Source organism: Anarhichas minor, unplaced genomic scaffold (assembly GCF_050575085.1).
Source record: "Anarhichas minor isolate MPS153535 unplaced genomic scaffold, ASM5057508v1 ptg000049l, whole genome shotgun sequence".
NCBI lineage: Eukaryota > Metazoa > Chordata > Actinopteri > Perciformes > Anarhichadidae > Anarhichas > Anarhichas minor.
The window spans coordinates 2,540,640-2,647,050 of record NW_027466495.1 but is presented as its reverse complement, the minus strand read 5'-3'; the positions used below and the strand labels follow the sequence as shown (position 1 = coordinate 2,647,050).

The 106,411-nt window shown below is 41.3% G+C and overlaps 1 protein-coding gene across 4 annotated transcripts; it reads left to right on the top strand.

The window, feature by feature from the left end:
* Positions 1–15,672: 15,672 nt before the first annotated feature.
* kcnip4a (potassium voltage-gated channel interacting protein 4a) lies at positions 15,673–105,909 on the top strand. Of its 4 annotated transcripts, none has more exons than XM_076112348.1 (8): positions 15,673–15,811; positions 99,034–99,158; positions 103,895–103,964; positions 104,512–104,582; positions 105,182–105,289; positions 105,521–105,625; positions 105,717–105,779; positions 105,862–105,909. In XM_076112348.1, exons 1-8 carry the CDS (start codon positions 15,673–15,675, stop codon positions 105,907–105,909), a joined length of 729 nt encoding a protein of 242 aa, XP_075968463.1. The 4 variants fall into 4 exon arrangements, with proteins under 4 accessions (XP_075968463.1, XP_075968466.1, XP_075968465.1 ...); XM_076112351.1 differs by lacking the exon at positions 15,673–15,811 and adding an exon at positions 35,721–36,066; XM_076112350.1 differs by lacking the exon at positions 15,673–15,811 and adding an exon at positions 73,382–73,481.
* Positions 105,910–106,411: the final 502 nt, after the last annotated feature.

Below are 106,411 nucleotides of genomic sequence, written 5' to 3'. Positions count from 1 at the left end.
AATGCATAATTGCTGAGCAGAAACTGACAGTTGTGCTTCACATGACGGGGATACTCTGACATCAATCATATTAATTGCCATTTTATTTTTCATCAGAAATGTGTATAACTTGCAAGATATGTTTGCACATCATTTCCTAAAAAAATAGCTTACCCTCACGTCTTCACCGAAGCCCCACAATTTGACTGTGCAAATTAGCATTTTGCAATGCCAACTTTGTTTTTATGCTGATAATGCTGAACAGGAATAGAAACTTTGCCGTCCGTGTTTTGTATCCGATTCAAATAAGTGAAAGTGAAAAAGCATGAAAATGACTCAAATTGATGGGAAATGCAGATTATTCTAAAGAGAAGGGAGCGTGTTTCAAACTCCAGCCTTTAGTTTGTGTTTTCAGTCGGCAAACACTCCCAAGATTTGAAATCAAGGTGAACTTTGATCTTAGCTCAATGTCAGAGGTGTGTCAGCTTGTTGTAGTCATTTATTGTCCAGCTGATGGAAGACGTTTCAAAGTGAAATAACTCTTCTGGGGCTGCGTCCTAAATGTGCATAATCAAATGCCACCTGTCTTTTTAGCCATTGAACTTTTTTCTTTGTCACTACTGCAGTTGGTCTTACGGTGTTCTTCGAGTTAAAGCCTTCTCAAAGACAACCTGAAAGACTTCCTATCGCCTCTTTGAATTACACTCTTTGGCAGCTGTACATTAATGCGTCCTGAATAAGATAAATGCTTTACCTTTCTGTTTTATTTCATTCAAACTGATTTAGGTGTCTTGGCAGAAGAGCTGGTTGCAAGTGCCATCTTAAATAATCTGCCTGTCAGCAGTTGGAGAATGCAACTCCATATATCATCTTGTCAAATCACCCAAGACTGCAAAATCAGCCACAATTTCTGCCTCCTAATTGACTCCGAATGACAAACAATATCGCCTTAACCCGCAGTCGTTTCCATTCTCGAAGAATGTGTGTGGTGAAGATATGTTCATTTTTTTTAACTGTGTGATGTGTCGATGAATCAAAGTGACGAAAGTCCAATATATGCACAGTCTCCTCATTAAACACAGTGCAGAGAACCTTGTGCAAACCAAAATATATCATGATTCAACGTTGGGCACTGAGAGCAGGACAGAAATAGATGCTCATTTGGTGATCTCGAGGGAGAGGGCAGTGCTCTGCTGCTGGTTTGATTTCATTAGATCAGAATCACGCTTGTGTGTGTGTGTGTGTGTGTGTGTGTGTACGTGTGTTTTTCCAGAGTAATTTCAAATGATAATTCCTGATTTGTATTCCGACAACCTGGACTTTAATTACATGCTAAATGAAAGTTCACGGCGGAACCATAAATATGTCTTATATTTTAACATCAATTTTCTCCTTATTCTTCCTATAATCATCAGGAAAAATGAGGTCACTCTCTAATGTCACTCCATCTTTTAATCACAAAGTCACACACACACACACACACACACACACACAGCCATATCATGATGACATCAAGCCATCTGCAGAGCTCCCGTCCCCATGTGTTGGTGGCCCTTTGCTCTCATTAATGCCCTCACGCTGCCATCCATCTACCTGTGCCAGTCTGTCTGAACAGATTTTGGCTTCGTCTTTCTGCCCAGGTGCTCTGTTATTTATAGCCACCTCAAAAACAGTATCACTCATTGTTCATAGTGACAGTTTCAGACAGTAGCCCTCTCTCTCTCTCTCTCTCTCACACACACACACACATCTGGAAATGTGAAGGTTGTCTATTGGAATGCATTTCTTCTTGTCTACAAACTGTAGGGCTTGTGATGACGGTTTAGGCATATACTGTATATGGATGGAGATTTATTTTAGTGTTAGAGGTTATTTTGTGCTCACTACTACAGTATGCACGGTTTCCCCTCTTTTGAATTGTATGCTAAGCAAAGCTAACCTGCTGCTAGCTTCATATTTTAAAGACAAATAGGAGAGCGGTATCTATCTTATGACACTTTTTACCAGAAAGGCAATCACCATATAGGATACTCCCCAAAACGTCAAACTTTTGCATTATATTACAAGTTGAGAAGTAATTTGATTGAGGCTCACTGGTGCAATAAATATGCTTGCTTTATGGGCTGAACAAGTTTTATTGCATAATAATCTCAAAACAGTTTTCAGATTTCATTAAACACTTTAAATATGCGTACAGTGCATAAAGGCAATATCAAACATCTGGCAAACTGCAGTTTATATGCACCTTTCACCTTGACCAACACCTATCTTGATGAATCGTCAAACCAGGTCAGGTAAGTGGAACGTGTAAGCACCGGGTACCTTTTCATTTGCATACGATTCATGTATATTCCAGAAATAAATGTCTAAAAATACCAGTAAATGGCTTCCGCTTTCATGATTTGTCTAAAACGGTCTATTGTGTTCTACAGTGAGACAGAACATTGTGTCCTTTGTGGTATTCTTGGGAGACAGCTGAACAATCCGTTGCAAGTTCTCATCCTTTGCCGCCATGGAACAGATTTCCCCCACTAGATTTCTTTCCGGCCGGTTTACAGACAGACTTATGTCCAACAGCTGATGTATTGTTTATATTGCAGGTTGTTTGTGCAAGATAAAAGAAGACAAACGGAGAACACATGCATTGAATGCGTGCGATTCCTTCAAGAGCTGTGAGTATGTGTGAGTATGTGTGTGTATGTGTGCAGACTCATACTTTAGGCAGCTTCACAAAGTTTGACTTGACAGAATTATCTGTCTGTCTGTGAGTTGGGACAGTGGAGTGTAATGCAGCCTAGGCATGCCAAACAAACCATACAGAGACACCATACAATTAATAATTAATACATCTACTTGTCTACTCCACTTTTCTAGGAAAGATTTCTATATATAAATATGTCCATATTTTTCTTCAGAAATGGATAATGACCGAAAGTGTTGATAGTCGATTAATTGACTAATCTCTTCAGTAAACATCAACAGCCAAATGCATTTCTTCTTATTTCCAGACATGAGATAAACACACGACCACCACCAACACTCACCCTCTTTTGCGCGCGCCCCCGCCATCAACCGTATGCACGCGCAGCGTTCCGGCGCGCGCTCTCACTACGAAACTTGGGGAGTTGAATGATGAGCAGCAACTAGTACCAGCCGTTTTCAAGTCGGCGTTGACGAGCGCCTGTGACTGAGACGAGGCTGTTTCGGCTAAAAAGTGCGCCTTCGGAAAAAAATAGAAACAACTATGGACACAAAGAGAGTGGACACCATTTCTGGCCGGGTGGATGCTGCGTCTTCACCTGGTAGGACAGTGATTGCATGTTCTAATCGGGTGATTCATAGGTGTTGTTTGGTTTTGCGTGGAGAAAACGTCAGATAAAACTAGTGTAAGAATTATAATTTAACGTTGCCTTGCTTACTGGTCAAGAAGATGCCCCTGGCACAGTTTAACTTCGATTCGGTGTGCTTGTAGGACCACTCCTTAATTCGGCTGTGTTGCAAACAGCAAACCCATTAATTGGATAAAAGTGACGGTTAAACAAATTGCTCAAGTGTTTGCGTTAATGGTCACTCAAAACTCAAACTCAAACACTGTCCTCTTGACATGCATGCTGTCTATGGCGATAGCGCGCAATATAATTCAGTTAAGAAAGTTAAAATGTGACGTAACGTTAAGTGATTGACAGGTGAAGACAATTACCCCTCGTTTCCCTGCTAATTAGCGTTTGTTGAAAGGCAACATTAAATTGATGTATTTTGAATGGAGTTTGGCGTATTTTCCTCATTGCAAAGTTGAGCTTGCATGTGTGCTCTGCAACATAATGTCTGTTTGTTTGTGTCACTAAGAGTTAACTGTAGTCTGGACTTTTGCCTTCTCTTGAAAGTCAAATATTCTTTTCATGTTGATCTGCCGCTGTAGCCACACACGTTGTATGCAGGAAACTTTTGAACCCTCCCAATTCAATTTGAGTCGTCTAAGTGGGCACAGGGGCGTCCGTGATGGATTCAGTAGCACAAATCCTCGACTGGTCTCTCTCTCTCCCCCCCCCTCTCCTCCACCGTACTTGGCTGGCATCCAGGATAATGATCACTCAGTCTTAGTCCATAGGTTTTCCCTCAGGCTCCTTACTGCCTCTCTCCGAGCCAGACGAGCAGTTAACTGCTCGTCATTCCTGGCTGAGGTTAATGTTTGTTTGCACACCTAATTGACTCCTAATTATCCTTTGTTAAGGATTTGAGTCATACCATCAGGATTTGAGCCGGTAAGAGGTATTCCTCTCGAATGTAACACTCCGCCAGCAAATGTTTTATGCAATTGTTTGTCCGGAATTTCGATTTTCCTGTTCCCCACAGCATGAAGACTGGGAAACGATGATGTACCACACGGCTAACATAACTGCTGTTGAATGGTAGAACCCATGCCAGTGAATGAGGACATGTAGACCTTGACAAATGCTTTTAACGGGGCTGAATAATCCAGTTCATGGATATGTGCGCAGCAGAGAACATAATCGACCAGAATAAGTCATAAATTGACTTTGATATCTCAGTTATAGGACACTGGAGTGTCAGAGTGTAAACTTTTAGATGTTATGTTTTTTTAGATCTTTATTTATTTGACTGTTTTTGAAAAGGTTCGGGTTTCACTAGTTTTGCCTCCAACAGCAAGTCTCCCTTACTGACAGAGGGCGTTACATTTCAGTTGGTCTATATAGGAGATCAATGGAGAGGGCTAGGGATATGTACTGCATTTGTCTGTCACCTATATTTAATCACAGTTTCTTGTAGAGAGAAACAAAATGATGCCACTGACTAATATTTCAACTTTTCATCCTTTTTCTCTTCCCCCCCACTCTCTAAAACCCCCACCACTTTGTCCCCATGTGGGCTACCACATCATGATTCCGCCCCAGGGAAATCTTAAAACATAACGATCTCCCACAAAAATGCGATATCCACCCAGCCATGAGTTGATCCTCCCAAGAGCTGCTTCCTTGGTGCAGTGATTCTTTGCATCAGTGCCTTGGAGCTCTCTCGGATCACCATTGCAACTTCTGTCGTTGCGTGCCAACGCCCTCCCCTCGACATTTCTCTGCTTTAGTACCTTATCCCTGAATTTATTTAAAAAAAAACTTAGCCCCGCGAGGTTTATTGTTCCGAATGAGGCTACTTTCAGCACCACGGCTGGCTCCATCTTTTGTCTTGAAAGTGTTGAGAACAAGCTGTGTCCATTGTCGGCCTTTTTTGTGATGGATTTCCTTTGTACCAGCATGAATTATCAGAGCTAATTATGCCTGATATTGTATATTCAGGGCCTCAAACAATGCTTAACGTTAAGTAATAGAACATCAACAGTAAAATGTTACCATGAGGCATTGCCTCATAGCTGTTGAACCGATGCTTCATTTACCCTGATTTGCATTTAATTACTTAGGCTTATGTTTAGTGACTTAACCATTTACAACAGACCTTTCTGAAATAATCACTATTTAGGACCACTGAGTCAGGGTTTTAATGTTTGAGCCAGTGAGTTATGTACCTTGGCTTTAATGCAACAACCAATTTACAACATTTATTGGGCTAATTGATTGATATTTCAGGACGGAGTATGCTTTTAGTTACTGCGTCAAAAACAGCCAATTGCGATGTAGAACATTGGTGACATGATTGTGCTTGTATTAAGCTGAAACCCTAATAAGGAGGATAGTAATTGTGTGAGAGGTTTTAGTTAAGAATGTGCAGTCCTTGCGCTAAACGCCATATGTTTGTTTTGCAGACGCAAGGACGGAACCATATACACTGGCCGTTGTTAGATGTGAGCTGACCACATGCGGCGTGTGTGTCTTCTCTCAGCATCTGTCAGCCAGCGGTCCTGAGATCCCAGTGAAGCAGAGATACAGATTGAAGAAACTGCTCCAGATCTGTCAGACAGCAGAGTGTTGTGTGATAGCTTTTCAGAGGGCGGCTTTGACAGTGTGAAGCACAGGATCGCCGATCTGAGAGCTTTCTGTTTGTTGAAACAAAAGATGTGCTGTTTGATTTTTAATTAGAATAAATTAGAGTGCCTAATGATTTCAGAGTATGAAGGAAATTTATTCCAATAAACTCATTTAAGGAGACTCTGAATTGGACTGACATTTTTAGCAATTGGCAGCTTTATAAAAGACCCATTTTGACAGCATGTTCAGGTGTTTTTCTTTTTTGTGTTTCTTTATCTAGTCTTGCATCTCTTTCAAGGCTTTACAGTAAAAAATAAAGCAAGGATCACAGTTTCTTAAGATCGGTTTGTCAAGTTTTTTTTTTTAACTTCACTCTATAAATAGATTAGAATTTGACAGTTGGACTTAATAAACAGTCAGATTGGGACATCATATGGTCTTAATGGCATGCAAACTGCTGTGAAGTTAATTCTCCTTAGCAAGATGGGACCCAGGAAGACGTCTTTGTCGTTGATGGATTGTTTTTCTGACCACCTTTTGTGCTTCCCTTGTGTCGATTAAAAAGCCAGCCCTCGGTCAAATCCAGGATTAATTGTTCCATGAACTTCCCCGCTCGTCCACAGGGAACCCTCCCACCAGATTTTGTTTGTTTTGGATCCAGCCTTTCCGTTTCCCCTCCGAGACACCGGGTGGGGAGCATCTGCTTGCGTGGACCATCTGCCTTGGGACTCAGGCCAGAGAAGAATGAGGGAAGGAGGAGAGAAAACAAAAATGGGCGGAGGGGATGATACAGGGAGGGAGAGGTGGAGTAAGACGGTGATGGATAAACTGGGTGACTAATTGTGACGGAGAAGGGAAACTCGTGGAAGGAGCATCATTGCTGTGGCGTTAACTATGGGGACAGCGGAATGTGAGGCGTTTGTGTATGATTGCAGAATGTTAAAAGAAGTGGCCCTTTCTTTCATGTTTATTTTTACCACCCGTAGTCTTGTTTATGCCACAGATTTGACTTTCTCGGATGGAGTGCCAAACAGCCGATGCCAACTGGGTGGCACGGCTTTGCAAACGTGTCTTTCTTTGTTTGTACGAGAGGTTGAACAATTGGTCTGGATCAGCGGTCGATTGGGCATTGTACAAACTACCCTTATTGATGCAACTGGGCCCTGATGTTGCCAATGGCTTCGCAGCCACCACCCGTCCTGCAGGGACGTACATCATCATTTGCATGGAGGCTCCATACAGATGATGAGGGCCACTTTTGATACAGCTGATTTTGCAGCAAGCTGGAAAGTGGTATTCAAGTCATATCTGATCCGTTTTTGGTTTATTCCTCCACACAAAAGTTAAATCTTGAGTAATTAACGCAACACTATCGGCTTCTGTCGACGATACAAGACAGACGTACAGGGAGGAAAAATTGGCAGATTAATCGGCTATCTCCCCCCCCCCCCCCACCCCCGCCCAATGGCTCTTTAAGCAACCATGAAAAATGGCCATCTATTTTTAGGCTAAATAAGCAAATTACATTTTATCTCAGTTCAGCTTGGGACAGTTGATTTGCTCTGTCTATTGTAATTGTACAGCCTGATAATGGTTGAAGTTTTATTGCATTTTTGTATTTTTCATTTGTTACTACTTTAGCATTTAGCATTGTGGCATGACGGCAGGGTGGCTTGTTCGTGAAAGACACTGTCCCCCAATCAGAAAGTTGCAGGTTTGATCTCCCCCAACACTATCCTCCACTGTGCCCCATAAAACCTGACCAGTTATGGAACCAACATTAACGAATCAGCCGCATGTCGAGTAGAATGAGTCTCTCCAAGGAGTCCTTGATGAAATGGTGTCAGAGCTGAACATCATACAGGCCATATGTGGAGGCAGGCCTGGCATGAGTGGCCAACTGGACGGTCCGTCTGCCTTTCTTCTCATCCCAATATAAGGGGGGGGGGGGGGGGTGGTATTTTGGGCTTTAATCCCTCCAGAAGTACATGTGCTGCCAGCACCTAATATAGACGGCACAATATATGTCATTCTGATGGGAGATTATGACGTGTAAAGCATGCAGACATGAGCCACATGCCAGCCTGAGTCCATCTTGTTAATTAGGGTAGACCTGAACATAGATTGGAAGTATAACAGCAGTTTGCATAGAATAGCAATGATCATCAAAAGGCATATCAGTGGCTTTAGCAATTATCGTTGGATGTTTATCTATGTTACGTCAACGAACGTTCAACCTTAAAAATCATGGAAGGAATGTGTCTGCTGTATTGCATCTGTGTAATGTGCAAGGCTGACACCAAGTGGTTATACAGAGAAAATGGTGTCTCAGCAGTGAAGAATCCTCCCCGTCACACACGTTTCATCCAGTTGTTGAGCCGTAAACCTGCACAAACTGGACAGATGTTCTTGCACTATTTATTGTGTTATTTATTTGGCTATTTCCTTTGTCATAATAACAGAGTGCCTCTGTACACACTTTTACCTGTTGTTATAGCCTATATATCGATCAGGTCAGATGTCTGTCTGTGCATATCCATTTCATCATAATCTAATATGGCCAGACATGTTAGAAAGTTATTGACTTACCTGTGAAAACAAAGACCAGGTTAGGATGATGTACTGTAAGTGATGAAGCGGCTCTTTTCATCATAGATTAATATATCAAGAAAATATTGACCATTTAAACCTTAGTTGTTTCCTGTGAAGATGGAAGTTTATTTTGAAAAGACAGTATGCGAAACAAGCGTAACAAGCGAAAACAGACTCATGTTGCTGGACTTTTGCAGGAAAAACGCACGAAAAGTGAGGAGTAATATTTCGTAAGATATCAATAAAACGGGGATGAATTTATATCATTGTATAAAGAGAGTGACATGAGAAGATCAATCTCATGTCTGTAAGTTAAATCAGCTATAATCACTCTTTTAAAGTGATTAGTGACTCGTCTAAAACATTTAAAAAAGGAATAACTTCAATAGAATCATTCTATACAATGTAGCTTCTGTACATTCTAATAGAATGTAAAGAAGTTACATTGTTGCCTTTTCTTTTCTTCCCACAAGAACGTAATTTTGTCAGGTTGATAAAAAAATGTCACTTTACTTCCTGACATTGTTATTTTATTTTTAGAGTGTTTGAATTTGTGCGTTTTTGCTTCTAAAATGACTTAAATGATTAATTGATGATTAATTTGTTGTTGATTGACAAAAAGAATAAATGACTGCTTTGCGAGATTCTTTTTTTTTTGTTCTATTTTCTTAGATTAAACAAAAATATTTGTACATGTACATGGTTTAGTCATATTTTATGATTCCTGTGATGGCAAACATGTATTTAGGATTTCTTGTCGGAGGGGAGGTATTTACTCTTTTCTAAGAAACTGCCTCTGTCCTCTATACTTAGAAAAGGTACGGCCAGGTAACTTTCCTGATCTTTAGTCCACATTAGTTCTGCGGCGGCAAAAAGAAATTGCCCTTTGTTTGATGAACTAAAAAAATGAGAGCGTCCCCAGAGAAATTGAAAGTGACCTTACACCATAAACCTGCTGATAGGCTGTATGCCATTGTGTGCTTCACTGCCACAATGACGCGCATCCTTTCACAGAAGGTGCCCTGATTCCCTCCAGGTGCTTGTATCGTCACCAGCGCAGTGTCTCCGTGTACACGCTGGCCGATAAAGGGCCACCGTTATCTTCAGATAACAGGCGCTGCGGCTGAATAATTTATGGAAGCATTCCAACACATTGACTCAGAAAACGAAACACACTCACAGAGGGCAGGGAAGTGATAAAAGGTTTGACGCTCGTCTCTGGAGGTGTGTGTGTGTGTCGAGGTTTGTGTCAGATTATTATTATTTTGTTATGCTTATTTTGTGCTAGTGTCTATCTATACATACAAACGTTCTCTTAGCAGTATGTGCTGTGTTGAATTTCTCATACTTTTTTTAATGTTTTTTTTTTTCTGCTCTTAAAAATTGTCTGTTACATTGGCCATGATGCCAGAGTCCATTTAACAAGTGGAAGAGGGAGCAAGTGTGAGAGAGACTATGGGAAATGTGAACTGCTCGACTGTCTGCACTATTCTCTTTCATTATGCGGAGTTGCCTTCTCTTTGTCAATTACCCACATCAAAAGTGCTGAACCCTAATTCGTGCCATAATTAATACTTGTGCATAATAATGAACAAATGCTGTGATTGACACGTAATTGTATCAGCAGGATTGTTAGGTGGGTATTGCAGCCTGTTTTTCATTATCTTGTGTGACAATCTTGTGCGATTGGCCTTTGGAACAGAAGCTGTTGATTCTTGTAATTTGGAGTAGCATTCTGAGGCTGCAGGGCTCCTTACAAACAACCAGGCTAGGAGCGGAGCTTCTCTTAGTGCAGTGTGATGCTAAGAAGTTATAGATGCACCATTTCTTTTAAAATCTAATCTGAAATTAGACAAATTGTCTCATGAATGTGATTTGAAGTTGGCTCACGAATGAGATTTTGAAGGTCTTTGATTTTGAAATGCTACATCAGAATGTCCTGGTTCAACTTTTCAGTTCTGATGCGATAGCTGGCCGAGTATCATCGGATACCAGTGTGTGTGATTAATGAGCTGTATGCCTCACTGTTTGGACGGGACTGAGATCAGTCTTTTATGCGTAAGTCAACATCAGGCTTGACTTAAACATTGTCTTCCTAACGCTGTAAAACAAAATGTAATAAATAAATACAAAAACTTAATGGTTTAGTATTAAAATAATAAATTGTACACCAGTAAATTCAACAGGAATAAAAGTATCTAATGAATCGAATAGATCGGCCCTGTTGTGCACGATATCCGATCGCTATTTATGTCGGCATTGCCCGATATTAAGTATCGTATTGGAGCGTCCCTAATAGACACAGTTTGTTCTGTCACTCTGAGACTCATCTTGTCCTTCTCAAAGCCAGTGTGCTCCCTCCTATCAGATTACTCGTGCCATGGTTCAAGAGATGGCTGTATCGAGTTCAGGTCAGCTTAAGTAAATAAGGGAACAACCACTCTTTCCGCAAGGACCCCATTATGGAGCTCTCGTGTTTCAAAAAACCAGAAAGAAAATAGATCCAACATCTACTGATGCAAACTGTGACTTCACCAAGATGAGCCTCCATCCCTTCTTTAAATACTGCATTGCAGTGTATTTAATCGGATGTTTCCCCTCATGCATTCTGCTAATTTTAACCACTTTTAAAGGACAAGGTCACTGTTGGTGTGTGAGAAATTGGGAAGGGAAAGTGTGTTAGTTGGAAGGAGGCAGAGAGACAGCCAGCCTCGATGCACATAGCTCCGTGCGTCTCGTGTCTGGCCCTGCTGTGACTACCAACTGGCCGGCTAACGCTGAACCATAGGGTTTCTGAGCACTATGACATTGGAGCAGGGAAGGAAAGATGGCGTCGAAAGCATCGGCTCATTTTAAGCTATTTCAACAGAGAATAATGAGCACTCTGATTTATGACTCCAACTTGTGTCATGTCTTTATAGGGTTATAGTGTGTGCGTGTGTGTGTGTTTAAAGTTTTACTGGGGCAGACTAGGGTGAGGCAATAGTTTTTTTTTAAGTTTTGAAACCATAAATTGTAATGTTTCCCGTCTTTGTTTTGGAACTCTTTGTTTACACATGTATTTCAACAAGACAAAACGGACAAAAAGGAGACTGACAGGGCAGAAGAATCTGTGAATAAGTTATAATTGGGAAATCCCCATGCTTAGAGTGAAACTGTAGCATACCTACATGACAATAGTACACAACTGTAGAAGTACTGGAACACAAATTTGCTGCAAGTTAAGGCAAATGGCTAATAACTAATACATGCAACCCAAAAAATGAGGAAAGATGTTTGCTTCTTTCTGGCTTCCATTCGCCTCTTCCATCCTACCATAGCGTCACATGACACAGACAGATTCCCATGTACAGTAGATTATATTACAACCTCTTACAATGATTGTCGGCCTAAATTAACATTTTAGGTCGACTTCTACATTCCAGCATTAGCATTACACTTGAGAAGTAAAGGGAATTAGTGCACTCTATACCTGCTAATGTGGTGGAGAACATTCAAAAGAAATAAGCACTGAATTCATGTTATGCTGCTGGACAGCAACCTCCTTTGATGTACGGTTCATGGCTTCTGTAATGGGCTATTGCGTTATCCTGGCAAGGTTTTATGGAAATGAAGGGCTTTGTTCCAATGAGCCTGTTGTCTTGAATGTGTGTCTTCCATCATGTTATACTGAGACAGCAAGGTTGTTAATATTCCTTCAGCTTTTCTAAAAACACCGGCAACACTGAGACAAAAAAAGGCCAGAGTCACAGGAGGCCTTAAAGGGACAGAGTATGTACTGCAAATATGTGGGAAGTTCTGCTCGGCACATTGGTGTTTGACTGCAACACAACACACCCCAAAAATACCTGTTTTTATTACAAGTTTTGCATTTTGTCGTCTCTCCTGGTTAAGATGACGTTGTGCTAGTAATTACTGAGGTCTAGGGACACAGCTACAGCTAAGGCTAATGGGGCAAGACACTCAATCTTTTGGAAAAACGGATCCATTGTAAACAAGCCAGCAATTAAGTGATGAAATGAAATATAAAACAAACAAACATGAATTATCTATTCACCACATTGTGTATCCACAGAAACATTGCTTGGAGCAGAACTTCAAATCCAGTAAAAAACAAAATGTTGCAATGTCAATTATTGAATGCTGCTTTGTAAGGAACAGGTATTTTAACAAAAAAGGTGAACTTGTGTGGGGCTTCAGGCTATTGCAGTGAAATAATGCGTGAAGTTGTTTTCTGCAGCATTTCTTTTCATATGTATTTTTGTCTTCATGTACAGCGCTATCGCCCAAATCCAAAGCAATTATTATCTTAACCATTTGTTAACCAAGAACAGACCGGAGGAGTCTTAAAAGTGCAAGATCTGAGATTGGGAGCGTTTCCAATCCCGCTCAACATGTCGCTGGTGAGCTGGCGGCAAACGTGCTGACAGAGCTGTAACCGCCGTATGAGAGCAGTGACCGGCAGCCATGAGCTAACCAGCGGGGCGCACACACAGAGGGAGGGCGACTTCCTTCTCTGCTCAGGTAGACATTACTCCACTCTATCTTTTATATTGCAAAGAGTTGTTTGCTGCTATATGAATGTTCGTTTCAACAATTAAGATCCACAAGTGCACGAGTCTGTATCTAATGCAGTTTTTGGAGGGAGAATGTAATAGTTTCCTACTCTTCTCCATGCTGAACTTACCTTCTGTGAGTGACGAAGTCAGAGCATTGACGCCAAATACTTACTCTGCTTACTGTACTTATAATCTAATAGAATGTAATATAATATGATACAACTCCACATGAGCTGGCTGTCTGAATTGATTTCAGAATACATTACAGAAAAGTGCCTCTGACTTAATCGATGGGTGTCTGTAAGAGGAACGATGAAGATTTAAGTGTGCGAGGAGTTCACAAGCTCAGTTGTGTGTCTCAAAGCACATAGCACTTAAGTCTATGTTCAGCAGCTAATGTATGTGGGTGGTGTTTCAGTGGTTTTTCATGGATTGACTCGACAGATTGGATTGGATGGGAAGTCTAATCCACCCAACGGTCGACAGCATTCAGATTTGCATTCTGTTTACATGGGTCTCTGTGCTCAACTGTAACACCTTCAAATAACTGAAACTATTGGATCTATCACTGCATTGCTGACAAAAATTCCGCTGCCAATAGTCTGGAAGACATTAACACTGTGTGGTAATAAATTCAGGGTAGTTAAGGCGATGCTGTAATGGCTGTGCTGTGGTATGCATCATCCTCAGCCAAAGAACTCGGGACAGAGTTTTAAAAAAGGGGTGCAAAAAAACGCTGCTTAAATGCTCATTTTGATCTGTAATAACAATTTAAATATCTGAAATGTATACCTGTCTTGTTAATTAAAATGAATCAGAGGGAAGGGCCAGGGTAGGTGCAGGACATTGTTCCCGAAGCTATCGAAGTTTTATGGATATTTCTGATTCACAGGCATCCCAGCAGAGTGTCCCTGCTGGTTTTTAACACATCTGTTGGTCTTTCTAACTGCTGCTGTCGTGGAGCCTATAGTGGCTGTGAATAGTATGACAGAGATTTATTATTTGTCTTCCCTTTGCTGTACTTGCAGGCTGTATTCTTTCTTTCTTTTTGGAAGAATTGCCATCAGTGTGTGTTTGATTCACGCTCCTTATAATTAAGCACAAATCTCATTTTGGCCTTTTTGAAAACTGGTTTGTAGCTGAAAAAATGTAGTAAATTAATCGGGCACAAAAAATATGTTGCAAACACGCCAGCTGCCTATTCTTACTGAGGGCTGGCAATTGTTTTAGGTGCTCATGAATTATGATAACTTTGGTCCCTTCCACCAGTTAGTAACATCTTTTCCAATGCCTCCTAAATCAATGACATTCCCATGAGCCTTAGCTGTACTTTGAGTGTAGTGCTAATTAGTGAATGTTATGATGCTAACACTCTAAGCTAAGACGGTGAACATCCATAGGTTAGCATTGTGTTAGTATGCTGATGTAAGCATTAACTCAAAGGGCTGCTGTGGCTGAATAAAGCACTGCCTACATGGCTATATCACACAGTACCAGTCTTTTGTGATATAGTGCAGATACAATACTGCACCTGGGTTTCATTACAGACACCTTTTTTTTTTTTTTACTTTGATAAAACGTTTTTCTACAAAACACTGTTTCTATTCTCACTTAAATGTTGTCTATAGGCACAAGAAGCCATTCAGAAATGTTGCTGTGTGTTGAAGCAAAAGCCACATTGTCTTCCAGCAGTTCCCTCTCTCACTCTTTCTGCTTCACAGAGCGGTTCCTGCTCTCCTCCTCCTCCTCCTCCCCCCCCCCCCCCCCACACACACCCCTGTTCACACTCTGTTGATCAGCTCAGGAAAGGGAAAGTGCTTGTGTGAAACCTGAGGATCACTTGCAGACTGAGGAAGCAGAGAGAGTGTGCACATCGTGTGTTTATCCTGCAAGGTAAGATGATGCTCAGATGAACAATTTATAGCAGTTAGCCTTCACACTCGACCTCAATTTCTGTGCATTCATTGAAGGATATACATTTGCGATGTGAGCAAACCAAAAAAGTCCTCCAGTCAGAGCAGTTGATGATCTGTCGATGTTTGAAACTTTTGCTCTTGGAATGGGACCTTCAGGTAGGGTATCACTAGGTCGTGTTTTATTTCGTAATGTCATACAAGTTTATTTTACTCTGCGATGATTCTCTGGACACACTCGGGATGTTTGCTGGTTTAATTTGACAATCTATCAGTGTGAGTCGGCAAAGGATTGCAGGTCAGTTTGCATGAAGACAGTCTAACTGGTACATTTACTTTTACCATCGCTAGTCCGAGAAGAATAACTTGCCTCCTTGAAACTAAGTATTTTAAAGGGCATGCTGAAATGTCTTGCATTTCATTATGGCCATGCATAACTGGCAAAAAAAAATATAAAACATACCAAATTAGCATATGTTCTCAGGTGTATTGCCTGGACTTGACAGTTTGTTTTGCATGCTGCTGTGGCTATTTGTGTTTAGATGTTTACCAGAGGCAGCTAAGGGGTCATTACTTTAAACACGCAGTTCTTTGAGAAGTACCCAAATAATTGGGCCTGTATAGAACTTACTTAGTTAAAGTCCTTGCAAATAATGCCACACTATATTTATAAATAGAGAAGTTCCAGCCATGTGTACAACAAAGAAGAGGACCCAGTGGAGGGAGGACCTTCAGCACATCCGTAAAGACCACGGCTTCTCCAAGAAAGTCCTGTTCAACTGCTGCCTGGTGCGGCGCATCATCACCTGGGCCTCCCCAAACCCAAAAGGTACAAAAACCACAGATATATGGCTACAGATGGCAGCTATGATGAACCAAGGTGGTGGAATGTGATTTAATTGACTCTCATTCGTTGGATAATTGGTTGTCAAATTCTTAGTTTAGTCAGAGTTAGTCTAGATTGTTGTTCCCAGGTCCCTGGGATTAGTAAAAGAGATTACCGGATTAGATAAAGTGGCTAAAGATGATCAAGAAGAGAATTAAGAGGATTTGTTTTGGCTTGTAGTGTCTTTTGTATGATTAATAGGAGGGTACCTTGGCTTTTAGATTGAAGGACTAATAAACTGTTTTTCCATGAAACTAAAGAGGCAGTTTAGTCTGCATGGAAGCAGGATCAACTATTGTTGGTTTGCACTTGGAACTAATCCGTTTTATCTGATATATATACTGATCTCTATTGATTGCTGCAAAAGGGGAATAGCTGGCGTTTTTAGGGGTGTGTGTAGTCAATTATCATTTTGCACGGATCAAATATCAGCCTTTTTCAGAGGAAAATAAACATTTTCTAAGGCTAAGCACTGCCATGTTATTTATGCATTCTGTAGAAACCGGTGCCTGGTGAATTTGTCAACTTCAAAGGGCAAATTAGAATCTAGGGTCGATAATGTTTTTATCACATATTAAGTATTATTCATTACATAAAGTATTACAAGTGAAAAATAACATTTACTCTCCAAAAAAAAAAAAAAAACGATTTCCTAAACGTAGTCAAAAGAAAGTGGAGAACTGCAGAACTAAGTCCGAGAAATATTCGAAGTACAGTGTGCACTTAAAGAGGACTGCAAAAACCACTGAGTAAACTAATTACATGCATTTGAGATTGGATTGAACAGTAACACTATACACTCATTAACTGTCCCGAGTTCTGACTAGACAAGATGCAGCAAAAGCCCCGGAGTCCAGAATGAACTCCGTCCAAAAACCGCTCGGGCTATCGTCACCATATAAAACACATTGATGTGGTATTGGTCAGTCGGGCAGTTAAACAAAGGGATAACACTCGGCTGTCATAAGGCTATTGCATCACATTTAGATCCGTCTGAACTTGAAATAAGCCCCCTTTCTTAATCAAGGACATAATTAAAAGTTTTCTCTTTGAAAGCAGATTCATGAAAACTCAATTAGATATTGACATTAAAAAGAAATGTGTGCTCTAATTATTAATCGTTATTTAAGTTGGTGTTATGCACATAAACTGTAGGTTGATATATTTTAAATCATGAAGATTGGTAGGCTTTTCAATATGGCTTTTTTTCCATATTTTTGTGCAAAACTTTTTCAGTTTTATAGTGTTTATTTGGCCTCAGTGAAAGTTATGAGATTGCAGTTTCTTTGCTTGTCATCTGTTTTCGTTGTTGCCGTTGAGCTGATTGTTTCATAGCTCAGTGACGAGTATTACCATAAACCTGGAGCTTTTAGGTGTTGTTCCGCATTGATATGGCTTGTTGGATAAACGGGTTGTGTTCGGGTATTATTTAGAATGCTATTAAACAGTCATGAATTTCACTGTAGGGACTAAATGACATCTGCAATGAAGATTTTTCTGCAGGGGAAAAACAACAATAGAAGGACTCTAAAACAGCTGTTCTTCATGAATATGAATAGCAATATTATGCATATTCATCGTTCTTAGAAAAATATGAAACTTTTCTCATTTTGTATTGATTAGAGCGGTGTCGGTGGGGCAGGTGCGGTTTCTTGATCACATAATCAGTGTAGTCTCCTCTTGTACTTAGCTTTGGTTAGCCTCTCCCTGTCTCTGTGTGTGTGTGTGTGTGTGTGTGTGTGTGTGTGTGTGTGTGTGTGTGTGTGTGTGTGTGTGTGTGTGTGTGTGTGTGTGTGTGTGTGTGTGTGTGTGTGTGTGTGTGTGTGTGTGTGTGTGTGTGTGTGTGTGTGTGTGTGTGTGTGTGCACCTGCACAGTTATCATGAAGTATCCCTATGATAACATGCGAGCTGGCGGCCGTATTTGGAGCCACACGGGGACCCAGGTGCTTCTGTAAGGCACTTTTGATTTTGACAGAGCACTTGCTTCGACTTTCATTCCGTTCACCGCTCCTTTTTCATTGGAAACATGCTGCCTCCGTCCCAGGGCACGGAGCTAAACAGGACCAGAGTGGTATTAAGAAAGACAGTAACTTCTTACGATAACATTGCAGCAATTGAGTTTTCGACCTTTTTAGTTGGGTATGAAATTGAAATTTCACCTGCCAAACTGCTGAGCACTGCTGTCAGTTGTGGATTTCAATTTCAAGTGACGTTTTTTTCTTTGTCTGATTTCTGAATTTTATACAAACATCAAGAAAGTCATGACTTATAGAGCACAAGTTAAAGCAGTACTGTAATAATAAGTTAACAGCAACATTGTTTGTTCGTAGGTGTTCTTGTCATTAGATGGCGTCACTAACTAATAATATTATTCATTGTGCTGCCCAGAATAAGTTCTCGGCATGCATATGATCGCACCATAAACCTGCCAGGTGGCAGTAGTACCCTCCGGATGAAAAGAGGTGAAGCGGGTGTTGTTAGAAATACACAAGCAGAAGGCCCATGCTGTGTCCACGGATCAGACCTCCGCTCTGAGAGAGCAAGGTACAAATCTCTGCTGTCGCTATGAAGGAAACAATGACATCCAGTCCTGTATGTCAAGATTTTACTGTTAAGTGTTACAAAGATTACATTTTCACTCAATGGGGGGGGACAAAAGTAACACTGTATACTGTTCTTGTGAATATTATTAACTATTTCTATATATACACACACACAGAGAAACATTGTCGACACCTTATGGTAGAGACCTTATGGTCGAGATCCTTCGCTGTACTTCATGTTTACTGCCAGGAGAGGGCAGCAGGCTACAGAACAAATGAATGATAACCATGCTCATATACATCGTTTCCTGCATTCAGAGCAGTTTATTACCAGTGCCTTATATAAGTGTTCCTATTTAAATTTAAAAATTTAACGTGATTCATATGGTAGTGACAATACAACATATCACTGAACATGTACATCATTTGCTGCAGCGATGCCTGAATAACACTGAAAGAACAACACTAAGCCTGTAGACCGATTTAAAGTTGACACTGTTAACTCTTAATAATTCAACGTACTGCAGCTATTAACCTGGCTCACTTACATCGACAGCAGTGCAGCCTAATAGAATCCAATACAACAACCCTGCATGACAACGCTCCGCCTGAACACATCACGTGTCCTTTTATCACTCTGATAGTGATACTGTCATAAATTCTGCGAGTGTCTGCACTGCAGTAGTAATTCAGTTGGCCCCAAATGCACTCACTATAGCTAAGATGCGTCTCTTGCTGATGGATGGTCGACTCGAATTCTGCTTCATGATTGGACGTTCAAGACGGAGCATAGAGCGTATCAGTGTTCATCAGCAGCAGCTATCAATCGTGGGATCTGCCAACTTGTTTTGTTTTTCCCTTATTCCAAAAGAACATGGAAAATCGGTGCAGCGCCATTCAATTCCCACCTTAGGACACCACCACCTTAGGACTGCCTGTCAGGGACATGTCCTTCAAACAGCACAGAAATGGCCTGGAAATCAATTTATTTACTGTTTTGGCCAAGTTAACAGCAATGTTACCTCATGAGGAAGTTTTAATTGTAAGGCTGCATGTGTTCCTTAATCGATTTTATTTGTCAGACTAACCCCTCTGGCTTTTGGGAATTCTACTCGAGATGTATTTGATAACTTCACGTCTAAATCCCACCGCTTCCCGTCACTGATTGAGCTAAATTGCAGAGGTTTTTCGCAGTGTGATACCAAATCCCATGATGAGAAGTACTGCTAAAAGGACCCTTAAACCTTGAGAAATGATACTAATCACCATGCTGCTCTACTTTGGAGATGATGTTCAAGATCATTAGGAGAGTCCTGGGGTGTGTGTCCTTGATGAGAGCGCTTCTCTCCAGTGCTATATAGCAAGCAGGATTCTTCTGAATGAGAAATCACATTTTAGGTCACATGTTTGCTTTCGGTAAAGCATCTCACTTTTCATTTTAATCTATTCTCCCACTTGGTCAAGAGTGCAGGCCTCTGTAGATCTGAAGTGGAAAGAGAAAAAGGCAATGATGGATTAAAGGGGAAGTTGAGGCAGCATGCAGCCTCTCAGATCGGAGAAAATGGGAAGAAGAGAGATTGCCATGGGGACTGCTGGCTGGCTCAGATACATGTCTCACTGTTGTCATTCATTTGATTCATATGTTGTGAGAATGGTTGCAGGAGAATGAGGGAGAAGGGATCCAACAGTGATACCTTTCCCCGCCATTAATCTTATTCATGGCGCTAGCTAGTACCTGTGACAGCCAGGAAGAAAATACTGCACCTTGTTTACGAAGGACACATGATTCGAGAAACACTTTCCATGATGTCACGCAACAGTGAGCCTGCCGTTCTCTTTGTCAGACTTGGCTATGACCCACGCCCCTCTGTTGAGAAACCGGGGATTAGTAGCTAACAGCCAGGGATTAGTCTGAGAATAGGCGACCCCAGCAAACCGTGTTTGTAAAACACCTTAAAGTAGCCTGTTGACAGACAATAACACTCACACTCCACCCTTGTCAATTGGATACAGCTAAATGTTATCGCTGTAACCAAGCCGGGTCCTCTTGTCCAAGCTATACCAGGAACTCCTTCCACACAACATTAATTATGCAATCGTTGAGTGTTTTTCCACAGACTTGGTTACTCTTAGTTTCTGGGAGGAGGCCATGTGTAAGCATATGGACTGCTTTATCCCTGAACAAAAAAAACAACACACAAAAAAACGAATCTTTAACTTTTATAGTTCCATGACAGCTGCGAAATGAACCCTGCGGTGAGATCGTTGTCTTAGCAAAATATCTTTGGATTCTGGAAAGTTGAATTTGTCACCGTGACACTTGATGGGGAGTTCCCTCCATGTCCTTACATTTTATATAGACGCAACCATCAATTAAAACAAAAGATCAACAGATAAATCAACAATGGAAAGTAGAAGTTAGAATATCTTCCAGCAGGTGCTCACTTCCCTGTTAAATTGAGCAGAAAACACACCATGGAGCTTTGAAGCTTCCTCATCTAGCTGCAGACTACAACATTGGTTTTGGAAAAGTTGGTGTGAGGCTGTGAATGTCATTAATCATCAACCTCTTCTGCATAACTTATCCCGCACCTGGCCACCGTCTTGTCCTCGCACGCTTTCCTTTGTCCTCTTGTCTGCTGGTGATGCAGCCGTTTGCCGGTAACCTACTTCAGTCAAGTGTTTGTATTCCAGCAGCGGCCCGGGCCCCTCTATAAATAGGTTCCCCTGATTGATACCCGGTACAGTGAAACCTCGTAAGCCCTTTGGCTGCCGCAGGGCAGAAATGACTTTCTTGTGTCTGTGTCACTCTGCTTTAACGCACCTGTCACGGTCTAATTTATCTCCCCCGCCTGTTTGTCAGGCAGCATCCAAGCAGCAGGAAAGGTTCATTGCCAGGCCTGAAAGTCCATGCAAATTCAATCACATCCCCACCTGGGATAGCGTCTGATAAGGTGTGATGTATTTAATGTTCAACTGATAGGCATCTCCAGCCTATTGTAATGAGGTATTTCGGGATATATTAATGCCTTGAGTAAAGGTATTTTAAAGTAATCTGTAGCATTTGCACATTTCCGAATTAAAATAACACAATACATGTCAAATGTATTCCAAGTTCAAGATCATTTTTACAAAGCTTTTCTAGTTTATGGACTCATGTGTCTGGAAATAAAGTTGAATAATCACTTGTAATTAATTAATCAATTATAATCCCCCACACACACAGATATTAACATTTTATTTTTCCTGCAGCTGATTGGCCTGAAACAAAGAACTGTATCATAAGCAGCAGTAGGAGGCTACAGAAAGTCAAACTTTCATCATCTGCAAATCTAAGGATGGCGATGTCATTATGCAGTGTTTTCGAGCACATGCCCAAGGTTTTTATTGCTGCTTCGATCAATAAAAACCTACTTTAATAGGCAACACTGCAGACTGGCTTAGGATATCTTCATCGCAATCTTTTCTCAAGTATTGCTTTGACTCAAATGCAGATTTTTGCCATGACAAGCATGTCACATGCCATGTTAGTGACAAGTGGAGAACAAGGTGTGGGCACTGTCCCAGATGGCTGCATCAACCTGTCACTGTCGGAAGAAAAGGAAATGAGATTGAAGTCCTACTGGGAGCATCCCACTGAAACTGCCAACCGACAGTGCATGTGTTTGCAGAATGGCGTTGGACCGTATCTCAGAAGTGCACATTGGAAACATTTTGACATTTACATGCCAGTTTGTGATGTAAAGTTGCAAGCAGATTGTCATTTTGGGACAGTTTGGATAGTTTTATAGGCATGCTGTTTAATTGTCATGTCCCTGTGTAATGCATCTTTAAAGACTTTTCAACCAGGTGGTGGTTGTTTTTTGAGCGATTTTTATTCGCACATGAATATATTTTTTTAAATTGTTTTTATCACAAGTACTTTAACACAGAACGTGTTAGTTTTCCTGGAGCGATGCTCTTTTTTCTTAGCTTTCGCACTGCGAATAAAGCCATCAACCAATCCTGTTGAACAGACATATTCAATACATACAACACGGAGGCTCTGTGGTCTGAACTGAGACGGCAAACTTTATTACTCCTTTCAACCTTGACTAATGCAGCACATGCCAGATCCACTCCTTCTGTTCGTACCTTTCACAGTAAAACCCCTCGACACTGCGTAAATATTTGCCAGTGGGAACTCAAATTCACTCAAGAGCATTTCACCAAAAAGAAACTCAATAGAATAGCTTACATTAACTCAGGCTATACAACAGTTTACTTCAGAGAGACGGCCAGACGCTGCTCTGGGTCAATAGGATTCAAGAAGACGGTCCTTTGCCTGCGTAAATGTATTTGAACCTTTTATTTTAAAAGTGCTGCAACTGACGGTTTATTCGCCCTGCCCCCGATGTGTAAAGGCCTTCGAGAGGTTTTTAATGCTATTGCCATTTGAATACTCAGTTTTATGTTCCATTACCCTGCAGTTAAGCCTGTGGGACAAGCAAGCAGGGTAAGATACTGTGGAAGTGGAAGCAAATCAGACCACTGCAGCCAAGAGAGACATCTGCGAGCAGATACATGGTGGAAGGTGAAGAATAGAACACAGAGAGAGAGAGAGAGAGACAAATGAGACAATAGAGAAGTTGAGAGAGAGAAAGGGAATAGTAATTAGCAGGAGAAACATTGGAAGGAACAGATAGGGGACAGTGCATGTACAGGAAAAGAGACGGAGACTGATGGCTGAAGGTGGATGCTCTGTCCGAAAAGTGATATTTTACAGCATAAATCTGGCTGGCATTTCTGGCTGGCATTTAACAGCCTGGAGTCTGCTGCAGCCGCACTGATAAACCTGGACATGTTTACCGTGTTCATCTTAGATTAGTTTGTTGGATGCTAACGTGAGCTGATACAGGGCTACAGGTTTGTTGAGATATTTCAAAGGCTAACTGGAACATGTTTACCTGCTAGTAGCACAAGAGTTGGGATCACCCACGCTTAGTTCTCTTGGAGGCATGAATGTGTACAAAATTAAATAGCAAACCATACCGTCGTTAAGATAGTTCAGTGTGCACCAAAGTGGCGGACTGACTGATATTTCCAAGCAAGGGCTACGGCGCTTAGCGGAAAAGGGTTTGATGAAAAAACGTTCATATTCCTTAAAGGTGGGTGCTGAAAGAAACAATGTTCTTATACCAGTATGGAAATGATAGTACATATTGGCATTATTATTGGAACATTTCAACCAATACTGAGCCCTCTATTGGAATTGCATCTTAGCTTTGAGTCAGACTGAAATGATCAGTTTCCCTTGAAACGCCAGCCAGTGCCTTGTGGCTTGAATTACTTTTCTTGTGCTGTGAAAGAAAGCTCACTTTGTTATCTTTGTGTCATAGTGAAGGTCCTTTTCTTGCTGTACAACTGTAAATTGGTGTCTTATTGGTAGCATCGACCCGATCCAGAACACACTCTTTTTCTATGGTATTTCTAGTTTCTTTTTCACTTTCACAGAGAAGAAGGTTAGAAGTTTCTCACCCATGCAGCTACACATTAAGGGCAGCCTCTATATTTGCTGCTCAACTAATGGCACCCGTCCTATTTGTTCTCGCTTGAGGGAAAAAAACCAGCAGTATCAGTGCTCCCAGTGGACGAGGCCTGTCCTTCTTAAGTCACTGTTGTAGTTTGTGCAAGTCGGTCCGTCGGCAGACGTGCGCTCTGCAGAAATTGGGTCAAGAAACCACACCAGGCCAACTACAAGAAACCAAACAAAATGAGGTCATGGAAAAGAGAAGGCTCTCAGCTGGCCTGCAGAGTTTTTAGCATGGCACAATATACGCTTTGTTATGACAGTTAACGCCGTCTTAACACTAACAGAGTCACTCGCCAGAATAAATTGTCTGCACATGAGTTCTTGCTGTGTGTTTGTTTGACATTGAGGTGAAGTAACGGCACCTATTCTGGAGTGATAGTTCTTGTTCATTACACTCAGGCTGTCGTGTACAAGCCTGGATTGGTGCAACTTGTTCAGTATCTTTAAATGACTGAATTGACTGTTAGATCATCAAAGAGATTCGTTACATTCAGTACATTGCCCATACATCCAGACGCATGCAAACGGTCCTCCACGAGTTGGGGAAATGGCATCTTTTCTGAAAATAGAGAACATTAGCTCGCCACATAATCGCCTTGTGATGCATTTTCTCATACTTCGAGGAGTGCTTACTGGCAATCCACTTCTGCTGATGAATTTCTAACACGATGGCAGTGGTAATGATCATTTGTACTGCATGGTGGTGGATGTAATTTGCCTATTCCCAGGGCAGCAACTAAGTTGTTTTATTTTTCTCATCTTCAAGGCAGTCATTCAGTAAATAGCTTTTTACAAGAGAGAATAGTGTTATGCCCCCTGGTGTAAAAAGGTTCAAGGGAAGACTTCATGTGTAGCTGCAGAATAAGGGAATTAAAAGTTTGTTGATCGGATGACCATATTACCTTCCTGCCACATCCCAATTCCTCTGTGTGGCTTTTATAGGCACACAGTTGTTTACCTGTTACTTACTGTAAGCTCTGAACTAATCTTATTTCAAGAACCACCTTATATTCATTAATATAAAAACTTTTCTATCTGTGGCTACCATGAAGAAACCAGAGCTGTGACCTGTGAGGCATTTTTCAGGAACAAATAAGTCGATGGAGGTTGATACTCTTATTTGCTGAGTGTGTTTCTGCTCTGGGCTGGTTAATGATACAGGCGACCATACGCCAAATCCTGATTGTTCCCCGGGGACTTTGAATGACTTTACTAGTGATGTAATGGGAACTGTAATTTGAATATTGAGCAAGGCAATTTCATGCCGCACCTACTGTACATGGCAGGCCTCCCATTTGATTACTGTAATAATGTGGAGCATACTAGGAACATTTATTTCTAGAAAATGCAACAGTTACACAGACTGTAAGATATACACATTTCTAGCAGTTAGGCCTTGAGTTCAAAATGGCTGTGAGTCACTGGAAAATAAGTTTGAATATTTGTATCAGCTGAGCACAAATATTGCCAATGAAATCATTAGGATTCATTAACATCTTGTGTTCAATAATGACTGATTTAAAGGTTTTGACCTTCTGCCCTATTCGGGGGATCTCTCATTGAATAGGTCTCATGAGAGAACTCTGGGTAATAAACAACTCTCTCTCTCTTTGTACAGAATTCTACATAAAACATAAATGTATTCACAAAAAAACCTATATGTGCTTGAACAATTGCTTAGAACCAGACATTCACTGTCCCCAGAGGATGAATACTTGCATGTCTTAAAAACTGCTGTATGGATTGTCATGTAATTCATACAGACATTGATGTGCCCCAGAGGACGAATTGTAGTAACTTTGGTGATCCCCTGACTTTTTCCTGTTATTGCCATCATTCAAGTCAAATTTTTACATTTTTTTCCAATAGTATAGACATTCCTATCAGCTTCAGCAGTGCATTGTATTTTGTGCTTATTAGCTAATAGGCAGATGATGGAATACCCAAAACTAAAATGTGATCAAGCTCAACATCTACATGTTAGCATTGTTGTTAGCTTTGAGCTAAAAACAATGCTGAGTCTACAGTCTTACAAAACCTTTGACATGAGAGTCGACTAAAAAAGTAGTAAAACGAATAGATAAAACATTTCCACGAATCATGTGCACTGACGGTTGTATTTAGTGTCTTTCATCAGCACGTTAACAAGGACTCGACCCCTTATTGGCTCTATTTACCCTCACATTCAGTGCTCCTGAGAGATTGAGGAAAAGGCTGATTGGCTCCTACTCAGGAAGATGTACACAACCAACTGCCATATGATGACCATATACAACTAGAGTTGTGCAATTATTAGAACATTTATCAAAGTAACAATATTTAAAATCTTGAGAGAATGAGCTGTTTGTGTTCCTTTTGAGGAAAAGGTGTTTGATGCAGCTTCTTAAACAAACTGATCAGCATGCACATTGCCTGGCCAGTACTTTAAGATCGATGCACTAGAACATTTGATTTTATTCAAACCCAAGATCCTTATATAACCCCACACTATCAACAACAGTTGAGCATTTTCAGGCTGGAAATGAAAATGTAGAACTAAAGCTGTTTCCTCCTGCATCACAACTCATACCATTGTCAGTGTTGGACAAAAATAATGCATGTTTTTTGTGTGTCAATACAGCGCAACTCTCAAGCCAGATTTAGAAGTCAGTCAGACGTACCCTCAATCTTTCGGTTCGGTTTTGTCAGAATTTTCTTTCTTGTGTTTTGGCCTTATGATTATTTCCATAACAATATTTATTGTTGCTAAATTTGAAATATTTTATCTATTTTAAATAGAAGCAGCATTCCAGAGTATATAACCATCATTTAAATGTCATCTACAGTTCCCTGGTGCCATACTCTGCCCCCTTTTCCCCATTCAGTCATCTCCCAGAAGATATGTTGAGATTCATGATGTCTGTGACTTTAGTGTGCCATCGTATTTGAAGAACCGGCTGGCCTGAGGAACAGTAATTAGGGGGGGGGGGGGGGCTGACACTTTCCAGATCATTATTGTTTTTGCTCTCAGTGAAAGCGTACGCTGACCCCTCACTCAATCAAACTGAGTGATGAGGTGAGTAGGAGGAGTTCATTACTGTCCTGGGCAAGATGTTTTCATTAGTTAGATATATTGTGATTTCTTTCCCATTTCCTTTTATCATTCTCTGTTTCCTCTTCTTACCACTCTTCAATGTCAGAGATATACTCAGGCAGATCTTAAATGTCGCCAGAAATCCCCAAAACCCTTCAACTTTAAGGGAAAGAGGCAAAATCTGCAACTAAGATTTTCTGAGTAAGTAAAGCAACATCTTTAACATTAGAAGATATTAGTATAAGTTGTCTTTTGCACTATTTTCTTCTACTTGTATCTATGTCTTTTATGGATCCTTTCTCTGTGCTGCTGTTATGAGGTCCCTTTCTCCTAATGCACAATTTATTTAAACGCTTTATGCAGCTGTTCCTTTTAACATCCTTTGCTTTCTTGCTGAGAAAACGAATAAAATGACATGTGAACAAGAAAGGAAACGTAATCATTATTGCACACTCGATAAATAAACCGTACCAATAGGTAAAAACAAATCATAGTCGGACTTGCTCGCTTATTTGCCTGGTTGAATTAAATTCTAATGAGATTTCCATTTGAACGTGCACAAGTAATAATATGCTTGAATTATAGGCATTATAATTGGATTCATCTAATGACAAATCAAGTAATCTCAGTCTGACTGTGTGAAAGTGTCTACGTGGGTTTGTCCCTTGCATAACCATAACATGATGGGTGTATTGCTGGGGACCCAAGGCAAAGCTTTTTTGAATTTGGTGCAGTGTGGACTTGTGATACGTTCAATATTGATAAACCGTATTATATATTATACAGTGCTCTGTTCAGCAGTGGGGGCGGGGATTCAGGGCTCTGCAGCATGTATTTCCCCATGTGTAGGACTTGATTGTAACTTATAACGTTACCACCAGCAAAATACCTCCGCTAATTAAATCCATGCTCTACTTTACAACAGCAGTGGTTCTGTCAAAGCAAGCGACTAATATGCCTATTTGGAAATGATCGCCGCTAAGTTTATTTCACGGATATTTCTGACTGCCAGTTATGAGTCAAATATGACAAAGAAAACTGTCAAATCTGCAAATTTGAGAAACTAGAACAAGATGTAAGAAATATGCTTTAGCATGTTTGCTAACAACCCCCCCCCCCCCCCCGTTAATCGTTAAAGAGCGCTCACCAATACTAAACGCTGCTCTCTGTTGGGTGAACCTTCAAGCATTAGCATCACCGATCAGTGAAGTTCTCTATCAGGTCACCTGCATGCATAAGCTACAGGGACCATGCATTAACTTCTTTGCCCTCACTTTATAAGATGGACAGCATGCTCCTCTGTTTGAGAAGCCCTCCAATTACACAGAAGGTCAGCTGCTCTGCTCACAGATGTAGGCTGAGCTGTGGAAGAGCTGTCTTCGGTTCAGAGCGGCAAAGGCAGTACTTGAGACGCACCAGGCTTTGCCTCTGTTCAAAGACCGAGTTGCAGTCTAAGTGGTCGAAATCAGATGTTTTCCCTTGTGTATCATACAGATAGCATTACTTAATGACGTAAGAACAGCACATTGCGTCTGACATTTTCGTCTCTGATTTCGTCCACAGGGAGTCGAAAATCTGATACATGAGCAATCTAAAAAGTCTCATTAGAATTCATACAACTTTTATGTCCCCTCAGGACGTTCATAATCCCACAGCGGCGCCCCAACGTACACACTGTTGGCAGTAGTGAGCATGAAGGACATTGTTTAAAGGAGAGATAATGAGGTGTTGGACCTCCATGAGGGTTTTGAGAAATGCTTCAAGCTAAAGTACCGATCATAACCGGTCCATGTTTTGAATATGCATATCAAAAGAAATGACTGAACAGGATCACAGGTGAATGTTGCTGCAATGTCACTGCAAACGTAAGAGCCTTGGGGAATGGTTCAGACATCTAATGAATTTAACAAAAGAAAAAAGACATGGGAATAAATAAACCGTTGGTCCATCTCACTCCGTTTGGTGAGTTTCTCAGGGAATAATTCCAGGCCCCCCTCTCAGCTATATGTGAATGGACATACAAAGCGAGTTAGCCTTATCAGTGTCTTGTTCGAGAGCCTTCATCTCCCCAAATAGCCCCAGCCAGAGTTGTAGATAGACGCATCGAAGGAGTGATGACAGAGATGTACAGTAACGTGTTCTCACTTGGAGGAACGTGAGATTGCATTTCAGGTTTGTGCTGTTCCAAGTATCCCATCAGCAGATTCACAATGAAGGGGGTTTTATCAGTTTTTTTGTAATGACCTTTTCAAAACGCCCGATTCTAAAGAATGGTAATGAATGCCAATGAAGAGTGACTGCAGTGGGGATCCTGATAAGCATTTAGAGAAAGCGAAATTTTCAAAACCTGCCATACGTTCAGTATGACGATCCATTATGCTGTTGCAACGCGGAGTATTCACACGCTGCATCTACATGGTCTGTAAAGTGCATACAACTGTAAATGGATTTCAATGTGAGGAGGCATCCCATATGCTTTTCAGCATTGCCCTCAGGGAACAGTTGTGCTAACATTAGTACACTGATGTCATCAGCAATTCATTACGGTCCTCGGATATCGACCCGGCTCTCATCTGCAGTGACACCCTGCATTGTCACAGCTACCGCTGACGTTATGATTCAGAAAAGCACCGAGTTGTTTTACATGATCTCAAAATGGTTCTCATCAGCAGCATTTTAGGACACATTATGTGTGGAAGTATGCTTAATATTCTGTACATGTACGACACCGAATCAGAATTCCACAATAAGGTGTCATCTCTTTGGGTTTATCACCTTGGGCTCATAATTGCCATTTCTCACTATTTCCTGACATTTTATAGAACAATCAAGAAAATAATCAGCAGATTTATTAGCAATAAAAATGATCTTCAGTTGCAGTTATATATTTAATTTACTTTACAAATCTAAAGCAGTGTGATGAAATAAGAATTAATTAAAAATACATGGTAATACTTCTTCAGGCAAAGCACAAGCTGTTGTCTTTCTGCTGAGTTAGTCTTGGTCAGCATGAAGAAATTATTATCCATCACTGCTCATTGATTGGTTAATGGTTCCTATATTTGAACCCAGACGGGCTGAAACGGGAATCCTACTCTGCTTTGATTCGTGTCCAGCCTTCACGTCTATTCCCAGAATGCTAACTTGATCTGCCGATGAAAATGCAGCATTAATTGTTACATGGAGCACTTTATCATCACTAACACCAAAGATCCCCTCAGACATTGTTGTTTTTTTCCCCCTCCTAATATGCTCTTAACAAATCGGCTAACCTTTTTCCTAATGGCAGCTTAGCAAAATCGATCAACCTTTTTTTCCCTGATGACCGCATCTGTGTGCTTTATCTCCATAAAGGTTGCTATAGCAGCCGTTTAGAGTGTCCTGCATCTCCCGAGGCAGGGCTCTGCTCTCTGCTCCCTGTTGGCTGCAGGACGCAGACCCAATGTTTAAAGCCAGTCAGTCTAGAAAACCTTTATTTGTACATTTCTGACATTGAGAAACCCCAAACAATTCTTCAGATGGCTTGTGAGGCTTCTACAACAATTCAGCATTTTTAGACAGTCGTATTACGCCTTTGAGCAAAACCATAAACTTCATGTGGGGCAAAGAGAACTGCACTGCACCCACCCCGTGTTTTTATTGGGTTCGCCCTGATAGAAAGTATGAGGCAGGCATAAATGTGAAACCCCACAGTTCACTCATCATTTCCTTTTCCAAGAGGATTTAAAAAATGTAGTTAAATTTATTTCCCGCTGCAAATGATTGAGGTTTTAACTGCCTCTGTTGAAGTGATATGGATTCAGATCTCAATGCGAATGAACATTTTGACCACTTACCAAGATATTTATTTGTTGTTTTATTCTCTGATTGTCTGCCTCTCCGCTGTGAGAATGTCCCATTCGACTGTCATTGTGCACGTTTGGCAATGCTGCATCATATTATCACCTCACCATCTTTTTGAGGCTCGTGAAATTGTGTATGCGGTAAGCAATTCTGGGCCGAGAGCCCAGACTTAACTGTTCTATCAGAAATCGAATGCATCACCCTTAGTCTTCCGTATATCTACTGTTTCCAGTTATTTTCCCCCTCACTCTTGAAATCATCTGCAGCAGGAATGTTAATGCAGGACATTCTCTGGGGATTTATTCCTCCATAGAACCGTATAAACAGAACTGATGCCGTTATAGTCTCCTCGCAGCTTACTTACTCAGTACAATGTCCACTATTGGATTATGGTGACTCAAGTTGAGGGGCTTTTGTTTACGTGCATGTTTTTCTTGGTTGTGCTTGGGAGCTGGACCAGTTTTCATGTACACATTGGCTTTTGTGTTCATGATATTGTTGCTTTTAATACGAATGCAAGCTTAACTGTTTTTCCTTGCAGTCACCTATTTGACAAAGGTGGAAGTTTGCCATTTTAAATATTTAAATTGGCACTGAAACAAATAGTCTGTGTTTTGAAATTGCTGAACATACACGGTTACTAGCTTTTCAAATGTGAGAATTTGCTGTTTTGCACTTACAGGTCTAGATCAATGTGATTAGCACTATTGAACAACTTGTAAAGACTGAAAGATTAATCAATGCATCATGAAAATACCATCATATTTCTCAATAATGGAGATAATTGTAAGTTGCAGCCTTAATTCAATGATTATAATGATGTAGGATGATATAGCATGGATATGAAATTCAAGAGGGAGAACACTTCGGCCACATTACTAACAACTTTATTAATATGCTCGGTCCGTGAGAGGTAACTGTCAAGGGCAAGGTCCACTAACTTCGCCTTTTCGCCTGATATGGATAGCTCCAGTTTAGGCTATGGTATGAGGTTCCTGTACTGTCCTGATGACGTATTTACATTTTCCTTGCTCGGCCAAAACTCAGCCGAGCTGGCTGTTGGTACTGAATACTGCAGATATTGTTCATCTCTGTGTGCATGCTGGTGTTCAGCGATACGTTCAGGTACTGGAGGACATTACACTCGGTGCCTGTCTAATGAGCCTGCAGATACTGTGCCTGCAGGGTTTGACAAGGCAGGCTTTTGTAGCTGTGCTGTTAATGAGTTTTCTTGTGATGTTTATTTGACGGAAATAACAGTTTAATCGTCTCCATTCATTTTTCATGTTTGCTGTTCCCATGGAGCAAATAATAGAAGTGTTTCTTTGATAGAACACTAATACATATTTAATAGAAAGTAGAATCATAATTCACGAGTCACAAACAACATATACAACTAAATTGCAGTGGTTAATACATGAGAGTAAATACAATATTATATTGCCTTACATCCAATCAATACCTGCACAAGCTGTTAACATGCCTCCTTTAGGGGTATCCTTCATTAGGGGCAAGAAAACCCCCAAAATGTACACATTTGTTTGATAAATAGTACAAATCTGACATGTCTACGGCTGACCAGTTGACAACGGGCAGTGTCCTGCTCCACTCCAACAACTTTCCCAACCTTTTGCTGGATATTGTCAAGCAGGGGTAAGGTGAGTATAGGTGGAGCACTTATCCGGCGCAGTGAAGCGCACTCCACTGCAGACGGGTGCGTTATAGATTGTGGCTCAGCTCTTGATGTTCAATTTAGTGGCCAGATTCCCCGAAGCTCCCAGTTTCTGGCCCGCACTGATGGAGATGTATCATGTACTCTCATTTCAAAGATTCAAAGGCAGTTTTTCATTCGTCTCTGGTGCTTTGTGTTACAGCAGAGCTAGCTTCCGTGTAGATTTCTGATTTCCATCATGCGGTTTGTTTATTTAATGGCAGACATTTTACTGCTGTTTGGCATTTATACATTTAGCAGAGGATGTCTATGGTAGTAAATTTTGCCCTGATGTTTGACGACAAGCTGCTCTCTGCAGTTTTACAGCCGATCAAGCTGCTTTTACACAGGAGTGGGGTGGGGGGGGGGGGGGAAGCTCTCGGTGGTAATGGTGGCTCTCACCCCCGGCACCTGCAGTTACTGTTTTCTAGATGGATCGATATATCTGTCAACTTCTCCCTGAGTGGAGCCTATTTCATGTCCCTTCTGTCGTTGCTGCAGGGTGCAACATGAAAAAGCTCATGTTCCATCAAAGTCTGGAAAGACTGAAAAGTTTCTTTGGGACTTTATATTCTAGAATGAGCTTCAGAGGGGTGAGCTTCAAAGAGGTTTTAAAGACTAATTGACATTTTTAACATTATACTGTGAAATACTTTTTTCATGAACATAGGTGAAATCAGTCCACAGTTAACCAAGTAAAGTTGTCTGGTAGGTTTAAGGAGTGTCTCGACAAATTATTCTGCGTCAGGTTTAAAACTTTGATGCTTTAGTTGCTACAATTCAGATTGCATTTCATGTATTGATTCTTTATCAACACATGATGATTCATTCTTAAATTCTGAGTTTGTGCCTTCACACAAACCTGAAAGTATAAAACCCTCTTTGATCAGCAGATATAACTTGCACATGTGATTTGTCTTTAAACTTAGCCACACATCCGTCAAAGATTTCAGCATCTGTGTTTGTGTTGACCCCAGCCTCCTTATCGCTTTTTTGTTTTGCCTCAACCAAACTCATTAAGGTAAACATGACTCGTGTTCACAGATTTTCCTGACTGTATATGGACTTGGAATGTGGCGATATGTTCCACACATCACACTTCGCACTCAACAGGGGGGATGGGGAGCCCTTGAGAGTGTAGGCTTGAAGGAAAAAAAGTGACTTTTAGTTAAATGCTGTGTTTCCTAGAAACAAATTGTAAGGTTGGTGAGTGTTAGTTTGCCAATCACACCATCTGTTCCCTTCAGAACTAGCGAGGTGGCAAACCTCATTGGACTCGGTTTGTTCTGGACAGTTGTGTCTCCTGAAAATACTCCAGTGTAGCTGCTCCCAGGTGGCCGTATGAATATAACTTGTCAATGTGTTTGTTTATCGGAAACATGGATGGAAATGGAAAGCGGGGACTGGATGACGGGTAATGGCATTGCACACAAGTGTTCTCAGGGGTTTGGTGGGTGGAATATGGACCGAATGCACAGAAACAGACACAACGCACACTTGGGGATATCGCACGTGTCCTTATTGTTTGTTGAACTGTAAAGCTGTCTGTAGGAACAACTGTTGCAGCCATGCCCTAATGGTGTGAACACGGCATTAGAAGACTGAGATAAAGGTTAACTTGTCAGCTCGTCTGGTGGGAGGGGCTTAGGACAGAGGGAGGGGGAGCTGCACTGGAAGGGCACATTTTTTTATTTCAGCCAGAATAATTGTCGGCAGCTAGAACTGAGAAGCCTGCTTTTGTCAATGGTCAATGAAGAAAAAGCAACTTTTCTGCAAACAACTGCAAAACAATTTTAAAAGTCATTGTCTGTCATGTCCCCTGCCACACTTTTTTTTTATTCCTGCCTGTGGAACCATCCCCTCACTACTCATTCCTGTCCAGAGAGTGTATGCATGTGTGCGTTTGTGTTGAGTTGTGTTGAGTTGAGGTCGGAGTCTGCAAAGGCTCTACATGGAGCAGGATTCACCAAAATAGACCTGCTTTCTGCCTGGTAACCTGTGGAATATCAACCCTGTTTCAGTGTAAATTTAAACCCCAATCTTATTTCATACCTGTGCCCGTCAGCCTGATGGACGTGTAATAATGAGAAAAAGCGAACAAGTCAGTGTTTTCTTCGGCAAATTTACTGCAGAAATACGAGTGGAGCCAGTTAAAGGTTTGAGTTAATGACAGGCGTTTCAGATGGGAGAGCTTGGCATTGATGGATGAGTGCAATTGAGATACAGTGTGGGCTAATTAGTGGAGAAGATGATGCACTTGGTTGGTCCTAATGTCCTCGCGGACGCTGGGCATAGCCTGTCAGTCATTATTAGTACTGACCTTGACATTTGTTCGCAGGAAATCTCACAAACATTGGCTCCACAGCTTCTCCCTCGACCCTTCCTTTGTCTGTGGACTTTTTATTTTTATTTTGACAGTGTATTTAACACTCCCTCAACCACGTCCCTCTCAAGAGCCCATGTTTTACCATTAACGTTGTCTATTACTGTCACTCATTGTTTAATCCTTCACTTACACGCGATGCGGCGGCCCCGTAATGTACGGTCATTGCGGATTCATTGGTGGACACTTTCCCCTTAATTCTCCTTTATATATCTCCTCCTCCTTGTGTGCTTTCTATCTCTCCTCTTCTTCTTCTCCTCCTCCTCCTCCTCCTCTCGGGCCAATCAGACCACACCTCCATGGCAACCGTCAGTGAGTGTAAAACATCCACAGATGGTGCTGAGTAGAGCGAGCAGCAGGCACACTACGAGATCAAGTGTGGGAGTGTGTGTTTGTTTGTGTGTCTGAGAGAGACCGATACAGAGACTCATTGGATAACCACTGTATTGTGAAGCCGACAGGGTATTCTCTTGTAACACAGAGGAAGAGTAGGAGCGTGTTTGCTCAGAGGAGTTGCAGGAAAAGTCTGAAGAGGAGGAGTGAGTTGTGGGAGGAAGAAAAAAAGAGACTGAGAGAAGCCCCCCCAACCTTCCCAAGAAAGCAGGAGGTAAACCACCGGTAAGCAAATATTCATGACCTGACAAAAGAAAAGCGTACAACATCAGGCAGCCTTACCCTGGAGCCGCTCAAGCCCAGACACACACACACACACACACACACACACACACATGCACACACGTGAGCCCCCAGTCACTGCTCTCCACTCACTCATGATCATTGCTCCCGCCACACGCAGACACAAGGGCCACGCTGACACCACCAGAGGAAAGGAGGAGAGAAGAGGACACTTGTCCTGTCACGGGACCTTGTCAAAGTAAAAGTCTTCCTTGGAATTCTTTTTTTTTTTTTTTTTTTTTTTGTTAACCCTGAAGCGAGGGCTCTCCATTTGTGCTGACCTTTCCAAGCACCCTCCCTCCAAGGAGCAAAGATGAGCTGCAGGAAAAGGTGCAAGCGGGAGATCTTCAAGTTCGCACAGTACCTGTACAGACTTGTCACCGGCACGCTTAACACCGGTAAGGCTCCTAGGGGACTCTGAGAGGCTCCCTCCTGTGTTTCCATTTGCGGTGATTCCCTTAAATCTGCAGCGATTGTGGCGTCGTCCTTTTGGCAGTTTGGTCAAACTTCTCCACTTGATTCATGTTTTGATAAAATTGTCTCTTTGCAAAGTTAATATTGGAGACATGGGGCTGAGTTAGGACACTTTCATACCATCAATGCCTCGTACTGTTTAGGACATGTGTACATGTATGCCTGCAAACCCTGCTATAGCACTGTGAGGATTTCCAGAGTGGGTTTGAATTTATTACCTTCTCTGCATTATAATTTGTGGAAGTGTGCGTGTATGAGAGTACAGTTTGACGAGAGGCAAAGGTGAAATCATTAAAAATATGAAGGAGTAAAAAAATCAAACAGCTTCTTGTGCAGTCTTTGGTTTTCAAATGTAAATGTCTTCAAGCATTTGACATTGGGTCTGCAAGCTCTGTCTGGCAGTTATCATGCTTCTAGCACCTGAATAATTTTGACCATCGTAGATTTCAGATTTTCTTAAAGGTATGTGGTAAAAAACATAACCATGATGTGGAGCACTATTCTAATGCAGAATCCTTCTGAAATCCTCCCCAGAAGCAGAAATTGTTGCACACATCATTTGTTTTATCAGTATTTCTGTACCTGTATCATACTGCAAAGCAGAATAGATTTTGTTTCCCTTTTGTTCTGTCCCTTCTAATAGGATGGATAGCCTCTATGGTACTAACAATATTAAGTCTGGGATTATAGTGGATTACCATCCGATTTCTCCATGAGAAGTTCAATACAGGATAAGGTTAGCAGCAGTAGCATCTTCTGATAACTGGCACTTATTACTGGTATGCATCAAACTGGAGCTAAAGGTTATTTACATACGTCATTAAGGCTGCGTTGCCATTGCTTATCCTTGGGCCATGCAGTGTGTGTGTGTGCCTTTTTTGTTTATACAGTACTGGTGAGCTCTACAGATGATGTGACTAGACTAGTAGCAAACATTGACACCCTTGCCTTCCATGGCTCTTGTTTCGCTCTTGGATTAACTGAGCTTCGCTGTCAAGTAAAATGTTGATCATCACGTTGCATGGGCGAGATGGTGCGAAGCCCCAGAGAGGTGCTACATGAGCATGCTAATGAATTCCAACATGTTTCTGTACATGCGAGACTTGCACTATATGTTTTTCTAGCACTGGCTCCTTCCTACTTTGTTGTATTTAGAAATAAACACACGTTGGAAAAAAAGGGGGACTATTCTCATACAGTCGGGAATAATTCCATACATCCATGGCCTACTACCATCTCCTTGACCTGAGGGACAGAGTGGCGGTCAGGGGGGAATGGGAGGCAGATCGTTTAGGTCATTAACATGATGAATGTAGTATATTCGGTAGTGATCTCCTCTAGTGTCCTCATAGGTTTGGTTGATAAAAAGACGTGTCATTGCTTCATACTGCGCTTTAGGCTACAGTGTTTGTTTGGGTGCACAATGGCCTTTAATATCAGTGTCGGTCCTTATTAATTATTGATCCTGTTAAATACAAGGCTGGACATATTTCCCTGTGGACAAACGCAATTACTGTACGTGTGCTGAGTAAGAGAAACATTCTTTATTTATTGGCCACATTGTCTGAAGAATATTAGTTTGGTTGGTAAATTCTGAACTTCAGGACAAAAGAAAACTTCAGCCGGCACTACTGGAGCCTGTTTTCCATCTTTGGAAGCCACAAGAGGATGAACTCAAATATAAATGGAGTTTGATGTAACAGAACAGACCTGGACAGATTGAGCTGTACATCACATCTATAATGTCGTGAATGCTTTTTGTCCACACAAGCTTTTTCTTGATATAGCGCAAGATCTATCTACAAGATCATCTGTTAACAAGATGTATGTTCAAGGTCCAATTTTGACCCCATTACCCTTGTATACGCGGAAACATTTCTAGCACTGATGTGAAGTTGTAGTCCAAAGATGATTTATCTGACTTCTTCAGTGAGCACAGAAACTGTTCAAGCCACCAGTGCTGCCCAGTAGGCCTTGAATTTCCCCACTGTAGTGGAAAAAAGAGAGGAAATAAATCTTACAGGTTATAAATCTAAACAGCAGTGTCGGCATATATGCAATACATTGGAAGGCAGGAAGTTATTTGTTGCACACACCAGTGAAAATCTTCATCTATTCCAACGTTTCCAACGCAGCCTCTGTGACGGATGAGCGGAGAGAGCTACCGGTCCACCAGCGTATCAGTCAGGATCATTCAGACGTCTTAAAGCTGGGTGATTGATGCTGCTAACTTCTAAGTGACACATTTTCAATTTCCATTCTCTATGTAGTCAGCACCACTGGTTGTGCAGTGAGACGGACAAGTCTTTTTTTTTACCTATGCAACTGTATCACTTTGTTTTACTCTGGAATCTTTCACTGCATCTTCACTGATTGCTTCTTCCCTCAGTGTTTTGGCTGTAAGGCGTCTCAGCTTCTGTAATGCATCATCATTTTTTTTCTCATCAGCACAGGCTCGCATGCTCGTATCTGAGTCCAAGCTTATTGTATGAATTGTATGTATTGTAATCATAATACATACCCTCAAGACCCCCTGCACTCACCTTTTTATAAAAAAACAACCCAAAAAATTGTAAAAGTTTGCTTTGTATCTCTTTTCTTTGTGCGATCAAAGCTTTGATGAGCCTCTGTGAGCATTTTACCTGCTTTTATGGATTTCTAGCGGTTAGATGGTTAGATTCAGCTTGTCAATGCAGTATTTTTTTTGATGATACATATTTCCGTGGCCTTGTTCTTCGTAATGGAACAATGGGGAACGACTGTAATGTCTCTGAGCTTTCAAATGATTATATATTGGTTGCGCAGGGATGCAGTAAATGCCAAACGAGCATTTATTTCTTCCCTCAAGATTTTTATTACTAAATCACCTAAATGGGATTTTTTTTGTTTGTTTCTCAACTGTGCAAAATTGTGCTGGATTTCCACTACTATTCCTTTCCGAATTTTGTGTATACCCGTTCAGGGGACAGGGCACAGCTTGTCTGGGTCAGGACTGCAGGGGCAACAGGGCAAGCAGAGAGACGTCTACGTCCTTTCTCCTGGAATTTTTTGCCAGCTTTCCTTCAGCACTCGCACCAGTCCACATCCCCCACTTCCCCCCTAAAGGGATTTTCCTTAAATAGTTTATTTTTGGAGATGTGGCTCGAGTTCAAGGTCCTTTGAGACAATGTAGTCCGAAACCGAAGAATAATATCTGTCTGGAATTTACTTTTCGAGATAAACCTTTTCATCTACTGCTTAGGATAATTTGTGGATATGTTGAATCACTGAAAAAGCCTATTTAGTTCTACACTAATTAAAAGTTGAGAAAGGGGTCTTATCTGGTGCCAAAGAAACTGAAATCAAAGAACATGAAATGTACTGCAAGGGAAAAGTCTGTTCTTTTTGAGTTGAGATGTGGAGGTACTCATCCACTCCATGGACACCAGACGATGCTGTGAAAAATGTACTCGGTGACTTTTCAGCATGCACTTGGGAGCATGTGTGGGGGGGCCTGCCCAGTGACGCGAGGACCCGTCTTTGTTTCCCTCTCTGTGGTTTCCTGATGGCTATTAGCAGGTCATGTTCCACCTGTCCCATGAGGACAGCACGTTCAAAGCACATAATCCCTGACCAAACACTGAATATTTGATACCCACAGGCAGGCTGGGTTGGCATCACGTCTGTGCAGCGGTGTCCCCACTCTGAATGGCAAGTAAAGAGTTGCTATTTAACACTGCTTGATGTAGTGTATCGGCTGTGGTTTAGAGCAGACAACATAGTCGTAATGTATAGTGTAGCGTCTGCAAAGTTTTAACATAGACGGTGATAAAACATTGCACATACATAAATATATCACAAGCTAGTGTGTCAGGTCATAGCTGCTTTGCTTATAGAGAAACCTAATAACCTTTGCTTTGTGGATTAACAGCCTTTGAGCCACTTCTCTAATAATTTGCATAAATGTATGAATCTTTGCCACCTCTACAGAGTTCATAACATATTAAAGTAGAACAAAATGACCAAGGGAGCATCCAATTGTTCCTCTTCATTTTGTTCTTCAGCTGGTTCATAGCTTCTTTTCTTAAATTTATCACAATGTCCAAAACCACAAAGTAGTATACTTTCTGTAGCGCCACGTTTCTGCCGTGATGTTTGGTCAGGCAACAATAACAGATGGCTGACCATGTTGCATAATGTTTTCTTTCACACCCAGTGAGCTAACATGGCATCTGCTTGACTCACCTGACAAACCTCAAACTTCAGAGTGTGATACACACATACGCCTCTGTCCATACTGTGCAACACATGATTTGTTAGTTATGAACTATAACGGGAAAAAATGTGGGAGAAAGTGTCTCTATAAAGGAGTTAAATGCATCAAACGATTGCAAACAAACTCTTGTATATTGTTTATGAGCAATGTATGTCCTTCATGCTCTTTACGTTCGTTTCATAAATATGTGAGAGGAAACTAATGATAATGCACACTGTGTTGTTTCTTTCCCTTCTGAGTCTACTGTGAACTTACTGTACCAAGATGTAGTTGCACTGACTTGAAGACAGAACAGGATGTTGTAGTGATCCAGAACATCGAAGCATATCTGCCAAGCCTCTCGCATAACGGAAAAAGTAGAACAAGTATCAGTGTCATCTTGTAATGCGCTTTCTTTTAACCTTTCACCATGACCCCTTTTCCAAGGTTCACTGCCTTTGGCAAGGGCCGAAAGAAGACATCTGACTGTGATATCTGTATCCATATCAGCTTCCTGGCAGCCCCGGTTCACTGTCTCTTTGTTTCACAGCCTCACAGCCTTCTTCTGGTTTCTGGTTTCTGCTGCTGTGTTGCCGCCCAACACTAGAACTGCACAGATTCTTTTTTGCTCGTTGGGTCAGTGCACACAGTGCTTGGCTACGTTGCCAGCATGTCGTACAGTAGCTAAACCCAGGCTGGTCCACTCAGATCCCCCTTTTCCTGACTGAAAAGGAGTAACACGATTGTTTAAGTACTGCAAGACTTACTGGCCCAGTGTTGTGTAAAACGATACCAGCATTTCTGTCGTGGCAGGTAATCAGGCCTGGATCTCTGCATCAATTCTGCTCTATAGAAGCACCTAAAAAAACACCAATGTCAATGTAGTCATTTATTCAATTTCTTCCTGTGGTTGCAGAGGAATTCTGCTGTCACTCATAATTCCAGCAAATCTGTACCTCGTTATTAATTACTAAATGTAGAATAAATAATTAGTTAATGATGTGCTTTTCATAGAGATGTCACGCGCACAGTTGTAAAGAGTGATTAATGCTTCATATGTCAGGGGAATCCAATCACACTGTTGGTGTACTGTACGCCATTACATTTTCACTCTCACAGACTATTACTGAGATGAATGTGTTGGAACCCAATTAAAGGGACATCAAGTGCTATAGATTGGGTACACTGACACATTAGCTACATTTGTGTTTTTTGTGCTTTTATTGATCGCCTCTCTTGTCACCACAACATCCACCAATTAAGTTGCCTGAATTTGATTTTCCCCTCATGTTTTCTATATTTGCCTTGTCCTTATCCCGTGTGCCTCCCCATTTAAATCACCCTCGCTAGCCCACATAATCAGTTTTCCCATTTGTGCTAATGTTTGTAAACGAGCGTCCTTCTGATGGCGGGGTTATTTTTAGTTTGGGGAGCATGGTTGAGTTACAAAGCTGCTGTGTACGAGGTATGACTGTGTTGAATCCAGCAGGAAATTCAGTGAAAAAACAAAGATGACACAATAATCGGTACACACTGTTTTCATGATTATGGAAGATATTAAATAAGAAAGAGGTAACCTGAGTGGAAGACTGTGTGCCCTGTAAGATGGGGGACCATTAAGAGGAGTTTAATTAGTTTGGTTGTTTTCTTAGCTCATTGTTGTTATCACCTCAGAGAATCGTTCTATTACCCCGCTGCTTTTGCTATCTGCTCCAACTGTCCCTCAAGTGATCATTACCATTGTTGAGTCAAATTAAAAAGTTCCCACCCTTTCCTTCCTTGTTCTTTCACCATCCATATGATCCTGCTTGTCCTTTCCAGCTTTACATCCCACTTTCTCCTCTCCTACTCAACTTTATCTCCTCTCGCACACTTTATAATCACTTCATTTCCTGTTGAGGCTCTTTGTTTCAAATGCTGCCTTTTGTCAGTTGCCCTGGCTGAGATAATGTCCTCTCCATGCTCCGTTAGCTGGCAATTACTGGGACTGCAGCCCTGCGCCTGCTACCTGCCAACACAAGGAGAATCGGTACACTTTTGAGGGTCAGATTGGCGATAAACAAGAGGAACCCCCGAATAGGCGCTTAGATAATCACACGTTTTATGCAAGAATCATGCACAACCGAAAGTGCTGAAGTAAAGTGTGGATCCACTGATGACAATGGCTGTTCTCAAATTGTTTCCTTGTCTCCTGTGATTGGTTCGAGATTGAAATTTGGACGGATCGTTCTCCCTCACAGAAAGCGGAGGTTTGCCTGAAATGTCAAGTTGGATAAAGTGAGGCAATGAAAAGTTGGACAAGATGCAGGATGTAAATTTTTTTTGGTGTGGAGTAATGAGTTTCCGCTTTTCCTGAGTAACGGATGTGAGGTTTTGTTCTACTTATGACATAAAGGGCCGTTGCTCTTCAGTGCTTTTCAGCAGTTTTGGACAAGTATTAATAATCTTGCACAAAACCAATTATTTCCAGGGACCAAGTTAACGAAGTGCACTGCATCAGGAAAACAAAGTGTGTGTGTGTGTGTGTGTGTGTGTGTGTGTGTGCTGCTTAGATCGAGGCAGGTAGTGCAAGAAGTGTTTAACTTCTGAATTACTGTTGGCTTCTGTCACTGTGGAGCAGGTTTATTTCTCACATAGGTGTCTCATTGATTAAGAGTCAGCGAGCTGAAGGTGAGAGCTAATGACAGAGAGAATGTATACACACACTTAGACTTGCACACACACGCTTTATATACAGTCCCACGGAGAGAGTATGTGCTCCTTGCAGTCCTTTCTGTTAGATATACCACACTATTGGCATCTGAGGCACTGCAGAGTAAAATAGCTGCAGTATGGCATCACTATTGCATGTTCATGGTCAAAAAGGTAGATTTCAATCATTCACTGGTATGCATACATTTCCTTGTATTTTTCCACAATGAGATGAGCTGTGCGCACAATAATCACATTTTTCTTTGGTGCATGTTTCCAATATATTTTGAGTAGCCGGTATGGTCTCCGATGCCGTTTGACCCAGCTCAGGGTTTGTGTGCGTTGCAGGGTGCAGAGGATAATGTGCTGTTGTGTGACCAGAATGTTGCTGCCCATCCTCAGCACTCAATAAGCTCCAATTAAAGGACACTACAACCTAGCCACTCGGTACCGCCTGGTCTGTGGGCGTCATGGCCAAGATTAAGCCCACATTCCCCCCCACAACCATCAACTCCCCACACCCACGTTATCATCAGTCACACTCTCAGGCGCAGCTCGGCGCAGACGGCCATGCAGCCAAAGGTGCTCCATCTCCATCATTCTGCAGACAGGTCCACCTTTCGCCCCATTACTTACCTGGATAACTCCGTCAACGCCGGGCAGGTGTAAACAAGAAGGATCTTGCTCGTCTGACATCACTGTTAGAGCATTTATCGGCCCAAATTAATTGATAAATTACCTGGAGCAGGCCTCATGTTTGTAGCGCTTGTAAGGTGGGTGTCAGTATGAGAATACTGAGTTAACAGTTTTTTATCATGCTTCCTGTTCTTTTAACATTACCTCCGTCAGAGAGCCTATAAAAGCCACATTTCTGTGACTGTTTTTTTTTTTTAGTTGAACTACTGTATCTTCCTCTTTCTTTTAGCTATTTTAAAAGGAAGCAAACCATTTGCTTGAGAGCGGTGATTCATTTAATCCTTTTCATACAGTTACACATCCAATCTGAATTTGGGACAGATTGCTGCAGCTTTTTCCTTTTAAGAATGACACTGCAAAAATACCTCCAACAGATTAAATGGTTGCAGCTCAACGTGTGAATGTCGCAAAGAGTAGAGGAGGTGATGTATGACACACCGAGCAACGGAGCGTCCTCCGGGGAAGCAAGGTGTTATTTCTCCTCAGTCTCCTGCATTTTGCACGCGTCACCGAAACTGTCGCAGATTCAATTTAAATGCAAAGCAACGGAGGAAAAAGTATTTGTGTTTGCCATTTACAGGACTTCTGCCTCGGCAATCACTGAGCTTCACCAATACGGCTAAGGCCTTTCTCTTCGTAGGCAGCGCTCCACAGATCACACTGCCCATTCTAGTGCCTCCGACGGGCTGCTTGATGCATTCTATTTGTTCCCAATCAGGATAGATCGCCCCTTTGCACTTGTTCCTCCTTTCAGGTTCTTCGCCCTATTTCTCCTGCTGTCGTTTTTTTTCTTCTCTTCTGTAATTTAACTGTGCCCCCAAAGGAAATCTGTGTGTTTTTCTGTGATCTCTGATTCTGTTTAAACTGATTGTAATAAATCTTATGGGAAGAGATCTACACTTACATGGCATTGCCCAGTGGTAAAACTGTATTGTGGAATAGTTAGAGCTATTTATAGTCCAGATAATGGGTTGGTTTGATTCAGTGATGGTGTAAATGTTATCGTTGGATTGGCATGATTTATTGGTCACATGGATTTCTATATCCTCCTTTTTGAAGGGGAAACACATTTGGATGCAAAGCCACAGGTTTTTTTCGCCCAACGACAAAAGGGCAAAGGGAAGTATTTGTGCTGCATTTTATATCTCTCACTGTTATCTCGGCAGTTAGTGTTGTTGTGAAGAATGTTGCCAGCCTACTTTAACCAGGTTACGTCGGGACAGACCGTGGTCCGTCAGGTCTAACAGCCTAAGTACAGTGCAAACAGGTAGATATTTGTGGCTTAGTCTGTAACAATAACTGCATTGGAGCCTTATTGTGACGTTACCGAGCATTCAGACTAAATATACATGAAAAAAATGCTCAATGTATCAGTGAGACAATGACAATCCGGGAAAGCCAGTTTGGCTCGTAGATCTTTGAATTTAAAGGTTGATCAGATTCCAAAACATTGCACAAAAGTTTATAATACCACGATCTCTTTTTGCTTGCCTCTCCTCTTGTTCAGCCTGGGGATTCCTTTCTTGTAGTGTACAGTTGTAATCTCTTAAAAACAATAAAACGGCTTCCTGTTTGTGGGGAAAGAAAAACAAAACGTGTAATCTGAGCTGGAGTCAGTGGAGTCGAGATGGAAACGCTGAGGGAGTAAATAGAGATGCAGACTAAGCAATATTTGCTTCCTGTATTTCCATTCTTGTCCTTTTGAGAAATGTATCACTTGATGCCAGGGAATGAGCCGGAAAAACAATTCCCCGAGGTGGCAGTTTCACAAGAGAAGCCAACCATTCCTCTCTGCCAATGTTAATGAACAAGAAAGAAAGTAACCAAAAAAGTGCTTTTAATTGATTTTTAAACTGCACCTCTTCCTCTGTGTGCAGAGGTATGCACACTTCAATCGATTCCTTTGACAGCTAGGCTCAGCTTCTGCAGACACAAATAAATAAATAAGCCAGGTCACATTACATTCCCAGATCTGTGTGGCCAATGCTGTGTTGCACCATTTTCAGTGCATCATTCGGTTGAAAATAGTTCCTACGTGTCTCCATCTTGAGATTAAACTGTTTCTCTGCTGAGGCAGGAGATAAGTTTGAGTTCAGACTCCTGCCTCAGTAAAAATTCAGAGCTTTAGTATAAACAGGCCTTCGGGGTCAGTTCAAGAGTTTTGCTTTATAATCATGTTATGTGACTGTGACTACTCAAAATTTTAAATCACAGTTGGAAAATATTGTCCTATATATTGTCTTATGTCATAGAAAAAACGTTGGCCAGTGGAATCTGAAAGATGAAACCGTGTCAACAGATTGTAGGACTTTTACCTACCACAAACTTTCCATCTTACCAGTGCTTGAAGCTGAAAAAAGACTCTCCTAATTCACATCAGCCAGTATTAGCAAATCATATTACTTTTTGAATTTCTACAGTGAATAAAATATACAAGGAGGCATTTGGTTTTGTGGTCCTCCCCTACAAATCCCTAATAATGGAGTTTACTTTGGCTTTAGAGAGAAAACGTCACTATGAACATCATTATCCTATACTCTGTCACCTCTTCAAATGTGTGTTTGCATACATGTATAAGTAAATATTAATCTCTTAACCCCTGTTGTCTAAATATCACATTATAGCATTTGATAATGCTTAGTGAAAAGACGCACAAAACCAGTAAGATGGAAGGCTATATGCATCAGGCTGACTGAAATGGTACAGAGGATAAACGAGCGTGATGTTATCATGCGGTACGGTATAAAATGAATATTATACAGCGACCCTTTATGATTAATTGCATAATTTTTGTGGATACCAAAGCAAGTATGTGCCCATAGCTGCATGTGCAGATTTCCTGAGTGGCTTCACATAAAATAAATATAACCCTTGGTTTGATCTTGGAGAGAGGCCAACATGTGGTCCATTGTGTTGTTTGTATGCTGCCATTAAAAAGACATTTGAATGAGGTTTGAGCAGTGGGGTGTCAACCAAAGCAGCAAATATGGTCTTTTTTTCCAAACCAAGTGTTTTACTCATTACCAACACATCACAGCATGTAGTTTTACCCATCGGTCTTTGAGATTCAATTTCACTTACCGTACGATGCAATATATTCAAATGTTCCCTTTTTTAAATATAGAACAACCTGCTGGAGGCGTTGTTACAACAAATGTCTAAATTGCAGAGTATTGCATACATTTATGCATGTGACTGCTATGCAGGTATCAGCCTAGCTGTAATGATATCCAGATAGGTATAATGTATTTACTGTATAGTGAAATCCTTAATTGTATAAGGTAGAACCACAATTCAATCAAATTAGCACACTTGCCCACTTGTAACTTCTCCCACCTCAGATTGCCCTTTATGCAATTTTATTAGTTATGCTATTAGCTTTCTGATTTACAGGTCTGTCACTGCACTGAGGCTGCCTGGTGAGGTATGACTTCATACATAAAGGGCAAATATAGAGTGCCAATGTCCTCTCCGGTGGCTGCAATTGAAGCAGTGTACTCCACATATGTGCTGATGGAAAGTGCCGTCAAAGACGAGGCCCTCTCTGGGAGGCTGATATTGTCTGTCATGCAGCGGTAGTGGTGTGGGGTTTCAGTGTGCTACAGTAGGAGGCTAGATTTCACACTGGTATTGTTCGTGTAATCAGAAACCCATGGGTTTTGATAAGGTATTATGAAAAGCATTAGTCGCTAACAACCGGTTGTACTTATATCTTTATTGCCTGATTTGATACCTCGCCATATTTTCCCACCATACATTGATTTGGAGCTCAGCAAAGAATTAAATATAATCTCATGGAATAAGAGACCCAGTTTGAATTTTAATTATTGCAGTCTCATGCTTTTCTTAAATGCCATCTCCAGGTTTTAAAGACCATATTATTTTTACAAGATTATATTTCAGAGACACTATGTTCTGCACTGATTAAACTGTTAATCTTGCATTTATTGCTTTTCATTTGCCGTTTTTGCGGCGACACACCAAGCTGTAAACACAGCATTGATATATTATCACCATATCATGTTGATATGGCAAAATGTGTTCGCAAACAGATTTACACATCAAGCAAACATGGGGCAACATTAGCAAACATCAGATCAGTCATGGTGAATGTAATTTTAATATTCTCTCTGATAATCTCTACTAATCCCTGATTTACTAGCTGCTAAACGTTACGCTATGCTAGTTGCTAACTCTGTATGTCTGTTGGTGCTGGCCAAGTACAGTCTAATGAGTTAATCAAAGCTTTTTGCTGAAGAAGTGGCGTTAATGAGAGTAAAGCACTGTAGAGCTGAGGGGAACTGTAGAGTTTAGGCCTAGAAAGAAGTGTGTCACAACATCTCACCTTGAGAAGGCTATTGGTGGGAGTACTTAGGTTCCCTTGTGGTAAGTTCACCCTTGTAGCTGATACCAGAGGTTGAATGGGGAACAGCATTGTTCTGTTTCTATCAGTTGTTATCTTTCCCTCTGAAGCTTTAGCGTTTCAGCGAGTCTCATCCCCTCTAGTATCTGTAGCTGGTTTGTGGAAGTGATGGCGCCAAGCTCAATGATAGTACCTCCAGGTTCATGTTTAATGGAGGACCCCATTACACATGAAAAATGGACCCTGTTCTGTAATGGCTGGCTGAATCCAGAGCCTGGAGCAACCACCGTGAAAAAAGAGAAGACACAAAACAAAACAGAAGAGGTGATGATTTCTCCGCTAAAGATGCTCCATGACTTTAGGTGCTGCCACACTGAGGAATACATTCATGACATGTGGTTTTTATTGGAGAAAGACGCTGACGGGATGTGTGAAATTCCATTTAGCCCGACACAGACGGGCTTGTTATAGATTGTTCATGGTGACGGTGTGTTATGTGAAAGGATAGTATCGGCATATTGAATAATGCTTTCAGGAGGCCGTGCCGATTAAGAGCATTGCTGGGCCAAGTCGAGGTGTTAACTCTCTCTGGATCATGGAGAGTAAATAAAGCTTTGGCAGCAGAGGATCCATTGATCTTTGTTTTCTTCGTGTTCAAACAGGGAAATCTACCGTTCAACGTGTTCAAGTGCACTATGAAAATATCTTAGACAAACATTTGAAACTCTCAGTCCCAGCTGCAAAATGAATTTACCTGAAGATGTAAGCTACAGAGGTACAAACGTTCTCCCTGTGAAGCTGGGTGAGTCACGTCTAAAATTCTACGCGCTAAAGCAACAACAGGCAGCTACGCTACAAACTCGAACAAAAGGGGGGCCTCATTATCGATCGTCGGTGTTGTGGTGCCCAGTAGCACACACATGAAAACACACTCACTCTTCAGCAAGCAAGCAAACACACACACACAAACAAGCGAGCAGAGAGCACTCGACGCGTCACAGGGAGATCACATTTCCCGTCGGGCTCCGTCCCTGCCCCACACTGAGTTCTGAGCCCTGGCCCTCAAGTGACAACCAGACAAATTGGTCTTGAAGAAGCCCCGAGGCAATCAGAGCACACTACTCGCCCACAATTACTTGTCCTTTAACAAAACGATCAATGTGCTCAGCGAACCTGACTGTTGCAAGCTGGGACAGGCTGAAATAGACTCTCTGGTCGGGTGAGTAAATCCCTAGGATAATATATATATATATATATATATATATATATATATATATATATATATATATATATATATATATAATAAGAAAGAGAAAGGGTCAAAAGGTAAACTTTCTCATATGAAAAGGCAGTCAGTGACAAATCTCCTGTGGTTAAGTGCATGAAAGCTCTGTTATTTCTCCCCCTTTTGCTCGTTCCCAAAACCTGCTCAATGTAGGGTGTAGCAGTTCTTCTTTCAGTCCCTGATGACGAGGTCTGCATTACAAAAAGCGGATTAGCTGAATATGGGCTGTTAGACAATTACAGCACATCATAAATGTATTTTAAGTCTCATAATGTCTTAAATTATAATAAATAAATAAATTACTTTCCTGCAGCTTCGGGATGTAGTCGCCTCACGTGCTGCGGCTGTGATTGCCCACCACTGCTTTATAGCCCTTGGGTATAACCTATGCAAATACTGATTGCCCTCACTTTGCAAGTCTGATCAGTCAACCATACCTTTATTATGGACTACCAAAATATTATATAGTAAGTGATTAGTAGGGCAATGGAAGTACATTCATGTTGCTTTGTGTAAGCCTATAGCTCATGCATGTTTGTTTACTCTTATTGGGGTTTCATTATATCTCCATATGCAGGTTTTTTGCATTCCTCTGTTAACCCAGAGCTCTAAATATGTATTCCCGAAGCAGGTGGTCACTGAGGTTTTAGAGTGCCTGTCACTGTGATTGTGAGTGGGCTTGTGTCACTGTGGCAGGGCTGCTGCTGGTAGCGGCGGTGCATCTGCTCTGACAGAACAGTGCAAAAATACTTGTCCATTTCAAGGGGACTTGTGCATGTGTGGGCTGTCATGATTCATCTGCCGGCCATCATCGGCACAGAAAATGTTGGGCTTTTATATACAGATACAATCTGTTGTATGTGGTGAAAGAGTGAACGGCTGAATGAGTTACTTACTAATTGGTATAAAGTAGGAAGTTGGTATTTTCATTACTCGTTACATTGTCTAATAATCGCACTTGGGCTGTTACGTTTCCTCACTCTGCATTTAAAGGGTGACTTTGGTGTTATCTACCTGCACCCTATTTTCCCATGTTTTTGTGGGTCTAGGTGACTGATGGGGAGCAACCATTTTTGAAATTGGTTCAGTATTGAGGGATACTGCTGTAATCTGCGCCAACAAAACGAGCTGCTGGGGCAGTTGTGTAGCGGCAATGTAACGTTGCGTCCATTAAAAGTGCCTTTTTTTTCTTTTCTCTGAAAGGCTCGGCTTGTTAAGTGTCTGACAAGATTAGCTCCCACTCTTTACAGCATTCTTCCTCTGTGGTCCGTAAGGTCACAGCAGTAACGGAAGCACCACCAGTCTCCTGAGCTTCACAGCCTTGCAGCAGCTGGTTCACCCTCAGCTCTCTCTCTCTCGCTCTCTCACCCCCCCCCCCACATCCAACACTGAGCTACTTTTTCTACACTCCGACACAAACTGGTGGTATTTCAGAGGGAAATATTTGCACAGAAGACGTATGAAGAGTTAGACTTTTTTTTGTATGTACTTTACTTTTAATAGTTTCCTGAAAACTTTCCTGATTATACTTGTTTTACTGAAGTAACATTTCCAATGCAGGACTTTTACTTGTGACAGAGTTTATTCACAGTGTGATATTAGTACTGCTTCTTCCAGGATCTGAATATGAAAAGGCAAGTTTGTTAAGGAGCAATTCATTGTTCATTAAAAATTGCTTAATGAAACCCAGAACCTCTTTATTAAATAGTGTATTGACCATTTTAATTGAATATATAGCATGACACTTGTTATGCTTTGACACATGCATTTGAGGACAAATACTGAGGTGATAGAACCAGCAGATGTAATATTTCTCTCATAAAGTTATTGCAGAACTTCATTTTGCTTTTCATGTGTGCAGTGTTTCTGTGTAGCCTACACTGACTTAATCAAATGTCATTTGACGAGGAAACTGCAATAATAATGATAAGAACTACTTAATAATAGATGGCAAAAGAGTCTGAAATAACGTCTTTTGATGGAGAGGAGCTGATTGGCTGGCCTGCAATCCATGTTACTATGATGCCAACGGGCAGCAGACACGGGTAGAAAACGTCGAATTCCCTGAAAAGTAAAAGAAAACGTTTTGTTTTATGTTATTACTATTGTTAATAAGTATTGTAATCCAGACCCGTGTTGTGAGCAGAAACATGTGCACCCTTTTGGAGACTGCCATATTGAAAATGAATAATTGCATTACAAATAATTCAGGGTTTGCACCCATTGGCAGTTGATTCACGGTCAATTGTGGGAAAGTGGCGGAAATATGACTTTAAAATATCATTTATTATGTTCATTATTTCGAATATTTATTTATTTATTTAATTTAGCTCTCCATGAATTGATCTCTGAAGCAAACACGTTTGAAAAAGCGCATCTTTTACTTTGAAGGCGAGCTGTCTTTGATTCCGACTCTCGACATTCTTTTTCATGTTCATTTTCATGATTAAAGATGGATAATGGAACAAGCGGACGTTTTGGTGCGCTGAATTGCATTGCACGTGTTCATTCAATGCGACAATAACGCAGGCCAAGTGTTAACGGTGTTTAGGCAGCATCGGCTATCGAACAACGAACTCCTGTAGCAGAGTACATGTGCATTAACACAAGTAGACCAATGAGATTAGACAATACCCCAAAACTGACATTGTTCATTATACAACGTGAACACTGGCAAATGAAATATACTTCGTGCAAGGACCTTGAAACCATACTAGACAATTTATTAGGCTAGATTTATGTATAAGATCATTGAAAGTACCTCTACTGATCTCTTATTCATCACCTCAGCATGACCCCACTCATCTAACTCATCAGCTACTCATACAAAACACACAGGCTTCATGTTCACTATCAAGTCAGTTGTGTTCTTATTGCTATTTCATATTTACTATCTGTTGTTTTGTACAATCAAAGAAGAACACAAAGGAAATTTGGCCTTTTTTAACCTACTCTTCACAGCTTCAACTATAGGGATCACAGATGATTTGTGTTGCGCCAGCATTTTATTGGGTTCAAATTCAATTGCCCAATTCTGGCAAACAGAGCAATGTGAATAATTGATGTGGAAGCCATGTCTGAGGGCAAGAATAAAAGGGAGCATGTTCCTGGCCCAGCTTCAAGGTTTTACGATCCTTCGCGCGATAAAGGACAGGATACTTTCAGAGGTGGGAATTTGGTGCAAGTCCATCCTTATTGTGAACGAGGTTGGCTCTGATGAAGCTCAGCTGCATAAACGTATGATTCAAGTGCAGAATAGGTGTCAAATTATTTTCCGTGGGAAATAGCTCGTGCATATTGTTTCATGATCTTAAAATCCTTGCCATCATGCTAAAATGCCTCCCATACAGACATGAATCTGGTCAATTTTCTATTGCTGAGCTATGAAGGTGGGAAATGAAATTCATCGATTGCCTATTGACCCCAGGCACAGATATAAAGCAGCGCTGTGCATGAACATGAAATGGGAATTTCTGATGCCTGCAGAGCCTGCCCTGTTTGATTCGGCCTTTAACTTCGTCTGCGTCGTTTCAACAAAAGGCAGGCGATGGAGAGATAATAAAATGTTCATCACAGTTAAGAATAGGAGTTAATCTGAGGCCTTATGCATGTTAGGATGGCTAAAGTACAACACTACTGCAGCTTGAAGGGATTCAGGGCTTTCCTTCAGGATATTTAAGCAGTGCAGACACCTTCCATAACAAAGACTCTTCCAGTTGAAGGTCTGTCTGCTCGCGTCTACAATATACCATGAGAACAATTTAGAACTTGTGAAAATTCAAATAGCTGTTGAGCTGCTCTCAAACTGTGCTGCCAGCAAATGTCTTGGTACTCACTGTGACTTGAGGTCTGTGTTTCTTTTTCCTGACACCCCACACCAGATGGGGGGGGGGGGAGCTCGCAGATTGTGGTTTTAAAAATCAAGTAACGTTGTTGACTGGTGGCAGGCAATGTTTTATCTGCAAATTTGATTAGTTCAGCTGACGAATGTGCACACAGCAGTATTTAACGTCATTTTGAATTGAGCAAATAAGTCACTTCCATTTGTCGTGTCAGCTTTTCCTGCTGAAATGATGACCAAATGAATGCATCGCCGCAGAAAATAGATCAATATCCATTTTGAAGATGGATTAATCGTTAACTGATTTATGATACGACATCGTCGTAAAATATACGTGGGCTTGTGCTTCTTACCCAGGCAATTCGACCGATCTATAGATGTCACCTCTGGCCCTGAGAGATCGTGATCTGCAGTATGTTTAGATGTTTAATAGACACAGTAATCATCGTTAGTTGCAGCCTTACATAGATGGTGTCAAACTGCTTTTTTCTTTTTGGTATCATGTTTATGGACACAGTTGTCCCTCACACCTGCTACTCTTAACTCATGCAGTTATTTCCTGTCTCTAAACCCTGGTTGGTCCCTCTCCCTCTAGTCATTCCTAGAGAGCCGAGCAGCTGATGGGCTCTGGGCTCAGGCCGTGGCAGAGGCTCACAGTGTCCTCCACCCGAGATGGATGACACGCTGCAGCAGTCGATAACAGCATTAAAAGACCCCCATTCCACCATTTCCTCTCTTCCCTAGAGCACATTCAAATCTGAGCTCTGGGTGCAAAACTCATCTTGGGTTGGTGTGTATTCGTGTGTTTCAGTGGTGTGTGCATTTGTGTGGTTGCCCACCGCCCCGGGAAAATTTTGCCTGTTCCCTGAAAGTGAAGGTGTTAACACTTGAGCGCCGTTTGTTCAGCACTCTGGCGAATGCATGCCAAACGGCACTCGGCTGCAATTTGAGGTGGCCTCCCATTAAAACTGCAATGAGGCTTGTAAACTCGCACAGTGGGTTACGATAGATTACTCCCGCAAACGCCGTAATCAGAATTAGTTACATAATTGCAGAGGCTGCTTTCCAACATCGCGTTCTGATTTAGAACTGAAACCATGAAAAGCCTGCCGCCAGCCAGTGCTATCCCACAATGCTCTGGTTCCTGGCTTGGGAAATGAATCCCTCCCTTGGGTGAGGGGAGAAATGCTGGAATGTATTCATCTGCTTGTATCTGTCATATACAGTTGGAGGTGGGTGGAAGTAGAGAAGGAGTACAGTGAATCTGAAGGGAAGTACACTGAAGACACCCTTATCGTGTGTGTGTTTTGCATTAATTGAATGGCACCACATGGGCAGGGCACACGATTCAGAAACTGCACCAGCCTGTCAGTGAAGGGGAATACGGCAATGGGAGAGATTGGCATGCCTTGAAGACAATAGTTGACTCCATGGATGGATTATTAGACGACTGGCCCCCGGGAACCTGCTGATGGAGATGCCAAATGGCTGTGACTCTATTATTTTGTGTCTCTTTGTAGTCGTTTTGCATCTCCATGCAGTTGTTTTGCATGTCGACACAGTTGCCTTCTGTCTCTTTTCTTTTGTTGTTTTGTCTCTTTCAGTGACCTTTGGTAGGTAAACCAGATTTGCCAGGTTCTGGTGTTGGTTAAAAGAAACTGCAGCTGCAATTCTATTTTTACGTTCATGCTGGAGATGAAGAGTGTCTGTCTGTCTGTCTGTCTGTCTGTCTGCCTGAGTGGTATTGAAATGTTGCCCCAGTGTGCTGTGCAGCTGTAGTGTAAAGACAAAAATATTGGATTGGATTTGGTTGGCACATCTTCAATTTTAAAACACAAAACAACATGACCAAGACCTTCCTGCTTTCCACTAAGATCTGTGATATCTCAACAAGAGGAGTTTAACATAAAATAGAGGTTCTGGTCTAAGGGCCCCCTGACCCCTTAGGCTTCTGGGTCTGTGCCCAAGAGGCCTGTTGAGTAGTCCATCCACGTTTGACTCGTATAATTTGGCAACCCTTGTCATTTTCTGTTCTCTCCTCTCTCCGGATGATTTCTGCACCATTAGCTGCCATCCCTCAGGGGAACATTCATTGTTTTATGTTCACCTTATATAACGTCTCAGGAAGGAGCACACTGTCAGAGCTCGTGTGATTAATTCATAGATTTGTGCGCTCAGTTATGCATGACTTGCATTGTATGGCACGCTCACATAGGGTGGTTTACCTACTGTATCATATTACACACCACAGTGATGTCCGTGGAGTTGTAACTAAATCAAGCATCATGAAAAGTAATTGGATTTTCATCCTATTGTAGTTACCTAATTGCGAAAGGTGTACACCTAATTGTTACATTATTTCTTACATCTCTCCCATTACATGAGCTGTTTTCAAGTTGTCCCCATTTACTTTCCCTTAACTAGTTTCAAGCTTGGACAAATTTCACTCAGTCTGACGGTATCCTGTATTCTCCTGAAACAAGAGTTGATGCTGACTGAGTAAAATATTCAGGAACGCTTTTGTGTCATGGCTGCACCATTCCATCAAGTGAACATATTTAAGATGTCTCATGTACATTTCTCCAAAGGTCAGCCTACCACATTTGGTATCTTTGGGATGTCCACAAGAATTTAAAAGAACAGTGTTTGCCTACACAGCTTTGAGTTTGTGTAACATTGTTTCTTGACCTGGGATTGGTGACCCTCAATGGGTGTTTTAGGTTGATGCAAGATCTAAAAAAAAAAAAAAAGTGAAAGAGCATATTTCTGTGGCACAAAATGATGTATGTACATTTTATTCTTAACTTGTTGTCTGGTTTATTTTTGTGAAATACTGGATAGTTTTACTTCTTATGGCATCTTAAAATGGTTCATGTGAAGGGAGCATCTCAATGGCGTACGTATCAAATCTCTGGACCTTTTTGGTGCTGACCTAAATGTGTCTGCATAGTCACAATTTAGGCAATTTTATATGGGCAATATTCTTGTATGGCTGCATTTGTTAAGACAATATCTAACTTTCTTTTAAACAGGAAAATGTTGTCTCAAGAAAAATATCGTAGAAAAAAAAAAAAAAAAAAGACCCTTTTAGTATCGATGTCAAAACGCATGTATTGTCGTGACAGTAATACTGAAGAAATTCCAAATGATACCCAACCCTAAACATCACTCATTGCTTATACACAACTTGTGATAAGGGAGTGTGAGTAGACATTGCTTATCTTTGAACGCAAAAGAGTCTAAGTCACAGAGAAATCTGACATTTTGCTGTTTACATCCTCCTCCACCAGTGCTGATAGTGATGAGATATCTACACTGTATTTAGTAGAGAAGCAATTGTCTTTCTTCTGTCTCAGCATGTGAAGAGACACCAACAACATTAATCACAGCGTTTGTCCCCTGCTGTCTGTGCGAAGTGTGTGCAACTGAATTAGCCTGACAGGATATGTGCTGTAGCATCCACTTGAAAGAGTATCTGTAGCCGGCAGTATTCAGCCTTTGTTTCTGCCATTGCAGAACAGGCACATCAGTGCCATGACAATGGAACATAAGGGCATTAGAAACTAAGAAACATGCATAATATACTGTGGTCTTAGAGCCCTGCATCAAAGTGCATCCCGTGTGAGATTAATACTTTGTGTGTGAGGTTGGTTACAGATCAAAGATGCGACCACAGATAATCCATAAGCGGTTCATGTATTTTGATGCAAGCAGATTTGAGTGATGTGGAAGAGGCATAAAACAGACCTTGGATCCACACTCTCGATCTGATCTTCAAGGATTAATGACCAAAAGCAGTTGGCTCGAGTTCATCTTTTAAATTGGATGGTAAACACAAACACGTCTATTCTAGGAATGTTTATCTCATTTTCCACTGCTGCTATTCACATTTTAATCATCCGCCTGCCTCCAGCATATCAGATACGACTCCCAATCAACTGTTTCCACCGAGCAGCATCATCACTCTTTCTCAGCCGCTCGTAGTAAACCCAATGCTGGCATAACACGATGGAACACATGCTGCAGCTTCCCCGCACTCACGCGTAATCTGGCCTTGATGTGGGGGAACGTAAGAGAGGAGGTGATACTTCAGTGTTACCCTAGCCGCTGGCACGGATACCGTTTGGTGTTGGGCTGCAAGTCTGTGTGAGAAGATGGCTTGCAACATGTCCCTCTGTTTACCCGGGGGAAAAGGGTTTTCCTTGCACTCTCCGGTTTATTATTGTAATAGAGAGCTGATGCAAGTCGGGCAGAATTGAGTGACGCCGCAGTGTTGGCATCATTGACACGGTTAGTGTTTCACTTGTCACTGTTGGTGATGAGCTGTCGTCGGCGGTTGATGAAAGTGTCATTCATGGTCCTGTTTGTGACGTGCAGGAGTCACAAGGCTTGTCCATTCAATGATACATAGTGTGATTTCTCATTATTGAACTTGTCTCTAAATGGTACAGTAAAAATCCCAGCGTGCACACAAGGACATACACTCACACATTCGTAAATCAATTCCTACTTGACACAAAAGTACTACACTGACTTGTATATTTTTTTTCATGCCAGACTGTCGCATGTAAATCTTGGTCGGCCATGAGTAGGATGTAAATCCCTTTTTGGTTTGAAGGCACTACAAAGGGAAGTAGCTACACAAATATGAATACATTGAATGACATCCAAGCACACTGTTTGTGATGGTAGCTTAACCCACTAAGCCTCCTAAGGATGGAAAAAAGAATATTACCGAAAGAAACTATGTCCACTGTACAACTACAAAGTATTTCTGTTCTTGATCACCCTGTAGATTAGCTTTTATTAATCAACTGTCTAATAGAACAGTGAAAAAAGAGGTGTTTTTGCTTGCTTTTTAAGTTGTTCATAAAAGCCTCATTACCAATGATCTATGTGCATTGAATCATGCTCATGCTCATGCTTGTCTTGATAAATCTCCACCCTGAACAAAACATGTGATTGGCACAAAACAAGCTGATTAAACTGCATTTACCTTAGATTTACTCTTGCCATGCAGAGGACTAAAGCGTGCCGGTGCAATCTCAAGCGGAGCACAATATAGTGTGATGAATTATAATGTACAGCACACAGTAATGCTAAAATAAAGTGGATTAAGGAGTAATGTTTATTGCTGTTGGGATTTAGGAGCACTCGCAGTCAAAGGAGCATTAAATTATGTTTTCATCGAGCATCTGGATTTCTTATTTAGCAATATTTGTGCCCCCACATAACTGCAGAGCGTAGTGCACCACGGAGGGTTTTATTGGAGTCATCCTCACACCTCAGGATGAGTTTCATAGCTTTTTATTTGGAGATGAATCGAGTGTGAGGAGTTATGATCCAGTGAGTGAACACTGCTCATTACCTTGCTGTAATATCCTCTGTGTGAGGAAGTGATGAAGGGGTTTGGTTGGGGAAAACTAACCCGGAATGTTGATGGCCTTGTTGCAGATTTGTCATTTTGATTCGGATATGTTTTGGTTTGATCTGGTCCATTACCCACCCGGTTTGAATAGAAAAGCACCTGTCTTGCAGCTCTATGCATATCTATCTACTTTGTTTTTTTGGCTGTTTGGACACTTTTTTGATGTCTTGCACGGCTCAGTGGGCTCAGTGTCACATTTAGACTGCGGCTACGTGTCGGCGTGTAATAAAAGAATGTGACACAGGCGGAGCCTTCAGGGTGCGCAATGGCAGCAGGTGGGGCTGCGCTAATGACAGATTGACTCGAGAAGGTGATATTGAGGGTGATGATTAGCCCCTTATAACCACTAGCAGAGGATGCAAGATAATTAAAAATGTGTCGTCTCTTACTGAAAGACTGCAGTGAAGAGAAGCCATTTGTTTTCAGCTCTTTGTCTGCAATGCTGAATTTGCTGGTTGTGCTTCATGGTGCGTCAGAACAACTCGATTTAGATTATGACTCCGGCTAGCTCCTCAGCTTTTATTGTGGCTTGAGGAGAGTTCTGGCCTTGGATGCGTCACTTAAACATAGTGCTGAGTCGCACACCTATTTCTGTGTACAGACTGCAGTCGTTTAAAGAACAGGGGGTAGAAAAAAACGATGAAAAAAGTGTGTTCACATACATTAATACACACAAGAGTGTAGTTATTCGTGTCTCATGGTGCACATCAAAGCCCTGCAGCTTGCCAAGGCTTCTTAATTATTTATGCAAGATCTCCTCAAACAACTGTGTTACATTGTTGGACATTGTGGGCAAGATATATGTTACGCTTGGCCCAGTTGTGGAAATTAAGCTTCTGTTTTTGTGCCATCATTTGAAGGGAAATAACCTTTTCACTGAACCATATTTGCGCGTGATTGATGGCAGTTGGATTCGGTGCACACCATGCGGACCGAAGCCCACTGATCCAGACCGTCTGGGCAGGGAGTGCAGCCCGTTGTCACTGCAGCAGTGTATTATGGTTAATCAGGTCTCAGGATGATAGCAGAGTTGCTGTACAGATGGAGGTGTTGCAGGTATTTGTGACGGCAGACGCTTTGGTGACAACGCAGTAAAAATGAAGTGCTGAGTGGGAATGTACTGACATTTTTACTGCTGCATCGTTGTATTACTGTGGTTGGTTTGTTGCCCAGCCATCCTTCATATATGACTGTACTGCACAGAGAAGCTTTCATTACAAACTCTCTCACTCATCATCCCCTGCTGCTGCAGTGTGGCTTTTGAAAATATGCCTCATGACAACCTCTGCGCCCACTGTGTGTCTTATGTCCTCTGAAGACCATTCTTAATTGATCCCTAATTAGTAACAGCAGGTTGCAGATTCTTTCCAAAATGAGCAGCTGGATGTTGAGTCTTCCCTTGTCAACTGCTGCTTGGTTTGGACAGTCATGCGAGTCTTAAAAAACTGCCTTTGTCTTTTTTTTTAGGTTGCACTATAACCAGTGACTGCTTTTCCGCATATCCATTATTAGCATTCAAATAAGTGCTTATAGCATAATGGAGCCTGATCATAAAGCTGTGTTTCTGTTCTTCCAATATGCTATAGCAGACAATACCATTTCCTTCATTGCTGCTTGCGGTATCTTTCTCCCTACGCAGGGGAAAAGCTCTCTTCATTAACGATCTTCACATTTTGTCTCGTGTTGATGACTTCCCATGGCAAAGGCTTAATGTGAACCACTTTCGTTTCCATTTCATTTCCTCTTTAAACAGTGCTGCTGCTTTGCTTGCAGTTCGAAGAGTTGCTCAAGAAAATGTTGCATGAAATTAAGTGACTGCTTGAGTTTCCCTCAACTCTCGGCAGTCGTCAAACAGACTGGATCATCACTTCCTTGTCTGACGTGTTTTTTTTTGCGTTTGGATTCCAACACAAAGCTGACAGAATAATTCGAATGTACATTGGGAAATGAAAGATTTGTAGTTTGTTTTACAAAGAGTTCTGACACCTTGCAGTGTGCTTTTGGCAGGCCGTGTGTTACGTCATGGAAAAACAAAAGAAGCACGTCTGCTCTCTCTTATTTACATTGTTCTTTTTCTCAAGGGGCCGGAATCTTTGTTATAAAATCTATGTTGCATGTTGTGTCCAGTTGTTCAAAGGCAGAGTGGTTTTGATCTAAGTACTATTTAGATGGGGAAAATGGAATCTTAGCAAAGTTACACGACAATGTTGTTTAGTCAACAGCTCAAAATTGAAGTTGATACCTCTCCCAGATATGTATTTGGAGATGAAGAACGCTGTTCTGGTAATACTTTGGTATGAATCAATTGTGCCCTCTACTGTCCAAAACATGACGTGCATTTTCCCATGTCTTTGGCTTTAAAATTGTGATATTTGATCACAGATTGTATCCAAGTGCACTCTAATGTCGGTAATATATTCTGTAATCTATCCCTTCTTAGTTGACCAAAACCAATACAGCTAATTAGTCGACGAATAGACTAAGATTTATTTTATAGATACAGGTTTTGTTTTAATGCTTTTTTCATATTGAATGACTTCCAAACACAACTCTGATAAACACAAGATTTAAAATTGGGCTTTTGTGTGACTCTTTGTGGAGAAACCCCAGATCTGTCTGTCAAATCAACTCATCGATTAGTTGAGAAAATTGTATGTACTCGGAATTTCTTTGGTCGAAGACGGCCCTCATTTTTTGCATCCCGTTGTGAGGGTTGTAATATAAACGATAAAATGAACTGAGTGCAGCAAACTGCATTGAGTAGGTAGACTGATATATAATATATTGATATTTATCTTGCTATATCATAACTCCATCTTTTTCCTTGTGTGTTTGTATTACACTAAGACCTTCTTGATGTACCTTGTTTGGATCATTGTGTTGCACAGCAGTAGGATGTAGCCATCGATTAAGGCACAGGTTTACATGCAGCCATTCACATGCTGCACACCAGAACCATAATACCACTGGTGCAGATCATCAGAGATCACAACTATTTGAAGAGAGAGAGACATGTAAACTTGAATACCCATGAGAAGCTTCTTCCTTGTATTATTAATGTTTGCATGTTTCCATACATGTAGGACACAATAACCAGCAATCGGCTCTTATTTTATCATGCGTCTGAGGGCTTCTGGTTTTAATTAAGGGAGGACAGCTTGAAGGGAATGTCAGGAGTTGCTTGTAGGCAGCACAAGCTGGTCATCACTGTCTGCTCGCTGCAGGAGGATAATGTGACACAAATAGATCAAAGCTCCTGTGCCAATTTCTGGCCCTTAGTTTATCAGTCGAGAGGAATGGCTCCTGTCTAATAAGAACAGGCTGCGACATAGGTTTCGTTGATCAGATGTCAGCTCTCTTGCTTGTATGTTTCACTCTAAAAGCACAGAAAAAAGCATTGGGATAGAGTGACATATGGTGTAGCGCAGGGAAATAAGCTTGAAGCTCCCATGCAACTTTGGGTTTTTTATTTTTAATTATGTGGTAAATCCATGTCATGTATGCATACAACAACGTAACCATGTTGACATTCTTTTAAAATGCAAAAGCTGACAGAGATGGACACTTCACATTGTTTTGCTGCCACTTGGTGGACAATATAGATACTGTTCCTATGGGGATGAAAGTAATCATGCGCGTGGACAAACTGGGCCATTGCAAAAACAAATATATATTTATAGTTTTCTATTAATCTACACAGCCAGCAAATAAACATGAAACATATATATAGTTAAAAGGCCAGTTAAATGAAACATCTAACGACCAGAGCAGGCAGTAATATTATGTGAGGAAAAGAAGAACATGTGCTCATGAATATGCAGAATGTGCAGAAATATGCTGAGGAAGAACATAAAGCTCATCAGATAGTTTGAAATTGTCAAGAGTAATATGCACATTATCTCCAGATTTGGCCAGCAATATACAAGGTGCATGTGTATTCTCATTTCAACTAATTTAAGTATAACTTGCTGAATATATCAAATGGTTGAGCCATCATGAATACAAATGTTAACAGATACTGTGATTGATTCATCTGTTGATAGTTTTCTTGATTTATGCAAAGAAATGTCTCGTTGTGCCCCCACTAATAGTCCAAAACACAAAGATACTCAATTTAATAATCTGTAAAAATAAGAAAATCAGCAGATGCAACATGCATCACAATGATTGTTCTTTATTTTTTCATAAAATCCCTCATCAAAGTTGACAGACTTATTGGTGAATGTATTGATATTTAATCTCTAATTCAGAAGACAATACAAATGTGATTCTGTGCCACTGAGTCGGTTGAGGTTGAATCTTTCTGCTCGGCTCTTCATTTACTTGTTTGCTGGTTTCACTCGCTAAAAACATTCGTGCTGATGATGATTATGTACTTGCGATTAGATAAGAATATGTTTGAATTGGGCGTGTGTCACATGCCACCCCTGCTTTACATTTACAATGAAATGAAGACGCCTTTGACAAGTTTTTACTGTAAATTTAGAGCTTCAGTTGACTTCTAGAGCATCTAAGTGCAAATGTTTGTCTATTTACTAACGTCCTGTGTTCACTGCTCTTACAACTAAACTACAGATCAGAGATCCGACAGAACCATCTCGTGAATAGAATAGATAACACTGTCGATGCAATTTACTCTGTTACCTTAGCTAAAGAAAAGCTTTAAGAGTATAATAATTACTAATGTCTTGTTTTGGTCTAAAACTTGTCTGATCCGTCGCTCTCCTCATGCATCAACTGCTGTTCACAAGCTCCCTGTGGCGATGGCTTGACTACATTTCCATTTTCCTTTGCACATCGTTGGTTCAAACGACAGCCTGTGTCTGAGTCACTAACACCTACGGACTAGAAGTGTTCCTTGTAATGAGGTGCTGTATATTGCATCACATTGATTAACAGCAAAAAGGAGGAGGAAGAAAGGTACTGTAGGGTGGACAGGGGGGGAAAAAAGCTTGAAGCCCACCACTTACACACTGGATAATGGACGGACATATCAAGTATGTGGGCAGCTGAGCAGCTACATACTTGAGATGTAAAAGCGTTGCATTTTTAAGCAGATGTTTCAACATTAGTCCTTGGAATCACCAGGCCAAATTGTTATTGATGATGTTATTGGTATGTGATTAGATTGGTGTTTTCCATGCGCTTAAATTCAACTTCATTTCAATTATAAACCACTTGTGCTGCCTTCTCAATTTGTTTCTAAAATCCCACATAGTTGATGAGATTGTTTTCCTGAAGTGGTGTGGAATAAGCCTCAGTATGTGGAGTTGGTTTACCCCAGAGACATTTGATTATTCCACTCTTATTCTCTTGAGAGCCTAATTTAATGAAAAGTCATTACCGCTTCAACATAATTAGGCTACCCTTTGAAAAGCCACGCTCAGCTGATTTGGACCCAACATCAAACCGAGGCTACAGTTTAAGAATTCATGCATTCAATTGGGACATACTTCCTCGTCATAACGTTGCACCTTGAACTTTGACCCTCGCGCTGATATATCCGCTGCACAAAGGATTGTCGGTCAGAATAGCCAGAAAGGCATGCTGGCTTGCACAATGCAAAATGCGACCAGATGCGGTAGGATATCCTGGTGTTTTTGGCATACTGCATTTAACACACTATGGCTGTATTCAAAACAGAATACTATACAAGCAGCACATAGTAATTTGACCACAATGTAACAGTATGAAAAGCAGAGGTTACAGTATGCCAAAAATACAGTTGTTAGTATTATAATGCAGGCGTCATGCTGAAGTAATTGCATGTTCTGCTGGTCAGACTCCTGAAAGACGGAATGGAATAGAGTGCACACTGGTTATTTAAAGGTCCTTGATCTTTAGAATTGTCGCAGTCATTTCTGTGTGTGTGTGTATATAGTGTACAGAGCCTCCCCTTCTGTATGTACCTTACCCTCTGTCTTACATACTCAGGCCTCAGAGCAACAAAGTGCACATGGCTCTCAGGAAGCAGGTTAATGGAGTGGGTGAGAAATGATACTTGATTGCAGTGGTTAGCTGTTCCAACTCTGAATTGGACTGCCATCACAGTTCATGAAAGGAATTGCGCGTGGGTGGAAGTACTTTTCATTCTTTTTTTGTCCTTTTGATGCGTCACATCAGGCAAGACGCGCTGTGGCATTGTTCACCCGCTCTGAGCAAAGGATGGAAAGGGAAAAGACATGACTCTGACCTGCAGACCTTCACCATAATCCGAAAAAAAGCTTCTCCAAAGTCGTTCTGAGTCTGCCAAATAAGCAGTCGCAGGATCAACTCTGGAGAGGCAATCACTTTTTTTCATAGCTTATATTATGGAATGGGAAATAACCTTTGCTGATGTATTTTTCTGGGGGGGTCTTTCTATTTATTATTTATTTCCTCTTGGCTACAAATATGACTGCCAGCATGTAGGGATTCAATTATTACATGTTTCAATTATAGTGGTTGGATCAAATGATATTGATATCACAGGAATATCCTGCTTTTATTAAGCTGTTCCTCTGCATGAGTAGGTGTTCTCCCTGACACTGCTCACCAATGATTGCATAATTTAGACGTATACTAATCAGCCACTGGCGGCCTGAGTTCTCAGCACTTAGTTTTAATGGACACAGCATGGTCTCCCCCCGTCCTTAGCAGGAGATGTAGTTAAAAGGCAGCTGGCAAGGACCAATGGTTATCTACAGCATAAGCCCTCTTGCCATCCTCCAATCTCTCCCTCCCTGTGTGAGGAGGGATCTGCCGGAAAAGGGCGACAGTACCCCTCTCCACAGCATGTTACTGGCTCTCTTTCCAAGCGTGATCAACTGGTACAAAGAAGCTTTTGCAGAGTAGAGATCAGATAACAAGCTCTCACTTCAGAGCGGGAAAATAGAGGAAAGAAGGGGGCTGCAGAGCGTGCGCGTCAAAATTCAAAACTCAAGAGGCACGCATTTTTTTTACTCCCACTCCTATTCCTCTCCGTGCTGCCCACCTAGCCGGGGTGAATATAAAGGGAGGCTTGGACCGGAGACTTCATCTTTCATGTAAAGCTTCCCAGCAGCTCTATTTTGTTTGTCTCCATTTGTATTGTCAAATCCTAGTGTGGGAGTGAAAGTGTGTGAAATCTAGCAGGACTTCCAGATCACTAAGCGAGAAAGTCTGGAGGGCATCATGGGGGCTTTAATGGTCATCTTCTCTGTTCAGCCGAAACAAAGACGCAAGACTACAGGTAGGCTTGATGGGAAGGAGAGGAGACGGTTTATTTTGACGCATTTTTTTTATGAGCTAGCAGTTTATCAAATGAAAGATTAAATGTAATTGCCTGTTTGAAAAGATTTTGGGTCATTTTAAATGTTGTACAGTGGAATTTCTGTTGAAATACTCGCAAAAATTGTGCGTTCTTTGTTTGAGAATGTTTTCTCTATAATCCCATCTGAACTCATGTTGCCACACCAGCGGTCCATGAAATTGACTGGAAATCGGCCACCTTTTGGGAAACATTTGCAGTCTGAACCCCACAAACTTGCTTGACTTTTTCCATTTGTTTTTCCCACTATTGATTTGACAGTGGCAGCACACACACAGCATGCCACAGCGACACCAGCTAGTGTTACATCTCTGTCTCCCTGCAGTCATGTGCTGATCAGCATCAACGTCGCAGCTTGTCACTGTAACAAAAGAGGAGGAAGTCCAGTCTTTATTGAATAACAATGAAATATTTAGTGGGTGGCCCGCGGACAATAGTTGTCAGAGGTTATATTTAGTGGTGTAGTGGGAGACGGACACAATGGATGACACCTAAAGTACAGTAAGTCATATTTCACTGTGGTGTTGGGAGAGAGCTTGAAAGCAAAATGGATGAGAGACTCTCTCAAGCCATAGATCAAAGAGCGGGCAGTTGCGTGCATTGTCAGCACTTTTCAAAGGAGAACATGAGATCCAGATGCACACACAGCCTGGCAGTATAAGCATGCACTGCACTGTATTACAATGCTTATCTGGAGACTGACCTGTATGTTGTTTTCAGCTAATATGAAGCAGATAAAGGGAAATTAAAGAAATGATTGTGTGGGTATTGTAGTAAAACACATTAGTGCTATTATGCTGAGTTATAACTGCTGTAGCCATATATTAGCACATAAATACGCTGCTAACTCTGTTTCTTACAGTTTTGCTCTTCTTGTTTTTTTTACATTGGAAAGCTCGCACACAGCTCCAGAACGTTAAGAAATCCGAAATTTTACAAGCTTCCTAGTCACGGCTGCTAAGCTGTGATTGGACAATTGCTGTTCAGGGAAGAGGTATAGTGAAGGCTCAATTAGCTGATTAACTGATTAGATAATAGAGTAGTTAGCTGTGGATATATAAACACACAATTAAGTCAACCGTCAAAACAAAGCCAAACATTTGTAGCTGCTTCTCTGTGTTGTATCACTGTAAGGTGAATATCTGTCAATTTGGCTCCTAAAAAATGTGATGGACACTTCTCAGATTTTGTTTACTTAAACAATCAATGAATTGAAGAAGACACCCTAAAATGTATTGATAATAAAACTTTGCAGTTGTTAACAGTTAGTTGTCGCATTTCAAAAACTGTAACCCTCACATCCTCGTAGAAGGTCAAAATAATAAAGGTTTAATGTGGAAATCGAGCTCGAAACTGGTTTTTGGATTGAATTTTCTCCCAAATATTTAGAAAAATCATGTAACAGTCGGATTCACACTTTAGAGTGCTCTTTAGATGAGGATAACATAATAAAACGTGTACTGTCCTTCGACCCAAGTGCTACTCCACCACCCACTCCAATACATCCCATTAATTATCAGAGCCGCGCACATCTACATGACAAGAGATGACGCTAGCACCCATAAACTTTGCCCTCCAACTCCTTTTCACACTCGCCCGGCCTGGCTTTGTGTGTTTCCACAGTGTTTCAAATGTCCTCAGAATAAGAGACGTGGCAGTGGCATTATGGTGGTACTGGCTGGTGTGTCCGTCCTGTCGTGCTTACTGTCAGTACTGTTTTAACTTTTTGTGTTGCCAGGAGCTTTTATGAGTTGAGTTTGTGTAGGCGTGAGAGAGGCTGTTCGAATGGAAACAGCAAAACATTAACTCTGACTCAGGCTACCAACTGGAAGAGTACAAATTACAGTTGAAATTCGTTCAACAAAGTCTGAACAAGTTCACTGATTCCTAGAATAGAAGCACATTTGCTCTTTTGTCACCAAGCTGAATGAATAAGCGATGTAAACTAAGTTGAGATATGCTGAGCTTTGTTTTCTTCATCTTATTCCTCGCGACATTAACCCACAGAGTGATGGGGATGTCCATCGTGGTTCTTGTTGCTTGCCCAGTCTCCCTCCAGGCCTTCTGGTGTTTACAGAACTGAGCGGAGACTTTGGCCGACCACAGGGAGAGCAGCTGTCATTTTTGGAGGTAGCCAGTGCCACCAATCGCTCACAGCCAAATTTGATCGCATGAAAATCACCCTCAGAGCTGACATCCCTACTCTTTAAATCAGCAATCTCTAAGCTTTAGATGACCCAATTGAGTGTAACGGCAGCAAATAAATCTACCAGCACCATTTTATTAACACGTTTAACTAACCGCAGTTTTTAGACAAAATCTTTGAGAAACGCTCGTCTTCTTTACTGTAAATAAAAGACTAATAGTCTCTTAGTCAAAGGCACATAATTACTGCATAAAAGACCCATATGCCCAAACCACTTCAAATTGTTCCCTTTCGATTTTTCCGACCCATCTGTCACGTGCAACATTTCTTTCACAGATTTACTCATCTTGTTCAGAAATGCCGGATGGATGTCACAATATGACAGAGATTTGAGAGAACATTTGGTATGGACACGGTTCTTTGGCACTCTCATCTCACCCCCGGTGCTAGTCTACTGATCCGTATCACAGTATACACTGCAGAAGTCCTCTAATGATTCTGGTGGTCATTAATACAGCGTGCAGGATGTTCAGAACTTAATTATTCTCTATGAATTACTCTGAGCTGCTACAGACTGCAGAGCAGCACTTTATCGAGGACCAGTGTTGCCCATTACCCATCATGTTTCTGATGCAAGGCTTACCTTGCATTTACAAAAGGTTGCACGTGTAGTCTCCCATTGGAAAATCATCTTGATGAAATAGATTTCTTCTCACAACAGTTGGGAAATGTCATTGATTTTATGCCACATGGCGTGTAAATGCCTTCAGATATGCAAATGTGTGATATGCAAATGTGCAACGGCTAGTCTTACATGAGGAAATGAGGAGGGGTCACTTATGCATCTCCCACTTCCCTCTGGGTTTCTTTATTCCTCTGTTATCAGCTTCATGTAATCTCTGCCCTTTTCAAAGTCACTGTGGACTGTTTCTTTCAGTTTTCTAAATTAGCATTTAAATTGAAAGGAGAATCCGTTGGCTTTAGGGCTGCACGTTTTGTTTTGGGTTGACCGTCGTGGGATGGCACTTTGTTCTGTGAAATGAATCACTCCATTCCCACAGGACACGGTGACCAAGTATTAAGAGGGCTCACTTAGAACCAGCACCCTGCTTCAGAGAGGCTCTGCAGGTGCAGGAAAGTGGGCTTAGCCGTGTACAGACAGTGATGTTTCTCACAGTATGTCATGGCAGCGCATCGTGACCTCTGCATAGCAGACGAATACTTTCTTGAGTGTCACCCCAGCATGCAGTCCTCATTCGCTTTGACACCTCCTTCCCCACCGTAATGCAGACCGATGAAGATAGTTGTCTAATACTACCCAAAATATGAATTCCATATTGTCATACATGAATAACGAATAATTGTAGAAACAGTGGAAACGCGTGTAACAGATTAAGTTGTGCTTATTGTAAGTTGTGCAGTATTACATTTGCTCTCTACTTGCAGTTTTGACTCTTCCACTTGGTTCAGAGCTTTGAGTTGTTGGTTCTCCTAGTTTTCACATGATGGCAGCAGAGTACAACAAACAAGCTTCTTGCAGTAAGATGAGCTAAAATAAACAGTACTGCATTGTAATGACTGACTGACCGAAATACATGGCAATTTATACCAATATTCAAATTGTGATAATTTACTGTAGGAAGCCGGATAATACATGTGGGTCCTGTCAAGTTGTCATTATTTAGCAAGAGTTCACTTTAAGTGCCCACTCTAATATTGTTTTCTATTAAAACAAAGAGCATTTTTTTAATTGTATTGCATCTTTCCAAGAAAATGTCTTGCATAGCAAACATATTATTTGAAGGTTACAGGCCACTGGGGCCTTCTTGTGCAATTTCTGTAAAAACCAATGGAGGACATTTATTCATTTTAACGCCATGTTGCAGCACTTCATGGGAATTCACTTGTAACTTGATTTAGGTACAAATAAAGAAACAGATTTTTCCTTTCTTTGTGCTTATTCATTTACGTTGTTTTACCTGCATGCCCACCTATCACAGTTGCAATCACTTTGATTTAAATAGGCCAAAATATAGGGAGGACAAGGAGGGCTATTGAAATGGCTAATCCCCTGTTGTGACTACTTGTTGAGAAATTGTACACAACCAGAAAATGTGTTGATTTAATGCGAATAGTGCATATAGATGGTAAGTAAGCTTCTAACTGAAAATCAGAGCGCTGACTTGTGTAAAGAAAGTAGCATCAATAAATTAAAGGGTAAGGCTGGCAATACTCTGTATTTGTATCATTAATAACAAATACATAAAAAAAAAAAAACCCAACAATGCGTCGGCCCATCTCGACCTTCGATTTACTACACCCAGTTTGTCTGTGGCTCACAGCCCAAATTAGTTCCTACTGGAGATGAAGATCTTTATAATTGGATCATACATCTTTACTGCAATTTTTAAAAAAGGTGGGGCGATGTATTATAAGCAAATGTTACTCAACAGGAGTAAATGGTGCACTTGGGACTATTTTCAGCTGCGGATTGATTGAAGTGTGTGCTCTTGACTTTCTTCTAAGTGGCAGGTTGGTGTATGTGACATTGAATCAATATACTGCCGTGCCCATGTTCATTGTATTGAAGGAACATGTCACCCAGTGCAACATTGTGGTTAATTTTAATAGCTTTTGGACAACAATGGAGCTCTATGGCACAGAGATAGCAGGCTTTGGCTTCAGAGGCAATACTTGTTAGTAAGATAAATTCATTGTTGTTGTTGTTTGGTCATTTAATGGGATTTGACCACAATAAGGAAAAGAAACAATATCATCGGTCTTACATTTGAAAAATAAATAAAAGTCATCTAGGGACATCCAGTTTTGTTTTTAGATGTCAATATGTAACAAACTCTTAGCCACTTAACATTGTTTGTGTGTCATCATAACTTTCACAATTCCCACTGGGTATCAATGATTCACCAACTTGTTTTAATTTTGCTCAAATGTTGCTGATAACCCAGTGTATTTCTCATGCAGCAGGTTTTCTTTTTAAGTTTGCAGGTGCTGCAGACATTGTTTGCCACCTACAGTACAGTGTGCAGTCCTGGCTTTAACCAGCACACCACAATGCTCCACTCTGGCAATTACCTTCATCACCAATCACACACTGATTGATACAGCATACTGTGTGCTGATGATATGCACAAACAGTGATTATTTTCATTACCATTAGCCAAGGGCCTTGATTACATCCTATGCAAAGTTGTGAGGTGACTGGAGAGCAGATGCTGGAGAGTGCAGGCAGTTCCTTTGAGATTAGGTCATCTTCTGTTATTAGGGCGGAACAGAACCGCATCTCAGGAAAGAAAAGGCAAAAAGTAAGTTCAATTTAAAACACAGCATTTCCTCTCTGTCTAGCAACATCTTCTGCCTGCGGGACGTCTATCACACCTTTTTAACACCCTACAACCTCTGTTCTCTAGGTGCTTCCTACGCAGTTGCCTGCCCTGTCATGTCCAGAGACAGAGCGCACACACACACACACACACACACACACACACACACACACACACACACACACACACACACACACACAGACACTCTTGGGGCTCAGGAGCTTTATTTGGCTCTTGCTCAGCTGCCACAAAGGCAAGTAACTGATAGTGGGCTACACGAGCTGTCCAATAGCGTGCACAGCACAGAGGTTGTTTCCATGGTAAATCACGGTCCCAACAATTCCCTTTGTGCTGACGAGCTGCGAGTATGAATGGAGGATCGTCTCCCTGTGTTTTTGTTCGAGGCTGTGGTGAATATTGCTCTGCATGGAAGAAATATTTCACTTTTTGAAAATGTTATAAAAGCCTCAAGCTCCTTTCATCTGCTTTTGGCAGAGAGATGTTTATTGTTTTATGTGTACACATACTTGACCAAATAAAGCCTCATAGAGGTCATCCTGTTAAATGTGTTGAAATGTCTATTTTAGTATCTATAGGATGTGATGCACTGAAGGAAATGGGCATGAATTTCCTGGATTTTAAAGGTGGACTGAAGACTCTGATCGTTTTTTAAATGGACATGTGAACGTACCCTATCATGTTTAGTTGTGACTATTGGAAAACTACACACACAAGTGTTATTATCTACCTACTGAAAGAGAAGCAGGAGACACCAATTTAACTATTTTCCTTTTTTTTCCAGCAGCCACCTGCAGGCACATTTCAACTCGCCACCTCCGAGTGCTTTCTTCTCTGCCGTGTTGTCTTTCTCTCTGACCTCTCCCTTGTCATCTCTCCCTTAAGGTTTCCTGCTTTATTTTAAGTCCAGGTGGCGGTGAGGTCAAACACGCGGGTTCGGTTCTTTCTCGAGCTGACATTTTGCGCGGCTTCTTTGTTGAGCCACGGCTCGATCATATCCGCTTTTAGTTCCTTAACAGAGTAAATATTGAAAAGGTGGGAAATATTGGAACTCCTTTCGTGTCACTGGCTGAGGAGGGAATGGCACGGTGTTCTTTCTGTAGTACTTGTAGTACTTTGTCTTAAAGTATTAAAGGTATTTTGTAGACTTTATAATTTATACTTTTACATTAAAAGCGTGGTGATTTAAGGACAAGTGGCCTTGTTGTCTTAATTAGTGGTAAAGCTGAATGTTATGGATTATTATATTCAGACAAGGAAAAAGACAATAAAGCTTTACAGAAAGACCAGTATAGAATTGAATTAAGACAATACTTCCATACATTGAGATTAGTAAAAAAGGTTTAATCTATGTAACAAGATTAAGAGTTTACAGCCATGTCAGGCCGTGAGGTAATGCTACTGTCAGCATGCTACAGTCGATCTAGTGTGAAACAATGAGTGTTGGTGAATAATGATAATAGTGAGTCTTGCATCCTAGCTGTGGTGAACATAAAAGCTAAAAAATTGGGACTTGGGTGCTTTTGACGTCTGCACACACCCAAACAGTACTCGGTACCATCTCCCTTGTTTTATTTTAGCATCATGTCCATCATTTCTCTTCCTGTTTGTCACAATGATCAGGTTCATCCCCCCCCCCCCCCCCCTCTTTCCTCCCTGTCTCTCTTTCTCCATTATCTCCTCGCGCCCCCTCGTCTTTATCCTTACTACTCCATCTCCCCCCTCCGTCCTCTCTTTTCCACACACTTTTCTTCTCCCTCTCCTTCCTTCTCTGACTTGTACCGGTCTCTCATCGGACCCAGAGAAGCAGGGCTTTTGAGGGGAGTTTACTGGCCTGCACACAGTGCTGCACGCTGAGCTCTGTGTCTTTGACCATGGGCAGGCTGTGACCCGTCCGACATGTTGACTATGAACTTGGAGGGACTGGAAATGATTGCAGTGCTGGTGGTTGTGGTCCTCTTTGTTAAGGTGCTGGAGCGGTTTGGTTTGTTAGCAGTCGGCTATGACGGTAAGGAAACTGCAAACTGTTTTTTTTCCAACCACTAGTTGTTGCCCAAGTTTAAAGAGTGCAGTTGTGTGACTGTATGACTGAGTTTGTCATCTTTCAATTTTTGTGTTAAATATGTATGAAGACAAAATCCCTCTCCAGATGTTTAGTCCTGATTTAGGGCTTCCATCTGTTGCTCTCATCTTTGTCTTTTTTCTAGTTAAAATACATCATACAGTAGACTTGAGTAAAAAAAACGACAAGTTTGACTCCTTTTTGCTAATATCCTGGAAATATACATCATGCTTCAAACTGTACATAAACACTAAAAAGGGATAGTTTGTCAAAAAGTGTCTTTTCTAGTTACGTGGAACATTTTTGGCCTCTTGGTGTATGATTCTTCAAATTGTATGGTTAACTTTCTCATCAAAGAAAAGCCTCTGCAGCTCTCCTTCATGCTATTTAAATCTAATAAGTTGCATCTTTACATGAACCAGCTGACTTTGCTGCTAACGTGATGATGTTTGCAGACCAATTATTATACTCTGACGTGCTTTTAATCCTTTGTTTATTACTTTCTGGTGTTTCTTAATATCATTTAAAGCTTTAATTTGACATCAAATAGTCTTTGTAGCATCTCGAGACTTTGCTTCCCACTTTTGATGGCTAGTTTATTCAATTTTAATTAAATTAGATTGTATGTGAAGGCTTGCATCATCTGTCGTTAATGTTCAACTGAGAGAGTTGAGGACTGAATGTAATTAACCAGTGAGAGCTGGACAGTGCCATGATGGAAGAATGAAAATGGTGAAACTCAAACTCTTTTGGGAGTGTTAATGAGTTAGTTGTATCTCGTTTGCATTAAGTTATGACACTCTTCAATAGTAATGCAGTGCTCTGGGTACACATAAATGCTGCATATTGATAATTTAAATAGGTAACTTTGCTTCAAGATTAAACTTAGTTTTGGTTTTCTCTTTCTTTAACATGTTTTCCATGTAGCTTAGAGGAGAACAATGGCTGAGTCTGCATCCACTCAGGATTTGTCAAGGTGACCTGCCATAAGAAGCAGATTCTTTGGAAGGTGTGAATCTAATATTCAGTTGTCAGGTCTCTCTGGCACTGTTATTTATATGCTCTACTTACAGTACAGGCAGCCAAGCTGTTTGCCTTATGACTGGGCTTTCACAAATGCTTATTTTCTCTCAAACCGTGCCTCCCTGTTGGTCTTTATTAGTAATTCTGTTTTCTTGGTGTAAAATCCTAAACAATGTTTTCATATGAACATGCAAACAGCAATCACATTCACACTTGGGATTGTGAAAATGTCACTGAAGCAACTTTCCTCCATGTTTGGTCCCTATACTGTTTGTTCGAAGACAAACTGCAGATGTGCAGTTAATTTGTGGTGGTCTGAAACACAGGAATCCAAACATATGTTTTGAATAATGAATGATATTTTTAGATTTCAGCTTTGAAAAAACAAAACAGTTTAGTTCAATACATTCATTTTGTAGTTATAAATAGCATTGCCAAACATTTCAATCAAATGACTGATGAGAAAAACATCTTTATTAAATCCGTAATAGCCCTTATTAAATACCTTCTGACTGATGTCTGGCATTCTGGAATTGTGCCTACTCATTTTTAAATCAGTCCACATTATAATCACCATTTTGATTAAACATGCAGACTATTTTATCAATGAATATGTCATGTGCTATTTGAATTATTGATCTGTTTTGACTGGAACTATTGGGATACTAGCAAAGTGCTTTATCATTGTAATCACTAATTTGAAGTGAAAAGTTGCACGTTAATATTGTAATCTGTATGCTCGGCTGCAATACTTCTATAGTTGTAGAAGCCTTTTCAAATGTACCCAACTTTAGTAAAGGGAATTGTATTTTTCTGCTTATTGGGAAGTTTTGCCTGTTTTCAACTCCCCTACAGTACCAAGTATTCATTGTGAGCACTGCACCCTCACATTTTCAGTATTTACGAAGAGCAATGACAGCTTTTTAAGATTTCAAGTGTTGAATATGACAATCAAAATGGATCTTTCCAAAAATGCATCCAACAAGCAAATAATACAAAATGTCTTGGGCTGCTCATTACTCTGTGTTAGTATCCCACTTGATGGCTTATGGTTAAAAATAGACTCGCAACACAGCCGGACACAGAGGGCTCTTTTCAGTCTCTGTGCCACTCTTTAGTGACAGTGGTGTGCCACCAGCGTGTGGGATGTGACAGCTGACAAGGGCAGCCTTTGATATGGCACTTTTTGCAAATTATTCCCCTGCAGGTGTGGCTTTACCCAGCCAGCAGATTGTTGCTGCAAAATACAGGAGTAGGGCAGCAATCGATGATCGTATTATGTAGCGTTAATAGCCTGATTTATGACGTTTTATTCCGAAAGCATGGCAAGAATTTAATTTTGGTGTGATAAATAAGATATCCCAAATTCCCTGAGTTAAAACCTGTGACTGTTCTGACTTCTGTTCCGTTTTAATAAGATAATGCCCCATCTGCATATTCAAAACATACAATTTCAGAAAACTTGTCGTAATCAACTGGGGGAAGTTTTATAGCGATAGTTAAATTTTTACCTTATTCACCTTTGGGTGTCTTTCTTTAACATTGCATCGTCACCATTTGACCTGTAACTGTACTTAAGTCTACTTTCAGCAAATATTTGGTGGAACAGAGCAATGCTATCATCCACCTGTCAAAAGCGGTGCACTCTCCATGTCTCTCCACTGATTCCAGCTACCTGGGCCCCAGACTGTGTGTTGTGTGTGTAGAGCTATATGTATATCTTAAGACTGTGACACATTATCTGCCCATTGTTACAGGTTTTACTATAAATCCTTGGCTGCTGAGGCGACTGGGCTGTGTTTAAGGATCAGCGTATACATTCTATGTGCCCCTGACTCACTAAGGATGCGTTTTTCTCAAGCAGTGTGTGTGATACAAAGCTGTGATTCAACATGGCTTTCTGTTACGAAGTAGAGAACTGTAAGTGAACAGGAATACAAATGGTTCCACACTGCTCAGGGAGACGTATGAGATGATTTGAACAAAGGCCTAAGCTCTGCACGGCTTCAACAAGTCTCTCAATTTCCATATTCGTGTTTATCACAAAAAGCACATGGTTTGGATTCATAGAGGAAACAAAATGTTCCAGTGTGAATGAACAATGGTGTGAAAATTAGTTTGCATCATAATAGTATTTGCTAAGAAGATGTCATAAAGAATATGGTGCTTTATGACACACAAAGAGGCGCATACGGTACTGTAGCTGAAAGAGATGAAGGGGCTTAATCTTTGGCCATGGCATGGCTTTTAGAAATGTTTTTTTTTTTGTTACTTTTGTGGATAATGAAACAACATATAGTTGGCTACAATAGTTTTGTGAGCCAGAGAACCTGCCAACATAATAAGAAACAAGTCTGGGAGCCGTGTTGGAGTACATTCAAAACTCATCAGTATAAGTATATTAGAAGTGCTGGTCCTTTGAGCTAAAGGGCTGATTGTTAAGTTGGGAATGAAGATATGTTTTGGTTCCCAGCAGCAGTGATGCCCATTTCACATTTGGAAACATTCTCCTTCATTCAAGTCCATGTGGGAGTTAACAGATGTGCCAGCAGAGGGAACCAAAGCTTCTGGTCTCAACCGGTCACACCAGCTGCACGTCTGGTGTTGAAGTGGAGAGCGAATGTAAGCAAAGCCTGTGTTTTTTCCCCCCGCTTTTTGTGAACATGATTAAATAACTCAATAGCTCAATAAACAATGATGTGCTGGTAAATTATTTAAATATCCCGAATCCTACAAATAGCTTTGACCACTCTGACATTTACAAATTTGATCATCCAATAGACTTTTAACCATTTAATCAATTTACCCAATAATGTTTCTAATTGGGTGTTTGTTAGTTCAGGTTTGATTGATCTTGCACTTTTAAAAACAATGTAACAATGGGGCGGCTGTGGCTTAGGAGATGGAGCGGGTCGTCTTTTAATCACAAGGTCGGGGGTTGGATTCCCAGCTCCTCCTGTCCGTATGTCATAAGTGTCCTTGAGCAAGGCACTGCACCTTGGCATGGCAGCTCTGCGGGCCATTCGTGTGTGAATATGTATGAATGTCAGGCAATATGTAGAAGGGCGCTGTATAAATGCTGTCCATTTACCTTCTACAAAGTGCTTCACAACCAGATCGGAATCGGACAACATAAATCTTTACACATTAAAAATTCATAAAATGTAGTGACATTAACCTGCAGAAAGGATGACTGAAGGAGTAAACGAGGCAGGCATCTTAAAGCAGCTGAGGGCTAAAGATCGATCTCTGTTCAGCACAGATAAAAGTGGCAAGTCCCTTTCTCATAGCTTGCTTTTTATAAACATGTGTAAGCTGAGACTGACGCACCCTTGTGGTCTTGCTCGCTACTTTTGACATGCTTTCAAAAGTATCTTCTTACTTGGGAGCATACGGATGACACCCTGTCGCAGGTTTAAAGACAATGTTGTAAATGTTTCGACGTTATAGGAATATATCGGGGCAGTTAAAACATACACTTCAGCAATCATTTCCATATACAAACGGAAAGGTATCGGAGAAGCCAGTGGTTGAATAGAGCAATCTTGGCACAGTTCTTTAATGAAATAGAATGTTCTGAGTTAGAAATCGAAGCCATCCGTCTCTTTTTTAATATCTGTAATTCCTATTCATGTTAGCATTGCAAATGTGCTCTTTATTGCCTTCTTTTGACGTCCTAAACAAATTATTTGGATATTAGTCAGTGGAGGAGTATTAAAAACTCTACAATTTATTCTACATTTTGATAACAGCCTGGAGTTTCAGACAGGTATTACAGGCATAATGTTGTGCCTCGTAGCTTTCCACTGAATTAAACACTGTTAGTGGTGTTTCCGCAGGCATTAGACGCACTCTATCATCAATCTCTGCAATGCTAAGAGAGCTACAACTCACTGATTTTCAGAATCCACATGTACGCTGCTGTAATTAGCTTCTTGCTCGCTCTGCAGGCAGCCTTGTGAAAGGCCAGATTGTTGTTCTGCCTTGATTGGAAAAGAAGACTTGAGTCGGAAGTGTTGAGCTGTATGTTTGTAAAGTCACATTGCTGATTATGGAACCTGAACAATCAGCTCTGCTTGAACCACCTTACTTTGCATTTAGTGACTTTGATTTTTCGAGGCCACTGAATACATAAGATAATGAATAAACCAGCAGAGCTCACAGCATGTATTGCCATTTGTCATGTATTGATTGTAGTTAAATGAGGGTCTTGGGAGCTGGTTTTGGCTGTTGTTTAACACGTGTGTGATAGTATGGTGCTGAGCATGATCTCATAGGAAAATGTAGACTTTTAGTGTTCTCTCAGTTTCTGCATTTTTGCAAAATTCGTCACACGTTATTTCGCCACCTCCCGATAGAACACTGCCTGATTGTGTGCCACACAACAATATGGTGCAAGGTTTTGTATAACTGTGATACTAAGTCACTCATGGTGTGTAATTAACTTTTTTTTGACGTTATTTGTGTTTCTCTTTAAGGTCATTAATTAAAACTTGAATCTACTGCCTGTTTCTGCTGCAAAGTGTTATCTGATCTGCTCCATAGATCTATGAACAAAAAGACTCCGATAAGTTATTTCCTCTCATTAAATACTGTTATGGTAAGGGATGTCTCCAAACAATTATCTTAGAATGGAATACTTGAATATTAAGTAGTGCAATAATATCAACGCCTCGACCAAAGCTTGCCTCAGGAATGCGGCTTGCTTGGAACATTAAGCTTTATGAGTTCACCGTTTATCCAGGCTTGGAAGGTAAAAGTGAATTGTTTTTTTTTATTATTTTCTAATCGTGAAAAAAGGATACAATAAAGTGGAAGATTATGTTTACCCCATAGCAGTTAGTAGTGGCAATTTAAGATGTTTGACCATTAATAATGCAAAATGAAATTCTATCAGCGTGTCCCTGTTTTTTGGTGTCGTGGATACTCGCAAGCGGTGAAGCGGTGCACACTTCTGCCAAAAAGCACAGCAATGGGCCAACAAAGGCAGCGAAGAAGAAGACAACTAGCAAGTAAACGTGGATACAAACAATGAAGGTTGCAAAACCTCAGCTTTGCTAATATTTTATTAAAGAGGAAATGTATTGAACACACTCGTTGGCCTCAAGAATACACACAAACGTGTTTAAATGAGTAACACTGATTGACAATTTTACAAATTTTAAAGCTGCATTTTGAGGGCAGAATGTAGACTCTGAAACAAAAACACATTTTAGAAAATACCTTACACATCAAGTCCAGAAAGAGCAGCATGTCCATTCCAGTGTCCCTGCACGTTCAATATTAACTTGTGTTTTCACTTTGGTGCGATCCCTCAGTTCGGGTTCTTTTTGAGGTTGGCTAACTCAGCAGTACAATGACTGTCACCGGGTATCATTTGATTAAATGCTTAATAGAGTTTTAACATGATCTGTGTGTTCAATAAACCTGGAAACTCGGCATTTCCCTTTAAATTTTGCCAGTGTCTTGACTTAACCCATACACCGAATATTATTGTTTTCATTTTTAAACGCAGTACTTATCAGTCTTGCTTAAACGATTGCATTCCCAAATTCATGCTTTCTATAAGTTATACCCGACTGTATTGATTTTGTCTCGGCGTTCGTTTCTTACTGATAAACTATGCTTGTTATAGCTCATCCTCTGGGCAGTGGCTCCAGCCGTAGTGAACTCTGTCTGCCATTTTATGTCTCCCTTGTCTTAATTTTTTATTTTTACTGCTCCTGCTAATGCATATTCTCCGTCGACCTTTGCACTTGCAGTTTAGTTTGACTGGCACTTTGCTGCCGACGGATCGAGCGCGGTAAATCAAATGACAGGCTGGCCGTGCAAAAGCAATCCATGTCCAGCTCTCTGCTGCTACATGTTGCCCACAGTGAGCTGTCAGATAGCCATGTCAGAGCTAATATGGTTAAGACGTGGAGAGAAGCAGGTCAATGTTATCAGCTGCAGCACACTGCCCTGGGCATTGTGGTACTGTCCATTTTGCAGACAATGCCATTGACTTTTTCTTTTTACACCAGAACTAATCTGGAATGAATTGGGACGTTGATAAAAATCTCGTGGTCTTGCTGTAAAAAAGAAGACTGGCATGTCTTTTGAAAGTGAATGGCATTCACTCAGCATGGCTCACATTTCTTAAGAGACGCCACACTGAGCTTTCACTGTAATTTGCACAACACACAGCACAAGACAAAGCATTTAAAGCTAATATTTGAACGTGCAACGACCAAACGGCCGACTGATTTATTGTTTCAGCTTAAATGCAGAGCTTGGGCATTTTTGGGTGAGAAAGCCCAGTTAGGGTTTAAAAAGTGCACGTCCTGAACTGGCTCATTGTGTCTTTCTCACAGGACACATTCGTAACTTGCAAATGGGTCAACTCGACTGGATAAAACTGATTTGGGTGTGACAATGATCAGCACAGAGAGGGCAAGTGTTGACTGCCCATCCAACCCTGAATGGAGAGACATCACCCCAGGATCTGCAAATACATATTTACGGTTGAAAACTTTTCGTAAATGAGTTATCCGGAGTCCACAAAGTAAGTCCTCAATATCAGAGTTACCCCATGACACTCCATGGTTGATTGCACATACCGCTAAACTGAGGGTTGCCCCGGTTCACAGCTTATAATTGCCTTCCCCATCATAGCTTCAGTAAATATGCCTCATTTTAACGTGCCGTGGAACAACACAAGCCAAACACGAATGGCAATTTGCATGTCTGAGCAGATCACTCCAGGTGTAGCCTAATTATATCAATCACTTCTGCCCTAAGCTGATCTATAAGCAGCGGGACGATCGTATCTTCGCCTCTTTTCCATGTCCACCGATTGGCGCCGCTTTTGATTGATGACGGTTACCTTGAAGCCGGGTCCCTTCTTCTGGTCCCGTACTTTCACAGTGGCTCACTGTGAGCGTATGTGAAAGATAACACTTGTCCAATACTTAATGGAAATTTTGGTCTCGGAGGTTGTTTGGTAATTGCGCCTTTTGTCGCTATGTGAAAAAAAAAATCCAGTTTGTTACATTCTCAGGACAAATCAGTTAGTTTTTCCTCTCGATATATTGTGAGACTGATTCGTTGACGTCGTCGGGTCGTGTCCTCTGTGTCCACTCTGCCCAGACCAAAGTGACAAGATCCTTCCCTTGCGAATACTGAGAATGGAAACTAAGTGACGAGACAGGTGGCAGCGACGAGTGAGAGCAATCTGTAATCTTGATCAATGTCTATCAGTCTAGAGAGGCAGATGGACAAAAAGGCTGCAGGTTTGTCTCCCAGACTTGGGCTGTTCATTACACCGATAAGGGCTGCAGAGATGGTGACATGCCAGACCTCAGTGCAGCTTGACATTTCAGACTTGGATCACCTAGAGATGCCGCCCGTCAAAGGTTACGGAGGATGGACGAGTTCTGTGTGAAACCCTGAGATGAAAACATGCTGGCATGTGGCGATTTGAGCAGCGCAAGCTGTCATCGAGCGATGTTACATGTTGAACGTTATGTTATTATCTGACAAATACTTCACCACAGAGTCATCTGATCAGAACAACATTGTGTCATCAAGTGCCCTTGTTTCACATCATAGCAGTGTCAACACTCTACAGCTTCCATTTAGTTTTTCCATTTTAAATACAAATTCATTTTTGCAGTTTCAGTCTTCCAAAACAAAATAGCCTTTCTATGTCAATGACATTTTCGGCTCTCCATCTGTCACACCTGCCATGCTGTAACTGCGTCAGAGTGGTGATTGTGCGGAATCGTTGTGACGTTAATGTGGCCAGATGTGGGGTGTAATATTTACCTGTCAGCAGTGTCATGGCTACTCTAATAGTTGGATGGATGCTCCGTGGCACAAAAAGCCCCACCCCCACTCTCACCACCACCCTCATTGCGTCAATAATTTATTGGGCGGGTATAGTATCGCCGTGCTGCAGAAAGGTTATGATTGGTAAATCATTCCAACATGTTTTATTAACCATCAGTCCACCAGGGACTGTTTGCAGAGCCAAGTCGTGGCGGAGTAAGGCCAGAGGCAATGCATCCCTCTGGCTTTGGGGAACTTGGCCGCATTAAGGAAACTGTACATGTGGCTTGAATGGCGATGTGATATGGCTGCACTGATGTACTGCCAGCGGCCACATGTTGGCAGCCCTGCTGTAAACTGGATGTTGCAACCCAGCCCAGGAGTCAATGAAGCATCCAACATTTAGGTCGGCTAACACTACACTGCACATGGCACCTGGGTAATGCTTTGAGCCAAACTAAAATATCAGCTGCTTGCTGGGTCATGAAATGCTGCTGATGTGAGCTGTGAGTTGTGGTTGGAGCTGAAAGGCACTAACACACTCTGTGGAGCTGAGGGGAACTGCAACGTTTGGAGATAGTTCTCTCTTGGTTAGTCAGTAAGTGTCCACTTTAACATTAGAGACCTTCACATTACACATTAGTCATTTTATCGATTGCTGATATATAAATATTGCAGTTTTAATGTTTCATCCAAATGTTTTTGCTACTACTAAATAGTTTTTTCCTGGCCCCTTTAGACAAAGAAAATGTACGGACCAATGTGGCCTGATTGTACTGGAAGGTTCATTCATAATGGTGACCTAAAACAAAATAAATAGCCTCTTCGGTCACTCTTTACTGGAACAAGCTAATTTCCCATACAGGAAGCATACGTCACTACATTGTTGTCCGAAAAAGCAAGTTTTTTTTCCTCTAATTCGATTTCAAGGACACTGCACACACTCAAACTGTCCATGCAGTCTTGTTGTCAGTATGTATTTTTCACTTTCTATGGATGAGCCTCGCATAGCAACGACTCTTCACGTGGCCAGGGGCCATCCAGATCAAGTGGAATGTGTCCGCTGAATATCATTTTTCTTTTCCAAACGCCATCATGCTAAATTATTCACAACGATTCTTTTTTTTTTTTTATTTCTAAAGCAGGATTACGTCCCTCATTTTCCATTCTGTGTTGTTCGGGAAAAAAGCAACAGCGAGTGGATGAATGTAAATGACTGCGTGTGAGGTTTTTCCATCTCTTAAATAAGCTACTTGTTATTGAACATTTATCAGAGAGCAATTGAGTAAAGTGGTGAGTCACAGTTTCTGTTCCGGAAAATAATAATAATACACAGACGTGATGATTGTAATTAAGGGGGCTTTGTGCATTTACATCAATGATTAACGGCTGACTTGACTCTCGATGGAATAAAATCACAAAAAACAAACGCAGCTCAGGACGTTTGTTTGGCTCAAAATGGTGCATTTTAGTTGTGAAAAACTGTTCAATATTGCAATTAAAAATTGTTGAGCTTTAAATGGATGGATTCAATTGTTATTATTATTATTAGTGGTGAGGAAATAATTCCTCGGTGGTGGATGATCATCACGATGACTACACAAGGGCAGTAGATGGTGGTGTCTTCACTCATTTGCTACAAACATTGACTGCATGAATCAGTCTCTCTCGCGCACGCGCACACACACACGCACACAATTTTTCTTCTTACTTTCTATACGCACTTACATTCAGGAATTCTCCTTTACGGTGCTGTTACTTTATGTATTCTGTAACTGTTTTATGTGTGGATATGTGGATTATGTGCATTGGAGTTTTCTCACAGCTTCAAGCCTTAAAAAAACTTTTACAAACCCGTATGAGTAAGATTTCCAAAAGCCTCTTTTCAATAATAGTTTAAAGCGTCAGAGATTTATTTTGTCTTTTCAAAGTAGATTATAATGACTGCCGTATAAGAAAGCTGTTGTTTTGGCTGTCCGTCCAGCTTGGGTGGAATAATTTCCCTTTACTTTCCTCGTCATCGTCGTCTTCAATCCCTCAGATAGCCTGGAAATAGTGACATTTTTATGATTTAATGATATGACCAGAGGTAAAAGTGTCTGACCACAGTCTGGTACCACTGACGCGTTCCACAAAGATAGAATGGCCGGTAGAGATGTTCAACGACCTGCCATAGTGGCAGGCGAGGACGAAACTTAATTCCCAGTATGTTTGAAGTTGATGCGAACAATTGGGCTGTAGCTCATGAGGGGTTGTGCGTCTTCCACTGTAGCACCACACCTCCCCTCTGCCTCGATCTCATCTCCCCTCCCTCCTCGCTCCCTCACTCATGTCCACTCCCTCTCATCTTCCCTCCCTTTGCTTTGCAGGGAGAGCAGTCAGTGTGCCTGAAAGAGCGAGAGAGAGAGCCACAAACTGTCAGAGAAGAGCAGAATTTGCTCTGCCTGCTTTTCCACAGCTTCCACATGTCTCCTCATTTGTGAGGAGAGGAAAGAAAAAGGAGGAAGGATTTAGATCACCTTGCATGGACTTTTTTTCCTTTTTGAGTACGCTTTTCTTAATTCTTAGTGACCCCTCGAGATCAGATGGTTTAATGACGTCAGGCTCCGCACAAACCTGAGACCAGTATTTCGTGCTCTTAACCTCATTCCATTTTAGCTCAACCCAGACTGGATTTAGGGAGCACGCGAGCAGTAGGCGGGTGCCAGGAGGCTCCCGGCCCCTACGTGTGGGCTGGTGTAGTCCTGGAGTGGGTGCAGGGGAACTGGAGCGCAGGGCCGGCTGGCAGCGCTCGTCCTGGCGCTGTTCCAGAGGGCGAAGAGGCCGGCTCGGGCTCCGGGTCCGGGCACGGTGGCGTGGAGTGGGCTGAGGGTGGAGCAATGCTGAGCGCGATCTGGGAGACAGAGGGGCTGCAGACGGTGGGCATCGTGGCGCTGGTGTTCGCCTCGATCAAGCTGCTGCACCTCCTGGGGCTCATCAGCTTCTCAGAGGGTAAGACACTGATGGAGATTGAGGGAGAGGAGGACAGAAACGAGGAGAAAGACGACACAGAACTGGAGAAATCGTGAAAAAAAAGAAATAGCTGTCTGATAGAATGTGTCGTGAAAATTGCAAATGCATTTTCAATCGGTCATTTCCCTTGACGCATGAAATGGAAACTTGTACTTCAAGTGTGTTCCAAAGGAGTTCTAGCAAGCAAAGAGTTTCTCATCTTTGGTTGCTCGAACCCTTTTGTGCACCCTTGATGTTTCCATTTGAAAACTTGACAAGTTAATGGAGTTCACCATACCAAAGCAGGAGTCAGGGACTCGGAAAACAACAACAAATGGACTGTTATCTTACTAACTGAAGCTGTGAAAACAGAAAGAGGTTGTGATGTGACTGGAGGGAGGAAGTTATCGAGCAGGAAAGACGTGTCGGTACAGAAATTCGAGAAGCTATACAGACAAGTTGTGCTTGCATTTCTAGAGTTGAAAACTGTCAAATGATGATTCAAATTTTTCTTTGGTTTGTGGGGCCAGTTTCCTGTTTCTTTTTTGCGTAATAGTTCATAAATGTGTGAACAGTCAATTAGCTCACAATTGACAATCAAATTCCAACTTCGTCATACCTATCGGACTGTACGGGCACAGTAAGGCTCACTAAGCATGAATGTTTCAGGCCGAAATAAATTATTTAGTTTGGACCTTCTGCAGGCGTCTCATTCAATAAAGTAGAGCATCACAATAAGCAGTATGAGCTAAACAAATCAGCCCTTCCAACAGACTGCTGTTGAGAAAACACGACTTATTTTCTAATGAGGATAATCAATCAGAAGTCTCCAAAGCGGAATGCATATTCAGGGAGATGATAAGAAAAGGGCTGATGTGTAATAGTGGGTAGCTGGAAAAAGCTGACCTGATCTGAGAGAAGTGTTTAGATGGAGCACGGCGGTGTTGGCGTCTGCGTATTGGTTGTGTTATTTTCAAGGCACATGGGGAGCTGTGTTTTCATTCGGGGGAAACTGTCGAGCTCACGCTTAGCGAAACAGTTTACATGCTTCACTAAACAGCGGCGAGTTGAGACTGGCCCTCCCCCTCGCTCTGCATTAACAGATGCAGCCGACTTGATATTGATTATTTTCCGTGGTGAGATGATAGAGGCGTCAAACCACTGTGCCGAGTGCCAAGCGCCTGATTGTGTGATCTGTATTCCACACAGGTGTCTCGGGGTTTAATTACTGCCAGAATATCTGCTATCTGAGCCTGCGGTAGGTGAGGAGCAGACAATACAGGTATTGATGTTTTTGCTGATGTCATGTTCAGGAGAGGAAGGAGGGAAAGGGATATCAAAAGTTGTCGTGTGGGAGTTTGAAATCTTTTTATGTTTAACAGGCTTGGAGATGAGGGTTCACAGATTTTTTTCCAAACATGAGCTGGATGTTTTTTTGGGGTGGGAGGAAACCCAATGCATCGGCATTATAGATAATGTCCTAAGGCCGCAATAACCTTATTTCCATTTTAGATGAATATGTTGATGACTTTGTCGAATCCTCAATCTGTAAATATCCCTATTTCAATTTCCCAGACCCAGAGTTAACATTCTAAAAAAAAGCATCAAAATCTCTCATTGAAGAAGCTGAAACCAGCAAATCATTGGCATCTATAAAATGACAGACAATAGTGAAACCTATATCACAATGTCACAGAGCCCAAGGTGAAGAAGAAGAAAACCCAACAGTCACAAGAATTACCTTTTGTTTCCATTTTTGTAACACCGATCCCGTTTTGCAGCTGTCACCTTGTGCAAGAAGTAAAAACGTTTGTTTTTCACCTATTTATTTTCATAAAACCTCTGGGGAAATGTTTGACTGAGCGTGCATGCTCCGCTTAACATTCATACAGTCAGACACGTTCGCAGCTGGGAGCTGCCCAGTACGGTCACATCCCTGCACTGCCGGCCACCTGAACCAACTCCACCGAGGCATCTGGGGGAGAGGTATTGCTTTAAAAGCCCCTGTGTGCAAAATGCAGAGGGAGCTTCTCAGCTGGGCTGCAAATATGTCAGTCGGCATCAAAAATAAAGGTGCTTCGTTCGGATGAAGTCGTAGCAGACTATCCAAAGGCAGGAAGTATCTGCAGCGGGCTAGGCGTTGGCTTAACTTGGCTAGTAAAAAAATGAAATGAGCCTTTTTGTTGGAAGTTCTATGATTATTGAAGAAATTTGGACTCTCTGGTGTTTGGATGCATTGCAACATAACAAGGAACACATTTCATTTTTTGTTTAGCTCATCCACTCTCTCTCACAAACCCACACACACACACACACCGTGATTCTTTTTACACACATGTACATTTCTGCGTATACAAAGCACAGCTATTAGTGCAAAGCCTCATAGGGCGCAGACTAATCAGCGTGTCACACAATGATACATAATTCTCTGGTTCAGCTGTATGCAGAAACACCCCCAACCCCATTCTTCCTCAATCAATCACACACACACACACACACATTCACAAGTACACCATTTCCCAAACAGGGATGGAACGTTGTGTCAATTTGGACGCGCCGTATGCTGTTAACGGGCGGGACCGCAGAGAGTGTCTTAGCGTTGATATCCATCTAACAAAGTTCTTGTGCTCTCTGTGCCCTTGATGGGGAGTTATGGCCTGGCAGCAGAGATGGTTAGTGTCAGCGCTGACCTGAAGAAATTGTCACATTTACTTTGACAATAACCAATATTATAATGTAGTAATAGCCTTTTTTTTTTCCTTCTGTGTTTGTTCTAATTAATTACAGCATGACCAATAGACGTTTATGGACTTCTGCTCCAGATTGTGAGCTGATTGGCTGGTTGAACGTCTGGTTTGAAGGTGGTACTTTTAGCTATTTTTGATTTAATGACATGGGATTCTTGGATTGGGAAATATGACGATGTACACCATAACAAGATATACAGTACCGCCATAATTATATATTTGATATATCAGACCATTTTATGGTGTTGTAAAGACTGCAAAGGTTTTTGCATCAAAGTGATGACGTACTTAGATTTTTCAGGTCATTCATTTGCTCAGTTCACCCAAAAAAACATTCCTCTTATTTGTATCACGTGATTTACAATGTCACCGGGTATATTGATATTGTGATATTATAAATACTGGAATGTGGAAAAATTGCTCTTCTGTTTGAAACAAGTGGCAAAACTTTGGGTTTTCTTTGGCTCAGAATGAATTTTGAACATCAAGCAAGCTCGCTTAATTTTTATGATACAAAATTATGAGTGACCTTTCAGCTGTTGTTTGGTGGCATTCAATTGTGATCCAGCAATTCTGACATGCCTGTCGTTGATGATCACATCATGCACGGATGAACAGCAAGAGAAACGCAGTTATCTTTTGGAGTCCCAGGCAGTCATAGTGGTTTTCATTTCCTGTAAAGATATTAATGGTGTTTTGAAGTAGGCTGCCAGCCAACAGATTGAAATGCAGTAAAATATTGAAGTGTGTTCTTCATTTTGTTAAGTGCAGTAGTGTGTACACTTCCAGTACTAACTGTTTTATGGGCGTGGTAAAAACTGCATCTTTATAGGATCGTTTTCTGTGTTGAGTCACACATCCATTATCAAAGTTGAGTGAGTAGAAGTTGAAGGCATCTTTTTTTTTATTATTTCAAATAATGGCATTTAAGATCCGTCCAGCTGATTTAATTTATTTGGCAAAATCCATTGTGGAAATAAATTGCATTATTACTCGAGAATTCAGGTAGGATTATATTATAGGTTGAGAAGGGTGAGATGTTTTACAAGCAGCTCCCCTGCGAAATGTAATTGTTTCTACGTGTTCTATTTAAAGGACAACAACCAACTGGCCCAATTACCCTTTGGCTATTGTCAATGCTGCCTATTGAGAGCGGTGACATGATTGACTTAACCTTTGAGCGTCCTAAGTTATAGGTCTCTCTGGTGTCTTTAGAGGGAAGAAGGGCACAGCGGACATTATTGAAAGTGAGAGGACTCTGCCTGTCAATTTGAGTCAGGACAACAAGTATGACTCAGGCAATCAATCTTGACGAAAACTTCAATGGTAATAAATTGTGATAGGAGGATGACAGATGCCTAAGTCAAGGATTTGTGCTGTGCTTAAAAGGCATCCCGTGCAGGGGAGCTGGAGATAACACTGTGCTCTTAAAGATTCATTTAATTAAATGACGTGTGCTATAGCAGTGCAGGGATGTACAATGTCTGTAAAGCACTATCTTGCGATATCCTCAGGTGTTATTGAGCGCCATTGTGATTTGAACCACAACACTATTTGGATTATGCAGATTGTGAGGGTTTATTCAAGGGAATTGTTCCGTAGTTTAAGCTGAAGTGTTGTTAAGAAAACAAGAATCACTTTTTCAGAAAACCTTGAAGTATCCCGAGTGCTTTGGAGCTGCACATGTGGTGTTTATTTTTCAATCAAGGTTGCACAACTAGTATGCACAATTCAGCATGTTCACTTTAATTAGCCAACAAAATGAGTACTCATGTTGCCACATTAATCCACCAACAATAGTAAGCCAAGGACATAGATTCTCATGTATAATGCAGTAGTTCCTTGTCTTTTTTTTCAGCTGGATTAAACATTCCAGGCTTTAGAGCCCCTTCTCATTTTCACAGATGAGGAAAAAACATTTTTGTTTATTTGAAGTCTGCATCCTGCCTTCCTTGTTCATATTGATCTGCTTTGTTTCTAACTGGAACAGCACAGTTAATGTATTCCTTCTACTGATTGAGGATAACAGTTCTGATGACGACTACAGTGAGACCAGGCTATTTCCACCACTTTACTTTCATCAGATGGGTACACTAGTGTTAAAATAATTGGACTGACGTGGCCCTATAATGGACCTATCTCATTACCAGTGAACTCTATAGTACTGACACCATTAACTGCACGGAGCAAAGTTTTTTTACTCAAGTTATTTTTAGTGTTTTGCGTCTGACTACACAAAATAATGATACCAGAAAACACTGGCTAGCACCTTTTTGTATTACAGTAGTGAGTGAAAGCCTTATTATAATAGAAGTAATGTAAAGTAAGCAAGTAAAAATCGACCCTCCAAGCCAATTTAGTTTCAGTTTTTCCACAGTCTCAAATCTCAACAGATACTATATTGCTGAGCTACAGTAAATAGAGTAAAATACATTTTAATTCAAGTATTTTGGGATATCAGGCTGCATATGTGAATATCAACGATGAATATCTTGTCAGAAAAAAAATCCATAAATCCATTGATGAACTTTTCTGAGTGACTGACGGCATCAGTGTGAGTTTCCTGTCGGCAGCTGGGATATGGGTGACTCACTTCCACATGAGCGACAAAGACTCTCCCCTCTTCTACAGTGTCTCTAATCCTTTGTCCCACCTTATAATCTTTAAAAATGTGTAGTAGAAAGGGCAGAGGACCTTTTCTTCCAATGCCAGACATTGAACATTGAAACACTTCCAAGTGACAAATGCTGGCAATTAGAAGCACATGCTGCTCTCTCCCCCAGATTCCAATAAAGGCCTCGGCCCTCTGATGGTGTCACTATGGCCAGCGTGAGAACATGCTCTCCCTCATAACAAAACGTTGGCCTCCAGTCCCCAGTGCTCCAGTCAGTGCAGTCAGTCACACCCACTTCAGAACAGCAAATGACAGCATTTTATTTAACATCAACACCGACATTTTATATACTCAGATTTGCTTATTTAAACTGATTAAAACTACTGTAAGTGCGTAGAGCCAACACGCACTGTAGCAAATTGCACCAATGGCAGAAAGCGATGGTGAGTGCGTTCTTTTTGCAATCGCAGAGCTACTGTAGATTGTGCTACATTGCCGTCTGTCTTGCAATAGCTAACCTGAAGGGAATAATCGAGGCTTCAGTCCATTTGGCTGTAAACACAGATCTATTCCCAGGACGCTTGGACTCAGATTCATTTGCATCTGCCTTTCATCATTGGCAGTAAAGCACAAAAGTTTTTTGTTTTTTATTATTCAGGATCATTGGACAGACCGTTGGCTGTATTCTCATCAATGTTCCCAATTGGCTTTTGTTTTAAGACAGACGATGCAGTTACTCTGCCTTCCTCTTCCTCTTTTTCCACAAGTCGATTTCACAGCCATTTTTCCTGCCCGCCATAAGAAACTGGAAGCTGTTTTATTAAATAACAGCAAAGACATATCGCTCTCCCCGACTCCAATCTTTGGGCTTATTTGTATTTGGCCCCACCAAATGGAAACAAATGGCAGATCTGGATCCACCTCCCTCATCTTCCATGTGATTCATCTGATGTGAAATGAGCTTTTGTCATTACACAGTGGGACTGTGTTTGAATTACTTTTCTTTTATTGACTTGGCTCTGCAGATCTAACATTTGCAAAAGGCAGTATTGTAATCAGCAGATGTTCACCGTTGGCAGCTCTGGTATTCTGGATGTCGGCCATATTTTGTTTTGGAGCATCAGAAAATATTTGGTTTTACAAAAGGGGAAATCATTCCACCCTAGGAAAGACAGAGTCAGTCATTGCAAAGGAGTTAAACGTTTAATCTTCTGCCCTATGTACAAAATGTACAGTGAAAATATGTATATCCAAATTTTCCCATTCCAATGAAGCGGAGTAAAAACATCCGTCTGAGCTGTGGAAAGTATTACATATTACATAGTAAACTCCCTTTCAGTCTAATCCTTCCATCTCGTGTGGCTCTGCTCCAAATCTCAACATGTTGTATGTATGCACTACACCAAATTTCCTTCTGTTTTGAATTCAAGAGGCAGATGGATCATCCGTAAGATTTGTGACTGAGGCATTTCCTGATCAAATCAAAATAGACGCACAATATTGCCAATTTAGTATTCTGTTGGGAGGTGACTAACGCCAGTAGCGTTGGTGCAACTTTGGGCATCGGGTCAGATTGATATCACACTGGTCTCAGACTTTCTTCCTTTTGATTTATTTCGAGGGAAAGCCAGCATGGATAACATCCAAGGCTGGCCCGGCTGCCAGACACCCCGCTCATCTGCTGTCCTCGTTTCTGTCTCGCTGGGTGTAATTTCAGTTGATTGCTAGCTGAGAAGTGTCACATTTGTCCCTGTTTCACTCAAAGACAACATGCAGCCTTGGGACTTAAACACGGAATGAGGTGTTAAAGTGAAACTGCTGCCCGCACACTGACCCAATAAATATTTGGCTTAAAAATAATCTATCCCCCTGGCTCTTTCTGATTGGCTTATATTTAATTTGCCCAAAAGGTGTTTGCTTCTGCTGTTGTGTAATAGACTTTCTGTAAATGTACCATGGCTAGACTGTTAAAGCTGACCTTTCAGAGAGATGGGAGAGTTTAAATTCAAAATCGACAGAGGTATTGACCAGCCTGTGTAGCATGCCGCCACCAATCATGAGCTTCGACTTAAAGATCATGCAATTAAACAAGCAGTTTTTACAGCTACTCCCAGGATTTGTTTTTACTTTGTATGACCATGTTTGGTTCTTATGTTGATGAAATACGATTTATCTTTAGTTTGAAACACCTACAAATGATGGATCTTAAGGGAAATTATCAATTTGACTCTGCAGTTGCATTGAACTGCCTCCAGATGTACAAGAGACGGGTTAAGGCGTAAAGAGACGAAGACACCACTGACCATTTGAGATTCAGCTCCCTGCAACAATGAACTACTCCTGAACTTGAAACCAGTTAGAAGGGTAACCAAGAGTCGCATTAAGATGCCGAAAGATGGTATGACAGCACTGGTGTCCACTGCCAGATACAATCACTCACAGAAGGGACTTGAAATGTCCCAGAAATTGACTTCTGATTATACTGTGCCGAAAGCAATGATAAAATCAGAGTGAAGCCCAAGAATTTAGATTCCAATTTCAATTCTCCTGATAAATTAAATTCCGGTAATATCAGTTTAAAGCCTGACAGTAACTTTTAACATGTCTAACTAATGCTGCTTTGGTCTGCAATAATCCACACCTGTTTTGTGACTGTGTTTACATATTTTGCCCTTAAATGGACAGCGGTAGACACAGCGCAGCCTTGTGATGAACTGGATACCCTGAGATTGTTGGTTGATTCTTCTGTGTTGTATTGCCAGGACTTGGAGCAGGCTATATTAGGAGTGAGCTCAGGTTGAGATAAGATCAGTATTGAGTTCGGTCCAGGTGTGACGTTTGTCAGGATGGTGCGTCATCAACAGTGGAAGCTTATTGATTCGAAGCCTCATAGAAGTTGTGTTGGTTGAAGTGAAGAAGTCTGATTTATATCCGTTCCATTTGACAGTTCCAATCAATCAGCCAACCGTGATTTGCTGCCTTTGTGGAAACCTTAGAAATTAGAAAAAAACAATGATACACAACAACATTTACTGTAATAACAGTGTTTTGATATACATGTTGTGGTTTATTTACATACTTTTGCCTGTGTTCCTGAAAATATACGCTTATTAAGTGGCTGCTGAACGTGCAGCTTGTAAAATTCACATTACCTGTGTGGAAACTGGCCTCTCCAGTCAACGCAGTAAGTGAAACTAAGAGAAGTCACTGAGACTCATTCAATTAGACTAATTCAGCCATCAAATGTGTCTCAGTGTCTCAGAGCCACTGTGCAGGCGTGGTGAAAGATCTTCAGACCACTGCTGACGCCGCACAGGCTCACGTGCTGGGTGCTGTTGCCTGGTACACTACAGTGTCATTTAAACTGTCAGAAGATAAGTTGTGCTCCCTGGGAGTCATGGCCTACTTTCGGGGAGCCCCGCCTCTCTTGGCGCCGCGGCGCTAAAGGGACAGCGAGGAGCTGGTGCTAAATTGTATAAATTAAGACCTTGTCTCAGACACAGAAACACGCAGGAGCTCTTGAGAAATGAGTACGGTGCTAGTATCACACACACACAGATGCACTATTTTAGTCTCATAACAACGAGGGGAAAAGGCTTCTCACAACTAAGCAAAAGAGGAAATACAACTGATGAATGCTATCAATGTCTGAAATGTAGAATTATCTTGCCCAATTTCACACAGATTAAACCTAGAGTTCCCTCATCACAGATCCATTTAATAGTTTTAATTTTAATCTCACACAGCGTAAGGGGCTTTTGCACTTACCTCCGTCCTATGTGGACCTCCAGGCTATCATTTGCCTCTGCGTAGCACTTACTGTAGATACACCCTCATACCAAAACAAAGAAGCAGCAAGCTCAGCACCACCGTTCATCAAACCACGTGCTTCAGCACAAGACCCGAGATTTATCGATGTCGAGCAACATTTCGCGGTCAACTGAACACGTTTTAGTTTGCACATGATATCGATTTATCAGATGTTTGTTGGCCACTTATTTCCGGTTCATGGATCCGGTTGATTAAGGGGCTAGGGCGGTTTTTACCCTCGAGCTCGACTTTACCTTTGAGATGAATGACTCTCGATTCACAAATCTTGAGCGAGCGTGGTAGTTGAACTATGACTGATCTGTCCAGACTCATTTCGGTGGCTTACATAGTCGCTTTCATTTTCCAGGGTTTAAGTATTTTTGCGTCTTTGTCAGCTCATTGATGAAGACGATACTGCGCATTAGACCATATCATGGCTTTGGTCTTCAGAGCTAGTTACACTATATCCCGTGGTAATTATATTTTGCTGAGGCATTTTTCTTTGTTTATAACCCTTGAGAGGCATTCGATCTCATTATCTTGTATTGCTGCAGGCTAAAATGGCTAAGGCAGCTTTGTTACTCAGTGGTGGCTATCAATTACATTTCTGATGAGTTGCACAGTCAGCTGCAACCTGCCGTTATAGCAGCAAGGCACCGAACAAGCTGCTGAGGTCAGGTTGTTTCTTTCAAGGAAGGCAAAAGTATGGCATGACTTTGTGTGCGCATGTGATGACTGAATCAGCTAAATGTTTAGCCTCCGCAGAATCATTATTTATTGCTTGATATACTTGATTCCTCAGGACAACAACACCCATTTCTGTTTAGTTTTTTTTTTAACAGCAAAAAGGTAATCTTTAACCTTTGTGGGTAAGGGCAACAGCACAGCACGCGCCGCTTTCTCCATTATCACACACATACTCAAGCGTCAGAGCCATTTTGTCAATAAACTAAAAGGGCAAACATTAATCAGACAGCCTTCACTGCATGCTCTTTTCCTGCCTGATTAAGCGCTGTGTCACTCACACTCTGCTTTATTCCACTTTAGAGAGAGTTGTTTATCGCCCTCGTGTTCGTTCAGCTTTTCACCAATGATCATGCTTTCAAATCTATTAGTGATGGCGCAGATCGTTTGCTCTATTAGTCATAATGTTTGCACTTCATCCCATAACTCAGTCATTATATATATATATAGAATATGAATATACTGAAGCCCACCACAATGCCCTTGAGCTCTAAGTGAGAAAAAGATGTCTCTGAGTTGTACAGCAATGTTTCCAAATAGAGCAAGCTTGCCGTCAAGACCAACATCTGTCTAGTTCAACCTCAGTGAAGGCACTCGGACGTCTCCTCCTCTCTCAGGAAGGAAGCTGTGTGCCAGGCAGGTAACAAGAACAGATGGGAGCTTCACTTCGTCTCTTTATCCTCTAAATCTCAAAGTTATTGCGTCATTATAAAGGGCAATATGAACTGTTTTTGCCAGAATCAACAATGTCTTTTATGAGAACTTTGTTGTGCACCATGATGTTAGTTATTGTGTACATTGTGCCAGATCTGAGCCAAGAGCTTTTAGCCATCTGCTCAGTATCCGTGCAGTGTTTAACTCTGCACAGAAAAGGCTCGGACCATGTGGTATTTCCATTTCCATTTTCCAACCTTTCTCTCAGGGTTCCTTGCCTGCTTGGTGAAACGGTGTGTGCAAAGATTTAGAAATCTTGCTTCAGGTCACGTTTGGTCAAGCTACCCCAAACTCAGCCATTTTAGCTGAGCATTTTCTAAAGGCTCATTGTCATTTAACTGATCATTAAAGTAGATATCACTATTGTGTGTATGAATCTGTTCAAGATGATAGAACAGCATAAGTAACGACACAAATTTAAGTTATGTAATTATTAGACACGTTAGACTTGGAGGCTACCATGAGGTTGGACTTGATCCATCTCAACTGTTGGATGGATTGCCATGAAATGTTGTGTAGACACTCAGACTTTGGTAATCCCTTAATTTGTATTTGGTCTAATACTTGGGTTGATGACCAAATACCTGCAAAACTGTAATGACATTCTCATCAACGTCACCTGTACTTGCTAATTAGCAAACGTCAGCATGCTAACATGCCAAATTAAGATCGTAAGCATTGTCATTGTGAGCATGTTAGCATGCTGACGTAAGCATTTTGCTCAAAGTTGTAGACTGATATAGCTGTATTTGCAGTATTTTCGACTTGTTGATTATTTTTAGGAAATCTAGAATATAATATATTTACAGCCTTGATACTTACCTTGATTATCTGTGTGAACTCAATGTACTCACTGTAATGCTCTTACTACAGGTAGACTGACCTACACACACACACTCACACACACAACCTTTGTCAGGTATCGTTCTTTTCTCTTGCCCAGTAGTTTTACATTTAGCTATTCTTCTGCTCAAAGCCAATTTTCCACTGGACTTCCATGTTGTTGCCAGACCAGGTTACAGATTTATAATGTAATTTTCAGTGATGTAATTATTACCACTAAGTTCTTTTGTCGCAAAGGTTAGTAGAGGCCTCTTACAAGTCCCACCCGCCATCTTGACGTTAGGTTGACTGGCTCTACCTCTGCTAGTACTTTTACCTGTGATCGAAATGAATTAAGTGTTGTTGTGATTGACAAATGGTTTAAAGCACTCGAAAGCCCGTCCTAATGCCCGCCGCTGCCATTAAACCTTGCACTAAATGTTCTGAATAGCCCAGTTCGGAAGGGGAAATGGGCTTTTAGGCTGTGAACTTATTACATAATGACTTTCATACTTAGAGTGGTGCTGCATAGAACAGGTTGTGTATTGTGTTCATCAATTCAAACCTTGGATGCACCACTTTATTTTACTAATCATGTAGCAAGCTGCTTAGGGAGACAGGCGAGAAAAATTTGACAAGGAAGCATGCTTGGCGACGTGTGAAAAGAGTAGACGCCTGATGAGATGTAATTTTACACCCAGACTTGAGGTCACAGGCTCCGTATCATATTCAGAGCCTTCCTTTTACACCGATGACCTACATTGTTCTAAGAGACTTGTTAATTAGGAATGTAACCCAGTGAACTAGTTGCTCGCGACTTGCGGTGATGCCATATTTAGGCCGCCTTGAACTTGCGCTGCTGCTTCACATGTAGATACACACGGTAAAACAAGAGGGAACTCCTCTTGAGTTCAATATGTCGTTGTCCTGAGGAACCACCGATGAGGCAGCCCTATGTCCATGTGTACTTTAACAGACCCTCGCTTCTTGCATGTCCAGTTTCCTAGAAATGAGCCGAGGCTGTAAATTGCCTGGGTAACCGTAAAACCTAATGCTGTATTTCCCAGGTTACCCTCAGATTGTCCACAAGCGCGGGGTGAGAGCTCGACTCATGAGGCTATTTCCATGCTCCACAGCCAAAAAGCCATCCTCCGATAATCAAAGCAAGTGGCTCCTCCAAGGCTCTCTGTCTCCCCTGTGATGATTTCTTTTTTTCCTGTGTTTTTTTTCTTGGTATGAGGGGTGCACACTCAATATAGGCTTTAGGCACACATATCTGCTTAAGCTTTCTGATTCACACAGAACATTTGGGTTTTACAGTTGAATAAGTAAAAAGGATGGATGTTGAAAATGTGATTTGACGTGGTATTTATAAACGGATTAGACTGTTTCCCCAAACCCTGTTTCCTATTGTGTTCTTGATTCTACATTAGTTTTGTCACAATTGCATTTTGCAGAATATTTTCATCAAACGATACTCCTCATCAAATGTAATAATTTGTATGTATAATGAGATCAAACAGCTGTTTTCTTTCCATATACTATATCAGTTAACATCACCTATGAATACAAAGCATTAGCTCCATAGCAGCAGGTTATTTGTGGTCGGTTAGAAGACGTGGCCTTTGGGCTGTGGGCAACAATAGTGCCCTTTGAGCTAATAAGGCATTTAGACACTGTGTCACACTTGAAGTATGTGAGGGGCCAACAAGACAAGTCAAACGCTGTGCTGCGAGGACAGCGCAGGATGGTGGCAGGGCCCAGACCGCATCTGCCATCATTACAGGCCCATTAAAAAGTTTCCCAGGGTTCATGAAGAGGCTCACTGCTACAAGGACTTTGTTCTGAGGCCTCAGTAACACTAATTATCTCTGCTGCCGAATTTGGCGTAAAAAAAAGGCTACTTCGAGTTTTGTTTGGTTTTGTGAAGTAACATTTGCAAATAAAGGGACCTGACATAACAAGGAGAAAATGGAATCACTTGGACTCACGATGGATGTTCTTTGTTGTCAAGAAGGTGATATAGAATTTGTGAGCATTTCATGCCAAAATGTGACATTTTGGATTTAGAAAATGCAAATATCTAGGTTGATTTGCTTAGCTTTAGCTGATATTTGCAAGTGTAACGGGATATCTCAAATTCTAGACTCAAGCATGCCAATTTGCCAAGACTAACCAGCATTTGTTCACATCTGACCTCCTTCCTCCTCCTCCTCCTCTCCAGACAGCGTTGAAGATGAGCTTGAACTGGCTACAGTTCGCCATCGCCCCGAGGGACTGGAGCAGCTTGAAGCTCAGACACGTTTCTCCCGCAAGGAACTTCAGATCCTTTACCGTGGCTTCAAAAACGTGAGTGACGTGGCCACCATGAACCCTCAGCACCATACATAATGTACAGCTCAGTGGGCGTTGTTCTCTCTTGGACGCCTCTCCTTGACATGAAAAAAACAGGTTTTCCTTTGATTTCATTTGGTTTATTCTTTTTCATAACCTTCGGGGTGTTGAGTTTTAGACAGCCCTTTCTTCTTGTTCTCATAACTATTCAACGTCAACTCTGCCCGTGTAGCAAAAAATTATAATCAAGCCTCTGATGAATCATCTATGTTATCATGTCCAGTTGAGCTTACCACAGAAAAACGAATTTTCTGTACATTGTTCACTGTGCCACGGATAATTAGTTCACACCTCCAACACATGGTGTGAGATTACTGATGAGCAATGAGGTCAAAGTCCTCCAGAGCAGCCCATATCACTTCATTGTCACCTCTGGTGTGAGGCGTAATGAGATGAACCCAGAATTAACTCAACCCAAATTGTCTGGCAATGAAAGCGAGGAGGAGAGCGAGAGTCCTGTGATAGAGGAATTCCCATGGGGCTTCAGTTTTCTGTTGAGCCTGCACTGTGCTCCAAGCCAAGTCCTTGCAAAGCCTGCCCATTAGTCCACTTCCACTTGAGAACGAGTTAAGAGGCTGGAAGTGTACTAATGAGTCCTTTAATTTGTGCTGCACACTCTGCCTGACTTCCTATAACACTGAGGGAAAGAATCTTGCATAATGTTTATAGACACCCTCCCAGGTTTTTTTATTTTAAGTTTAGCCGTACTAGTGGCATCGTTCTGGGGATGTCAGTCGGCTGGTTGGTCGGTCGGTCGGTTGGTCCACTTCATTCCATTGGATGGATTGCAATGCAATTTTGTGCAGACTTTCATGGTGCCCACAGGATGAATCCTATTGACTTTGGTCAACCCTTAGCTTTCTATCTGGCACCACCAGCAGGTCAAAGTTGCTAACACACCAAACTGTTGTGCTTAAGTAAAGAGCTGCTGTCTCTCATGACTGCTGTATAATTAGACAGATGTTGTTGGGCAGCAGTCCAAATTAGACCAAGAGAGAGAGAGAGAGAGAGAGAGTAATGGCACTATGGCAGCCACTGAATAGCTTTTTTTTCCATCACGAAGTCCAAAATGTAAATCATTTTATAAGTGTCGGGGTCAAACGGCTCATCCCTGTCTTTCCCCAACCTGGTGACTTTGGGAAAGCTTTTATGGCCAGCCAGACAAATAGAAGCTGGCCTAGTTCCAGTGATGATAAATGTGTCCCTTTGTCCTTGTTGTCAAATGCCCGTGGGTGGCAAAATGAGGTTATTTGTCATGACAACAATTTTTGCATAATTCAGCAATATGTCTAGTAGGGACTAAAACAAGACGTCCGGCACTGTGGTCTTGCTCTTAAGGAGGAATTTTAGCAAAGGTCACCTTTAAAGGTATGAGAGAATCCATTGTTTCACAAATCCCTTGACCTCAGATTTCAGAAAATAACACAATATTGTCCTCGCGTCTGGCTAAGTCTGCTGGGCTTTCACAGTTCACAGCCCAGGGCACTGCCTTGGGCATTAGATTAAGATCTCACCGTTTCTATTCCATCCGTGATGATGCCTCTGTTCACAGCTTTATTTCATTCCCCACGCTGCTTATTGCCGCAACTTTTCACGAGTCTCGGAATTTCATGCCTGGCCGGGTTTTGCATTTCACAGTTTGTATTTGTTGTTTTATCATCACGGATGAGCTCATTTTACAAGCATATCAAATTAATACAAATGCATTTTCTGAACTCTCACTCCGTTTAATGAGATTGTCAATTAATAATGTATATAATGGAGCAACATGCAAGGGCAAGGGAAAAATTACACCCTCATTTGTTATCATTCTACATAACGTACTACTTAAATTCATCCGATAGCTCTTTGCCCATCATTTCAGTTTGATTTAGAGGTAAACAAATATACAGATGTGAAAAACTCGATAAGATATAGAACCTTGGTGAATTATATTAATGGTTTCAGAAGATGCTTAATTTAATTCCATAATTAGTAGATGTAAAATATCCAAATGTAAATTGATAGGTAATTTATTCTTCTGTCAGTGCTTCACTGATGCAGAGAAAAATGTATTTAAAGGAAACCGTTTTCCCAAAAGCTCAATATTATTGACTCATGTAGAGAACAGTGTGAATGAGGCCCTGACTTTTAGCAATCCTGGCGGGACCCTAAGGCAGTTCAGGCATTGAGTGAGTGTGACTATTTCACTGAACTTTAAATTGAATTGCAGGGGCACGGTGTTGTACGTGATGATAACTAGATAACACGCTGGCTTTAGTCTCAATCGAAAAACTTGCCTCCCTCCCTCATGTCATCGCGAGGCTGAAAAGAGACGATGGAATGTGATCAGATGAATTCTGCCGTCGGTGTAAGACACAGTTCAACAATTGCAGTTTTACTGACCGTTCATTTTCCTTCAGGTTTGTGAGGATGACTTAGCCAGGTTAGAGGAAGAAAAAGCTGACTTGGAACACAGCCAATTGTATATTAGTGCCCCACTTAAACTGTGTTATTAGTGTTGACAGCTGCAATTACCATCTGTGTTTAAACACACACACACACACGCGCACACAGGCATGAACAGGCTGCAACGGGAAATTACGTGTTTGAAAAATCTCCCCCTCCCCACTATAAGTCCTTAATTACTTGACATCTACTTGCACTTCCTCAACAAATGGTTGACTGTTGACAACCCATTCACTGCAGTGTTGTGGATCATAAACAACATTCTAATTAACAGAAGCTCCACAAAACAACAAAGAAATACTTCTGTGTCAATGTACAGAGATGCTGTCGAGCAACTTTGCTTTTAGAGCGGATATGTTTAGTAAACTGAGAAGTTTTGGAAGATACTCTTATTTGCTGTCTTGCTTGGAGTTGGATGAAAATATCAATACCCCTCTCATATCTGTCTGTTTAATTGGAAGGTTAGCCTAGCTTAGCATTAAGCCAAGCCAAAAATTTATGATTTTTAGTAATTGAGTTACGAGAGTTTCTCAAGGAAATATTTCACCCCTAATTTGCTGCAAATTATCTTCACAAAAAAGCGAAAAGTTGACCAATTCACTTAAAATTTGTTTGCACTTGCACTTTTTTTGCACACTAATATTATCCAAAAAGGGCAAAATCAAGTATCTCAGCTTGAATAGTTTTGTCAATTCATCCCACAATCAGCCAATATAATTCCAATGCTACTCAGACATTCACCATGGAAAAGTTGTACCCATGCTGCATCGTATGCTAGTTTAACATGAACAGCATCACACACTCAACAGGCTCATCGACTTCATTAAATCAGGTCGCAGACTGCCAAACTACAATATGGAGACAGACTTGTGCTCGTTCTGTCTCTCTAACTTCCCCCAAATTCTTGACCTCACCTCACCCGACAAGATATGTAACTGGGTCTGTGAGACAACGGAAGAGGAGTGTCGGGGAATCATTCAGACAACCTCGCAGCATCCTCTTGAAACACAATGAGCGAGACAGTTTTTGTATCCATCCTATAAACAGTATGTTCCTTATCTTTGATTTCCTACAACAACCTCCACTATATATGTGGTTTATTGTCTTGTATAGAAAGCCTTCCCGTTTGGATATTGTCTATATAGGTGGAGCATTTCCTCTGCTGCAGGATATTGAATCTTTGGAACAGTGTGCAGCCTCACACCAAGCAAAAATTGAACCGGCAAAACTAGCTGCCGTTATCACCACGCTGCCCTGAGCAAGGTCATCCACTGAGTCTTTGGTTAGCTCCTTTTCATTTAAAGGAGACAAAAGCATCCTTCTTGGAGGTGTTATGTAAGAGTATTCAGGCTTTTTCTACTGAAGACAGACAACCACAGGTGGGTGACACTGAATGACTGCGGACAAGATAAATATTGAGGCTTGGATGGTTTGCAGTTTGAATACCACCGCATTGAACATGAGCCTTTACCTATTACAGAATGTCTGAGAAAACAAAGGTTAGGAAGAAAATAGAATGATGTATCCTTGAAAGAATAAAATATTGCTCGTCTAAATGCATATTTCCACCATAGACGGATACATATAATGATCCAGAGATAAACTAGCAACTCATTTATTAATTTGAAGTGAAAGAGTAACTTAACATTAATTCGGAAAGACGGTGTTACACTGCCCTCTCTGGTTGAAAAATGCAGGTCTGTTGAACCCAACAGTGATGTCACAGTGTACTTGACACACCCTGGAGTACACTTCTGCATCACAAATTTAAAAGGACCCTAATAAGTCTAACCACTATAGGTCAGCAAAAACCAGATTTGCAGCTACTGTTAAGTTGCTCTTTTAAATATTACATTTTGTCATCTAATTTAATATACTTAAAGAAAATACTGAGGTAACGTTTGGCCACCTTAGAAGGCTGGCTTATGTTTAACCTCTTAAATATTTTAAGGCATATTGAAAAAAAATTTACATTTTTTTTTACATTCAAAAATCTAGAATCAATTATTGATTATTTTACAAAAGTAATCACTGAATACAAGATGTCTCCTTCTACAGTGAAAATTGACTTTTCAGTGAAGTATGTGCACTGGAAGTGCCAAGTGTCAGTCACACTTGTGTAAGTTGTATATTGGACCATGATTGGCACGTCTTAACTCAGATCTAAAGCAAGGACTTTAATATAGGAGGGAGTCTTTAACATAGATGCTGAATGGCCTTTGCAATTCCATTTTGTCTTCCAGGAATGCCCCAGCGGAATCGTCAACGAAGAAACCTTTAAAGAGATCTACGCACAGTTCTTCCCGCAAGGAGGTTTGTGTCATGTGAGCCTACTGCTTTGTTTTTTGCAGCTTGTGTTGCTGCTTCTTCTCACCTCCTGTGTGTTAGACACAAATTGCCTTTCACTCATGTTTAGAACAAATGCACCACTTCCAGAGTACTTTTAAGCTAAACCTCCATCCAAGAAAATGTGTGCGAGAGGGAGAAAGTAGTTTTGTATTTAATATGCAGCCTGGAGTTGCTCACTGTTCGCTCTCATCATTATGCAGAGATTCTACCCGAGGAACAAGAGAGAAAACATGAGGAGGCTTTGATATATCTGTTCAGAGAGAGGAAAGGCAGACCAGTAAATATAATGGCTCACCAAAGAGGAGTCACAATGATACAAGTCTTATCTCTCAGCATATTGTTTTTCTCTCTCATCATGAGGGAACATATACATTCTGATTCTTTGAAGTTGTCCATAAAAGCTACAAAACGTTCCTTTGAACCGTTGTTCTGTTCTGCAGTAGGTGTTTCTGCTGTTGTCGGTTGAGCGGCAGATTGTTTTTTTTTTAAATTTCATTTCTTCTCTCCGTAGATGCTTCAACGTACGCGCATTTCTTGTTCAATGCATTTGACACGGATCACAATGGCTCTGTGAGTTTTGAGGTAAGCCAAGTACTGTCATAATTATATTCCTGAACTAAAGAAGCATTGTCTTGTCCATCACCGAAGTCTCCTACAAAACTGCATCAAACTGAAACATTTTTTAAAGTTTCGACACTGCGAACCCCAAAGGCTTTACTCTGGGGCATTATGTAATCTGCAACCCCAATAATTCTAAATTAGCCCCAAGCAAGTCTACTTGGGATGCTATCAACACATGATTAATATTTATGAAGGCCATAGATTTGCTTATTAGGACAGAACAGCTGTCATTATGCCAAACCAGAGCTAATGTGCAGTCCATTCAGTTCAAAGGTACGGGGATTCCCTGAGGGCCGACACAGATTACGAGACGGTTAATAACTTGAATAACGAGGTGTTTTTGATTTCTTCTAATTAATACGTGACATCAAATCCTTGCAGAAATGTTGATGCGTGAAATTGGCTGAAATGCGACCTACGTGTAATGTGCATGGTGAATATTTGTTCATGTGATGTTTTTGTTTACCTCATAGGTTTTCAAATATGTCTTGTTGACAACAAGATAGTTTTTGAATCTGTGTATTTAATACAATTCTCCGTGAATCTTTTTCTCACTGCAGGATTTTGTCATGGGCCTTTCCATCCTCCTGCGTGGCACCATCCAGGAAAAACTAAACTGGGCTTTCAACCTGTATGACATCAATAAAGATGGATACATCACTAAAGAGGTGTGTCCCCTTTAAACTGTATCAGCAGTGAAATGCCACGAGACGATCACTGGAATACCCACATATCCACCTTGAAAATATGTTGGTCCTCAATTTGGTCCTCAATCAAGTCGTCCTCAAAATATCAGGCACGCGAAACCAAAACGATCTGCGTTGCTGCCGATTAGGGGTAAATGTGGAATTCATTTTTCTTGTAATTTGGGTGGATTGACCCTTTTCTGTGTGTTGCAGGAAATGCTGGACATCATGAAGGCCATCTACGACATGATGGGAAAATGCACATACCCTGTCCTCAAAGACGAGGCGCCGCGTCAGCATGTAGAAGTATTCTTTCAGGCAAGTGTGTCACTGGCAGCCCTCCCTGCACCCTAAGTGTCCCAGTAAAGAGAGGCTGTTTTTCATCTCTGCTTCTCTCCGTCTCCAACAGAAGATGGACAAGAATAAAGACGGAGTGGTGACCATCGACGAGTTTATCGACTGCTGCCAAAATGTAAGCTGGATATCCCGACGCATCTCTTTCACTGCTTGTTGGCACACTTGCTTTTTCTCATTACGTTGTCTCTCTTGCGCAGGATGAAAACATCATGCGATCGATGCACCTCTTTGAAAACGTTCTTTAACTTTTGGCTGAGTGTGGAGGCTTTGGAAGAGAACGTCATCTTAAGCTCGGCCCAACTTGGACTCCTAACTGTGTACAGTGTTGCTATGCAGACTTTTGATCATATATATAATATTGTTCATTACTGTGGGCCACAAGTAGGAGTCGGCAATACGGTGCGAACCCTCTGGAATGAGTTGCCTTTTGAACATTTTAGTAAATACATCGTTGAACTGTATTATTGACAATGAATAGAAAGGAGAGGGGGGGGGGGAAAAGGGTGTTTTTGGTTTAATTTTCAAAATGAAAACATCTTAACGTCGAGGTTGATTTCCACCATTTGTCTCTGGAGTGTCTTTCTCTTTGCTGAACAGCGAGTGCTGCAAAGTGCATTAGCCTCCAACGTTATAAACACTCGGGGGAGATTTGTGATGAAGCGCTTTAAACAGGACGCCTCTCACTCTGTTGCAGCCTTGACTTGTTTTATTTACTGCCAAGTAAAATCACTGTGACTTTATACAGCA

Coding starts and splice junctions, on each gene's coding strand:
- kcnip4a (XM_076112348.1), top strand. CDS start 15,673: ATGTGTACAACAAAGAAGAGGACCCAGTGGAGGGAGGACCTTCAGCAC. Junction 104,583..105,181: donor ATGGCTCTGTGAGTTTTGAG/GTAAGCCAAGTA, acceptor TTCTCACTGCAG/GATTTTGTCATGGGCCTTTC. Junction 105,780..105,861: donor TTATCGACTGCTGCCAAAAT/GTAAGCTGGATA, acceptor TCTCTTGCGCAG/GATGAAAACATCATGCGATC.